The sequence below is a fragment of the Podarcis liolepis genome (assembly GCF_965112155.1).
Source record: "Podarcis liolepis genome assembly, chromosome: 2".
NCBI classification, from domain to species: Eukaryota; Metazoa; Chordata; class Lepidosauria; order Squamata; family Lacertidae; genus Podarcis; species Podarcis liolepis.
Window position 1 is genome coordinate 7,154,780 of NC_139555.1, and position 123,388 is coordinate 7,278,167.

General features: G+C 44.9%; 3 protein-coding genes and 1 long non-coding RNA gene across 4 annotated transcripts; 3 read left to right on the forward strand and 1 right to left on the reverse strand.

The window, feature by feature from the left end:
• Positions 1 to 34,061: 34,061 nt before the first annotated feature.
• On the forward strand, positions 34,062 to 50,315 carry LOC310698366 (aquaporin-2-like; the record flags this gene model as incomplete). Its single annotated transcript, XM_083485448.1, has 4 exons — positions 34,062 to 34,424; positions 41,460 to 41,624; positions 47,219 to 47,299; positions 50,100 to 50,315. 4 exons carry the CDS (start codon positions 34,062 to 34,064, stop codon positions 50,313 to 50,315), a joined length of 825 nt encoding a protein of 274 aa, XP_083341574.1.
• A 7,877-nt stretch (positions 50,316 to 58,192) lies between these two features.
• Positions 58,193 to 119,293, reverse strand: LOC310698554. The gene is made up of 4 exons (XR_014521602.1): positions 119,208 to 119,293; positions 86,807 to 86,927; positions 59,832 to 60,974; positions 58,193 to 59,167 (listed from the first exon to the last, which is right to left on the reverse strand). It is a non-coding gene; the product is annotated as an uncharacterized lncRNA (long non-coding RNA).
• Positions 75,511 to 86,605, forward strand: LOC310698380 (aquaporin-5-like). The gene is made up of 4 exons (XM_083485449.1): positions 75,511 to 77,437; positions 79,791 to 79,955; positions 82,794 to 82,877; positions 84,580 to 86,605. Exons 1-4 carry the CDS (start codon positions 77,075 to 77,077, stop codon positions 84,754 to 84,756), a joined length of 789 nt encoding a protein of 262 aa, XP_083341575.1. The 5' UTR covers positions 75,511 to 77,074; the 3' UTR covers positions 84,757 to 86,605.
• Positions 104,311 to 111,168, forward strand: LOC310699181 (aquaporin-5-like). The gene is made up of 4 exons (XM_083486822.1): positions 104,311 to 104,738; positions 107,517 to 107,681; positions 110,034 to 110,117; positions 110,784 to 111,168. Exons 1-4 carry the CDS (start codon positions 104,352 to 104,354, stop codon positions 110,958 to 110,960), a joined length of 813 nt encoding a protein of 270 aa, XP_083342948.1. The 5' UTR covers positions 104,311 to 104,351; the 3' UTR covers positions 110,961 to 111,168.
• Positions 119,294 to 123,388: the final 4,095 nt, after the last annotated feature.

Below are 123,388 nucleotides of genomic sequence, written 5' to 3' on the forward strand. Positions count from 1 at the left end.
ATATCCCTGCTCTATTCTTTTAATAATACCTGAGAAAGCAGCTGCTACAAACAGCACAGTTAAATTAAGGGCCCATCCATGCCTCGGCTTAATGTGGATTGGGAACCCCTTGTTTCTCTTTTGATCCCCCCTCATTCATGTGGTGTTCTCCTCCAAACTGCTGCTGCCCCACATTTTCTGCCCCCTAAATCCAGAGGTTCCCTATGCAATCGATGTAGCTTTGCTGTTCAGATTTTCAAACCATAGGGAATCTCTTGCTTTTCATGGGGGAAAGTGTGGGACAACTGCAGTTGGAGGAGAAGGCTGCATAGCTGAGGGGGAATTAAAGTAGGCACAAGATATTTGCCACCTAAATTATATTATTATTATTATTATTTCAATTTTATGCATTTCAATAATTTTATAACCATTTTAACATTTCAGAACTTGACTTTCCTCCCCTTCTTTTGGAGGTTCCTTAACTTTATTTTTAATATTTTCTGCATATCCAAATTAACTTAATTTGCTCATTCATTCATCTACTTTAAATATATACTTTTATAAAACTGCAGCTTAATTATACCTTGTTCTTATCTATTTACAAGTTTATTATTCGATAAACCACTTCCATTCTTTTATAAAAAGTTTGTTATCTTGATTTCTTATTTTTCTGGTAAGTAAAGGTAAAGGGTAAAGGGACCCCTGACCATTAGGTCCAGTCATGACCGACTCTGGGGTTGCAGCGCTCATCTCGCTTTATTGGCCAAGGAAGCCGGCGTACAGCTTCTGGGTCATGTGGCCAGCATGACTAAGCCGCTTCTGGCGAACCAGAGCAGTGCACGGAAACGCCATTTACATTCCCGCCGGAGCGGTACCTATTTATCTACTTGCACTTTGTGCCTTTGAACTGCTAGGTGGGCAGGAGCAGGGACCGAGCAACGGGAGCTCACCCCGTCATGAGGATTCGAACCGCCGACCTTCTGATCGGCAAGTCCTAGGCTCTGTGGTTTAACCCACAGCGCCACCCGGGTCCCTTTTTCTGGTAAGTTTTGCCATTTCTGCATATTCCATAAGTTTTTGTATCCATTCTTCTTTTGCGGGGACTTCTTCCCATTTTGGGGCAAGTAACTTTCTTGCCGCTGTAGTCGCATACACGAATAAATTTCTATTCAGTTGGGGTAGTTCTGTCCCTATAATTCCCAAAAGGAATGATATCACCACTTAAATTAAGCTGTGGTATGAATGGGCCCTAACAACCTATATTAACATTTTCTGCAAATCTTGGATAAGCAGAAGCAGCTGAAATTTTACTGGTCTTATCCATCGCTTTTTCGAACCAAAATTCCTCAGCTCTTTTCCCCAAGCAGGAGACGTTTACTGTGCCTTGAAATTTCACTTTACAGGTGCGTTTCAGTGTCAAATCTACTGTGGGTTAAAAACACACCTGTAATATTAATTCAAAATCAACGGTCCCAGTAGACCTGGAGCTAAACCTGAAACTATTCTTTCTTCCAGCAGGTGAAACTAAAACACCAAAACTCTGGGGTGTGGCAATGAAAGCAAAAATCGAGCCACTCCCTGGGATTAAATTATTCTGCCATCTAGGAGAATGATTGGGTCACCACCCCTTGAAGAACATGCTCCTGCCATTATGGCATGGATTTAGGTGTGTGCCAGGTATGTGGAGCGGTGCCACTGAGGCTAGAGGGGCCTAGTAGGGGAAAGCAGTGTTGGAGAGCTCAAACAGAGTCAAGATGTATTTCAGAGGATGGTGATATTCCCATGATATGGGGAACTCCCTCTTATATAAGGAGATCTGAGCAGAGTATGATTTATTCTTGCTGTTTCAACCAAGAGCTGATCAGAGGCTTTAAAGAGACAGCAATCAGAAAGGCAAAATGAAGCTAAGTCACTTGTGTTGTCATTATTATTTTTATTACAATGACAGTGCTGTTTTACTGCGTAAACACATGTTTTCTTTTTTAAAAAGTAATTTTTATTGAATGATTTTATCTTACAAAAAAAATACAGCCATACTACCACTAAATATAATTAAGAAATAAAAATTACATACATCGATATTTAGTTTGTTATTTGTTATTTACCGTCTTATCTCCTCTCAGACATTGCATACAACAACACACATATGTGCAGACACCCACACACCCACACCCACACACAAAATGATAATAATGAAAGTAAATATTTTTCCCCTTTTATTTTCCAAAACCTTTTCTTCAACTTTGACTTCCTGTCAAGTCCCTTTGCATATATTTTATCTTACATTTGAATGTACACAAAACAATAAACCTTTCTATATAATTTTTCTAATACATTCTGAAAACATAATAAAAAATCCTTAATTGTTGTCCACCTCCTTTTAGTTCCTTTATCACTCGAATGCTAGCATGGAGTCAAAACTATTATTGTATTTTTGAACATATCTTCTATAACCATCCCATTTTTCCGCAAATTTTTGCTTTGAGTTTCCTCTGAGTTTACTAGTCAGTTGAGCCATCTCCACCAATTCCTGTAATTTGATTTGCCAATCTGTTATTTTTGGAGCCTCGTGATCTTTCCATCCCTTGGCCACAAGTATACGAGCCGCTGCGCTTGCATACCTCTCTTAGATTTTTGGGGATCTCTTTATCTAAAATGCTGCATAAGCACATGTTTTAATGGTTTTACCTTCGGAGCCAGCAGTTCTTGCCAATGGCCCCCTGTAGCATCTCATCAGGCAGGGCTCTCACCTTGCACGGAGCCACACGTTCCTCACCAAGAAGGTTCTCACCCTCTCTGCTTGCAGTTGCTCCATCTCTTGCTTGCTTTGCTGCTAAAGCATTAACTTGCACTGCTCTGGAAGTGTTGCTGTTCCTCTTTCCATTTTGGCTCAGGCATATCTTGCTAACAGGTCCTCCTCCAGGAAACATGTATCCCACATCTAACACCAATGTTGCACACCACCCCAATCTCTGAGCGGTGTGAGATTCCAGGGGTTCCAGGCATTTACCCAGGGTTCACTTTCCTTGGAATGAGGGACAGCAAAGACTGTGGTCTAATTGTAATATATAGTTTGTTTGCATACATATACAACCTGAGACTATGATGTACCCGTTCATAGCATTAACACCCCAGGAAGGTCTTAGGTAAAGGTAAAGGGACCCCTGACCGTTTGGTCCAGTCGTGACCGACTCTGGGGTTGCGGCACTCATCTCGCTTTATTGGCCGAGGGAGCCAGCGTACAGCTTCTGGGTCATGTGGCCAGCATGACTAAGCCGCTTCTGGCGAACCAGAGCAGCCGTTTACCTTCCCGCCAGAGCGGTACCTATTTATCTACTTGCACTTTGACGTGCTTTCGAACTGCTAGGTTGGCAGGAGCAGGGACAGAGCAACAGGAACTCACCCCGTCGTGGGGATTCGAACCGCCGACCTTCTGATCAGCAAGTCCTAGGCTCTGTGGTTTAATCCACAGCGCCACCAGGAAGGTCTTACTTCTCCCATAGCCATAGCTTTGGAATCAAGTAGAAATTAAGCATGGCTTTGACTCGCTGGCTTCTACCTGCTTCTGGCTTCCAGCTCACACAACTCAACTCAGCGTTTGACTTTTGTTCTTGTAACTTCTAGACAGTTGAGGGGGGGGGTCCACACATTTGCTCTCTGGCGCAGAGCCACTTCCTTTGTTACCTTAACAACCCGCACTTAGGGGGTCTTTACCAAGGAGATTGTCTGACTATTCAAGTAGTTGAATCATCCATTTGATTTTGACGCTTGTTGGATCCAGGATTAGGCTTGTAGCCAACTCCCCTACACACACCTGTGGGCAACTCACAACAATATTAAGCTGAGGGAGGAACTGGGCTTTATGAGAGAAACCAGTCTATGAAAGCAAACATCAAAGGTTAATCAAGAATTAAATGAAGCCTAACTTTAGAGTTGGCAGCTTTTCCTGTTACGGCTCTGTGCCAGGTGTGGCCAGCCTTGCTTTGGCTTGATGTCCACATTCATCCCTGACAGCAATGGGCATGGCCACCTCACACTGTCACATGCACAAATACAGGGGACACAGGGAAGCAGGCAGCCCCCTCCTTTGATGATTCGTCCGTCTGATGTCCAAGGAGAAGGAAACTTGCACCCCCATCAGAATGCTGGGCACTGGCGGAGGAAGAGGAGTGCAGGGGGAGCGCACTGCCCCCGGCAGCGCAATCCCAGTGGGGTGCCATCACGGTTGCCCCCCGCCCCCGCAGGCACGACGTCCCGGCCACAGGACGTGTGCCAGCCCTGCCCCCACCTGCTCTCTGCCCCCTGGTGCCGGAGCACCACTGATGCTGGGCTCTACTTTTCAAAAAATGTTGCTTTTGTCACAGCTGCAAAAAGATCTGTGGGATCTTGGAGGTGCAGTTGTGGCATGGAATAAACTGGACACTGAAGGGGGGACACTGAAGGGGCAAAGTCTATTTCCAGGTGGGTGAGTTGTTAAGATCATGGAAAGAAATACAGTGGTACCTCAGGTTACATACGCTTCAGGTTACAGACTCCACTAACCCAGAAATAGTGCTTCAGGTTAAGAACTTTGCTTCAAGATGAGACCAGAAATCGTGCTCCGGCGGCACGGCAGCAGCAGGAGGCCCCATTAGAATCATAGAATCATAGAGTTGGAAGAGACCACAAGGGCCATCGAGTCCAACCCCCTGCCAAGCAGGAAACACCATCAGAGCACTCCTGACATATGGTTGTCAAGCCTCTGCTTAAAGACCTCCAAAGTAGGAGACTCCACCACACTCCTTGGCAGCAAATTCCACTGTCGAACAGCTCTTACTGTCAGGAAGTTCTTCCTAATGCTTAGGTGGAATCTTCTTTCTTGTAGTTTGGATCCATTAGCTAAAGTGGTGCTTCAGGTTAAGAACAGTTTCAGGTTAAGTACGGACCTCCGGAACGAATTAAGTACTTAACCCGAAGTACCACTGTATAACAGTATATGACTATATCTCCAGGTTGGACAACCCTGCATCTGCTAAATTTCTTCCTGTCAAAAAATTGACAGGATTGGGGGAGGGTGACAACTGTGCTATATCTTTACAGACATTTAAAAATGATTACTTTCCTCATTTTAAAATCCCAGGGTTGAGAGTTAGGTTCCAGAATCTGTGGGTGTGCCTCACGTGCAGAAAGAAGTCTTGAACATTTGCTTCAGGTAATATTTAGTGCCATTTGTAACCTCAGCTTTGCCCAGTAAATGGAAAAGAAGCTGCTACAAACAGCACAGTTAAATTAAGGGCCCATCCATGCCTTGGCTTAATGTGGATTGGGAGCCCCTTATTCCTCTTTTGATTCCCCCTCATTCATGTATTGTTCTCCTCCAAACTGCTGCTGATCCACATTTTCTGCCCCCTAAATTCAGAGGTTCTCTATGCAATTGATGTAGATTTGCTGTTCAGATTTTCAACCACAGGGAATCTCCTGCGGAGGAGAAGGCTGCATAGGTGAGAATGAATTAAAGTAGGCACAAGATATTCACTATCTACATTAAGACAAGGTATAAATAGCCCCTAACATTTTCAGCATGTCTCAGACAGGCAGAACTGCCCCATTCCCGAAATTTTACTGGTCTTTATCTTATCTCTTCTTCCACCAACATTCCTCATCTCTTTCCCCCCAGCAGGAGCTGCTTGCCCTGAAATTTCACTTTACAGGTGCAATTCAGTGTCAAATCTACTGCAGGTTTAAAGCGCACCTGTAATATTAATTCCAAATCAACGGTCCCAGCAGACCTGGAGCTAAACACAAAGCTATTATTTGCTCCAGCGGATAAAAAACAAGAACACCCAAACTCTGTGGTGTGGCAATGAATGGGGTAGGAGGATCACAGCGTATCAGCTCATTGCAAAAACCGAGCCACTCCCGGGGATTAAATTATTCTGCCATCTAGGAGAATGATTGGGTCACCACCCCTTGAAGAACATGTTCCTGCCATTATGGCACGGATTTAGGTGCATTTAGTGAAAGGCTGGTGCACAGGTATGCAAAGGTGTGCCATTGAAGCTACAGGGGGCTGGAGGGGGGGGAGGTGGTGGTGGAGAGCTCAACAGAGTCAAGATACATTTCAAAGGAAGGTGATATTCCCATGCTATGAGCCACTCCCTCTTGCATAAGGAGATCTGAGCAGATTATGCTTTATTCTTGCTATTTCAACCAAGAGCTGACCGGAGGCTTTAAGGAGACAGCAATCAGAAAGGCAAAACTGAAGCTAAGCCGTCTCTGTTATTATTATTTTTTACAATGACAAGGCCGCTTCATAGGATAAGCATGTGTTTTAATGCCTTTACCGTGGGAGCCAGAGGTTTTTGCCCATGGCCCCATGAAGAGTTCAGAGGTGATGAGAGGGGTGAATCCCATTCTTAATGAGGCTTGAATTGAAAGGAGAAGAAGTCCAGCTTGAAAAGGAGTGGTGCTTTTTGAACTGACAGGGGTTGTACACTTAAGTCCACTCTTTGGGATGCCCCCCACCCCATCACTGTCCATGAGTGGACCTGCCTCAAAAAGAGTGCTAGGACAGTGATTTAGGAGTCATGTTCCAGCAGTGGGTCTCTTAGCTAAGCAGCATTCAAGCCTGTCCTGTGTTTCTCACTGTACTTCTGCCAGTCCTGGTTTATTAGTCCCAGTGGTGTTTAAACACTGGCACTGTAAACACAGAAAGAGAAGAGTAGGAGCAACGAGGGGCAAATTGAAACAAAGTACAATGGGAAAGGAAGGAGACAAAGATCCAGGCACAATGTGAAGGTTCATTCGTTTGTTTATTTATTGAATTATATCCCTTCCTCCCAAAGGAGCCTAGGATGGCAAATATTACAAGCGTTAACGCAACCAAAGCATCTCAAAACATCAGTCGCAAAACAGGTGCAGACTGGGAAAGATTTCTACTTTGGAAGACTTGTTGAAAGAGGAAAGTCTTCAGTAGGTGCTGAAGGGCCAACAGAGACAGAGCCTGACTCATATTCAAGGGGAGGGAATTCCTAAGGGTAGGTGCCGCAAACGGACATCCTGATCAGGTGGTATTTGCAGGCATTTTTGTCCCTTGGTTACCCAACACTTGGTGACTCACAGCTCAATGACTCCATGGAATCATATTGTGGGGTGAAGTAAGGTGACGGCACAGTTCTGCCTGTGGAGCTAGACCAATGGAGTTTCAATCACTTGTTGCCCCTGCAGACTGTAAAACCTAGCCATACTTAAGGAAAACAAAATGATTAAATGTTACTGTGTCCAGTTCTGGGCACCACAGTTCAAGAAGGACACTGACAAACTGGAACGTGTCCAGAGGAGGGCAACCAAAATGGTCAAAGGCCTGGAAACGATGCCTTATGAGGAACGGTTAAGGGAGCTGGGCATGTTCAGCCTGGAGAAGAGGAGGTTAAGGGGTGATATGATAGCCATGTTCAAATATATAAAAGGATGTCACATAGAGGAGGGAGAAAGGTTGTTTTCTGCTGCTCCAGAGAAGCGGACATGGAGCAATGGATCCAAACTACAAGAAAGAAGATTCCACCTAAACATTAGGAAGAACTTCCTGACAGTAAGAGCTGTTTGACAGTGGAATTTGCTGCCAAGGAGTGTGTTGGAGTCTCCTTCTTTGGAGGTCTTTAAGCAGAGGCTTGACAACCATATGTCAGGAGTGCTCTGATGGTGTTTCCTGCTTGGCAGGGGGGTGGACTCGATGGCCCTTGTGGTCTCTTCCAACTCTATGATTCTATGATTCTATGATACTGTCAGGGAACTGCCATCAGCTCAGAGGCGAGAGGTGGAAGGGCAGTTGGGTTACAGGGAGCCTCCAAAGATCATGAGAAGCAGCACTTCCTCCGCGGAGGAGGGAAGCCACGCCTCCAGTGGGGAAGGGGTGCAGGGCTCGGAGGAGGCAAGGGAGTGAAACAGCACCGAGCATGAACAAAGCAGGGGGAAAGCAGGTCCCCCTCTGCCCACGCCCTCTTTGCGCAGTTGGTTTACGCGCAGAGAGGGGAAGCATAGGGTGGGGGGTCAAAATACTACTCTGCTGTGGAAAGTTTAAGGACCGCCCACTCCCAGATTCCGCTAGCAAGTGAGCAGACATGGAATTGAGTCGATCTGCATTGTGAACGTTTTGGACAGATAATAAAGCCTTGAAAAGACCAACGGGGAGCCTTGCCAGTTTGCTCTCGAGCAACCACGCCGGCACACATAACAGTTACAGTGACCCGGTAACTACAACTAATCCAGAATGTGGCAGCTAGACTGGTGAGTGGAATTGGCGGAGGCCATATAACACCAGTCTTGAAATACCTACATTGGCTCTCAATACTTTTCCGGGCACAATTCAAAGTGTTGGTGTTGACCTTTAAAGCCCTAGGTCCAGCTCCAAGGGCCTTCTGGCAGTTCCCTCACTGTGAGAAGTGAGGTTACAGGGAACCAGGCAGAGGGCTTTCTTGGTAGTGGTGCCTGCCTTGTGGAATGCCCTCCCATCAGATGTCAAGGAAATAAACAACTATCTGACTTGTAGAAGACATCTGAAGACAGCCCTGTTTAGGGAAGTTTTTAATGTTTGATGTTTTACCATGTTTTAAATACTCTGTTGGGAGCTGTCCAGAGTGGCTGGGGAAACCCAGCGAGATGGGTGGGGTATAAATAAATTATTATTATTATTATTATTTATTTCATAGGGCCACAGAAGATCAATCTCACTGCCATGTTCTTGTGAAGTTCCCCACGGCACCTTGCTGTCCACTGGCTGGAGACTAATCATAGGTCTGGGACAGAATAATCTTCTTACTTTCTCTTTAAATCTAGTGTGGGAAACTTTTTCAGTTTGATGACCATGGCCATCAGACAGAAAATGTTCCCCCATGCTTGCTTGAAGCTGGTGGAGCAACGAATATAATTTTTTACTTTATACAGGGAAGTTTATGACCTCCATACACACTGCCCAGCCTTGTGCCTTGGGGAAGTCACTAACACAGCAGTTTGACTTTGCCCCTGGAGGCACACTCCATTTTCTTTCGAGACAGACAGGTGCCAAGAGCAGTGGGCTAGTTTCTACACAAACTCACATACCCTTCTCCCTCTATCCTCCATGGAAGCCAGCAGAAGGCATGACATAGCTGTCAACTTTTCCCTTTTTTAAAGGGAAATTCCCTTATTCCGAATAGGAGTCCTCGTAAGAAAAGGGAAAAGTTGACAGCTATGAGGCATGATCAGAGTTCATGTCTAGTTCAAGTACACAGTCTAGCCAGGCCAAAACATTCAGGGTGCAAAGCAGGACCAGTTAGCAGTGTGACTTGAGGAGTTCCAGAGAGGCATGGAGGGCCACATTTGGCCCCCAGACCTGAGATTACCCACCCACATTTGAAATCCTATGCTTTAAGGCAGATAATTGTGGTCAGTATTGAGGGTATGTCCATGGAGTTTTCTTGGCAGGGATACTGGAGTGGCTTGCTGGTTCCTGCTCCAGGTGGATCACGTTTGGTCAAAACTCTCCACTATGACCTGTCCATCTTGGGTGGCCTTGCAGGGCATAGCGCATAGCTTCTCTGAGTTATTCAAGCCCCTTCACCACGGCAAGGCAGTGATCCATGAATGGTGCTGGAGGAGACTCTTGAGAGTCCCATGGTCTGCAAGAAGATCAAACCTATCCATTCTTAAGGAAATCAGCCCTGAGTGCTCTCTAGAACAGTGTTTCCCAACCTTTTTTGGGCAAAGGCACACTTGTTTCATGAAAAAAATCTCGAGGCACACCACCATTACAACCCCGTGACGTCAGCGCGCAGCGTCACGCTGGGAGGGACATGAATTGCTAGCAAATTACATAATCACCTCCTTGAGGGCTGGCTCATCTTCTCCGAAGGCAGAACCCCATTAATTAACAGCACAGACTCACACCATAGCCAAGACGAGGGGGGGAAACCTCAGTCATGCACAGTCATGCACATGTGGGGGCTAAATGAGGACGAAGACCGGGCAGAGAGCAGGGTTCAAATCACCCCACCTGGCCAGGACAATCCCTGGGTGCTCCCTTGGGCCACTCGCCTGACCCACCTCGCAGGGCTGTTGTTGCGAGGATAACACGGGGAGAACCATGCGCGCCCCCGGGAGCTCCTTGGAGGAGAAAGCGGGTGATGAATGCAATGCACGAAATATATGAGAGGCGACCAGGTTTTGCAGGTGAGGGGCCCCCGCCAGCCTCCGCTTCCAACACCCGGCGCAACGACGCCGAAGTTTCCCCCCAGGCTCGGCTCGGGGAGCAGCGCTGCACCCCCCGGCTCCCCTTCGCCCTCCCGGCTCTCTCTGCCGCCCACTGGGGACCCCCCTCACCTGACAAGTGCGGAGCGCCGGTGGAAGTTGCATGCATGCATGCAGGGCGCCGCGTTGCCATTGCATTGCACTGCACTCCATGCAACGCCTGCACGCATGCATTGCCTTGCACGCCCGCCAAGGGGTCTCCCCGCGGTCTGATGCGTCCCCTCCGGCGCGGATGCAGCATTGCAAAAATAAAAAACCCCCGACGCAGCCCTACCTGGGGGGCAGCCTTCGCCTCCGCCGCTCCGTCTCCGCGGGGATCCCCGGGCTCCATCCTGCCGCCCGATCTCCACAGGGGCGCAGGCAGGCTGCGCGGGGTCTGCGCGGAAGAGCCCCTGCCCGCCCAGCCGCCGCTGCGCTCATTCCATGGCCAGGAGAAGAGCGCTTCAAACAAAACGCCCGGCCCGCCAGGCCACGCTGGGAAACGTAGTTCGCGCACCCCGCGCGGGTGCAGAGCCCAAGGGCGAGGGGACTATGGATCCCGGCAGCCCCCGCGACGGGGACGGAGGGGGAGAGGCCGGGTGCAGGGATGGAGGGACGGGTGGGCGAGCGAGTGAGTGAGTGGCAGCCGCCAAGCCTTGGCCGAGAGCCAGGAAGGGCCTCCCGGAGGAGGAGGAGGAGGGAGGCGCAGAGCGGGAGGGAGGGAGGGAACCCCAGGGGTCATCTAGTGACGGCGCCCCAATCAAAAATTTGACTTTTTAAAAAAAAAATCTTTCGAATTTTTTAATTTTTCCCGCGGCACACCAGGCAACATCTCGCGGCACACTAGTGTGCCGCGGAACAGTGGTTGGGAAACACTGCTCTAGAAGGACAGATCATGAAGCTGAGGCTCTAATACTTTGGCCACCTCATGAGAAGAGAAGACTCCCTGGAAAAGACCTTGATGTTGGGAAAGATTGAGGGCACAAGGAGAAGGGGACGACAGAGGACGAGATGGTTGGACAGTGCTCTGGAAGCTACCAGCATAAGTTTGACCAAACTGCGGGAGGCAGGAGTGCCTGGTGTGCTCTGGTCCATGGGCTCACGAAGAGTCGGACATGACTAAACGACTAAACAACAACAACATTGGGGGTATGTGTGTATAAGGGCGCAGTTCTGGTAGGTAGAAAGATAAAACCTTCAGCTTTCAGTTGTTATCGAAATTCTGGTTTCTCCCCACATCAGTGATATGTTCTCTGTGCTCTTGCTACAAGGTGCACTATGCAATGTTGCAGCTGGCGGCTTATCATCTCTTAAAACATATCTGACAGGAGGGAGATTCTGTTGTAAATCTACAATAGCCTTTTCCCCCAACCTGGTGCCCACAAATGCTCCTGGACTCCAGGTTCCAGCATTCCTAACCACAGATGGGCTTGAGAGCTGAACAACACTCAGAGTCTAGCAACACCAGGTTGGGTAGATGTCAAATCAAATCATATAACTTTATTGGCATCACAGGTGCCTGTACAGTTCAGCCTACCCCGGCCAAAAAAAAAAAGTACTGTACATTGCGTGCTAGCCTTTTGGGCTATGTACTAAAAGCTTTATTTGGTAAATTGCCTTAGGCAACTTCCCCTTAGGTAAAAGATGTGATGTGGTTTGGACACCTCCCTGTTTGGGGTCATGTTGAAACTGAGCATTTTACACAAAAGGAAAATCATTTTCCTTGTCATTTCTCAGGTGACATTGATCAGGATGGAGATAGTGGCAACATTTGGGGTTAATTGTTTGCTCTAAGGGAAGATGAGTAATTTCTTACCTGTTTCCCTCTTGTGGATTCGCATTACAGAACTCTGCATGAGCGAGAGATGCCCTTTGGTTATGCCATCATCTTCTCCCATCATGTATCAGGTTCTCCAGCAGTAAGGTGTGCCTGCCCTCCAGACTGAAATAAGGTGCGATTACATGGAATTGGCAGAAATGACTGGCAGAATCCGAGACCAGGGAGAAGAGTTGGTGAAAGAAGAATGGAAGAAATTTAAAGACTATTTACAGAAATATTGTAAAATTAATGAATGTTAGAAGGATGTTGGATAGAAACTAAGGGGTTTCCAGCTGTAATGCTTTAGGAGATACGAAAAAAAAGTTTATAAATGGGTAAAAGTTTAATGGTAAGGATTTGCTGAACTAACAAATTGAAGTGGAATACAAAGAAGGGAGGTATGAGGAGGTCTGGGGAAGGAAGATATGTTATGGAGAATTATTTGTTTTTTAACTGTTTTTATGTTGTATTTTGTATTTTGTTTCTTTTTATTTTTTTATTTTTCATTGTTATATTTAAAAAAACTTTAATAAATATCTTTGGGGGGGGGTGAAATAAGGTGTGATTAGAACATGGTGATGGGTTACCCAAGTCCTGCTCATGAGCAGATCTACATACAGTGGTACCTCGGGTTACAGTCGCTTCAGGTTACAGTCGCTTCAGGTTACAGACTCCACTAACCCAGAAATAGAATGGGTTAAGAAATTTGCTTCAGGATGAGAACAGAAATCGTGCTCCGGCGGCGCAGCAGCAGCAGCAGGAGGCCACATTAGCTAAAGTGGTACCTCAGGTTAATAACAGTTTCAGGTTAAGAATGGACCTCCAGAACCAATTAAGTTCTTAACCCAAGGTACCACTGTATACACCTCGTGAGAAGAGAAGACTCCCTGGAAAAGACCCTGATGTTGGGAAAGATGGAGGACACAAGGAGAAGGGGACGACAGAGGACGAGATGGTTGGATGGTGTTCTCGAAGCTACCAGCGTGAGTTTGACCAAACTGCGGGAGGCAGTGGAAGACAGGAGTGCCTGGCATGCTCTGGTCCAGGGGGTCATGAAGAGTCGGACACGACTAAACAACTAAACAACAACAACAACAACAAACCACTGTATAACTTTTGCTAAAATAGATTATGTTAGCCAGGAATATCTAATTTTTATAAAATGAAAATTAACCGGACTTCCAGTTGATCAGCACTGTCAGTGAGCCCCAATTGCTAAGGAACAACCTGAAGTCCACTATAAGCTCCTTATCTCTGCTTTGTAGCAACATCCCTGCTTGCCCTACACTTCCCCCCTGGGCAGGTCAGACCTTCACTGATCGTGATTCTTCAGCTTTTCAATTTTATTTTTATACAGAATCATAATACTGAGTGGTAGTTGTAACAGAAGTTAGAGAATCATTAAACCACTATTCACTTATTGAATAATTATTTACCGTCCTGTTAATGGCTTGTCAATACTGTTCTTCCTTTCTCATTGTTAAGTTCTATTTAAAGTAACAATAGGAAAGTAAGCGCAGTACTGACCATCCATTAACAGAACAGTAACTAATTAAGCAATTAACGATTAGCGGCTTAATGATTTTCCAGCTTCTGTTACAACGGCTACCATGTATTATGATTTCTATATTTCAGGTGGGGATTGAAACTGGTGGCAAGAGCCCACTCTGCTGAGAAACTCACTGGAGTGACTTTGGGCCAGTCACTTTCTCTCTGCCTAACCTGTCTCACAGGGTTGTTGTCCTGATAAAATGAGGAGGCAGAAAGAGCTGTGTACATTTAGCTCCTTGGGGGAAAGGTGAAATGGAAATGTAATGATAATTGTTGTGTATTGAGTCAAAGGATTTTATATCTGTATTATTATTGTCTGTATTTGCATTAGGGTAAAGTAACTGCCTTTTGGTTTCAGAGGGTACAGCTACTATTGGTTCATTTAAGCTGCTGTATTTGGATCCTCTGTCTTATTGGTTCCCTCCAAAAGGCAGGACTGTGATTGCCGGATATTGTTCCCTCCAAAATGTATCCTTTCTAGCTAGTCCCCTGTCCCTATAAATGTAGCTTTCCCCTCCTCAGTCTTCAGTCTTGTTTGCTTTAATAAAGAAGTGTTACTAGAGAACTGTTTCCAGCATATTATGTCAAGAGAGCTAAAATCACAAACCCCACGTCACAGCAATAATAATGATAATGTGGGATGCAGGTGGTGCTGTGGTCTAAACCACAGAGTCTAGGGCTTGCCGATCAGAAGGTCAGCAGTTCGAATCCCCACAATGGGGTGAGCTCCTGTTGCTCGGTCCCTGCTCCTGCCCACCTAGCAGTTTGAAAGCATGTCAAAGTGCAAGTAGATAAATAGGTACCGCTCCAGCGGGAAGGTAAACAGTGTTTCCGTGTGCTGCTCTGGTTCACCAGAAGCGGCTTAGCCATGCTGGCCACATGACCCGGAAGCTGTACGCCGGCTCCCTCCGCCAATAAAGCGAGATGAGCACCACAACCCCAGAGTCGTCCACGACTGGACCTAACGGTCAGGGGTCCCTTTACCTTTACCTAATGTGGTTTACAACAACTGTCTAGTTGTTACAGCTGCCTTGATTTTCTTTTACAGCTAGTATTCAATAAATGTGTTATCCCTAAATAGAGAAAAGGAATGGCCAACATATAGAGAGCTGTTTGAGGAGAAAGAGGGAAAATTGAAACTTAAGGATTTTGATGAAATTAGAGAATATGTTCAAGACTGGCTGCAATATAAACAATTAAATGAGGTGTTTAAAGTAGATAATAAGAAAGGTTTTAGTTTAACAGTATCCAGATTCCAAAAAGAAATTGTAGATGAAAATTTCAAACCATTAAAAAAGATGTATAATATTTTATTAGAATGGGAGACCAAAGACAAGGAAGTGAAATCCGCAAGGATTAAGTGGGCACAAGATATAGGACACAATATACAAATGGAGGACTGGGAGAAATTATAGAAAGTGAATTTGACATTTACTGACTGTATTTTGTTAAAATTATATGAAAATGATGTACTGTTGGTATATTACACCTATGAAAAGGGCTAAAATGTATAGAACAAGCTCCAATAAGTGTTGGAAGTATAAAGAGAAGGAAGGCACTTTTTATCATTTATGGTGGAATTGTAAAATAGTTTAAAAATATTGGGAAATGATATATAATGAAATGAAAAAAATGTTCAAGATAACCCTTGTTATCTTGCCCAGAAGCTTTTCTGTTAGGAATTTTAGGTCAAGATTTACCAAAAAGCAAACAAAAACTTTTCATGTATGCTACAACCGCAGCAAGGATGCTACTGGCACAAAGATGGAAAAGCGATAAAATACCAACCAAAGAAGTATGGGAAGAGAAACTTATGGAATATGCCGAAATGGCAAAACTAACTGAAAGACTTCGAAATAAGGACAAAAAAATCCTTTAAGAAAGACTGGGAACCATTTTTGGCCTATTAACAAAATCTGTGCAAAGAATTGGACCCATTAGTAGGTTTTTAATAATCATTTACAATTAGCAAGATTTATGCAATTTATAAGCTAAAATATAAAAAAGGAGTGAAAAGGGAAACATGCAGGAAATGATATTATCTTGAAATGAACCAGAGGAGGTTGAGGGAAGTCCTGGGGGGATGGGGAAATTTTGGAATTGTGAATTATGTTATTTGTTGTGATGTAATATTGAAAAAAATGGAAAACTAACTAACTAACTAAATAAATAAATGTGTTATCCCTAAATTGGAATTCTAACCCCTCACCCTCTCCAGTTAGCAGGTTCTCTGCTGTTGCATCAAATGAAAGCAGACACACACACACACACACACACACACACACACACACGGGCCTCAGAAAAGGCTTGGCAGAGAGAGTGGTGGTGGTAGCATTGTGGGAAATTTAAATGGCCACCCATTGATGCCACCAGCTAAGCACAAGAGGGCGTTTTGCCAAGGGATGGCTGTGTTTAAAAGGCAAGTTCATGTATCGTTTTGGAAAGGTAGGTTCAACTTCATATGAGAAGATAATCCAATTTCTCCCTCATCCTTAGTTAGTAGGTCAACTTGTATCTAACTGGATATCTGCTCTGCATTTAGAAATAGTTCACCACAGTGCTGCCTGCAGAGTCAGAATTTTTTATGAGCATGAATTACTGAATTACTGTGCTCAGCTTGCATTTGACCACGATTCCCATCAGACACCCAACACAGGCTTTTTTCCTTTTCGTTATTAATATTTATGCTGCTAATGTTAATGATGGGTTTAACCTATAGATAGCATAGGTTTCGTGACTGGCGTTAAAGATATCAGACACCCACATACTTCTGAGAAGGAATTCCCTATCTATTCATTCTTCAAAAGTGGACAGCCCCTGGTTGCAACTTGACATTCTGTTTATAAGTTGTCACTTTTTCCAATGCGGAGCTAAAATTGACCGTGGTATATCAGGTTCAGACATCCAACAGCACAGCAATTTACATATGTTGCTGGGTCAAGTTTGGGGGAGGGGAATCTTATAGCTTCGTTATTTCTGGCTGCCCAACAGGGCATCTTTCATCAGATGCCAGCAAAGAGAGAAAAACACCTCTGCTTTTATCACTTCAAAGGACCCTTTGTTCAAAATGGTAAAAATCACTGCTCCTTTAGGTACTGAATTTGGTACTTTTCGACCAAGGTGGCAATGGTGTAGAGGAGCAGCTTTGAAACTCTCCATATTCAGGCAGACCTCTCCAAATCTGCCTGGTTCACATCATGGTTTAGCTGCTATATTTTAAATAATGATTTGCTGAGACAAGCCAACTTCTAATTAAAGAAGGTGGCTTCCAGTAAACCATTGTTATGATTAACCAGTTTAGCATTTGGTATAAAGCAGGGATATGGTATAAAGCAGGGAAGATCATGGCCACTGGTCCCATCACCTCCTGGTAAATAGAAGGGGAAGAAATGGAGGCAGTGAGAAATTGTATTTTCTTGGGCTCCATGATCACTGCAGATGGTGACAGCAGCCACGAAATTAAAAGACACCTGCTTCTTGGGAGAAAAGCAATGACAAACCTAAATAGCATCTTAAAAAGCAGAGACATCACCTTGCCAACAAAGGCCAGTATAGTTAAAGCTATGGTTTTCCCAGTAGTGATGTACGGAAGTGAGAGCTGGATCATAAAGAAGGCTGATCGCCGAAAAATTGATGCTTTTGAATTATGGTGCTGGAGGAGACTCTTGAGAGTCCCATGGACTGCAAGAAGATCAAACATATCCATTCTTAAGGAAATCAGCCCTGAGTGCTCACTGGAAGGACAGATCCTGAAGCTGAGACTCCAATACTTTGGCCACCTCATGAGAAGAGAAGACTCCCTGGAAAAGACCCTGATGTTGGGGAAAATGGAGGGCACAAGGAGAAGGGGACGACAGAGGACGAGATGGTTGGACAGTGTTCTCGAAGCTACCAGCATGAGTTTGACTAAACTGCGAGAGGCAGTGGAAGACAGAAGTGCCTGGCGTGGTCTGGTCCAGGGGGTCACGAAGAGTCGGCACGACTAAACAACTAACAACAACATAAAGCAGGGGTAGGCAACCTAAGGTCCGCGGGCCGGATGCGGCCCAATTGCCTTCTAAATCCGGCCCACGGACGGTCCAGGAATCAGCATCTTTTTACATGAGTAGAATGTGTCCTTTTATTTAAAATGTATCTCTGGGTTATTTGTGGGGCATAGGAATTTGTTCACTTCCCCCCGGCCCACCACATGGTCTGAGGGACGGTGGACTCGCCCACGGCTGAAAAAAGTTGCTGACCCCTAATATAAAGTTATGCTGGGGTTAATATAACATGGTTTAATAACAACAACAACAACAACAACAACAACAACAACAACAACAACGACGTTTTATTTATACCCCGTCCTCCCCAGCCAAGGCCGGGCTCAGGGCGGCTAACAAGCAATAATAAAAACAAGTTGAATGAATACAACTTAAAAACAAGATTAAAATACAACATTAAAATATTGAAACATTAAAATATTAAAATGCAGCATCATCACAGGAGGAGAAAGGAAAAAGAAAAAAGAAAGAGGGGGGGGAATCAAATTGGCTCCAAGCCAAAGGCCAGGCAGAACAACTCTGTCTTACAGGTCCTGCGGAAAGAAATCAGATCCTGCAGGGCCCTGGTCTCATGAGACACAGCGTTCCACCAGGCCGGGGCCAGTGTTGAAAAGGCCCTGGCTCTGGTTGAAGCTAATCTAATTTCCTTAGGGCCCAGGACCATTAGGGTGTTGCTATTTATGGACCTTGAGGCTCTCTGTGGGGCATACCGGGAGAGGCGGTCCCGTAGGTACGAGGGTCCTAAGCCATGAAGGACACCTTATAGGCACACTGGAGGAGGAGAGTGGGGAGCTCAAGTCTGAGGCTCACTGAGACACAACCTCTTGGGACATTTCAGCATGAAAAGTGAATGCTCTACTACTGAGCTACACCCCTTCCCCAAATTGGTGCTAATTGTAGACAGACAGTTTCAACACCCTCCATGCTATCTCCCCTCTGGGTCCTTTATGTTTACACTGTAAAGCAGCCCCAAGGGCACTTAACCTTTCAGACAAGCGAAAGGGGGGGGGGGAAAGACTCTGATTGATCAACAGTGTGAGCACGCCAACTCATTCCCCTCCCACACAGATCCGACAGATAACAGGCATGCTGCCTTGCAACTTTAGAAATCCCTATAACAACCGTAAGGTTCACAGAAGAAGTCACACGCAAAAGATGGATAGGTGTGACTTATTGCATCTGTGCCCTGTAGCAACAACGGCCTCTCTGCACCTCTTCAGATGATGACCTGGCAACATGCAAAGGGAAATAGGTGCTGTACCAGACGCCGTTGTTCTTCACCTGCCTGGGAAGAAGCAGCTAGAACAAAAACAGAAATGACACAGACACACATGGAGAACATTTGCTCCTACCTTTTGCTGCATGATAAGTTAATGAGTGAGTTGACATGCTAATGTCAGCTGTGTGTGGTGCCTTGTGCATGGAAGCTAAAGCTGTCAATGGCTGCAAGCCACAGTTGGAGGCAGTATGGCTCTGAATACCAATTGCCAGGAGTCAGGCGTGAGGAGAATGCTATAGCCCTCAGGTTCTGCTTGTGGTAAAGGTGAAAGTTAAAGGTAAAGGACCCCTGGATGATTAAGTCCAGTCAAAGGCAACTATGGGGTTGCTCATCTCGCTTTCAGGCCAAGGGAGCCGGCGTTTGTCCACAGACAGCTTTCCAGGTCATGTGGACAGCAAGACTACGCTGCTTCTGGTGCAATGGAACACCGTGACGGAAACCAGAGTGCACGGAAACGCCGTTTACCTTCCCACTGCAGCGGTATCTATCTACTCGCACCGGCGTGCTTTTGAACTGCTAGGTTGGCAGAAGCTGGGACAGAGCAATGGGAGCTCACCCCATCACAGGGATTCGAACCGCCAACCTTCTGATCGGCAAGCCCAAGAGGCTCAGTGGTTTAGACCACAGCGCCACCCGCATCCCTCTGCTTGTGGACTTCCCACAGGCAATTGTTTGGCCACTGTGAAAACAGGACACAGAGCTAGATGAGCCTTGGGCCTGACCCAGTGGACTGTTCTTATGTTCTTACCTCTGAAAATGTGCCAGTTGTGCAAAATCTTGTGCCCTCATCACCTGTAGGTTGAGCAGATCAACCCATATTAGTAATTAGCCACAGTGCAGAGGCAGTTGTATTGACTTATGCCACTTCCGGGTTCCTTTGTTTTGCCAAGGAAATGCATTCCATCTTGACATCCCTTCTGACATGACGAACAGGGTGTTGCTACTCAATGGAGGGCTTTATTACCTTGTGCCACGTTGTTGTTGTTTGATCTGGCCCTAGCTCTCCAGTGAACTTTCTGTGTAGGCTTAGCAAAGGATGAGGAGGGAAGGTTAATGCACCTCTTTCTCTGCAAATTATGGGCAGCATCCTGGACTGGCTAGTGTGAAACTGGAAATTGTGCTGGCAGCTTTTTTAAAAAATGAAGGAGGATTTCACAGCTATGTAAGGAAACCTTCTTCAATCAGTAGTATTGACAGTGCCCTTTGATACATGTGTACTTATGAGTAATTCCCACTGAGTTCAATGAGACTTTCTCCAGGTAAGTGTGCATAGGACTGCAGTCTAAGTGGCTGTTATTGTAGGCCAGGTAGTGGAAACCTCCAGCCCATGGGTCAGTCATCACCTAGAAGGGGGTCCAATTTGGCCAACAAGGACATTTTCCCCAAACCATGCCAGTAATGTCAGCTGATGGGCAATAGTAAAGGTAAAGGGACCCCTGACCATTAGGTCCAGTTGTGACCAACTCTGGGGTTGTGGCGCTCATCTCACTTTATTGGCCGAGGGAGCCAGCGTTTGTCCGCAGACAGCTTCTGGGTCATGTGGCCAGCATGACTAAGCCACTTCTGGTGAACCAGAGCAGCACACGGAAACGCCGTTTACCTTCCCGCTGGAGTGGTACCTATTTATCTACTTGCACTTTGACATGCTTTCAAACTGCTAGGTTGGCAGGAGCTGGGACCGAACAACAGGAGCTCACCCCGTCGTGGGGATTCAAACCGCCAACCTTCTGATCGGCAAGTCCTAGGCTCTGTGGCTTAACCCACAGCGCCACCCGCGTCCCTGATGGGCAATAGCACAGGTTTAATCCTGCACTGGCTGTGTGATCCAACAAGGTCACATGGTCATAGCAGCATAATTTAATCCCTGCTCATCATGTGAGAAGGAATTATACTCCTTTACAAAAGTGTTCTTTGAAACAGATCACACGAGAGCTACAGCAAAGAGTGCTTTTGCAAAGGGTTTAAGACAGAAACATGGGGGCTGCTGTACAGCCATTTGCAACCCTCTTGCAAAAGGCTTTGTGATGCTCCCCACACTCCTCTTTCAGCCTCCTAGATCAGGAATGTAAAAGGGGAGTGCAGGAAGAGTTGTGAAGCACAAGGGATTCTGACATTTGATTGACAGGTGAGGGGCTCTGTATTTAAAGTACCGTATTTTTTGCACCATAACACTCACTTTTTTCCTCCTAGAAAGTAAGGGGAAATGTCTGTGCGTGTTATGGAGGAAATGCCTACGGGTGGCATGCCTACAGATTTTCCTCCTCTAAAAACTACGTGCGTGTTATGGTTGGGTGCATGTTATAGAGCGAAAAATACGGTATTTAATTCCTTTGGGTCCTTATGAATAAAGTTGATTAATAAAGCAAACTACATTTTGAAACTGGCATGGTTGTGGGGTTTTTTTTTTAAAAAAAAAAACAACAACAACAAACCAGGCAGGCATTGCTGGGAACTGATAATTAGCAGTCTGGCTGAACTTTATGTTTTGATCCTGTATGTCAATAGTTTCTCACAAGAAGACTGAGAGTCAGTGTTCTGCCTGCTTAGGAGGAAATCATGAGGAACAGACAATAACTTTGCTTGTTGTACTTGTGGCAATCAATTATAAATACATCCCCAAGTTTACATTATCGTGACAGGTGTGGTTCCAAGACATGCAAATTGTCCTTTCCAAGAACACTGGCGCTCTCAGGCTGAGTTCCTGAAACCCACAACTGGGAAGGCTGTCATACGAAAGATATTGGAACAGGAGCTAGGCAGCGTGATGCAGTTGTGCAGGAAGTGGAAGCCATGAATATGTTGATATGCACACAATGTACACACATATACATTATTAATTTTCCAAAGACCTGGCCAATTGGCTGAGAAACACACAGTTGGAACCTGCAGCAAATCTCTCAGGAGCAGAATGTACTAGAAAGAGAACATTGCCCTCAACTATTCTGTGGACACAGCGAAGACACAGGAAGGAGAGGAAAGAAGACTTGGATAAAAGGAAAGGGTTAGCCATCTTGAAGACACATGTAGGGAGTCATTTGTGACCAAAAGCACAAGTCTTGCTCAGCCACACAGGAGCACTGGGGGGGGGGGGGAGATATCAGCAGGCTTGGAGACATCCCAAAGTTTCAGAACAAAATATTTAGTGGGTGGGGGGACCTAAGACAGAAGTACTGTTTTTGGGGGACAGGGAGCGGGTTGGTGTGGGGGATTCCCTGGTCTTGAATGGGGTAACTGTGCCCCTGAAGGACCAGGTGCGCAGCCTGACAGTCATTTTGGACTCACAGCTGTCCATGGAGGCGCAGGTTAACTCTGTGTCCAGGGCAGCTGTCTACCAGCTCCACCTGGTACACAGGCTAAGACCCTACCTGCCCGCGAACTGTCTCGCCAGAGTGGTGCATGCTCTAGTTATCTCACACTTGGACTACTGCAATGCGCTCTACGTGGGGCTACCTTTGAAGGTGACCCGGAAACTGCAATTAATCCAGAATGCGGCAGCTAGACTGGTGACTGGGAGTGGCCGCCGGGACCACATAACACCGGTTCTGAGAGATCTGCATTGGCTCCCAGTACGTTTCCGAGCACGATTCAAAGTGTTGGTGCTGACCTTTAAAGCCCTAAACGGCCTCGGTCCTGTATACCTGAAGGAGCGTCTCCACCCCCATCGTTCAGCCCGGACACTGAGATCTAGCGCTGAGGGCCTTCTGGCGGTTCCCTCATTGCGAGAAGTGAGGCTACAGGGAACCAGACAGAAGGCCTTCTCGGTAGTGGCGCCCGCCCTGTGGAACGCCCTCCCATCAGATGTCAAAGAGAAAAATAATTACCTGACATTCAGAAGACATCTTAAGGCAGCCCTGTTCAGGGAAGTTTTTAATATTTAACGCTGTACTGTTTTTAACACTGATTGGGAGCCGCCCAGAGTGGCTAGAGAAACTCAGCCAGATGGGCGGGGTATAAATAATAAATTATTATTATTATTATTATTATTATTATTATTATTATTACTAAGAGGCAGTAAGGGAAAGGGAAAGGTACCCTGGACCATTAGGTCCAGTCGCGGACGACTCTAGGGTTGAGACAGTAGAAACCCCCCAAACACTCCAGTTTGAGAATGCTTAGTGGCCATGGAATACTGACTAAGTATGTGTGTGTGTTGAAAACCAGTGGGGATGGAATGGAGTAAATTGAAAAGGTTGTTGGCTGGCTGGAACATAGAACACTACAGGAGCAAAGTGCAGCATTCTGCCCCATGTCCCACTTCTGGTTGGTTCGTAATGCATAAACAGCCATGAGACCTAGAATATTAAAAAGGTGCTTTGTTATACTCAGTGTGTATCACATAAAATATATCAATAAAGTCAAACCAATATAAAAAAGAAAAGATAGATTAGAAGGCAGAAATTTATATTTTCTGGTTTTACATTGGTTGGTTTGGTTTCATTGTGGCTTTACTGACGATTGTTATTTTACTTGGAGGTATTCATATCTTTAAAGCAGGGGTGGGCACCTCTAGCCTATGGATGCAATTAGGCCCAACATAGGTCCCAATCTGGCCCACAAGGCCATTTCCCTCAAACCGCAGCCACCTATCTCACACCAAACATCACATGTGATGTCAGATATGGGACAAGTAGAGACATGGGTACACTCCTGCTTGTGCAGTGGCCTGCAGGGCTCACTGTTGCCTCATCTGCACTACTGAGTTCCCCATGGGGCTTCAAGGCAGGATACAGAAAATTATAAGAAACAAACAAATAAAAACTGTGACCCCAAACAGAATTCCTGGCTTGGCCACTTCTCCCACCCCTTAATAATTAGCAATCCCAATGGTAGGCCAGGTTTCTTCAGGACTCCAAGGTAGTAAAAAGCATTTTGGCCTTAGGTCAGTAGGGAATAATTCCATTCACGTGAAGTCCACCTTCATTCTCTGGTGATGTTCAGACTATTTCCCCCTCATAGCACCAGCAAAGCTCAGGCTGAAAGGAAGGATGGCACTGCAGAAGATACTTTCCAGGACCTTTCTAAATGAGGCTCCTTTCAGATGTTTCTGAGCTCCCAACTACCATCTCATCCCTGACCATTGACCATGCTGGCTGGGGTTGATAGGAGTTGTAGTCGAGCACATCTGGAGGGCACTGTTATGTACTGAAGTTCTCACCCTGGGCCAGCAGGGAGATACTGTAGATAGTTATGCAAATAAGGGATCGAAAGTGACGCTCAGTGATTGGATAGTTTTTGAAAATGGTTACTGTAGCATTGTAGTGGAGCTCTATATAAGCAGGCTGGCTGAACCCTTCAGTTCAGTTCTGTTCTGGCCTGTGAATAAACAAGAGCTGTTTGAAGAATCACTGTGTCATAGAATCATAGAATCATAGAGTTGGAAGAGACCACAAGGGCCATCGAGTCCAACCCCCTGCCAAGCAGGAAACACCATCAGAGCACTCCTGACATATGGTTGTCAAGCCTCTGCTCAAAGACCTCCAAAGTAGGAGACTCCACCACACTCCTTGGCAGCAAATTCCACTGTTGAACAGCTCTTACTGTCAGGAAGTTCTTCCTAATGTTTCGGTGGAATCTTCTTTCTTGTAGTTTGGATACATTGCTCCGTGTCCGCTTCTCTGGAGCAGCAAAAACAACCTTTCTCCCTCCTCTATGTGACATCCTTTTATATATTTGAACATGGCTATCATATCACCCCTTAACCTCCTCTTCCCCAGGCTAAACATGCCCAGCTCCCTTAGCCGTTCCTCATAAGGCATCGTTTCCAGGCCTTTGACCATTTTGGTTGCCCTCCTCTGGACACGTTCCAGTTTGTCAGTGTCCTTCTTGAATTGTGGTGCCCAGAACTGGACACAGTACTCCAGGTGAGGTCTGACCAGAGCAGAATACAGTGGCACTATTACTTCCCTTGATCTAGATGCTATACTCCTATTGATGCAGCCCAGAATTGCATTGGCTTTTTTAGCTGCCGTGTCACACTGTGTCGTCTGATATGTTCACCCACAACTTAACAGGCACCATGTTGAGGAAGGCTGATGTAGAATAAATATTGATAACAGAAAGTGCCATCTTCACCCTGTTGAGAGCGAGCCTCCTTTCCCCCCAACACAGACACCTTTGAGATGAAGCTGTGGATCAAAAGCAAGTGAGACGCGTGGTGGCAGCACTTGGGTGTTTGCTGGGCAAGGAGCATGCATGCCACCCCTTAACTGGGTCACCAAACGCAAGCAGGAGGAAAGTGGAAAGCAACCTGGCCTCCCTTTGCAATACTAATGAAGCTCAGCATACCTTCTTCAGGTGGAACTCAGCTTGTGATATTGTTTATGTCTTCTTTGGAGCCTGAGAAGCATGGATATCTCCAAGATCTAAGCCACAGTGAGCATTGCAAAACAGCTATCAAACACACATTATTGGCTCACTTCCTTTATTTTCTGTAGTCAGAGGAAGCCAAAGCCCTCCGGTCTCTCTTCTCAAACATAAGGGAGCAACAGAAGCTTCGCTAACAACCATTAATGTTTGATCACTGTGAAATGCTGATAAAGAGTGTTCCGCTCCAGGACCTCATGGGTATGGTTTTCCACTGATCAAATGGTCAAACTCTTCACCTGACCTACATCGGAGAATAAGATCCCTGACATCACCATTTGTGCTTTCATAACCTCAAGAGCTGACTACTGCCACTCATTCCTGGTGGGGCTGAAACTTAAGCAAGTGAGAATATTGAAACTTGGAGTCTGGGCAAGTCAAAGGTTTTAAATTAAATAAAAATAATACAAAATTATTAGTCAAAAACCTGACAGCAGTAGATAAAAAGGAATTATCTCATGCTATAGCAATAGAGATTCATAAAAAAGTAAAATATTCCTGACTAGAAACATTAATATTTATGAAGATAATTTCAATTAACAAAACCAACATAGAAGCTATAAAGATGAGGTTAAAGTGACAAAAATACAACAACATCTGATTGAAAGGATATAAAGTACAGGTATAATATTGCAAGCAGGACAAGCTTATATGTAAAAAAAATCCAGAAGGGGAAGTTGAGGGAAGTCATGTGGGGGGAGGGGGGAAACAGGAAATTCCATTTTTTTTATTTTTTGGTATGATGTGATTGTGATAAAAATGTAAAACCCAATAAAATTATCTTTTTTAAAAAAAGAATATTGAAACTTAAGTATTGTGAGACTATTCTGCTTATGAGCCCACCAGACTTCCACAGACTAGGCACAAGATTTTGTTAGGTGAATGGCTCATTGACTTTAACCTTAACAGAATTAACCCTTAAGTTTCAAGCTGAATGAGCCCTGCTGTTGCACTGCTAGCACAACATCCGTGAGTTAGTTTCAGTAAACTTTCAACCAACCACAGTACTAAAGACTTATGCAAATTGGAGAGGGTGGGATAATAATGTGGAGGTGGATATTACAGTTAAGTCCTTAGTCCACTAACATGGTCTGAGTGTTGGCCAAACTGGTCCTTTTCTTGGTCCAGGTATGTTTCTGCTCCAGATGACATAAATTCCATTTTCTGTGTATTTCACTGTGGGGCTTTGTATTTTACTAATAGGTTCATCTCAGGTGTTTTGCTCCACTGCACTTTTCTCTGCCTGAGTGCTATGTGAATGCTGTCAATTGCTCAATTCAGCATGTGATTTCCCCCAAAAAATTAGTTCACAAAAATCATTTGTTAATAATTTATGAACAGAATAATCATAACTCATGTGGGGAGAGATAGAGGCGGAAATGAAAGAGGCAGAGAATGTTCCCTAGTAACCATTTGCCAAGCTTGTTACTTACCATTACATGCACATGGTAAGCTGGTCGCCTGTAATTTCCTGACATGCTGTGCCAAGTGGAATGGAATGGGGCCAATGCCCAAAGTGCAGGGTGGGTGTGGGTGTATTATTCTATACCCAGCTGATTACTGTGCTCTGCAGGAGAGGGCAACTTGCAGATACCATCTTATTATGAACAGGGCCTTTAAGCAACATGCGGGTGGCGCTGTGGTGTAAAACACTGAGCCTTGGACTTGCCGATTGGAAGGTTGGCGGTTCAAATCCCCGCAATGGGGTGAGCTCCCATTGTTCTGTCCCAGCTCCTGCCCACCTAGCAGTTCAAAACCAGGTCAAAGTGCAAGTAGATAAATAGGTACCACTCTGGCGGGAAAGTAAATGTAGTTTCCGTGCGCTGCTCTGGTTTCACCGGAAGCGGCTTAGTCATGCTGGCCACATGACCCAGAAAAACTGTCTGCGGACAAACGTCAGCTCCCTCGGCCAGTAAAGCGAGATGAGCACCACAAGCCCAGAGTCGTTCGCGACTGGACTTAACTGTCAGGGGTCCTTTACCTTTACTCTTTGCAACTGGCCCCCGTTGCAAATCAGACTGATGCTGTTTTTATGGTATTTTCAGTCACTGCTGAAGACTTTTATCCCAATCATAATCTGAATTTATTCAGAATTGTTTTATATAGGCAGTTGTTTTGCTATACGTCATTTTTTGATTGCTTATATAATTGTTTTAATCGTTTTTCAGTCAATCAATCAATCAATCTCCTTTATTGGCATAGAAAAAGTACATCATATACATGGATCAGAACACAACACAGAGAATGAAACATAGTAGGATATATTTTAGGATAAAACTGTCCAGACATTGTGAGGTACAAAAATGGCTCTTAGGACCTATGGTGACGTAATTTCATGGCGTCACTCAATAATCTTGCCACGTTCTCCACAATGTCATTCCTACAATTGTTCAGCACATAAGACACCCTGGAAGAGTCAGTGTGATAAATCCCCTCCTTCAATAAATACTTGTCATATATTTCTGCATAAAATGGACAATCAAATAAAACGTGTGTGATGGATTCGACCTGTTTTGTGCCACAAGGGCAGTATTCTTTTTCACATATGCAGTTGTTTTAATTGTTTATGTATGCAATTGTTTTGCAGTTGGTTTTTAATATGTTGTAAAATTGCTTCAAGCTGTTTGGAAGAAGCGATCCATAAATAAAATAATAACAATACTAAATTACTGGTCCCCTTTCCTACTCACAGTGTGAACATGCGGGCCTAGAAGTTACAGTTCAGGATTATATGGCCTGTGCCTTCCTTCAAGGAATGGCAATTTACAAACGTTGCACACCAAACCAATTGGTCTTTTAGAAATTGTCGATCGGGGAATTGTCCATCTTTCATGAAAAGCAAAAAAAGAAGAGCCTTGTCCAATCAAGATACTGTTTGTCTTGACTTTGCTTAATGGCTCCTTCTTTTTCTCAAAACATTGTCTGGGTTCTCTGGTTGCCTCAGGGGAAATGAAGATAACTTCCTGGATCAAATTCCTAGAAGACGAAAATATTGAGACACACATGGCAATGGTTCCCCATTCACCTCTTAGTCAAGCCAAGATGCTCCCATGCACTCTGATTTGCATTTCTTTGAGGATGGGCAATTTGTAAATGTGGCACACTCTCACACACATGCAAAATAAAGAGCTGCATTCCCAAGAGAAGAGGAGTCAAAAGCAAGTTTGCTGGCCGTGTGAATCGTATGAGGATGTGGCTATTTGTGTGTGGGCAAATCATTGTGACTGCTTATTATATTAATTGCTGTTGATGTGGATATCAACAACAATGCTAATTGGTCTTTTAGAAATTGTCAGGGAGGGAATACTCTATGTTTCCTGAAAAGCAAAAGAGAAAGAAAGAAAGAACTGTTGTGATCAAGGGATGGGGAAACCCAGCCAGAAGGGCGGGGTATAAGTAGTAATAGTAGTAGTAGTAGTAGTAGCATTACAGTCGAACCTCTATTTGCAACCATAATCTGGTCCAAAGGTCCATCCGGAGGTCAAAGCGGGTTGCTGGGAGAGGCACTGTTGTGTGCAGGCATGGGCGGTGATTGCCTGATTCTGTGTATGTATGAACGGCGATCGCTGCTCTTGCGCATGCGTGAACAGTGGCAACCCCGCCAGTTACTTCCAGGTTTGCCACGGTCGTGACTTGGAATGACTGTAGGAAGAGGCGGTGGTAAGTAGAGGTTTGACTGTGTTGTTGTTGTTGTTGTTAGATGTTGCTAGACTCCAACTCTCATCATTCCTGACGATTCGCCATGTTGGGTCGGGCTGATGGGAGATGCAGTCCCACAGATTCCCCTTCCCTGCCTCAGCTGTTAGCTATTTCATTGTGACATGAGCTTCTGTAGGCAAAAGTCAGCTTTTCCCAGATATGTGACAGGAGAAGACAGCAGATAAAAGTCCAGTAGAAGCCAAGCCAATCTAAGGATATAAGAAATGGATCTTTGCAACAGGGGTGCCAACTTGAATAAAATATTGAGGAGGCCCAGGTAAGCCCTGCCCTACATAATTGATCACTCCAATATTTTACGGGGAGGCCAAGACCTCTCGACCCCAGGAGTTGGCTCCTATGTTCTGCACTCATGGGAAGCACTGGCTAGGAGTTTTTAGGCTATAGGTTCCTGCACCTAGTGCAACCATTATCCTGGATAGTTGACATCAGTGTTGAACCTGGGACTTTTCCAATGAGATGGGCCAATGGATGCTTTCTTATCATGTTTGGATTGTGTGTTTGAGTTGGCAAACCCTCCTCTGGAAAGACTGATTTATGGTGCAACTGGTCTGGGAAAATTAATGAGCAGACGCTTAGACTTTATTACATCGGAACAGACTAAAATGGCGCCTGCCGCTCGAGCAGGACTGTTGGATCAGCGTGTTGTGATTTAAGGAGAGCCTTACAAAGTTCACACAGAAGAATAACAATGTTTGGTTTAACTCGCCTGCGGAAACAACTCAGAGGTTATTAAGGGGAAAAAATGATAACAACAAGAAGACTGGAAGATGGGATTTGTGAACATCAAAAGCAGCAGAAATATGAGATGATTGGACCCTCACTGAGCTCGAAACATGGGAACCCTCAACAAAATTTAAAATTTGGCAAAATATTCGGACTACATAATATGTATTGGTATAATTTTGAATAATTAATGTGACATGATTGGATTGTTAAATGGGAAACTTAATAAAAATTATTATAAAAAAAATAGATGGGCCAATGGATGCATAACAATTAGTCCATAGTTGTTAACCACATATGAAGTCTATGGAATGACAGAACTGGAATATAGCGAGCCTTGTTTATCTCAAGTCATTTCAAGAATATCTTCTTTTGATCCCTCAGTTTCCAAGAAAAAGCATGCTTAATTTCTTTGCAGTCTCAAACCACTTTCTCTTAAGCTACTGCAATCGTCTTTGAAGAACTGGACCCAAAGGGACCCATCAATAACTTGCTCCTGAAATGTGCCAAAGCTATAGAAACAGGATGGGTGAACAAAGCAAGGATATTTTGGGTGTCAACGTTCTACTTTTTCCATTCATGAGGCCTATCCACACATCAATATCCAAATATTGAATCTCCATGTGCCCAGTGCCAATTCCAGGTCTTCTGGGTCCCTTGTGCAAGATAGCCTCAGTAGAGCTCCTGCATGGTTTCCATTCATTAGTTATATTAATAAATATCATAGTTCCCCTAGGCCAGCAGCATCCCAAACGGCAATGCGGTGGGGCTACCTTCATTCATGAGCAGGACCAGAGCACAACAGCCATCTCCCCACTTGTAATTCCCAGCAACTGGGATTCAGAGGCAATATGCGGAGGTACAACATAATTATTGTGGCAAGTAGATGTGAATGAGGCTTTAATAATGTGCTGATGTGCATATGGCTTAATATCATATCAATACAGTGGTGCCTCGCAAGACGAAAAGAATCCGTTCTGTGATTCTCTTCGTCTAGTGGTTTTTTCGTCTTGCGAAGCAAGCCCATTGAAGGATTAGCGGATTAGCGCTATTAGCGCTATTAGCGGCTTTTAGCAGCTTTTAGCGGCTTATCTGCTGATCGGATCAGCTGATAAGCGGATTAGCGGCTTAGAAAAAGGGGGGGGAGGAAAAAAACCAGCAGGAACTCGCAAGACATTGTCGTCTTGCGAAGCAAGCCCATAGGAGATTCGTTTTGCGAAGCACCTCCAAAACGGAAAACTCTTTCGTCTAGCGAGTTCTCCGTCTTGCGAGGCATTCGTCTTGCGGGGCACCACTGTATACTATTACCATTAGAACTTGGGAAAGGCAGGAATTTCATGACAATGGGTCTACTTATTAAAGAATGGATTAGCAGTTTATTGCTTCTGCCATGAATATAATAAGCTGGGTACAAGAGAAGGAGGAGCAGATCATGACAACAGGTCTTTGTGCAAACTAAGGCCACGCCAAGCTCCTGAGTGCTAACTCAATGCCGCTCATTAGGGTTCCCCCCTTGTTTTGGCCGACATAAATAATCTCAGCAATTAGGCAGCAAGCAATTATTATTCAGCAAGTAGACAAAAAGCATGCAGCACATCGGTAGATCATGCTGGATCTCTCAGCGGCCTTTGATACAATCGACCATAACATCCTTCTGGACCATCTAGAGGGGCTGGGAGCTGGGGGCACTGTTATACAGTGGTTTCGCTCCTTCCTCCTGAGCCATGTTCAGAAAGTGGTGGTGGGGAATGAGTGTTCAGACCCCTGGGCCCTCACTTGTGGGGTGCCTCAGGGTTCCATCCTCTCCCCCATGCTTTGTAACATCTATATGAAGCCGCTGGGAGAGATCATCAGGGGGTTTGGACTGGGTGTCCATCAAAATGCCGATGATACCCAGCTCTACCTCTCTTTCAAATCAGAACCAGTGAAGGCGGTGAAGGTCCTGTGTGAGTGCCTGGAGGCGGTTGGAGGATGGATGGTGGCTAATGGATTGAGGTTGAATCCTGACAAGACAGAAGTACTGTTTTGGGGGGACAGGAGATGGGCAGGTGCAGAGTACTCCCTGGTCCTGAATGGGGTAACTGTGCCCCTGAAGGACCAGGTGCGCAGCCTGGGAGTCATTTTGGACTCACAGCTGTCCATGGAGGTGCAGGTCAATTCTGTACCCAGGGCAGCTGTCTACCAACTCCACCTGGTACGCAGGCTGAGACCCTACCTGCCCGCGGACTGTATCGCCAGAGTGGTGCATGCTCTAGTTATCTCCCACTTGGACTACTGCAATGCGCTCTATGTGGGGCTACCTTTGAAGGTGACCTGGAAACTACAACTAATCCAGAATGCGGCAGCTAGACTGGTGACTGGGGGCGGCCGCCGAGACCACATAACACTGGTCTTGAAAGACCTACACTGGCTCCCAGTACGTTTCTGAGCACAATTCAAAGTGTTGGTGTTGACCTTTAAAGCCCTAAACGGCCTCGGCCCAGTATACCTAAAGGAGCATCTCCACCCCCATCGTTCTGCCCGGACGCTGAGGTGCAGCGCCGAGGGCCTTCTGGCGGTTCCCTCATTGAGAGAAGCAAAGCTACAGGGAACCAGGCAGAGGGCCTGGTTCGGTAGTGGCGTCCTCCCTGTGGAACGCACTCCCATCAGATGTCAAAGCGAATAACAACTACCTGACATTCAGAAGACATCTTAAGGGAAGTTTTTAATGTGTGACATTTTAGTGTATTTTTGGTCTCTGTGGAAGCCGCCCAGAGTGGCTGGGGAAACCCAGCCAGATGGGCGGGGTACAAATTAATTATTATTATTATTATTATTATTATTATTATTATTATTATTATTATTATTATTCCGATCCAGACCTTTGGAAACCATGCTTGAGGCTGCACATGTGCTGTTAGCATGCCTCGGACCTTGCCGACAGCATCGCCAAAAGAAGAGGGTGGAAGTGATTTGCATACGATTTGCATATGCTACATTTTTGAGAAATAATAACTATGGTTTTCAGGGGTCAGCAGACTTTTTCAGCAGGGGGGCGGTCCACTGTCCCTCAGACCTTGTGGGGGCCCGGACTATATTGTGTGGGGTTTTTTTTGGGGGGGTGAATGAATTCCTATGCCCCACAAATAACCCAGAGATGCATTTTAAATAAAAGGACACATTCTACTCATGTAAAAACACACTGATTCCCAGACCATCCACGGGCCGGATTTAGAAGGTGAGTGGGCCAGATCCGGGCACCGAGCCTTAGTTTGCCTACCCATGGTTTAAATAGTAGCACAGTACACATCACCAGTGCTGATTAGGACTCTGCTAGCAGGCTTACCCAGTGGAGAAGGGAATTAAAACAGGAATGCGGCCCTCCAAATCTCTCTGTCAGGCCCTTGGAACTCTTCCCAGGCTCCACACCCTCTTTTCCCAAGCCACACTTCACACCACCTTGCTTCACATTCTTCTTGGGTTTTTTGCCTTGCTGCAAGGGATCCTTGAACTCTTGCATGCCTGCATGGAGGATAAAGAAGAGTGTCTGAGAGTACATAGACGTTAGCCTACAGTACACAGGTATTGTTTGCATTTGATTCCCCCCCCCCCTTTTGCCTCTGGCCCTACCTACCTCTGGCATGTGGCCCTCAAAAGGTTGCCTGGGAAGAAATGTGGCCCTTAGGCTGGAATATCTTCCCCACTGCTGATTTAAAATTTCCCACAATGCAATGCCTGGAACTTGCCAGGGTGCATTTGGTGCCAGGGCCTGACTGAGGGCATCTGGTGCCAATTCTGACCCTGAGAAGGGCATTCCATCCACCCACATCATCCGCGTAGCACACAGGCCACAGTAAATGGGGTTTTTTGGGGGTGGGGATACAGCTCCTTGTCAAGGGCACAAAAGGCCCTAAGTATGTCTCTTATTTTCAGAAACATGTTTAGAGAGCAAAACAAGACAAAGAATGAAGCAACTTAAAAGACAAGAAGAAAAGGGCAGAGGTGAAGAAAACTGTGGATGTGTGGAAGGAAATATTGCAACTTAGCCTGTGACTGCCGGGTGAACTCTCTCAAGGCCAAAAAAAAAGAAAAAGAGTATTAGGTTGGCAAATGTTAATTTCCCAGGTTACCAGGGAAGAAGGCAGGGTCTGAAACCTCCTCAGGTGGAACAGGCATGGAAAAGCATTAAGTTTCCAAACTCCACCTCCACTTAGAGATCTCTTGCTGTTCTGTAGGCAGATATATATGCACACACATAGACCTGCAGACTGTACCTCCTCATCCATCCAGAATACACAGCACCCACCACTAAGCCAGAGAGTTGAAGCTACTGGTCTCAGCCTCTTCTGTCTTCGGGTCATCCATGATGTGGGAACTCCGCTCCGTGGCCTTCACTCGAGCTGTCCTTGCTGAATTTCTAGCTACGCTGCTCTTCATCTTCTTTGGGCTGGGGGCAGCACTCAACTGGCCTGTGTCCCCACCCAATGTTCTCCAGATCTCGCTGGCTTTTGGCTTGGCTATAGCGACCTTGGTCCAGGCTGTGGGTCATGTCAGCGGGGCCCATATTAACCCTGCTGTGACTGTTGCATGCCTCGTAGGCTCCCAGGTCTCCTTCCTGAGGGCCATCTTCTACGTGGTGGCGCAGATCCTGGGAGCTGTGACAGGGGCAGCCCTCCTGCATCAAATCACACCACCTCACATCCGAGGAAGCTTGTCCATCAACAGGGTAAGGATTCCAGGACCTGCAAAAGTGGGAGGGATGGAGGATTAAAGCAGGGTGTGTCCATACTAGGATGTTCAAGAAACCCAGATTAGTCTCTTGCATTGCTCTTTTGCTAAAAAGAAATCACGGACCCCAGTTTCTCTCTATTCTCTATTCCTGCCTTTCCTCCAAGGAGCTTGGGGCTACCTAGATCAGGCATAGGCAAACTCAGCCCTCCAGATGTTTTGGGACTACAATTCCCATCATCCCTGACCACTGGTCCTGTTAGCTAGGGACGATGGGAGTTGTAGTCCCATAACACCTGGAGGGCCGAGTTTGCCTATGCCTGACCTAGATGGTCCTCTCCCTTTCCACGTTAGCTTCACAACATCCTTGTCTGAGAGATGGTGACTGGCCTAAGGTCACCCAGTGTGCTTCATGGCTGGGTGGGGATTTGAGCCCAAGTCTTGTGTGTCCTGGGACATGGGTGGGCTCTGTGGGTTAAACCACAGAGCCTAGGACTTGCCAGTCAGAAGGTTGGAGGTTTGAATCCCCATGACGGGGTAAGCTCCCGTTGCTTGGTCCCTGCTCCTGCCAACCTAGCAGTTCGAAAGTGCTAGGAAATGCTGGCGGGAAGGTAAATGGCATTTCCGTGCCCTGCTCTGGTTCGCCAGAAGCGGCTTAGTCATGCTGGCCACATGACCCGGAAGCTGTACGCCGGCTTCCTTGGCCAATAAAGCAAGATGAGCGTTGCAACCCCAGAGTCGGTCACGACTGGACCTAATGGTCAGGGGTCCCTTTACCTTTACCTTGTGTGTCCTAGACCTGTCCAACACCTTACGTTACCAAACTGGCCCACTGCTGACATCCTTCAGTACAATCCAGGATTGTGGAAGACAAATTGCAATGAGACTCCTGTTCTGATCCATAGCAGTGACAGCTAGACTTTGTTGTAGGCTGTTATAAGCAAAAAAAATTTTTTGCAGGGGAGGGGGCTCCCAATTTAGTTTGATTATATATTTTTTTATATAATAATTTTTATTAATTTTCCAAGCATATATAAAACAGAAAATAAAACAAAACAATACAAAACATACAAACAAATAAACACGTATAATTTCTTAGACTTATTTTCATACACCTTATTTCCCGGACTTCCCCATACCTCCCTTTTTCTGCATCCTTATGTTAGCCCTTTCTCAGCAACCCTTAGTTCAATTAATTCGCTCATTTTCATTTTACATTCTTTAAAGTTATGATTTACAGCTGCAAATCTCTATTTCTTATAACCATAACATCTCAGCCATCGTCAATCTTACAACAGTCTTTAAGATATTTTTTGAATTTCTTCCAATCTTCTTCCACCGTCTCACTCCCCTGGTCACGGATTCTGCCGGTCATCTCTGCCATTCCCATATACTCGATCACCTTCGCTTGCCATTCTTCCAGAGTGGGTAGCTGCTGCGTCTTCCAATACTTTGCCAGAAGAATTCTTGCCGCTGTGGTAGCATACATAAAAAATGTTCTGTCCTTCCTTGACACCAATTGGCCCACCATGCCCAGGAGAAAGGCCTCTGGTTTTTTCAAAAATGTCCATTTAAGGACTTTTTTAATTTCATTATAGATCATTTCCCAGTAGGCCTTTACCTTCGGGCAGGTCCACCAAAGGTGATAGAAGGTACCTTCAGTCTCATTACATTTCCAACATTTGTTACTGGGCAAATGGTAAATTTTTGCAAGTTTGACTGGGGTCATGTACCACCTATAGATCATTTTCATTATATTCTCTCTCAATGCATTACAAGCTGTAAACTTAATACCTGTATTCCATAACTGTTCCCAATCATCAAACATTATGTCATGACCTATGTCTTGTGCCCATTTGATCATGGCTGATTTTACCGTTTCATCTTGTGTATTCCACTTCAGCAGCAAATTGTACATTCTTGACAAATTCTCCAATTTAGTTTGATTATACACCTGTATAGGTTAGGCCAGTGCTTCCCAAACTTGGGTCGCCTGCTGTTTCTTGACTACAATTCCCATCATCCTTGACCACTGGCCTTACTAGCTAGGGATGATGGGAGTTGTAGTCCAAAAACCTCTGGAGACCCAAGTTTGGGAAACACTGGGTTAGGCAATTGTTCTGGGTTTTAAAAGATTCAGACAGAACTATCAATGGTGAATGCAAATTAAAAGAAGCTAGATTATCACAAACCACTTAAAACTACAGCTTAAGAGGCACATTTACCTGTTGTGTGTTGTTGCCATTAAAACAGAAATAAAGGAAAAAACTAGCTTTTCCAGTACCTTACTAACAGGGAAAGGGAGAAGAGCAGCAGCAAACTAAACAGGTGAGAAAGAGCAAAGGAAGGAGTTTGGAAGCTGAAAGGTGGTGGACTATTGAGGCATGGGATGAGGTTAGAGATTCACAGGTTGAGGAAAGGAATTGACCTTGTTGCATCCTTGACTTGGTATATGATGGTTTTGAATCAGTTTGTTTTGGCTCACACAAAGGGCTTCTCAAGGCTAGTGTTTATTTTGGGTGTGTTCTGCAACATGTTCTTGACACAATAATAGTGCGTGGATTGATTCTGCTTTGTTAGTTCATCTGTGATGCTTCCCAGCGTAACCGCATTACAGTGTTACCTCGGGTTACAGACGCTTCAGGTTACAGACTGCACTAACCCAGAAATAGTACCTTGGGTTAAGAACTTTGCTTCAGGATGAGAACAGAAATCACGCTGCGGCAGTGCAGCAGCCCCATTAGCTAAAGTGGTGCTTCAGGTTAAGAACAGTTTCAGGTTCAGAATGGACCTCCAGAACGAATTAAGTACGTAACCAGAGGTACCACTGTATTGCTGCCCAGAGGATTGATATCACAGTAACGGGGGGGGGGGGCAGAGTCTTTGTGTTATGAAAAGATAGGGGATTTCAATGGGAAGTTACAGGATGTGCACCCTTTAGAAATGAAGCAGTGTGAGCACCCCAAAACTTTTGCAGGTACAAACAATATTGAAAGGGTGTATGTGTTTGACTGCTCCAATAGCATCATGAGCGCAAATAATGATGAATGTGCAAAAAAAAGGTTGTCTAGAGGGGCCCTAAACTGGGGTGTTCCCCAGCTTTGGAGAGAGAAAATTTCTATTTAATCTGAACTAATTTGATTTAACCATATGTACATTCAAATCTTTTTGAAAAGTTTAACAATCCAATTATCCACTTATCCTTGTTATATTTTGCAGAGTACTAACCTAGGGGCCATCTCAGTGTTGCATGTCATGTGCGAATTGCTCACAGTGTGAAATCATCTTCTTTTGAAAAACGTCCAAAACTTTAGAGTTGCCTAGCACAAACCCCCTCCCTGCATCTCCTTGTCTGAAAATCGCAGGTTCCATCCATTCTGCCAACAAATTCCATGCTACTACCAAAAATGATTTTGTGGCGCATTTGTTGACTTCCACTTTGTCAACAAATTGCCTGAGATTTGAGGCAATGAGGTGAGACCACTCTGAGGCCAAGCATGATGTTTATTTGAGCCTGTAAGCAGACCTTTTGAGCTAAATGTTGTTTTCTGTTCACAGCCCTAATCATTACTAACATACTGATTTTACTCAACCCAGTCATAAAATAGAATCAGGATGCTTACATAATTATAATTATATTCAGTTAGGCTCTAGAGCTGCTAAATGCACATCCATCCAGATGTCATAATAATAATAATAATAATAATAATAATAATAATAATAATAATAATAATAATAATAATAATTTATTTATACCCCGCCCATCTGGCTGGGCTTCCCCAGCCACTCTGGGCAGCTTCCAAAAGAATATTAAAATACTATAATACATCAAACATTAAAAGCTTCCTGAAACAGGGCTGCCTTCAGATGTCTTCTAAAAGCCTGGTAGTTGTTGTTCTCTTTGACATCTGGTGGGAGGGTGTTCCACAGGGAAGGCGCCACTACCCAGAAGGCCCTCTGCCTGGTTCCCTGTAACTTGGCTTCTCGCAGTGAGGGAACTGCCAGAAGGCCCTCGGTTCTGGACCTCAGTGTCCGCGTAGAACGATGGGGGTGGACGCTCCTTCAGATAATGAGCATTCTTTGAGAATGATTATGACTCTCAGTGTTATAGTTTTTTGGCATTAGTCAGGAGATAGCTCATGATACTACTGTGGGAGATAGCTTATTAAAGTTTCTTCAGGGGTCAGCAACCTTTTACAGCCAGGCTGGACTATATTTCAGGAGAAAAAATGAACGAATTCCTATGCCCAACAAATAATCCAGAGATGCATTTTAAATGAAGGCACACATTCTACTCATGTAAAAACACCAGGCAGGCCCCACAAATAATCCAGAGATGCATTTTAAATAAAAGGATACATTCTACTCATGTAAAAACACACTGATTCCTGGACCGTCCGCGGGCCGGATTTAGAAGGCGATTTGGCCAGATTTGTCAACCCTTTTGTTGACAGTTCCCTTTTGGTCAAACTGCACTTTGTGGAGCTTTAGCACAAGAGTAGAAGATATATGGAAATGACACAGGAAGAGCCAATGTGGTATTCTCCAAATGCTTGGGATTACAACTCCCATCAACCCTAGCCAGCACAGTTGATGATCAGGGATGATGGGAGTTGTAGTCCACCAATATCTGGAGGGCTCCACACTGGCTACTCCGAGGGGGGGGGGAGGAAACATGAATTCTCCAGGAAACAAATTAGGGGAGGGGGAAGCTGAGGTAGTGTGAATAAGGATAACTGCTCCAGACATAATGGTATTAGGTATAATAAATCTAGTACCCACCATTATCTTCTGAACTCAATGTTCTCATTGGGAAACCATATTAATTAAATAGCTAGGTTTGAAAGGCATGAAACTTTGGAAATTCTTCCAGAAGTTGACAAGGTGCCATCAAGCCATATGTGCTGGAACATTCACAAGATCACCACAACAGAATGCTCTAGGATGATGCAATGCTCTGAGATCCTTTCCCTTCTCTCCATGGACTCAGTTCTGATTCTTATCACTCAGTTTGCTTCCCTAATGAGCTACTGACTGAGTCACATCAGGCATCACCACTGGACAAGGAGGAAAACAATTTCTTCGACAGCATGAATTGCCATACATCTTCTGTAGGGCTGTTGTGTGTGTTCCATGATTCCCAGAGTGTGCTACAAAAATGCAAATGTTGTTATTGGAGCATCAGATTCTGCACTTCAACATTAATGTACGATGTTTCATTACAGTGGTGCCTCGGGTTACAGATGCTTCAGGTTACAGACGCTGCTAACCTAGAAATAGTACCTCAGGTTAAGAACTTTGCTTCAGGATGAGAACAGAAATCACGTGGCAGCAGCGAGAGGCCCCATTAGCAAAAGTGGTACCTCAGGTTAAGAACAGTTTCAGGTTAAGAACAGACCTCCAGAATGAATTAAGTTCTCAACCCGAGGTACCACTGTATTTCTAAGTAAAGCAAGACTCTATGCTTCAAAGAGAAGCTTGGGCAATGACTGAGAGATCTCATATGTTTGGGATAGGGAGCTCTTCCTCACCCTATCCCACTTCCTTGCCAACAGGACATAGCTGTCAAGTGTCCCTTATTTGAAGGGGCAGTCCCTTATTCCAGCGCCATATCCTGCTGATGTCCTTTATTGATGGATGTCCCTTAAATGTCCCTTAAATGATGTCCCTTAAATTTCAAAGGAAGCAGCTCCTCTCCCTCCCTCCCTGCCGGCCAGGGAGGAGGGAGGCTCCAACTGTGTTGCTTGGCTGTGTTGCTCACCCAATAAGAAGTCTAAGAACGACTGGGGGGTGGAGCTTGCATGCCTTGTGTGTGGCTAGTTAATGCAAGCTGAGGGGGTCTTTGAATGCCGGACGCCATTTTGTTGCACGTGCTGCTGCAAACTTTGCAGTGCTAAGCCAGGCCAGGGAGCCATCTTAAGTTGAGGCTGCATAGGCCTTGTGGTGCATGTGATTCAGATTCTATTCAGTTGAACCTCTGGTTACAAAATGGGTTGGACAGTGTTCTCGAAGCTACGCAGCATGAGTTTGACCAGACTGCAGGAGGACAGGAAGACTGGAGTGCCTGGAACAGGTGAAGCTGCAGGTCCCTTATTTTGGCTGCTGTTCCCTTCTTTTCAAGGCTGCTGGTCCCTTATTTTCAAATCTGTAAGCTGACAGCTATGCAGCAGGATAATAAATTACACAAATGGTGTAGTTTTAGAGTGACCTCAGTGTGGAATGCTAGCTTGCAGGAGTGCTCCTGTGAGCCACACCCAGAACAATCATGTGGAAAGAACTTGAACCACCCCTAGACACAATTTGCGATCTACCAAGATGAATGCAGTCAACCAGTCATGTATGGTGGTGCACCAGAGCCTCAATAAATCTGTTTTCGCTCCTTGATTTGGGCTGCCCAAGAACAGAGAGGTTGTCTACTACCACAGCATCTCTCCAGAACAATACAGTTAGGCAGGTCTGAGCTTTAGCTGTGCCTTTTTCAAGCTAGGCATAAGCATATCAGGAATCTGTGCAGTCATGTATTCAAAATTTCAATAGTGAAGCATGTTTATATTTATTGTGTCCAGCAGGGCAAGTGCGTCACAGATGAAAATCTTTGCTGTTGCCAGAATGCCAGTGGCATTGCAAATCATTCTCTTCCCCACCTGCCCACGACTTACATAAGATTAAGGCAAATCAAAATGCCATTGTAGTTGCAAAAGAGGCAAATAATAGAGATGTTATCTTTGTGTTCATTCAAGGTTGTCAACAGATAACTATTGCAGAGACCTTGTGCCAAAGGTTCACCCAAGTACACATATGTGTGTGTGTGCGTGCGCGCACACACACACACACACACATATTTATCACTATTTGCTAAAAATATATATCACATAATCAGTTGCATTGCTCACACTCATAACTGCCCTTAACTGCCCTCTGTGACACAGTCACATAGCCAAATGCTAGTAGTTATGCCATCTTCCCCTTCAGTGTGTGATACAATGGCAAGAATCTTCAAGGAAGTGCTTAATTTTCTTTTATTTTTTTTCAGGTACACAATAATACAACATCAGGTCAGGCTGTGACCATGGAAGTGTTCCTCACCTTCCAGTTGGTCCTGTGCATTTTTGCCTCAACTGATGACCGCAGGAGCGATAACCTGGGATCCCCAGCCTTGTCCATTGGTTTCTCTGTTGTCCTGGGTCACCTGCTTGGGGTGCGTATCTCAAGAGCATTTATTGACAACTGTTGAGTATGCATGGATTAAATTACTGACAGCAGGGCATGTGTTCCCTGAGTTTAAGAGGGTGCAGTACACCCATCTTAGCTTCCCAGGGCTGGGGGAAACAGGAGGAAAGGTTGGTGTTGGGACTGCATCAGTTTCAATTTTTCATTCTAATCCAACTGTTTTGGTTGGGTGGAAATTTCTCCTGACACCCACTTCAAATGTTCAAATGTACATCTCTTTAAAAATAAATCCTCTTCAACACTGCTGTTTCCTCTGGGCTGCTGAAACTTCAGTGCCATTCTCTACCCTTTGCTGCTTCCACCTCCTTGGATTAATTGCATTGCACATCCCAACCAATCAGAGATCACATCTTGAACAAGATGACATCATCTTTATATGTATATATAATTTTTATTAAATTTTCTAATTTACATTTCAAAATAGTCATATAAACAACCTTAAATCAAGGACTTCCCTTCTTCTCTATCCATGGTTCATTTTGCATACCACACATCCCTGCATATGTTACATGAACTAAACCATTCAGTAATCCATCGTTACATCCGTCAAAACTTATTTACACTGTTGAATTTATCTTAACACTACCAGCATCTTTAATTAAACAAAATTTTCACCCATATATTCAGTAAACACCATCAACTGGTACCTAGTCAGACTTGGCTAGAAGACATGGGGGCAAGTTAAATGAATGTGTGAATATTTTCACAAGGGCACACAAACACATTTACACTGTTGAAGTTATCTTAATGCTACAAGCATTTTTAATTAAACAAAATTTTCATGATATTCATATATATTTCAATATATTCAGTAAACACCATCAACTGGTACCTAGTCAGACTTGGCTAGAAGACGTGGGGGCGAGTTAAATGAATGTGCGAACATTTTCACAAGGACACACAAACACATTTCCCAAAAGGTAGGATGCAAGGCATTATTATATTTATTTTTAGTGCAGCCCAAAATATGTTCATATGAAATGGTGTTGACTCAGCCCTGGCTTAGCAGGTAATCATTTTCATCAGTTTCTTCAGAAGTAAATAACTGGGTTGAGTTTTAGGTAATGAGTACCATTAGCTGAAGCACTTCTCAAGGACTTCTGCTTGCTCAATGGGACTTCCCCCCACTCTCCTCTTCCTACATCCCCCAAACTGACAAGGGGGTCAGGAGAACCTCCGGAATGGGGGAGGTGAGAGAGGGGATTACTCCAATGGCAAGCCCAAAAGCTTGCCCTGATTGAATGATTGCTTTAGTGTAAGGTTGAATTTATTCCCAAAATTATTCTTGTTTTACGGATAGCAAAATGAGCCACAGAGAAATGGAAAAGGCTAGTGGATCAAAGTTTCCTAAACAAAATGTCACAATAGCATAGTTGTTGGCCTAATGTTAGCATTAAGATAGAAAAGGAGTAAGTTGAGCATTTCTTAGTGAAACAACTTTCCAGTGAAAAATCTGGTAATAATAATAGCAGGCAGCTTCTACTCAGAAGACTGAAGATTTTGAGGTCCTCAAAGACACAGACTTCCACCACAGGCCCAACTAGCATACAGTGTCTGGGGAAGCAATAAAATATTCCCTGCTTCTTTGAGTATATCTGAATCTACGAATGGCTCCCAGCTCTCTGTCTTGATTGGCTAGAACTGGAAAGCAGGGCTGGTGAGATCCTGGAAATTCTACAAGCAAGGACTCTCTTGCCCTCTTAAATAGTTCCACCCCTCAGTCTTTGCCCCTCTGCCTTTGGGCTGCTTTCTCAGATATTTGCTACTACCTCATGATGCGGGTGGCGCTGTGGGTTAAACCACAGAGCCTAGGACTTGCCAATCAGAAGGTCGCGGTTCGAATCCCCGCGACAGGGTGAGCTCCCGTTACTCGGTCCCTGCTCCTGCCAACCTAGCAGTTCGAAAGCACGTCAAAGTGCAAGTAGATAAATAAGTACCGCTCCAGCGGGAAGGTAAACAGAGTTTCCGTGCGCTGCTCTGGCTCGCCAGAAGCAGCTTAGTCCTGCTGGCCACATGACCCGGAAGCTGTATGCCGGCTCCCTCGGCCAATAAAGTGAGATGAGCGCCACAACCCCAGAGTTGGCCATGACTGGACCTAATGGTCAGGGGTCCCTTTACCTTTACCATGACAGCTTGACTGCAATAAGGGTTTTTCCATGTGATATGTGACTCTCATGTGAGCTAGTGACTATTAACTGGCCTGCTGTCGCTCATTCACAGTGAGATTGTGTACATGTTTGCTCAGAAGTAAGTCCCATTGTGTTTAATGGGGCTTAAAGTTAAAGGTAAAGGGACCCCTGACAATTAAGTCCAGTCGCAAACGACTCTGGAGTTGTGGTGCTCATCTTGCTTTACTGGCCGAGGGAGCCGACGTTTGTCCACAGACAGTTTTTCCAGATCATGTGGCCAGCATGACTATGGCACTTCTGGCGAAACCAGAGCAGTGCACGGAAACACCATTTACCTTCCCACCAGAGCAGTACCCATTTATCTACTTGTACTTTGACGTGCTTTCAAACTGCTAGGTTGGCAGAAGCTGGGACCGAACAACGGGAGCTCACCCCATTGAGGGGATTCGTACCGCTGACCTTTTGATCGGCAAGCCCAAGCGGCCCAGTGGTTTAACCCACAGCGCCACCCGCATTCCTTTAATGGGGCTTAATCCCAGGTAAATGTGCACAAAACTGCAATCTAAGAATGCTCTATCCAGCTCCTAAGCCTTGGGGTGAGTCAAATACAACCCATAGGCCACATCTTAGCCACTCCTTAGCACCAGAGGTATTGAAGCACTGCACTACATAAGACATCGGATGTTGTTCTCTCTGAAGAGCTAGAGATAGTTCAAGAATTCTTCTGAAAGCCATGACCAAGCTCCTTAATCCACAGGAGTACACGCTCTGCCATTAGCAACAATCTCTTATGACAGCTACAGCCACGCTTGACTCCGCTTGCATTCTTTAAAGCCACGAGGCCAAACTTCACATGTAATGAAGATCTATTAGTGGATTTATCAACTTTTAAAAAATGAATCAATCTTGGTCTAAGGCTCCATTCCTAGTTACCTGGGAGCACACCCTACAGAATTCAACAGGACTTACTTCTGAGTATATTAGGATTCTCCTAATATACTTCTGAGTGGTTAGGATTGCACTATAAATCTCCCCTACCGCACTGGCTGTTTTCTCTTTGGGAGGGAAAACAAGGCCTCAAGATTGGCCTTGGATCTGTGTGTTTATTAGTAGTAGTAGTAGTAGTAGTAGTAGTAGTAGTATTTGTATTCTGTTCCTAAGTCACGTTGTGGTCTCTCAGCTTCAGCCTGTGTTTCAGATTCCAAACCACTCTATATAAGGTGAAGCTCTTTATTCCCCATTCATTAGAATCATAGAATCATAGAGTTGGAAGAGACCACAAGGGCCATCGAGTCCAACCCCCTGCCAAGCAGGAAATTAGGATGGAGAACATTAAAATGGATAGAACTTTTCCACCTTTTGGCCAAAGTGGATGAAATTTACAGGCATGGGAGCTCCTCCAAAGTGGATTAAGACTGACAAATTGCAGACAACTAAATCCAGAGGGTTTTATGGGGGAACTAGAAGATTTTTACTTTCCTCCATAACTCACATTAGTTTCATATTTTGCATGGAGTGTGGAGGAAGAGGGCTTTGTCTCTTGCTGTTTTTTACCTTAAAACAGGCATAAGCAAACTCCGGCCCTCCAGATGTTTGGGACTACAATTCCCATCATTCCTAACCACTGGTCCTGTTAGCTAGGGATGATGGGAATTGTAGTCCCAAACATTTGGAGGGCTGGAGTTGACATATGCCTGCCTTAAAAGAATTAAGAGGCAAAGTGGTGTGCATTCTTGCCTGTATATTTCTAACAACTTCACAGCTTCACAGCTTCACACCTTACGTTCCCCTATCAGGTAGATCTTCCAACATGAGGCTGTCTAGAACCAGTGGACATTGGCCAATTAAGGCAAATGGGGTGTTGCCCACAAGCCTCTGTCTGCCTTCAGCTATCCCCCCCTCTGTCTGCCTTCTAATTTATATTCAGTACAGGCGATGGTGCCTGCTGGGAGCTTCCTCTTCCTAATCCTCAGTGTTGCCATGATGGAACTCGGTAATGAGGAGGATGGGTGCAAAGTTAAATTTAATTGGTTCTGCCTGCCATGGTCTTTTTGTCTCCTACCCTACCAGTCCCAATGATCACTAGTCACCATGGTCTAGGATATGGACTGTGGGGCTCTGAAAACCTCTGGCTTGTTGTTCCTTAATGAAGAACAACATAGAAAGGTGTGTTGTTGTTTTTTTAAAAAAGCAAACTTTTAGGGGTTTTTTAAAATTATCTGCTGCTGTGCATTAACAAAATAATTAACAACAAGAACAACAACACAGACATTTTCAGAAGCTCCACTGGGAATATTCTGGGCAGCCTTACTTCTTGCAGAGAAAGTAAGACCTAGAGAAAATAAGAAAGGTTGAAAAATCTCACATCACCCCGATTTCCTTCTTTATGGGGACTCTACATAGAACTGACACACACCCTTAAAAAAGATGCTAAAGCTGATGATAGATTCCCTCCATGCATTAAAGGAAAATGTCAGAAGAGCTAACCACAGATATTTATCATATTTACACCCTGCCCTTCCTCTAGCATGCACAGTTCTTTCTGTCTCAACCCCTTTCATCCTCACATTGATCCTGTGATGTGCGTTAGGCTGGGGGACAGTCACTGACCCAAGGTCACCCAGTGGACTTCATGGGTGAGTGCAGATTTGAACCTGCATCTGCCCACTCTAACCACTACACCACCACCCCTTTCACCATGTGTTGTTTGTCCTTCCAAAGAGTGATTGCGAAAGTATCCTTGAACAACTAATAATAGAAAATCCAAGCTTTCATCCAAGTGTCATTTTTTTTAATTATTATTTCATAAAATGTATACACCACTTGATTATATAAAAAAAGACCTCAAAGTGGTTTACCAAAAGATAAAACAATAAAATCAAGGGGAGGGGGTGGACGGGACACACGACTCAAGCATACTTTGTTTGATGAAGCTCTTTCAGAAAATGTTTCCCTTATCAGGTAACCTTTAAAAGTCACACACTAAAGAGTTGCACTGATTCTCCGGGAAAGACCCATAGAAACAACTCACAGCGGTGAGGAAGCACTGTGAGATGAATAAGCATTTTCCGCAGTCCTTCTGTACCATTTATAGCCCACATGGCTCTGTAGTAAGAAGCATTTGGTGAGACAGAAATAATGTACTTATCTGAGGCCCTCAGGCATGCCCTAGGCCCTCATCTCCTGCCTGATGGCTGCCATTCAATGCCCAAGAACCATGGGAAAGGGCTGATGACCAGATGATACATGGGGGTCTTGGGAAACTGATAAAATATAACGACCCTTGATGTTTCCACAAGAACCGTCTCAATATTTTTGGCATCATTTATTTCCCCTTCTTTAACTCAACAAGTCACTACTCACATAAAGGTAATGTTTTGACTCCAACACTAATATCCATGGTAATAAATGCTTTTCTCCCCCCCCCCCCTAGATCTACTACACTGGCTGCTCCATGAACCCTGCTAGATCTTTCGGTCCTGCTGTGATTGTGGGTGAATTTGACAACCACTGGGTAAGACTCCTAATGGATTGTGCCCAGTAGTGGGGGTGGAGCAGAACTTCAGAGCTATCTAGCATCACTGCTGTTTACCTGGATGGGGCTGAGCTGGGGCAGCAACCAGCAAGGTCAGGGCCACATGAGTGCACCAGTGAGAGGGTCAGGTGGGTGGAGGGGGTCCTGCCACTGTACCTGCATGGCCCCAACCTCCCCACAACTCTGCCCATCCCCACTGAGATAAGTATAATGCTGGTGTTAGGATGGCAGTTCTATTGCTCTGCCCCAGCACACATTTCACTGCTGCCTATAGCATACCTATGGCTGATAGAGGTGAGTGTGAGGAGAAGGTGGAGGGAATGATGGAGGTTCTTATACATGGAGCCAGCCTTGCATTCATGCATGTTCACAGCAGACAAGATTGCATCCCCTCCTGTTCTGAGAGATACGGCTTTTGGGAGACATAGAGAAACAGGGTGTACGAGAGCTGGAAAACAGCAAGCCTAGCAACTCAAAACAACATTTTGGGAATCTCCAAAATGCAAAACAGCAACAAAACAGGGTCAGTGTTTTCACAGGCACATGTACCAGTAATTGGAACCATCCATGGTAAAATACAGACCATTGAAGCATATGCAAGACCAACCCAAGGCCATGTGGATTTCCCTACTTTTCAGGGATCAGAAAGCCTGTTGGCAAAGGAAGACTATTATGTGGATACAAGAGCTGCCAATTGAAAGAAAGATGTAGTGATTGGCAACAAGAACCATAGGCAAGTTTTTCTTTGGTGATCACTTGTAGCCAAGTAAGATTGTCTTCCATTGGTTGAATTGGTTTAAAGCCAGAAAAGGCTTAAGTGCCTTGTTCTTTGTGACTCGGCAGTAGATTAAAAACCCCATTCTGGTTCTAGTTAATACCGGAATGAGTTCTTCAGATTCTGGTTTTAGCCAGCTTTAGGGTAGTTTTTCATTGGATCTTTCTTTCGTCTATTTTTTTAATATGGAGACAACTTAACATTTGTGTTCAGTGAGGTGAAAGAATGAAGGAAGTAAAAGCTATTAGCAAGTTTGGCAGATATCCATTGATTCTTTAACTTCCCACATATTGGGCCAAACCCAAAACACATGTGATAAGGCTTTATTATTATTATTATTACAGTAGTTATGAAGCGTCCCTGAGCTGCCCTGTTGTAACAAAGAAGGCTGCCATTCACCGAACTACTTGGATTCTTGAGAGCAGGGCAGAGAGGAGGGCCCAGAGATAAAACGAGGCAGTAATTATAGCTCAGTAACAACAGCTATAACTGCTTAGCATCAAATGCTAAGCAGGTTCAACAGTGGCAAATAGCTGGATATGGAACAATAGAGGGCCATTGCCTTTGATCTGTTATAGGCAACACTTTCTTGATTTCTTAGGGGAAGAACTGTAACTCGGAGACAGAGTTTTGCAACTCTGCAAAAGTTCTGCAACTTTTGCTTGCGGAAAGTACCAGGTTCAATCACCAAGCAGAAGAGAGAACATGAGCTCAACAGAAGTTGGGGGTGGAAAGAGTTGGTTAATGCAGATGGGGTTGGGAAGAGGAAGTGGTCCAGAAAAGCAAGAAGAAAGACAGAGGGAGGAATCTGAAAGGAGCAGGACAACTGGGAGAGACAAGGAGTGGAGGGGGGAGCTGCAAGTGACCAGGAGCTGCAGACGTGAAGAACTGAACATGAAACTGGAATGGCCAACTAAATATTTGGCCAAAAGCTATTTGGTAATCTTGAGTTTTCCAGCTGCGCCGACACACCCATACCTTTTTCCCCCTAATTACAGTAATTGCAATATATTGGAAAAAATCTTTAATGTCCTATTGTGGGAAACCTTGAACTAGAATTGTGAGGTCTAATGGGGGAGGAGCTATCTTCTATACTACACTTAATCTTAGCCAAAAGGCTGAGAAGCAATGCTACCTTCTATAAATGGTTTGGTACCAGATTGAAGGGCATCCTCAGAAAACTGGCCACATATGGTCTCTCCCCAGAGTATTTATTAAGCTTAGAAAGGGGAAGGGCCAAGAACATAATCAAAGAAAGGCTCAGGGACATTGAAACCCAAAATGACTTTAACCAACTTCCGATAACTTATAAACTTCTATACAATTCCCAAAGGCCCCATCTAGCAAACTATCTCAAAGTTCTAGACAACGCTAAACACCGATGGGCATTTCCCAGGGCCCGCTTCAATGCTCTCCCTTCAGCTCTTCTAGAGGGAAGATACAATAAAATACCGATCGAACAAAGATTATGTCCCTGTAACAGCAATGAAATCGAAACCATTGGGCATGTCATCTTATCCTGCCCATTATATCGAGACTCAAGAAAAGAGCTGATCGAACCGATTCTGAGGAAAATACCTCGTAGTACAGACGACACCTATATCAGACACCTCTTAGCTGACAAAGAGCCCGAAATTAACAGGTCCGTGGCAAAGTACTGTTACATTGCAACAAGAATAAGACGAGCAATGATGTCTACAAAGGAGTCCAAACTGTAAACATCGAAGGAACGATATTAAACAGTAGCGACTCCTGAACTGAATTTTAAAAACTTAAAACTTGAAGCCTGGTCATAAATATAAGCACCAGCTCTGAGAATTGGCCATATTTTTACTGCTACCTCTAGCACAATATTACTCTTAATGTCATACTTTATAAATTGTTTCCTGGTCATTGACCGTATTAAAGATATTTGATTTGATTTGGTTTGGTACCAGAATTTATCCAAGAATGTTCATCCTGGTCAACCATCAACCTCTTTCATTCTCTCCTTTCCTCCCTCAGGTCTTCTGGCTGGGTCCAATGGCTGGAGCGGTGGTGGCTTCCTTGCTCTACCACTATGCTCTCTTCCCCCATGCAAAGACCCTCTCGGAGCGGCTAGCAATCTTCAAAGGCTACGAGCCGGAAGAAGACTGGGAGGAGCGTGATGTTCGCAGGAGGCAATCGATGGAGCTCCACTCCCCACAGACCCTGCCTCGAAGTGTGATGGAGAAAGTCTAGGCCAACCCCGACGAACAGTGAAAGGAGCAGGCTATAGCTAGCTACATCCACTGGTGTTTTCTTCTGGCTCAAACGTGCATTCATCTTCATGTTGTCAATGCACAATGAATATCTCCCCTGGGAGCAGAATGGTCATCTGTGATGGGCCACCCGTGGAGCTTAAATCTTTAGCTCAGGCTGTAAGAGAAGTGCCCATTGCTCTGAAAGATTCTCCCGAGGAGATTTAAGATCCACTTCTTGATCAGTGGAAACCATCACATGCCGCCATCTTGCGCATCCTGACAAATTAATGAAAGAACATTGTTTTTTCTTCTTCCTTGAGTCTAGTTATCTAAACTTCATGTGGATCTCTAGAATTTGGGTCAAAGAGTCATTGACCATGACGGTCCAGCTATACAAAATGGTCTCTGGGCATTTCCCTTGAAGAAATAGCAGCCACAACTTTTAGAGTTCTCACGTTGGCATTCTGAGTGATGAACTGCTAAAAAGCAAGGGCAAAATTTGCATTATTGATCCTAAGCATGATTACCCAAGTGCAAGTCATGATCTATTCAGTGGGACTTACTTCCAAGTGATCATGATTACAATAAGCCCTGTTAGACAAATTGGGACTTTCTTCTGAATAAGCGTGCTTAGAATTGCACCACTAATCTTGCAGACGTCAGCCAAATCCTTTAGCTTCCCTGCAAAGTTCTTACTCTGCACAGAGCAAATCGTTCTTTTGTGAGGGTTTGAGCACTTATTAAAATGCATGCGAGTGTATTAAACGAAAGCAGAATGACTGTCCAGAAAATAATTAGGATAAGCCCATGCCTATTGATCAAAGCCACACACAGTGTTCTCAATATGTGTTCGTAGCCAACCCTGATTTTACCCTTCTTGTATCACAGAGTTAACTTTTTCCACTTTGCTTTCTTAACCCTCTTACCTCCACTGCCACTGGCGCACTCAAATTGTGGGATGGCACACTTGGCAAGGACCAAAGAGAAGAACCAGCCCCAACTAGATTACACACCATCCTCTGCCCACCTCCATTTTTCTGTGCATGCATATTAGCCGTTGAGAAAGTTTTATAGTCTTATACATGTCCTTTATCATCACTAATGACTGTGACTTTTGCATAACCAAACAGCATTTTTCTGAATGTTGGGGAGGTGTGCGTGTTTAGACTGCGTGGTGTGTATGTTGCCTTTAAAATGCTTTGATGAATGTTACTTACTTGTGCTGCTAAGCAAATGTGATCCTCTTCCTCATAGTTTTGGGGTACCTTTTCATACCATGATCTGGTTTTTGTAAACTACATCTTCTTGTGTTCGGCACAGCACACCCTAGATTCTGCTGGGTCATATGCTTGTGCACAACCTTACTTGACAACCTAATGTAAACTTTGCCTTAACGGGGCAAAGATGTTGGATGGATCAGTACCTGTCAAATAAAACAGAAGCTAAAAAGCATCAACCTGAAAAGATTTACTTCCTGTATTGCCACACTAGTTCCTTTTGCTTCCCCCCCAACCCCAGATACATTGGTACCTCGGCTTAAGTACTTAATTTGTACCGGAGGTCCATTCTTAACCTGAAACTGTTCTTAACCTGAAGCACCACTTTAGCTAATGGGGCCTTCTACTGAGCACGATTTCTGTTCTCATCCTGAAGCAAAGTTCTTAACCTGAGGAACTATTTCTGGGTTAGTGGAGTCTGTAACCTGAAGCATATGTAACCCGAGGTAACACTGTACTGCTTTTCATTTTTTAAAAATGCATTTTGTAGAAAGCAGCAGTGCTATGATATAAGAAAATACAAGAGTACAGCCCGATTGATCAAGAGATTGTGCTGTAATCAGTGCAGGGGTGTAAGAAGGGGGGCAGTGGAAGCACACCACCCCGGGTACCCTCACTGAGGAGGGTGACATTCAGTGCACCACCTGCCCGTGACTCCCAAGCCTACCCTGAGCCATCAAGGTAAGAGGGGGAGCTGCGTCGCTTTGCCAACAGCATTCCTCCCATCCCACTTCATTCTGACAGCTTGGGGGAGGCTTGGGAGTCACGGGTGGGTGATGCACCGAATGTCCACCATGGGTGGCTTGCTCCATCCCTGTGGGCAGCTTGCTCCGCCCCCAGCTGCAGGGCGCATGCACCTCTCCAGGCACCCGAGCGGCTATCTCATGCCTGGGAGGGCACCCTCCATGCCATGCCCCCCTCGGGAGCGCGCCCACCATGGGCAGCACAGGCATATGCTGCACCTCTGAATCGGTGTGCTCTGTGACAATTCCCAAAGGCAGCTGAATAGTGCAGAGATGTCATTCTGCTTTTATATTCCAGGAATTCTTCCTTTTATTTTTATTACAAGCCAAGTAGAATCTATACAACCTCCCAGGGCAGGGAAATGCAACTGAGTCACTAAACAAAGCAGTGTGGAAGAAAAACTTTTCCAGTTCCTGCAAGCAGAAAAGACACCACATGGAAAATCCAATTTGTATTTAAGAACACAATGCAGTGATTTCCCTTAGTGGACCAAAGCAGCCGGAGCGAAACCGTAGCTCCAGCACAAACAGAAGCTCTTTGTGACCTTGGCACACTGATACGATGGGACGATAACATACCTCTGTTCCCTGCTTTGTTCTGTGACCTTGGATAAACCACTGGTGGGCAGGTGCTTATGAGCCATTGTACCTACACACTCGAGGGTTAGGGCGTGGAAGCGGTGATAGTGTGGCAAGCTGAGCCAGTCCTTATTTATGATGTGATCGCGTTGGTAGTAATGGCTGCTACTGACAGGTATCATGTAATGGCATGAAGCCAAGACTCGTGCAGCCCAGGACTGTAAAGATAAGGAAGCAGTGTGACAAGGAAGGAAGCAGAAGACAGGGTGGTGCATCTACAGCTGTGATCACACAGACACAATTTTCAGTAGAAATGGCCAAACTGGATAAGGCATTGCCATTTTTAAATTATTTTTATTATTTTAAAAATTCCTCTAGTACTCTTCATAGCTGTCAACTTACAGATTTGAAAATAAGGGACCAGCAGCCTCGAAAATAAGGGATCAACAGCCAAAATAAGGGATTTTAGTCAACCAGCAGCCAAACGAAGCCTCAAGTGATGGTTCCCATAGCGCAGCAACCCAGCAAAGGGGATGCAGCAAGGAAAGCCACCGTCACCTCTTCCCACTGGGAAGCGCTGAGCAAAGGCGAGTCCCCAGGCAAAGCAGCCGGTTTGATTGGCACAAGGCATGCAAGCTCCACCCCCCAGTCGTTCTTAGACTCCTTATTGGGTGAGCAACGCAGCCAAGCAACAAAGTTGGAGCCTCCCTCCTCCCTGGCTGGCAAGGAGGGAGGGAGAGGAGCTGCTTCCTTTGAAACCTGGGAAATTTAAGGGACATCATCAATAAGGGACAGCAGTGGGACACAGTGCTGGGATAAGGGAGTTTCCCACCAAATAAGGGACACTTGACAGCTATGGTACTCTTTCACCCGAGGATCACAGGGCGGTTTACAATATAAAAACACAAAAATATATAACATAGTTGATACTGCAGGGGGTTAGCCCAGAGGACCCTCGGGGTCACTTACAACTCTATGAGCAACAAAATGAAACAATAACTCTCACTTACTTTCTCTCTCTCTCTCTCTCTCTCTCTCTCACACACACACACACACACACACACAGTTTTAAAGGCTATAGATAGTTTAATTAGTCATGTACTCTGCCAGTACATACCTGATTTTTGTGAAACAAATAGCTGAGTGAGCTCCACAGGAGCTGGACCATGTCATGAGAGAGGGGGTTTTAATCCTTTTCCCACCATGCTAGTCCCAATGGCAGTCCCACCTCCACATGGTTTCTATTTTCATTCTCTTCTGGAGAGCCAGCGTGGTGTAGTGGTTAAGAGTGGTAGACTCGTAATCTGGTGAACCAGGTTCGCTTCCCCACTCCTCCACATGCAGCTGCTGGGTGACCTTGGGCTAGTCACAGTTCTCTGAAGTCTCTCAGCCTCACTCACCTCACAGAGTGTTTGTTGTGGGGGAGGAAGGGAAAGGAGAATGTTAGCCACTTTGAGACTCCTTAAAGGTAAAGGGACCACTGACCATTAGGTCCAGTCGTGGCCGACTCTGGGGCTGTGACGCTCATCTCGCTTTATTGGCCGAGGGAGCCGGCATACAGCTTCCGGGTCATGTGGCCAGCATGACTAAGCCACTTCTGGCGAACCATAGCAGTGCACGGAAATGCCGTTTACCTTCCTGCCGAAGCGGTTCCTAATTATCTACTTGCACTTTGACACGCTTTTGAACTGCTAGATTGGCAGGAGCAGGGACCAAGCAACGGGAGCTCACTCCATCGTGGGGATTCGAACCACCGACCTTCTGATCAGCAAGTCCTAGGCTCTGTGGTTTAACCCACAGCGCACCCCACGTCCCTTTGAGACTCCTTCAGGTAGTGATAAAGCGGGATATCAAATCCAAACTCTTCTTCTTCTGTGTTATAATAGTACACTATTTTTCCCCTCTGTAATGCTATGGGGCATATTCAATTTGACACAGCACAGGACTATGTCTATGAATACCAGTCACTGGGGAGCAACAACAGGAAAGGGCTAATGTGCTTATACTCTAACTGTGGGCTTTGCATAGGCATCTATCTGGTTGGCCACCAGACAAGACAGGCCTTCGTCTAATCCAGCAGAGCTCTTCTCTTCTTATGTATGTAGATCACAGTGTATATTCCGGTCACTGGCCAAGGGCCTGGGCTTTTTTCCTACAGCACATGGCAAGTAGCAAGTTGTCTTGTGGTACCCAGGTCAACCGAGCTATGAGTAGCAGCTACCAACTTTTTACAGTCCTGGAAAAGACAAGCCGGATTATCGTCTATTTGTGAAGCATTTTACCATGCACACATTTGCATCCCTAGATTAGGCATCTGTCAGTAACTCTAAGTGGGAATTATATTTACACTCTTTAAGATCCACTGGTGCATGACTATTCTTCAATGACTACTGGTGGAATTAATGAGATGTTTGCTGGATGAGTCAAAATATTTTTTTCCTCATGTTCATATCTGAGCCAGGAGGGAGAGAGAGGGGGGGGAGGGAGTGTCACGCTCCCCATTGGCCGTTGCAAGCCAAAGAGACCAGAGTATCAGGAAGGGGCTACAATAGGACCAGAAAGACTATGGCAGATAGAATCGTTACTGCATTCTACCTAGGGTAGGGGTTAGCCAGTGTGGTGACCTACAGATGTTTTGTCCCATCATCCCCAGCCAGCCTGGCCTGTAAGTCAAGGATGGTGCGAATGGTGGCCCAAGAGTCCAAAGGTCACCATACTGGCTATCCGCCTAGGGTGAAGTAATTTGAAGGTTCTTACTTGGTAGACAGATCCAAAGAATGTCAAGAGAAGCAAAAAAGAGAGGAGTTTTTAGAAGACTAGCAATATGTGTCAAGGGTTTCCAGGAAACATTTAATGTAGATCAGCAGTCAAGCTGTTCTGTAGGGATGACTCAATCTGTCAATTTCAGTTTCTCTAAGTCTTCCGATCTTAAGTTCCCCTCATTTCTGCATTCATCTGTTTTTTATTTATTTTTAAAAGGCCAAATGCAATCTCATACATACTCGTCACATTTATCCTGATACATATTTTGCATACAATTTTCCCTAACGTACACATTTTTGCAAGCAATTCTCTATAATATTTTTCCATGTTATTTTCACTAATACAAACATTTTTTGCACACTTTCCCTTAATATATACATTGGTATGCACATTTCCCACTGCATCTTGATTTGGGAACAGCAAATTACGCAGGTTTGCACAGAAATATGAAATGAATTGGGGAAGGAGGAAGAGACATAAAATACAATTTGCATGTCCCCATTTTATTTTCAAGAGCTTTCCCTTGGGTGGAATGTGACTGTGTCTCTTGCTTGCCTGGATGAAGAGATAGGTTGGGTGTGTTTCTCAAAATCTGACTTTGGTGTGACTGGAATGTAGGCTCCTGTACAAAAATAAGAGGCACATCTATTGCCCCACCCACTTTGGCCTCTGGTCCCACCCATCACATTTTCAAATCACATTGTTCAGAAGCACAGCTCACCAGTGTACTCCTGTACTTAGTGATAAACTGAGACTATTCCATATTTAGGAGTCACCTGTGTCATTATCATCAGAGGTGAATTTTTAATATAAGGGCAATGCTGAATATTCTCTTATTTTGATATTAGAGTCTTTCTATAAAATAGAGAGAGAGAGAGAGAGAGAGAGAGAGAGAGAGAGAGAGAGAGAGAGAGAGAGATGGGTTTCTTATGACCAAAAATATAAAAGAAAGCAAATACACCTTGATGACTGTCAGGTGCTGGTGGTGGTTGCTCGCGAGTAACCAGGCAGGACTCCGACCTGTCTTTTTACAGGTTTTATTGGTGCAAACTATATAGAGTGCAGAAACACAAAGTTCATAATAATAACAACAACAACAACAACAACAAATAAATAAATAAATAAATAAATAAATAAATTAATTTTTATTTATATCCCGCTCTCCCCCGCCCAAGCCGGGCTCAGGGCGGCTAACAACAATAAAATAATACAACATTCTAAAATCATTTCATAATAAAATTAATTCAAATCAAATTAATGGCAACCATTGGGCTAGAGTTCTGTGAAGATTGCCAAAGAAGGGAGTCAGGTTGTGCCCTGGCCAAAGGCCTGGTGGAACAGCTCTGTCTTGCAGGCCCTGTGGAAAGATGTCAAGTCCCGCAGGGCCCTAGTCTCTTGCGACAGAGCGTTTCACCAGATCGGAGCCACAGCTGAAAAAGCCGTGGCTCTGGTTAAGGCTAGCTTAGTCCATCCTAGCTGATATTCTTGCATTGTAAGGGGTTGGTCTAGATTGCCCCTGGGACCCTTCCAACTCTAAGCTTCCATGGTGCTATGACCTATTGTGGATGTATAAGGTGTATAATATATAATTGCACAGATCACCAACCATGAGAAAAATTAATAGTACACATAGATCATGTGCTGGTGCAAACACAAATACATAAATAAAACAAGTAGTCAATATATATGAAATAATTGTGGATCCATGCACAAATACAGCTGTTTTCACAGAATAATTATAAATTCACATGATGTGTTTTACTGTTTGATGGCCAGCAAAAAATAAATAAATCATTAATTCTCTATCATGTACTGTGGTACCTCGGGTTAAGTACTTAATTCATTCTGTGGTTTTTTTACCCTGTTTTTTTTAAATATATTTATTAAATTTTCAAAAATTATACAACAAAGACAAAAAAATACAAAAAATTAACAACACGTATAATTTCATTCACTTATTTTCTTTTAACTTATTTCTCGGACCTTCTCATACCTCCCCTTTTTGTATTCCAGTTCAAATTATTCATTCAGCAAATCCTCACCCTTAATTTTCACTTAATTTTACACCTTTCTTTCTTTTTGTTTTCCCCCAATTATCTTAATCATTTCAGCTGATAACCACTTAAATTCTTTCCAACATCAATTTAACATTCACTAATTTTATAATATTTCCCAAGATAGTCCTTAAATTTCTTCCAATCTTCTTCCGCCATCTCTCTTCCCTGGTTTCGGATTCTGCCGGTCATTTCTGCCAGTCCCATGTAGTCTATCACCTTCATCTGTCATTCTTCCAAGGTGGGTAAGTACTTAATTCATTCTGGAGGTCTGTTCTTAACCTGAAACTGTTCTTAACCTGAAGCACCACTTTAGCTAATGGGGCCTCCTGTTGCTGCTGCGCCGCCGGAGCATGATTTCTGTTCTCATCCTGAAGCAAAGTTCTTAACCTGAAGCACTATTTCTGGGTTAGTGGAGTGTGTAACCTGAAGCGTATGTAACCTTAGGTACCATTGTAATTTGTAGTATGAACTATGTCACTTGAAAATCATCTTGTCTGTGAGTCCTGCAAGACTCGCTCACTGCCTTGCTGGCGTTTCTTCACCTGGCCTCAGAAAGTGGGGTCCTGACTGACTCCAGCTACAAAAGCTGAGGCTACGGAACAGACTCTTGAGTTGGATAATTGTTTAGGGGTTTGGGGTGGGGGAAGGAATTTGTTGCTGTTATTGATAGTATTTGTTTTGTATCTATATTTTTAGAACTTATGATTTAATGTGGAAATTGCTCGATTTGGTTGTGTATATATTGTTTATGCCTGTTTTTGTAATATTTGTAATTATGTAAAACAATTCCATGTTTAGGGTTGCCATGTTTCAAAAAGTGGAAATCCGGACACAAAAAGTGATGAGTTGTTGTTGTTGTTGCTTTAGCCAGAGATTTTTTAAAGGAAATTTCTTTTTAGCTTAATTTTTAAGGAAATTTCCCAAAATCTACACTTTCGATACAGGTTGCCATATGTCTGGATTTTTCCAGACTTTTAAGCGATTTCTGCCCAGACACTGTTTTTGATGGCCGAATCCCTGCAGTGTCTGGGAAATTCTGGATGTTTAGCAACCCTTCCCATGTTGTAAGTTGTCAAGCATGGATTTAATCAGTGCTATTTTTCTAGATGTTGGGAAAGATGGAGGGCACAAGGAGAAGGGGATGACAGAGGACGAGATGGTTGGATAGTGTTCTCGAAGCTACCAGCATGCGTTTGACCAAACTGCGGGAGAAAGTTTCTAGAGAAAGGTGGCAGAACTCACCATGAACGCTTCCCTTGTTCTCTTATCATGGTAATGGCACCCACCTGAGAGGTGCCACAACTGAGTTCTGGTGAGTTCTGTCTTGTCTGGTTATTTATCACTTCAGGGGCAAGGGGGTCACAGGGCCTTGGTATGGAAGGGAGCTACGACATTGAAATCCCTGCTCAGCCATGAAAATCACAGTCTGACCTTGGACCAGTTACAGATAGGTAGCCGTGTTGGTCTGCCATAGTCAAAATAAAAAAATTCCTTCCAGTAGCACCTTAAAGACCAACTAAGTTAGTTCTTGGTATGAGCTTTCGTGTGCATGCACACTTCTTCAGATAACCTGAAACAGAAGTTGCCAGCTCCTTCTATATAGTGAGAAGGTGGGGAGGGGTATTACTCAGAAGGGTGGTGGGAAACTTAAACCATGGAGAGACCTGATTTGAACAAAGACATTGGATTCTTATCCCATTATACACGACTAAGCCATTTCTCACCTTCTCACCCCTTGCCTTTTCCTGTAAGACCTATTACAGTCGTTAAGAGTCGTCAACAGGCTCATGTCAGCTATGTGCCAATCTCCCATTCCCACCACCCTTCTGAGTAATACCCCTCCCCACCTTCTCACTATATAGAAGGATCTGGCAACTTCTGTTTCAGTGTATCTGAAGAAGTGTGCATGCACACGAAAGCTTATACCAAGAACTAACTTAGTTGGTCTTTAAGGTGCTACAGGAAGGATTTTTTTTATTCTGGCAACTTCTGTTTCAGTGTATCTGAAGAAGTGTGCATGCACACGAAAGCTCATACCAAGAACTAACTTAGCTGGTCTTTAAGGTGCTACTGGAAGGAATTTTTTTATTTTGACCTTGGACCAGTCACTCAGTCGAACTCACAACTGAGAGCAAAATGAGGGAAATGCTGCCACAACACCATGAGCTCTAAGGAAAAGGATCAGATTTTAAAAACAAGTAGTATGTCAAACAGAGCTTGGGAACCTGTGGACCTCCAGATGCTGTTGGACTCCAGATACCATCATCCCTTGTCCATGCTGGCTGGAGCTGATGGGAGCTGAACAAGGTCTGGTGGGCCAATCCCAACATATATAAACTCAATTTAGAGGTTTATCTACAATCAAACATGCTTGTAGATGGAACAGGCCATATTGGATTATTACACAATGAGCAGATAAGATGCCAGGGTGGAAGGAAGCATGGCCAGTGGGAAGAAGACACTTGGATTCTCCAGTGGGCTGACACTCAGAGCACCCTTAGTAAGAGCCTTGCACACAAGTCATGGTGCCTTTGTTGGGCATGGCTAAGACAATTGGTGTCTCCTAAATTCTGCCCTGTGGTACTGAATATGCCCAAAGATAAAGTGGTAACTTAAACCCCACTGGAATGTGCATTTATGCCAACTCCTCTTTGGAAACCTGACTCAAAGAATCACAAGCCACCTAATAAAATGACAATGGAAAGGGTGTGCCTGGCAATTAGCAGCTGTCAAAAATGTTGGCTGTCACGAGAAAGGCATATGGGAAAAGCAGCAAAGGTGAATGAACTTTATGATCTCTGAAATGCATTTTATTCTTAATTGAAACTGGAATGGCTGAGTCAGCTGCCCTCTGTATTAAGAAAGAGCTCATGCAGAATGAGACTGAAGCTTTGAGCAACTGTAAGGTTCAGATTTTCTGTTTCTAAGATGAATCTGATGTCTGGTGATCTGGGTAAAGCAGTACTGGCACCTCTTTTTTCTTGTTGTTAAAAAGTGTGGCACTTACTTCATGGTGAATACCACCACCTATTTTTCTAGGGCATTATGATGTTTAAACAGGCACCACTTAGGTCCCCAGTAGCACTTTCCCAGACAATAGCAGACAGAACCCCACCACAATGTCTCCTATTTTCTTCAAGTTGTGGTTTGGCATGCTGGGGCTGGCCAGGTGTGTGAGTTGTCTCCTCTGGAGAGTACATTGTGGCAGTGCCCAGCAGGAATGCCAGAAGGTATCAGCCTAAAGAAGAGTGAGCAATAAGAACAAAACGGAATTAGGCGCTGTCCTTACCCAATGATTCATCCAGAAAAGGCCTGGAGGCAGAGGGTGGGTAATTCAGAGGAGGAACGGACAAATGAGATGTGATGTTCATTGCGTCGATGATACTAGTGTACATGTTTTTGGTTATGAAACCACCCTGACAAAAATGCCTCCCAAAGCTGTGGTTGATACAGTTGTATTTCATTTTAACACAATTGCATTTCATAGTCTCCTATTTGCATATTTTTTTAAGGGACTCTCTCCTTTGTACCAATCTATGGGTTTCCTGTGGATTCTGTTTGCATAGCAGAACACGTGCACATCAACAGGCCCGGCCCAACTATTAGACAAAGTGAGACACAGCCACTCCAGGCATCTCCTTTGGGGTATCATGAGCAGACAGGATATTGCTGTTTAATTTGTTGTTGTATTTTTACTTCCGGGGAGAGTCACTTTGGGGATTTTATATTGCAAACCACCCTGTGATCCTCAGATTAAGGGCAGGATAGAAATCTAATAATATCAACATACTTTTCTGCTTTAGGCTGCCAAAATAACCATACTAGTCTTGGGTGTCACATGTTTTGATTTAGGAGGTGGCATTTGCCCTTCTGCCTCAGGCAGCCAAATGCCTTGGGACAGCCATTTGAATGCTAACTACAGAGAGAGAGAGAGAGAGAGAGAGAGAGAGAGAGAGAGAGAGAGAGCCTACGGTGTAGAAGTCCATAGCATTCCTACCCTAAGAGGTTTTTTCTTCTTCCATAGCCACAGCAGCCTTGAACCTAACAGACTCCACCCATTGCTCTCAAACCCATTGCGCTCTCTCCTCCCCTCTCCAGTCCACTGCAGTGACAGACTTTGGGTTTTAACATTTCAGCAGCCACTAGACAAGAGATTTGGGGTAAAATATACAGGTTTCATCATGGGAGAAGTTATGGAGAACCAATGTGAAATTTACAGCATGTTGTACATTAAAAGAAAACTATATGAAAATGATGTACCATTGGTATTTAAGTTAGCAAAAATCTTTAAGACAGGTACAAATATCTGTTGGAAATGTAAAGAAAAAGAAGGCACCTTTTATCCTATGTGGTGGACATGCAAGGTAATAAAAGCATTCTGGGACATGATACATAATGAACTGGAAAAAATGTTTAAAAAAACTTTTACACACAAAAACCCCAGAAGCTTTTCTATTAGGAATTTTAGGTTCTGAAATTCCAAGGGAACAGAAAAGACTGTTCATGTATGGGACGATAGCTGCGCATATGTTGCTAGCCCAGAGATGGAAAGAAGACGAAGTCCCTACCAGAGAAGAATGGCAGATCAAGTCGATGGATTATGCCGAAATGACAAAAATGGCCGGAAAGATCAGAAATCAGGAAGACCAAAATTTTAACAAAGAATGGGGAAAATTTATAATTCACCTTAGAAACCAAAATCAAATTTGAAAAAAATGAAATTTGAAAAAAAAACAGCAGCACCTTGTGTGACACCAAAATTCAGACCCCTGCCTCCCACCTTCTGTTGCTCACCACTGTTGCACCACCCCCTGTGGCACCCTCTCAGCTCGGTGCCCAGTGTGGGTGAATCAGTTGCACTCCCCTAAATCTGTCTCCACCTGCTGCTTCCTAAATCTGTTGCTGAACCTCTACCTTCAGAACTACACTCCTGCCCTCACTATTTCTCCCTCTCTGTTCTGAACTCCTGGCTTTTCTAACACAGGAAGGTATCCTCTCCCTTTAATCCCCTTGTGTTAATGACCCATTACCCCAGACTAACACCTCCAAAGAAATTAGTCCAAATTAATTAGCACCAGTCTGCCTTAATTAACCCTAATCACATGCTAATTTCAGAAATGCCTAATACACAGCTCAATTACACACATGGGTCTGTCATCCCGTTTTAACACACAAGCTCTAATTAAATTCTAACATTTACTGAGCCCAGACATTTACCACCCACAAACCCATGGAATTTCACCCATGCTGGATGGGGATGATGGGAGTTGGAGTCCAACATTTGTTGTTTAGTAGTTTAGTCATGTCCGACTCTTCGTGACCCCATGGACCAGAGCACGCCAGGCACTTCGGTCTTCCACTGTCTCCCGCAGTTTGGTCAGACTCATGCTGGTAGCTTCGAGAACACTGTTCAACCATCTCGTCCTCTGTCGTCCCCTTCTCCTTGTGCCCTCCATCTTTCCCAACATCAGGGTCTTTTCCAGGGAGTCTTCTCTTCTCACGAGGTGGCCAAAGTATTGGAGCCTCAGCTTCAGGATCTGTCCTTCCAGTGAGCACTCAGGGTTGATTTCCTTAAGAATGGATGCGTTTGAGTCCAACATTGGAAAGGCCACATAGTTCATAGCCTAGAACAGAACACAGAATCCTATGCAATACATAGGTTCTCCTCAGCCCACAAGCCAATGTAGACATGGTTTCCTGAAGACATTGTGCTAGCTTTTAGCTGAATTTGGCTCAGACCATTTTAGCCCCATCATCATTACTTCAATTTCACAGCTGGGAAAAATAATGAGAGGTGCCCAGAATTTGGTTCGAGATGTTCAGTTGACATGGAGGGAAGTATGCTACAAACAGGTTCTCTCAAGTTGCCCTGGCTGGATTCTAAGTGGTAATGGCCCTGGCAAATCCAACATATATTTCAAAAGTAAGTTGTCAAAGGCATCCAGCACAGTCATATTTAATTTCAAAGGAGGAAATTGCCTCAAAAATGAAGAGAAATGTTAAGAGGGAAGTAGAAATGAAGAGCTGGCCAGATCAAATTTCTCCTAGTTGTCTATGATTTGTATAAGCTGCTTTTATGAGCATGGAGCAAAATAAAAACTGTCACTAACTATTTGAGAACTTTCTGCACAAAACATTGCAGACCTTGACAAATGGGCAAGAAAATCTGCAGAGAATGAAAAGAATGCTTGTAAACCCTTGGTGCTCATTACCTGCAGAGAACCTTGTTTTGGGTTATGCAGCACTGTACAGTGCCTTTTCTGCAATATTTAGTAGTTAACAGCACAGATAGTTGAAGATCTATGGGGGCAAGTTGTGACTATTCAGTGGGAAAAGAATTTTCCACTGAAAATTTCCACTGAAATTTATCTGCATTAACAGAGATCTGGAAGACACAGATATATTAAAGCAGGCATTTCCAAAGTCCATTTCGGGGGCATAATCCAGCCTGCCAGGCAGTTTAATCCGGCCCCTGTGACAGTTTATTTCCTGGGGTAAAATACTAAAAAAAAAACCTTAACAACTTCAATCCTAAAAAAAGTTCAACAACTTTTGGTTGGCCCCTTCACTTCATCAAATCTGGCCCTCTTTGAAAAAAGTTTGGACACCACAGTCTTCATCCTACCCCAGTCTTTGGTGTTGGTCAAAAATGCCTAAGGGTGCTTTGCAGCATGTTTCTTGACTCATTTGCTTGAATCACATGGAACCTTTTGAAATGCAAAAACCTTTGAGAAGGGGTTCAATCAATCTCTCCTTACAGTGCAATATAGATCATATAGCACAATGATGGGGAACCTTTGGCCCTCCAGATGTTGCTGAACTGCAAGCATGGCCAAAGGCCCAGGAATGATGGGAATTGTAGTTCGGCAACATCTGGAGGGCTAAAAGTTCCCCTGCACGGCTATAGCAGAAAGAAGTGAATGTGACCATCAAGAAGTTCATAGAATCATAGAATCATAGAGTTGGAAGAGACCACAAGGGCCATTGAGTCCAACCCCCTGCCAAGCAGGAAACACCATCAGAGCACTCCTGACATATGGTTGCCAAGCCTCTGCTTAAAGACCTCCAAAGTAGGAGACTCCACCACACTCCTTGGCAGCAAATTCCACTGTCAAACAGCTTTAGGAAGTTCTTCCTAATGTTTAGGTGGAATCTTCTTTCTTGTAGTTTGGATCCATTGCTCCGTGTCCGCTTCTCTGGAGCAGCAGAAAACAACCTTTCTCCCTCCTCTATGTGACATCCTTTTATATATTTGAACATGGCTATCATATCACCCCTTAACCTCCTCTTCTCCAGGCTAAACATGCCCAGCTCCCTTAGCCGTTCCTCATAAGGCATTGTTTCCAGGCCTTTGACCATTTTGGTTGCCCTCCTCTGGACACGTTCCAGTTTGTCAGTGTCCTTCTTGAATTGTGGTGCCCAGAACTGGACACAGTACTCCAGGTGAGGTCTGACCAGAGCAAAATACAGTGGCACTATTACTTCCCTTGATCTAGATGCTATACTCCTATTGATGCATATTGATGAAGTTGTTGGACTCCAGCTCCCATCACCCCCCCCCAACCATGAATGGTCAATAGTCAGGGATAATGGGATCTGTAGCCAAGAGGTTCCCCTATTCCTATCCTGTAGGTTGATCTATTGGGGATAATCCGTGCTCCAAAACCGGTTTTGCTACTCTTACAGAAACTCTGCCTCCTGCTTTCCTTCCAAAAATTCACCCATCTCACCTAAACAGCAATCTCCAAAATTTGCCCAGACATTTATCTTTAGGGGAAATTTAGCCACTTTGTATAGTCAATCCCTTAGGGATGTGGATTCAGCCCGAGGCCCTTCTGATCCCTTCCAGTTCTCTGATTCTGTGAAGGAAGAAGTAACTGCCACCATGATGGCTATCTGAAGGTAACAAGATTTTTAAGACTAGGAAGAAACCACAAATAGGCTTTGGAATCCAGCCAGGACAACTTGGCGAACCAACTTGTAACATAATCCCTTCCATGCCAACTAAGCTGAACATGTTAGGTGTTAACTGACCAGGAGAGAGAGAGATTGAGAGAGAGAGAGAGAGAGAGAGAGAGAGAGAGAGAGAGAGAGAGAGAGTGTTACCCCAAAACATGGTAATGTACAGAGTAGTATGTCAGGGAGTAGTACAAAATGAACCAGAGTAAATGGCTTGTAACTTGAGTGGAGCTACAATTATTTCCCCTCCCCTTCCCCTTCCCCATCTGTTTTATATAATACATAAAGCACAGGGCTATTCTCAGAATTATGAATTACAGATAAAGCCAGCTCTCAGAATTATGAATCAAGGGATTAAAATACATACTCAACAAAGGCCTTTGTTAAACCACACTGAACACGAGATATATATTTTTTTATTTGCCTCTTTCTTTTGGAGACTTCTGAGAACTTGTCCCAAGCCCTTTCCCCCCTGGAGCCACCATTTTAATTTCCTGCAACAGGAGCTGATCTTGATGGCATTTGCCAGAGTTTTTCCTTTGCTAACAGGGACAGCCGAAGACATTTTGAGGTGAAGCACAAAATGGCATCACCCTCCGTGCCAGGGAAGAAGGGGTGAGTGAAGGTCTGCATCAGGAATGTTAATGGAAAAATCTGAGGGCTCTCTTGGACAAAAACAAAGACACCAACCAGGATAACTTGGAGCAAAACAGCAGCCTGTAGGCTTGGCCTTTAATGAACTGTTGCAACAGGGTGTTCCCCTCACTAGCAAGAGAGAGGAAAGACCCAGAAAGATGGTGTGCCAGACCTTATAAAAACTTTTGAAATTCCCCTCCTCTAGGTCAAGCCCACCCCCAGAAACATCATGCATACATTACAGAAAGGAGGGGTTGACATCATGCATACATTACAGAAAGGGGTTGACACCATGCATACATTACAGAAAGGGGTTGACACCATGCATACATTACAGAAAGGGGTTGAGGGAGGAGTTGTGGTGGTAACCTGAGTGTCCTGTCACCTGGCTGGTTCTTTCTTTCCCCCTCCCCATGAGTACTTTCCAGGTGACAAAGGGGAGTTTGCAGTTTCCTGCCCCCAGAGGGAAAATCTGATTATTGTCCTTTGTTTCAGTCTGTGCTGAATCCACTCCCATATGCAAGTTCTTTGTCTTTTTGATTGTCTTCTGTCTGGGATTATCAGGGCTGACATAGCAACTGGGCAGGGCTCCTGTGGATGTGCTGGTATGCTGAAGGGATTATGGCTGACCAGAACCGAGCCACCCCCCTTTGATAGTCCTTGTCACATGGAGTAAAATAAAATGGAACAGTGCAAATCCGATGTATGGTTGATTTTCTATGAATTTATAACAGAAATGTGGCGTATGTAGTGTGTGAGTGTGAGTGCGTGTGAAGTTTGTGCAAACAGAATGATTGGGGTGGGGGGGTTCCTGCTACAGGAACAAGGGAGAAACGAAGATCTACATCAGGGTCTGCTGCCCCTGTGGATCCTGGCACCTGAGATGGTCATCTTACTGTGCCTGTTTGTTATGAAGCTCTCTATCATTGGATAGGCTCTTCTGAAGGTAGGAATCAGGGCTTATAGTCCTCCTGTAGAATGTGTTAATGCAGGGATCTGTTTCAGCAGGAAACAAAGCAGAAAGTGCTTTTGTATTATTTGGATTGAGTTGAGCCAATGAGATAAGAAAGTATACAATGTTTAGAAGACATCTGAAAGCAGTCCTATATGAAGATTTTTTTTAAAAAGTTCAGCGTTTTACTATGTTTCTATATATGTTGGAAGCCACCTAGAGTGACTGGGGCAACCCAGTCAGGTGGATGAGGAATAATAATAATAATAATAATAATAATAATAATAATAATAATGGAATAGGATGTCCCTATTTTCACTGGAGAAACGCTGGAGGGTGTGCCATCTATGCGCATCCCATTTTACAAGAAATAAGCAGGGCAGGTGCCTTCACCAAGGGACCTGCAATCTTAAAACAGGCACAGGAAGACAACAGGGGGAATGAGATGGTGAAGTGATGAGTAGCTATGGCCTCTTCCATTCAGAAGAGCAAATACCTGACACAGACAGGGTTCAAGTCAGATTTATATGAAGGATATCATATAACTACACACACAGGGGGGGGGGGAGAGAGATATGCCTCAGCTGCGGTAACTTGGAGTTGGGGAGGTTTCCTCCCCCCTGCCCTCCAAATACTATCTGGGGTGGCCATCTCTGTTCATCTAAATAATGAGGAACAACCTATGCCTGTGAGTGACAGGATGCTAAGTGTCGCAGTAGAGGAATTGTCCGGATTACCATGAGGGGCAAAAGGGAACATCCCCCTAGGCCACATGGCCATTGACCATGGGGATTTTATTTCCCCCTTAAGTCTGAGGCATGTGAGCCGGTTGGCTTGGATGAGTCACCTTCTAAGTATTTGTTCTGCCAGCTCTTTTACGTGGTGCACCTGCTCTGTGGTTTGTGCACTGTGTCAGCAAAGTTTAGGCAACACGATGACCATGTGCATACGCAATAAACAATCTTGATAGAATTCCTTCTCACTATAACAAGTACAGATTGAAACTTTAGTCTCAAAGTCTCTGAAGATCTTTAAATGAAGCGAGGTACCAGACGCGGGTGGTGCTGTGGGTTAAACCACGGAGCCTAGGACTTGCCGATCAGAAGGTCGGCGGTTTGAATCCCCGTGACGGGGTGAGCTCCCGTTGCTCGGTCCCAGCTCCTGCCAACCTAGCAGTTCGAAAGCACATCAAAGTGCAAGTAGATAAATAGGTACCGCTCTGGCGGGAAGGTAAACGGCATTTCCGTGCACTGCTCTGGTTCGCCAGAAGTGGCTTAGTCATGCTGGCCACATGACCCGGAAGCTATACGCTGGCTCCCTCGGCCAATAAAGCAAGATGAGCGTCGCAACCCCAGAGTCGGTCACGACTGGACCTAATGGTCAGGGGTCCCTTTACCTTTACCTTACCAGTCTTTGTACAATGAAAGACTAGCTGTGAAGCTTTGTGTATTCAGCAATTATGATGTCCAACAGTGGTCAATATCCGGAATAACTGTTCACTGTTCAGATTCAGTTTGTACTTGTTATAGTTTGAAGGAATTCCATAAAGACTGTTTATTGCGTATGGACATGGTCATCGTGTTACCTAAACTTTGCTGACGTACTCTTTGCAACACAGGGGTTTGTGCACTGTGGTCAGGATCACATAGGTGCTGCAATGACTCCTACAGGTGTGAAGAGGCTTGGTGGGGGAAAGCCCTTAGCTATGTTTGGCTATGACAAATGTTTCTGTTTAGACTCTACTCTCAAAATGAGGCATCAAATATACTAATAAGCCTCAATACACCCATTGCAGCTATTCATTCCGAGAGCTGCTACAGGCACCTGGGCTACAAGGGCTCTCATTGTCCCAGATTTCCAAGAAAATCACATCCAACTTTACTGTTACACCCAGATTCCTCACAGCGCCTTACTTTTACTTCCGTAGCCAGAGGAAAAATTGTGTTACCAGAGCATTTTAGTTCCTTAACGACTCATCTGCTGTTCCCCGCAGGGGGAACAAGGGGACAGAAGGCAAGCTAAAGAGAGGAAGAGGGAAGGACAATTAAAAACAGTCATATCAATTTGCTATGTAAATCAGAGCTGCATCTTAGCATCTTAACTCTAAATATTTATTCCCAGTGTTTTTTTCTGGGGGGGGGGGATGTAGGAGTATGCATACCCCTAAACATTTTGCAAATCTAGGTTTGGCCTCATTGAGGGGCAATATTTCAATAAAATCAGAGTACTCCTAAACATTTTTTAAGAAAAAAAAGCCCTGTTTATTCCTAGAAACTATTGGTTTCAATAGAAGGTAAATAGAATAAAATAGAAGGTAACTTCTATTTTATCATGTATTTTTAATTGTAATTGTAAACAGCATAAAGTAAAATCTCATGGAAAAAACTTTATAAAAAATGTTTAATTAAAAAAAAAGACCTTCTAAATATTGATTACATTTTAATCCTGCCTTCCTCTAAAGCAGCCTTCCCTAACCAGGTGTCCTTCAGATGTTTTGTTGTTGGGCTACAACTCCCATCATGCTTGACCATGCTGGGTGTCACACCGCTGTCAGGCAAGGGATGTCCAGAGCAGGATTCCTCAACCTCGTCCCTCCAGATGGTTTTGGCCTACAACTCCCATGATCCCTAGCTAATGGGACCAGTGGTCAGGGATGATGGGAATTGTAGTATCAAAATATCTGGAGGGCCGAGGTTGAGGAAGTCTGGTCCAGAGTGAGGAATTAAGTCTTTATTGTCAAAAGTACACTTACAGGCAGGACATTTTTTCTGCCCGAACTCATCAGAATTCAGTTCTAACCCCTCTCAGGTGGGCTCCATTGCCATTATAAGAGAACAAAGGAGGCATTAGCACCTCTTTTTCTAGAAAACTGGCACTGCTTGTTAGAGAAAGGCATGTCCATCAGTCCTACATCTCTCAGATGTGCAACAAATGGGGCAGTTGTCCCAAAAGACGAAACATTTGTAATAACATGACACTGAATTCTGCCCATTGTGACTGACTTTTGGCCAACCAGTGAGCTTCATGACTTTGTAGAGGTTGGATCTCTCCCTCAACAGTAGGAATAAGTGGATCTGTCAATTTTGGTGTCTCATTTTCCCAGTGTTAAGTTCAGTTCTACGTACTTACACACCAGTTTGCGATATTGGGTGAAAGTCAACAAAGTTTTATTCAAATTAAATTTACAGTATTCTCAGAAATTGAAATGAGCAAACCTAAAATCATGTTCATTAATTTCGATGTGTCTACTGAGTGAAAGTGAGTTAAATATCACCCCTTTTTTAAAAAAAAGTAATCATGCAAATTCATCAGCATTTTAACGCAAATTTATCTGCAGATTTCCCCTAATATACCCATTTTTGCCAACCAATTTCCCCAAATATAATGCATTCTTATAAACACTTCAGCCTGGTATATGCATTTTAGCACACATTACTTGGTTAGAGAACTGCTTTGCAAAATTCAGAGCAGTGTGAATGTTAAAAGATGGCTTTCTTTCAGTTGGTGTATTGTTTTGAAAAGCACAAACTAGGTTGATTCGCCTCGAAATGCGGGCTTTCCTATCCAACACTCTGCATCCACAACACAACATTTGTTCTGGCATCACGTATTTAGGCTCACAGGGCCGTTCAATATATCGCCCGAGCCAGCTCAAGAGCAGAAGGCAGCAAATCTCTCAAAAGAGAAGGCAGAGTCAGTCACAAACTAGCAATACTCAGGGTCTCTTCCAATTCGGCAATTCTATGATTCTAACACGTGCATGATACTGACCTCATCCCAGATGTGCCACCTAAAGGTACACACCCTGCCCTGTGCACACACGGGCAGGCAGACACATGTAAACACTGTGCAGAGAAAGAGTACTGTTTATTTGACCTTTGGCTGTCAGAATAATGGTTCGCTGAAGCTTAGAGCAGAGCACAAAGTATGTGTGAGTGTGTGTGTGTGTGTGTGTTTGTTGGCAGGCTGCCGGATTACCCTTGCATACTCTGTAGCCTGCACATGCCTTTGCTATTATCGTTCTGGATGCAACCATTAACCACACTTCAGATGCCAATTGTGCCGAGTCCGTGCCTAATAATATAAAACATTCACAATGCAACTATAAGGATGATCGTCATCATGTGTGAGTGTCTGGAGGCGGTTGGAGGATGGATGGCGGCTAACAGATTGAGATTGAATCCTGACAAGACAGAAGTACTATTTCTGGGGGACAGGAGGCGGGCAGGTGTGGGGGATTCCCTGGTCCTGAATGGGGTAACCGTGCCCCTGAAGGACCAGGTGCGCAGCCTGGGAGTCATTTTGGACTCACAGCTGTCCATGGAGGCACAGGTTAAATCCGTGTCCAGGGCAGCTGTGTACCAGCTCCATCTGGTACGTAGGCTGAGACTCTATCTGCCCGCAGACTGCCTCGCCAGAGTGGTGCATGCTCTGGTTATCTCCCGCTTGGACTACTGCAATGCGCTCTATGTGGGGCTACCTTTGAAGGTGACTTGGAAACTACAACTAATCCAGAATGTGGCAGCTAGACTGGTGACTGGGAGTGGCCGCCGAGACCACATAACACCAGTCTTGAAAGACCTTCATTGGCTCCCAGTACGTTTCCAATCACAATTCAAAATGTTGGTGCTGACCTTTAAAGCCCTAAACGGCCTTGGTCCAGTATACCTGAAGGAGCGTCTCCACCTCCATCGTTTTGCACGGACGCTGAGGTCCAGCGCCGAGGGCCTTCTGGCAGTTCCCTCACTGCGAGAAGTCAGGTTACAGGGAACCAGACAGAGGGCCTTCTTGGTAGTGGCGTCCGCCCTGTGGAACGCCCTTCCATCAGATGTCAAAGAGAAAAATAACTACCAAACCTTTAGAAGAGATCTGAAGGCAACCCTGTTTAGGGAAGCTTTTAATGTTTGATGTATTACGGTATTTTAATATTTTGTTGGAAGCTGCCCAGAGTGGCTGGGGAAGCCCAGCCAGATGGGCGGGGTATAAATAATAAATTATTATTATTACTATTATTATTATTATTATTATTATTATTATTATTATTATTACCCTAGCATTGAAGCATTGAACCCTAGCATTAAGCATTGAAAAGTGGCTTAATTTTTCCCCCCTGGCAAAGCCTTACCTATTTCAGTCCTCATCTGCCTGTGGAATCTCCAGCCTTTTCTGTTTGGTGACCCACCCCCCTGGATTTGCTCTGGCAGTCAAATCCTTGCCTGGCCATTCGGACTTGCCGCACAGCCCTGGCTGAGTTGCTGTCCCAACCTCAGCTTTTTCCCTGTAAAATCGGCACTCTCAGAACCTGCCCCATAAAGATCTTTTGGGGACAGATAAAGATTGTGACGTCGAACACCGGTTTGACAATAAACCAAGTAAACAGCTGGTTAGTTCAAATCTATTTCATGGCTTTGGGGTTTTTATTCTGGTCTTTTAAAACAGTCAGGCCACAATGCTACCGCAACAGTAAAGGTACCCCTGAACATTAGGTCCAGTCACAGACGACTCTGGGGTTGCGGAGCTCATCTCGCTCTATAGGCCAAGGGAGCCGGAGTTTGTCTGCAGACAGCTTCCGGGTCATGTGGCCAGCATGACTAAGCCGCAAATCAGAGCAGCTCACGGAGACGCCGTTTACCTTCCCGCTGGAGTGGTACCTATTTATCTACTTGCATTTGATGTGCTTTCAAACTGCTAGGTGGGCAGGAGCTGGGACCAAACAATGGGAGCTCACCCCATCGCAGAGATTCAAACCTCCGACCTTCTGATTGGCAAACCCTAGGCTCAGTGGTTTAGACCACAGCGTCACCCACAACATTTAAAGCCATTAACTGCCTGATTTACTCTGCCAGGGCCTGTATTCTAGACCTAGCAAACGTCATGCGGGCTCCCAAGGCTTGCGGACAGCAGCCTGCAGCCCAAAACCTGGGGAGCGCTGAACAGCGGGCCCTGGGCTTCGGGCAGCTCTCCGCAAGCCTGGGGAGACTGGCGCAACTTCCCGCCGGGCTCCCAAGGCTTGCGGATAGCAGCCTGTTCTGGGGGCTGGGGTCGGGGGAAGCTCGGGCTTCCCCCACCCCAGCCCCGCGCCTTGGGGAGAAATAATTTTTTTTTGCTTTATCCCCCCCCCCCTCAAAACTAGGTGCGCTCTCTGGGCCGGTGCACCTATGGAGCGAAAAATGCAGTACTTCCTACCAGCGGGACACAGCTCCTTTCAGCTTTCCAGTTTTGTCCCTGTCCTGCTTTCTCCTCACTTCCACCTGCCTCCTTCTTCACATCTCCACTAAGCATTGTTTTTTATTGTACACTTTATCCCATTCCCATAGCCACTCATTCTCTTGGCCCACCTTCTGCAGTGCTCCTGTCTTCTTCCCTCTAAGGAAACACAGCCTCTCTTGAGCTTCAGTTGTGTGTGTTCCCTCCTTGATAGCCCACTTCTTGCTGACGCTTCCTGCCTCCTCTTTCCTTTCCTTTAAATTTCATTTTCCACCTACCTTTCCTTCAGCTACTCAGTTGATTGCATACAGTAGTACCTCAGGTTACATACACTTCAGGTTACATATGCTTCAGGTTACAGACTCCGCTAACACAGAAATAGTACCTTGGGTTAAGAACTTACGGCAGTGCGGCGGCAGCAGGAGGCCCCATTAGCTAAAGTGGTGCTTCAGGTTAAGAACAGTTTCAGGTTAAGAACGGACTCTGGAACAAATTAAGTACTTAACCTGAGGTACCACTGTATTCTGGATCTTTCCTTCACCTTCCCTGCCTTTGAGCTCCCTGCCCCTTAGCATCTCTATATCCCTTGGCCTGCCTCTGGAATTTTAACCCCAGCCAAACTGACAATTTCTCATTTCCTCACAGAAGATGAAATGCACATTGTTTGTTTCTCTGATCAGCTGAATATTCTGTGTGGTTAACCAGGTAATCCAAGCAATGTGAGAGGTTTCACTATGCACAAGAGCAATGCAATATAGACAATCATGTGAATGCTTAGGGTCAAACTAGTTCATGAGCGTTATCTCCTTCTAAAACAAATTGCGTGGCGAGTTCCCACCCCCCAGCAGGATAAATAAAGACATGAGACACCATAATTTGAGGTTAATTGGACGAATTAGGCCACAACTTTATTGAATTCAGGAATGAGAGGCATTGGCTTAGGCATTGGTCCTAACGACTATCCGGCTCCAGCCCATTTGCTGGAGACACGGGGAAGGGTTAACACTATATCGGGGGAGTCTCCTGCCGAGGCACGTCGACTAGGAGCTCCCCCGGGTCACCGCTCTGGGGCGTGCCTTTGGCCCACACCTCCATAGGCTTCGGACAGGGCCACGCCCCCCGGAGTCCTTTAACGGACCACCCTTCGCTCACTGGGGGGAGGTGATGGTGCTCCTCCCCCCACACACATCCTCTTAACCCCTTCTTACCAATGCCTACCGCCAATGCTGAGAAGTTGTGACGAGTTGCTACGAGGTAGGCGAAAAACCAAAAGGCTAAAAATTGCCCATTAGGAAAAATTCCTACCATGCCCCTTGTGGTGACAGACCAAAGTCCATAGCAAAGTCAAAGACCTACCTAAAGCCCACTTAAAGGGAGGGAGGGCTAGCCGGCGAAAAGAGGGCGAGCCCCCTCTGCGCCGGCCCTAAATAGGGCAGGCCACGCCCCCCAGCCAGCTTGTGAATGCTTAGGGTCAAACTAGTTCATGAGCGTTATCTCCTTCTAAAACAAATTAGCAGCCCTATGCAGTTGCTTTGAAGGATGTGGAAGAAGTACTGGGCACACTCAAATCTTCCCTCCTTACAGTCTCTGCAGTCTAAATTGTCTTTCCCTAAATGCCTAATTAGTTATGTGGGAGACACCTGAATGTTTTCCCCAGTGCAACTAAAACAGCAGCCTGGTTTAGACTATTATTATCGGTATTTATTAAATTTAGGGTTCAGACACTATTTAGAGAAAGAATTGGACTGGGTCCAAGAAACATGGGGAGTACAACCTTATTGCTCTCTCAGTGGTTTTTGATATGGTTGACCATGGGATTCTCTTGAACTGTTTCTATTCTTCTTCTTCTTCTTCTTCTTCTTCTTCTTCTTCTTCTTCTTCTTCTTCTTCTTCTATATTGCCCTTCTTCTGAGGATCACTGGGTGGTTTACGAGATAAAAACACAAAAATACAGAACATAATAACAAACAAAATAATAACACCCCACACAAGCAAAGTTTAAAAGCACATCATTTGTTTAATTAGCCAAACATCCAGTAGAAGAAGAATGTTTTCAGCTGGTGCCTAAAGATTTGTAATGAAGGTGCCAGGCAAGTCACCCTGGGGTGAGCATTCCACAAATGGGGAGCCACCACAGAAAAGCCCCCTTCTCATGTTCCCACCCACTGGACCGCTTGTGAAGCAGGCACATGAAGAAGGGCCCCAGGTGATGATGGCAGGGTTTGGTTCTTATGGGGAGAGGCCATCCTTGAGGTGTTGTGGTCCTGAGCCATTTAAGGATTTATAGGTCAAAACCAACACTTTGAAGTGGGCCAGTAAACAGATTGGCAGCCAGTGCAGTCAGGTAGATAAAGAGATAGACGGATCCTATTCAGAGGACCAACTCTGGGTGCTCTCACCAAATGAAGTGAGGGGGATGGGAGAGGGCCTTCTTGGTGGTGGCACCCTAGTTACTAAACAGTCTCCCCAGAGAGGTTCACCTGGTACTATTCTTATGGTCTTTTCAGTACTAGGTGAAATACCTTTTTAATCATCCAGTCTTTTAAGCAAGCTGTGCTTTTACCACCTGTCTCAATTTATGAATTGTGCTTGATGGGCTATTAATAGTTTTGCTCTTTTCTCTTCCAAACAAGAACAAGTGCTGCTTTTGTACTACTTATAGTGTTTTGCATTGTGTGTGTGTGTTTCTTTTAATTTTTGTGAGCCACCCAGATAACATGTAATACTGGGCAGTTATCCAAATGGTATTAAATAAACACATGCCCCGGGTTCTGCACTCCTATTGAAACTTTACAGGTTGTAAACTAAACCTCTACACTGCTGATACATTTCACGGCTCTCCAGCAAGTGGCTGCATGTAGATTTGTACCCATTGTTTTATTTTACCTTCATTTTTGATAGATAGGAACACAGGGCAAAAGCTTTCACATTTTCTGGAGCAAACTACCAAAAACTCCTAACGATTCAAAAGAAATTCATTCAAGACCTGCGCTGGCATACTGGAGAATCCAGTTCTGCAGAGTTGTCCACAATTATTGCCCGATTACTTTCCACTCTTTAGCCCTGAGAAGGGGGAGGGTGGAATAGTGGCATATTAGAAGCCTAATATCTGAGTGCATTTTTAAAAAATAAAAAAAAAGCTTAATAGAGATGAAATGCCTTGTGTTACAAACTGAAAGAACAAGAAAAGAGAAGAAAAGAAGGTAAACAGACAAGGTGCTAATCTCTGTGGCATTATGCAATATTGTGGTTATCTAATGACAGCAAGGCTATTCAATAGAAACCCCATTGTCTGAAGGAGAAAAGAAGAAAATCAGCACCAATATTGGAGCCTACAAGAGAGGAAGGTGCAGTTGTTGTCTGAAGATGGAAAGTTTCCAAACTCCACAGAAACAGGAGGGGGAAGAGGAGGACTGGCCACATTTATTGGCTCCGCCCATACCTGGAGACGATCTTTTATTGCAGCACCTGCAGATATATATCTGTCTCTGTATGGCCCGGCACTTTGCTTCACTCCCTTGGCATCCCAGACAGAGCAGAGACTTTCACACCTTCATTGCCATTCCACCTGCTCCAGTGCAACCATGAGAAAAGAAATTTGCACCATCGCTTTTCTCCGAGCTGTCTTCTGCGAGTTCTTAGCCACCCTGCTTTTCGTCTTCTTCGGTTTGGGCTCAGCCCTGAAGTGGCCTTCGGCCTTGCCAAGCGTCCTCCAGATCGCCCTGGCTTTCGGCTTGGCCATTGCCACGATGGTACAGACATTTGGTCCCATCAGCGGCGGCCACGTCAACCCAGCAGTGACCATTGCCTTCTTTGTAGGGAACCAGATCTCTTTCCTCCGGATGTTGTTCTATGTTGCAGCCCAGCTGATCGGTGCCATCGCCGGGGCAGGCATACTTTATGGGGTGACTCCTTCTAACGCCCGTGGCAACCTGGCAGTCAACGCGGTAAGTACTTGCTGTGGCTGTGGATTAGATACGTGATATTGGTGGTTTGGCACCTCGGGCAGGCAAGTGCCCCTCACAGGGGAACTGGCTTCTCAGGAGAGACCTGAACCTAGCCTCTGAAGAGCTTGTGGCACAAGAGATCCCACCAGCACATTATGCTGTAGAGTAGGAATAGGCATGGAAGTTTGCTGGTAGGACAGGATAATTGTGCCTTGTAATTTTCAATGTGGCGTTTCTTCCAAAGGTCTCTCATATCCAAGCGAATGAGTCAGCCAGTCCCAGAGAGAGAGAGGTTGGGGGAGGGAGAGAGAGAACTATACTTTTTCTTTAACTCCAGCTTTACCACTTAAAGAATGATCTGGGGAGCGGGCAGATGTACAGATGTTGGTTCCTTTTAGAGTTGTTGTTTTTCAAAACGATAATAATTTGGAACCATTTCAAACTGTTGATGTTCAGTTGGTGCATGTTGCCTCTTGGAAAGTCATTGACTTCTTTCCCACTATTTCCCAATGGAATAATAATTTATAATAATAGTTTATTATTTACACCCTGCCCATCTGGCTGGGTTTCCCACTCCAAAAGCTACTCTTGCAGCCCAGTGGACAGCATTCAGAACTATGCTCAGGGATGTGGGAAGGAAGGGTAAATTAGCTACACACAAGCCCAACAACTGTGAACACAGAGTTTCCCATTTGCTTCCCGAGTGTGAGCAAGGATCTCTTCAGATCCCTGTGAAAGATCAGTTCAGCCCAGGATGAAGGTGAAAGATCCACCAGTCTTCAGCACACTAAACTCTATGCTGGTCTGTGTATTGAATTAAATGGACCCGTCCGGGAAGGTTTAGAATCCTCATTAGACCTGGACAGGAAAAGGTACAAGAGACCAGCTAAGCTTGCAGGAGGAGGATGTGGGGAAATTCAGAACACCCTTTGCCAACCTGGTGCTCTCCAGATGTGTTGGACTGCAGATCCCATCAGCTGCAGCCAGCAGAGCTAGGGGATGGGGGGAGTTTTAGTCCAAAGCATATGTAAGGCATTGAGACTGGACGGTTGGCATTGATATGTCTTGGGAGACAACAGAAGAGTGCGCCTTCAGGGGTGAAGTCAAACTTGTAGTGCTACAGCGCCTGCTGTGGAAAGGGAAGGGAGTCAGTGTTAAAGGCAACTGCAAGTTCCAGGTTTCCATTGTAAGGGCACAAATTTCCTACCAAAGAAAATCAGATTTTTTTTTACCTACTTGTTCAGTGCTGCGCTATAGCTAAGGATCCAGCTTACTTCCCCTTGTTTCCTAAATTTTCACCAGCAACCATTCTTCTGTTCCTATTAAGCTTTTAGTTAGCATGCAGAGACTGCAAAAGGGAATCTTCGGACTGCTCTGCATTTCAATCTCTCTTGCGTTATCCACATTAACACTGAATTGTAGCTCTGGATTGTTGTCGATGTAGAAGAGGAAGCTGGAAGGAGAAACATTTGTAATGTAGATAAGCCACCTGCCCACTGTTGGTTTGATATTTGCATTACAAACCTGCCCCAAAAGCAAGAATTACCTTAAACCTCATGTGTGTAAAGATGCAAACTGCCTGACCAGAGGGCTTAAAATCTATCCCCCCCCCCCCGTGAATTTCATTGACCCGCAACATACCTATGTAAATCCCAAATGCTTATAGTTCCTTCTAACTACCCTCTTCTAAATGTAAGCTAGAGACTCATTTAATGGAGCCAGGGAACATTCTTTTAAGGCTGCCCAAAAGAGAATCCTCGGATCTTCTCCTGAATTGTTGCAAATCCCATAGCTTCCCCCTGCATTGTTCTTCAGCGGGTATTAGCTGTTGTAAAGAGCATTTGAAGGAGATAAAGCATTTGCCAAGAGATAATATCTCAGGGCTAGGTTGATGAGGCTGTATGAGAAATCAGCAACAAAAGAGAGATAAATGAAGGAAATAAAAGATGGACAGAGTGATAGACCATTTAAAAAACAATGAATGCCTTGTATAACTGCAGCTCCTGTTGCTTCTTAAAGATCCTTTCCTGTCCTATAGAGAGGGGTTTATAATTCCAGTTTAGTTCTCTTGAAGCTCAGTAAGCTGAATTGTTTATTTAGTATTATTAAGCACCACACCTCCAACAAGCTTGGCAGCGTCCAAGCAGAGAGTGAAATGCAGCTCAGAGGAATGAAATCTAATAGCAACCGTGAAGTCCTATTGCACTTTGGGGTTTGTTGTTTTCTTAACAACCACCCTTAAGAGTAACCTCTACTTAGTTGGAAGTAGTTTTTCTTGGTTTTAAGCAGGAGTTAGTTCCAGAGATGAACGTGCAAGATTGTAACCGCAGTCTCTTCTCTTCCATCCTGACAGCTCAGCAACAACACAACAGCAGGCCAGGCTGTGGTGGTGGAGATGATCTTAACTTTCATGCTTGTTATGTGCATCTTTGCCTCGACTGACAGCCGCCGGCGCGACCATGTGGGCTCCCCATCCCTGTCTATCGGACTGGCTGTCACTCTGGGCCACCTTGTTGGGGTAAGTGTTTTTCTGCTCAGGTTTTCTTTTAGGAACATGGGGAGCTGTCCGATGTTTTGAGTCAGGCTGTTAGTCCATCGAGCTCAGGTTTGTCCAGAAATACTGGCAGCAGCTCTCCAAGGTGGCAGGGGCTGAACCTGCGACCTTCTGGGTGGAAAACAAAGTGGTGGTACAGAAACAAAAGGAAGGGGGAAATGGAAAGATTGAAATGCCCTCACATCATGGCAGCCTTGAGTGCTGATCATTCGGGGGGGGGTGATATGGGGCCACTCACTTGAACACAGGGATAATAATAATAATAATAATAATAATAATAATAATAATAATAATTTAGTTATATCCCACCCTCCCCAGCCGAAGCCAGGCTCAGAGCGGCTAACAACAGTAAAAGTAATACAGCATTCTAAAATCAATTCATTCTAAAATCAATTCATTCTAAAATCAATTCAAAATCAAATTAATGGCAACCATTGGGTTAGAGTTCTGTGAGGATTACTAAGGAGGGTGTCAGACTGTGCTTTGGCCAAAGGCCTGGTGGAACAACTCTGTCTTGCAGGCCCTGCGGAAAGATGTCAAGTCCCGCAGGGCCCTGGTCTCTTGTGACAGAGTGTTCCACCAGATCGGAGCCACACCCAAAAAAGCCATGGCTCTGGTTGAGGCCAGCCTAACTTCCCTGTGAGCCTGAGGCCAGCCTAACCTCCCTGTTTGAAGACCGTAAGGAACTCCGTGGGACATACCAGGAGAGGCGGTCCTGTAGGTACGAGGGTCCTAGGCCGTATAGGGCTTTAAAGGTTAAAACCAGCACCTTAAACCTGATCCTGTACTCCACTGGGAGCCAGTGCACCTGGTATAGCACCGGGTGAATGTGATCCCGCAGCGAGCACCCCGTAAGGAGTCTCGCCGCAGCATTCTGCACCCGCTGAAGTTTCTGGGTCGGTCTCAAGGGCAGTCCCACGTAGAGTGAGTTACAATAATCAAGTCTGGAGGTGACTGTCACGTGGATCACAGTGTCTAGGTCAGGGCGAGAGAGGTAAGGAGCCAACTGCTTCGCTTGGCGGAGATGAGAAGTGGGAGCTCCATGCAAAGAATCCTATGGCTTCTGCCATTTCTGCAGTAGGAAGCAGTCTTCATAAAATCATAGAACTGTAGAGTTGAAAGGGATACCAAGGGTCATCTAGTCCAACCCCCTGCAATGCATGATTCCCAGCTAAAGCATCCATGACAGATGGCCATCCAATCCCTGCTTAAAAACCTCCAAGGAAGGAGAGTCTGATGCCAAGTCAGACGGTTTGCCTATCTAGCCCAGTTTTGACCTGGCAGCAATGGCTCTCCAGGGTTTCGGACAAGAGTATGGGTTGAATCCAACCCTAGCCCTATTCAGAGTGGACCCATCGAAATGAACAGACATGACTAACTTAGGTCTGTCTACTCTGAGCAAGACTAGCTTTGCATGCAATCATATTTCTCATCCTTTACTACCGGTACCTTTTTCACTGAAGAAGCCAGGATTGGAAGCAAATACATTTTGCATGCTAAAAATGTGCTGTACTATAGAGCTATGGCCTGTTTGGGTAGAGCAGAGGCAGGGAACCCATCGCCCTTGTGTAGAGATGCAGCATTCGCATGGAAGTGCTTCTGCACACAAACAGGATTCGCACCACACCAAGCATGGCCGGGCTGAGAATCTGATAGCAGCTCCATGGTGTGGGGAATGCCAGAAGGGAGAATTTGCAGGGATTGCCTAACTTTCGCAAAGCAACAACAACAAACCTATGGTTACGTGGAACATACTCAATAAACACACAAAATGTAACTGGCTGTACTTTTGAATAAATAAGGTATACTATTCATTGTATCAAGGGACACGGGTGGTGCTGTGGGTTAAACCACAGAGCCTAGGACTTGCCGATCAGAAGGTTGGTGTTTCGAATCCCCGCAACAGGATGAGCTCCCGTTGCTCAGTCCCTGCTCCTGCCAACCTAGCAGTTCGAAAGCATGTCAAAGTGCAAGTAGATAAATAGGTACCGCTCCAGCGGGAAGATAAACAGCGTTTCTGTGCGCTGCTCTGGTTTGCCAGAAGCGGCTTTGTCATGCTGGCCACATGACCCGGAAGCTGTACGCCGGCTCCCTCAGCCAATAAAGCAAGATGAGCGCCGCAACCCCAGAGTCAGCCATGACTGGACCTAATGATCAGGGGTCCCTTTACCCTTTACCTTATTCATTGTATCAATTTGTAGATTTCAACAGAAGTCTCATAAAGTTCAAGGGAAAAAGCAGAAGACTCAGTGGATCAGCTCATGCATAGATACATGTATAAGTATCTATTCCACCTGTCTGTTCAAAGAGTCCAATAATCCACATGAAGGGTCGTTACAGTTCCACAGAATCCTTTTACAGAGTCTCAGACAAGGATTTCCGGAATATTAGCCTTGTTTTGCCATCCTAGGCTTCATGGCAAAAATGACCAGGGAAATCAGAAACCAGGAAGAGAGAAACTTTAATAAGGAATAGGAGAAATTTACAAATTACCTAAGAGAACACTGCAAACAGCTAAAAGCTTTGGCAAGATTTGAGTAATGCTTGTAATGTACTATAAAAGAAGGTAAAAATGGACTACTTTAAGAAAAATATATGACGCAGTTGAAAAATATTGAAAATGGAAATCATGGAAGGGTGGAGGAAAGGCAAAGGATTTAGGGAATCCTAAATGTTGATGGTTATGTCTAATGTTTGAATTTAAATGTGTACTGCAAAACTGAATTTTAAAAAAAGATCATAAACAATGGAATTACAAGAAATGTTTAGATGCCTAACGAACACCTCCCCTCTTCTCCACAGATCTATTTTACTGGCTGCTCTATGAATCCTGCCAGGTCTTTTGGACCTGCTGTTGTCATGAAAAGATTCAGCAATGCTCATTGGGTAAGAAGTTAGAGCTTTTCACTCTGAAGTAAAAGACAGGAAATAAGCAGTGAAAACTGACCCTTAGCTGCTGCACGGCTAGGGTTTACTGGATGCAAAACCAAAGTCACACATATTTTAATACAGAAGTATTTCAGTGTAAAAGATAATGCACAGCGGGAAGAGACAATGTGGTTCCCTTCAGATGACTACAACTTCCCAAATATTGATCATACTGGCAGAAACTAATGGGAGCTTTAAATTACAAGGCACCATGTTGGGTAACTCTGGTGTGTGTGTAATTTTTCATCTATGTTTTAGAACTGTGTTGGGCCACCAAATTTCAACAAGATTCGCAATGCCATGAGCACAGTGGTGGTGATATAAGACTCAGAAATGAGCCACCTTCCCATATATTCTCCTTCGTATTGTAGCTGCATCTGTGGTCCCTAAAATGTGGAGTTGAAATCCAAATAGGAAGTACAGATTGCCAACCACCATTTTTGATTCCTTTAAAATGTCTTGACTTTTTTGGCCCAGCCAGGGACCTCCAAATTTGCTGTGAAAGTTTGCTTTTGACGAAAGAGAGATTGCACCCTTGAGAAATTATGCAAATTTTAGTAAAATTCCTTTTGCTTCCTTTGAAATTCATCAGAAGATCTGCCCAAGCAGGAACCATGGGGAAATAGCCATAATGTCTGGCCCTCAAGTTCAGACATCACCCATTCCTATTCTGGGACTGGCCGACCAAAAAGGAAGGGGTTGCTCTCTGTTGCTCCACATGCAACTATCTACATTGCAGAGCCACATCCCCTTAGGAGTAATCTGTTGGGGGCTGCATGATGGCAGGGGGCTAGGAAGAAGTCAGCAGTGGGTGGGGCTGGAGCCAAAAGCGAGTGTGTCAACCTCTTTCACTCTCCTACCCTCTCTTCTTTCTTTCTTTCTTTCTTTCTTTCTTTCTTTCTTTCTTTCTTTCTTTCTTTCTTTCTTTCTCTCTCACCCCTTTTCATTCTCTCTCTGTCACCCCTTCTCCCGCATTTTCTCTGTGCCACTCCCTTTTTCCTATTTCTCTCTGCCCCTCCACCTCTTTCTCACTATGTGTTACCCGTTCAATCTCTCTCTCGCTCTCTCTCACTCTCTCTCTTCCGTCTTAGCAGACTGTGTGCAGATAGCTAAGTCAGAATGCAGTGTCCCTATTTTCCAGGGACAGTCCCAGATTTACAGAAGCCGTCCCAGTTTCTGACTTGATCCTGGAATGTCCCATCTTTTCTTAGGATGTCCCTAGTTTCATTGGAGAAATGTTGGAGGCTATGGAGTTATTCGACCCCCAAGCAATCTGCAGTCACTCCTGTATAGGGAAGTTTTTAAATGTTGAATGTTGTTGTTGTTGTTAGTGTGGCTGGGGCAATCCAGTCAGATGGGTGAGGTATAAATAGTAAAATTATCATCATTATTATAAAAATAGGACATCCCTATTTTCATTGGAGAAATGTTGGAGGGCATGTGAGTGGCTAGCTTGCAAAATGCTTTTGAAATTAGGCCAAGGGCTCCATGAGACTCGGCCTTGGGCTGCAGCTTGCCTACCTCTGCCCAAACCCATGAGGCATTTCTTGCATGGAAGATACGGCACAAGATGAATCAACCATCTCTGCTCTGGCCTCACTGGCACAAAGGAGCCTGAAAGTCTTTGGGCAGCTTCTAACCCCTTCCCTTGGTTCCTCAGGTCTTCTGGGTAGGCCCCATCGTTGGAGGCATGGTGGCTTCTCTGCTTTACAACTACCTTCTGATGCCTCATCCAATGAACATGTCAGAGAGGGTCGCCATTGTGAAAGGCACTTACGAGTCGGAAGAAGAGTGGGAAGAGAAAGAGAAAAGCATAGAAATGGCCTCCTGCAAATGAGAACGCTCTGGATGAGAAGGTAGAGAAGACTCGAACACCCCCTGATGCCAAATGAACACTGACCAAATGCCTTGCAATTCAAAGAACCAAGATAGCTTCCACTGATGCCTGGGGACCGAAGAGGGAATCAGGGGGACATTACTTGTGTAAATAACCATTGTGAGTGTGTGTGTGTGTGTGGGTGCATGTGTGTGGGTGGGTGCATGGGAAGAAGAAAGCTGGAAAATGGATGGTTTGAGCACAGTCTGTTTTGGGAACAAGGCATTCAAAGTGCTGCAGCAAACAAGAATCGCATTGTAACGTCTCATGACCGGCAAAGAGCTGCAAGTGTTCTAGAGTTATGCCTGGCACCTTAGCTTTTGCAACTGTGTGAGGGATGGGTGTGTTAATAGTTTCTTTAGCAGCTTATATTTCCCTTCCTGATGGGCTGCAGGACAAGTACCTCCAGGTCCACATATACTCTGGGCTTTCAGGGTTTGGGGGCAAAGTTGCCTGAGCTTGAATTTCCTAGGCTTGGTCCAGCTTCATATATGCAATAATGCTTGCAACTAGCCCTTTTTTGTATGCTTAATACATCTCCAGCCCACATAAACTGTAAATATTCACATGAACCCCTCAGGTCGGAGTTACAGTGGGGTTTATGGAGTGATACATTGGACAGGGAGATGAGAATTTGTGTGAGACGCTCCCACAGAAACACCCCAGCCTTTAGAGAAAAAGACTGCCACATTCACGGAGAAAAGGAAAACAACATCCTGACTCTTGCCTTGCCTTGATTTCCATCTTCCATGGGTTCAAGCAAGCAGCAAAAGGAAGAGAAACAATTTCTAGATCTACTATACAAAGCACAAGGCCCCTTCCTTAGGCAGGTTGACATCCTTGCTCCAGCTCGACACTTCTGCCTCTAGTCGGTGTGTGAGAGGATTGCTAGCATTTGCGTTTGACCAGGTATCAAGAGGTTAAGACCTAGAGGAGGCAGAGCCAGGAGTCGGGATGGGGGAATGGGACTGGCGGGAGTGGAGCCAATAAAATCCAGAGGTTTGCTGCTGCAGCTGGTGTTGGCAGGGGTTTTAGACCCGGCCTGTGCTTGAAGGGTGAAAGATCTGCACAGGAGATCACATGTGAGAGCAATCTCCATTGCTGCTCCTGAACAAACTCTCCCCATGTGGCTCTGGGCCCTTGCAACTCCTTTTTCCTTGGTCAGGGGAAAGATGTGGCCACAGAGAAAACAGGCACAGCTGTAGGCTGCTAGCTCAGTCACTCACGCAGCAGTGTGTGAAATGGACCATTTGGCTCAGCTCCTGAGGATACGAGGTGGGTCACCTTCGGAGATCAAGACACGTTGCAGGTGCACTAAGTGGGAGAGGTGCAGCTGAATTTCACTTCAAGAAAAGAAAAATCAGCTTGAAACAAAAACCTTACTAGCCTCCAATTCTGGCTGTTGAACAAAATAATTTGGCAACAGAATCAGATTTAAAAACAAACGTCCCTGAAATGTCTGGGGAGAGTTTTGTTGTTCGCTTGGTTGGCAGCCCAATTAAAGGGAAGGTAGTTTTGGGTGCTTCAGGTATGATGAGGAGCTAGACCAAAAGTCAGTCCTCCTGCAGCTGTGGGGGAAGTCAGAGATGTGCGAGGAAAATCAATCCAGAAAGAATGATCTGTCCATTGACCCTTTCCAAAGTGTTATATAACTTGAGCTGGGCGGGGAAAGACTGCTGTTTTCTGCATTGGCCGGTGTCTTGCTGAGTTTATTTCCTGTTTAATGCAATTTCATTTATTATTATGAGGGTCTCTGTAATATATTGTATTATTTATTATGAATAAAAAATAAAAAAACAGTGCAACAACATCAGTGGCTCAGGGATATGTCAATGTGGGTATAGCGGTCCTCACAGAGAACCAGGGAGACTCAATGGTAGCCTGTCAGGCTGGGAGAGGGAACATTTTTCATCTCAGGGCCATATTTCCTTCTGGATACCTACTGAGGGCCACATGCCAGTGGGTAGGGGGCACAAGCAAAAGTGAGTAGAGCAACAAATGTGAATTTTACCTCCGTACTGGTGCCAAATGCATAGCTCTGCTTTCCGTTGGAGCACATTGGCAAAGCCAAGAGGGAGGTCTGGTTGTCTGGGCAGCCCAAGACCTCCATACACACTGCCCAGGTTTGCACCCTAAAGAGAAGAAGAAGAAGAGTTTGGATTTGACATCCCACTTTATCACTACCCTAAGGAGTCTCAAAGCGGCTATAGTCTCCTTTTCCCTTCCCCACAACAAACACTGTGAGGTGAGTGAGGCTGAGAGGCTTCAGAGAAGTGTGACTAGCCCAAGGTCACCCAGCAGCTGCATGTGGAGGAGCAGGGAATCAAACCCGGTTCACCAGATTATGAGTCCATTGCTCTTAACCACTACACCACACTGGCTCTCTTCAGTGGAGAGGTCACTTTGCTGCTGCTAACAGAGCAAAAACCAATGTGGGAGGCAGCAGTTATGTTACCAGTCTCCTCAACCCCACAGGCACTGTGATTCTCCAGCGGTTTGAATTCACCCCTAGAGGTGTACGCCATTGTCTCTTGAGACAGGCGGATGCCAACAACAACAACAATAGGCAACACTCGTACATAGCTGTCAACTTACAGATTTGAAAATAAGGGACCAGCAGCCTCAAAAATAAGGGATCAGCAGACAAAATAAGGGATTTTCCCATCACAGGTATGTTCAACTTCTGAGCCCCTCCGAGCCAAAGGCGGAAAGCCCAGCCAGCAGCCAAACGAAGCCTCAAGCGGTGGTTCCCACAGTGCAGCAACCAGGCAAAGGGGATGCAGCAAGGAAAACCACCGTCACCTCTTCCCACTGGGAAGCGCTGAGCAAAGGCGAGTCCCCAGGCAAAGCAGCTGGTTTGATTGGCACAAGGCATGCAAGATCCACCCCCCAGTCGTTCTTAGACTCCTTATTGGGTGAGCAACGCAGCCAAGCAACCTAATTGGAGCCTCCCTCCTCCCTGGCCGGCAGGGAGGGAGGGAGAGGAGCTGCTTCCTTTGAAACCTGGGAAATTTAAGGGACATCATCAATAAGGGACAGCAGCGGGACATGGTGCTGGGATAAGGGGCTGTCCCACCAAATAAGGGACGTCTGGCAGCTATGCACTCATATCTATCTTCCATCTTCCATCCAGGCAAGGAAGAGGCATTATTAGAAATCAAGTACCCCAGAGTCGTCCGCGACTGGACCTAACGGTCAGGGGTACCTTTGCCTTTTTACTCCTGGTGAGGACTGTGACTCAGCAGGATGTGTGACCTGGGGAAAATCTCAAGGGGCAAACAGAGGCCAGGAAGGTTACATTTGGCCCCTAGGTCTGAGGCTCCTATCCTCCCCACCCACCCACCCACCCTGCCCACACACACACATGAAGGGTTTCTGCCATATGCTGTCACAAGATAATCCAGGGCATTGTTCTGTAAGGAGAGACACTTTTTCTGCAGCTGCTCAGAAGCACAGCATAATTCACCTGCCGTGAATCTTGAAAGAAAGAAGCATGGCCAATAAACCAAATGTGCAACGAGTTGCACTGCAATGCTGATGGACAATGAGAGCAGGGTGGTATACTTTGCAGAGTCCTCTGTTCTTATATAAAATTCGCAACCGTAGGATGTAGGGGTGTTCATTCAGTTAGATGGCTTTAAAAGGAGATTTGGCAAATTAGTGGAGGATAACATTATCAGTGGCTACCAGTCACAAAGACTTTATACCTTGGGGAACAGCTAAGGGCAGTTCTGGTACTTATGCCATGCCTGCAGTCTTTCTATACCGTGGGAGATAAAGTGCTAGATGTGACTGGGAACTGATCCTCTTCTGATATCCCTATATAAAGGACCTCCTATCTGGTTTAAAGGTGAACCATCAACTATTAGCTGCACACAGGCCAACTGGTCACAGTGTTCTCCACTAAGGTGAGATGTTTTGCCTTTCTATTTAAATTAAAAACCCCTCCCCTAAATTTACGTCGGTACATATCAATTAACATAAATATGCAAAATATATGCAAATGTGTGTGTGTTTGTCGTTTTCATTTAGCGATGCGTTTCCTCTTTTTTGGCAACATGTAAGTGGCCACCCTAAATGGAAGACACCCTAAATGTGCTTTTAAGAACCATCGCAAGGCATGCTACATGGGCATCTATGAACCCCACTTCAGTCCAACACAAAATAATGCTTCCCTCCCTCACCTTAATTGTAGCTGATGCTTGGTATCTCTTTTGTAGAGAGCCCATCCAACCGCAGTGGGGAAATGAAACACTGTACCTCTCAAAAAGCTCTCCTTCATCCCTGCTAGCCACCCCCATTCCGAACTATGATCCAGAAATAAACCCGTTATGTTTTGGTGAAAAGGGTTGGCTGGGGGAGGGGGTTCGGCAAATGTGACTGAGCAGCTTGCCAATGCTTCTGCAGCGATTGCTTTGACAGAAGGGAGGTGGGTGGAGCACTTACAATAGCAGTGCTTCCAGAAATATCTGGCCACAACAGAAGATTCATCAGAGTACCCAAGATTGCAGGGTGCCAACCTTCCTGGTCCCTCTCCTTTCAGGTAACCAACAGAGATTCAACTGTGAGTGCTGCTGCCCCAACCCAGCATCTATATATCTATATTTAGCTATCTACCTATCTCCTACTGCAAGAAAACATGTCGAGTCCAGAGGCTCTGAACATGTTGATTAAGGTCATAGGAAGCTGCATTATACCGTGCCAGGCCATTGGTGCCATCTGTCTCAGCACTGTCTACACAGATTGTGAGCAACTCTCCAGGCTTTCTTATCGGGACAATTTCCAGCCCTACAAGGGATTGAACCCAGGACCGTCTGCATACAAAGCATTTATTTTTTGAGGCTTTAACTTTTTTATTTTTAAAAAAAAGCAAAGTAATAAAAAATACATTGTTCTTAGAGTTTAACACTACGCACATTTTACATGTTTACATTTACAGTTTACGCTTTAATCCATATTGTGACTTTTGAGTTTTCACATTATTTGATCTCTTCAGACTTCATAGCAGCAGAAATATCCAATATCCCTGTTTCCACAGTGGTCAAAACACCAATATATATATATTTTTTGTAACCCTTGATCTATTTCATTGAGTCTTTTCCTTTTCAAATTTAGAGCTGGGTTTTGTTGCTCTTTCAAGGCTTCTGTGGGGCGACTGGGTCTTGGCAACTGGCTTCCAGGTGTTGGTGCTCGCCGATTGCTAAAATACTTCTGTTTTGGTGCCTGAGTAGCTGTGATGTGGGGGACGCGGGTGGCACTGTGGGTAAAACCTCAGCGCCTAGGATTTGCCGATCGCATGGTCGGTGGTTCGAATCCCCGCAGCGGGGTGAGCTACCGTCTTTCAGTCCCAGCGCCTGCCCACCTAGCAGTTCGAAAGCACCCTTAAGTGCAAGTAGATAAATAGGTACCGCTTTATAGAGGGAAGGTAAACGGCATTTCCGTGTGCTGCGCTGGTGCTGGCTCACCAGAGCAGCTTCGTCACACTGGCCACGTGACCCGGAAGTGTCTCCGGACAGCGCTGGCTCCTGGCCTCTTAAGTGAGATGAGCGCACAACCCTAGAGTCGGACATGGCTGGCCCGTACGGGCAGGGGTACCTTTACCTTTACCTTTAGCTGTGACCCTAGTAGAAGGATTAAATGTAAATAAGCCTTGCAGCAGTTCTAGCAAATCATCACCAGCAGCACTGAAGATGTGATGGAGTGGCATTCCAGGGAAACTATCCCTGAGCTACAGCCCTGATTGCTTCATACTACCAAATCCCTGTTGTTGTGATGGCACTCGGGTGTCAGGCTTCAGAGAATCTGATCCCTCCCATGGTGTCAGCCAAGAAGCAGATAAAGAAGAAGAGTTCTTACCAAGTGGTTTATTCAAAATTCACAGAGAGAGACAAAGGAATGTGGTCTTTCTTAGAAAATGGCGTTGCTCTGAGTAAAGTCCCACCCCCTCCATCTCTCCTATTCTACGCCATCTGTGCTTTCTGCCTCTGAGCTTTCTGTTCTACTACTCTCAATGCATGCCTGGTCCTGGGAGAGAGGGGTCAGGGATGCTTTCTAAAGACACTGAGTGTGTCAACAGTGTCTCCCCCTCCCCTGGTGCTTCTACTTCCTGCTGCTCTCCCAATATTTCCCAGCTTCTCCTCTCTGCAGCCTCTGAACTATGACCTTCTACAAACCACTGTTCTAAATCTATACTGTCCTCCTCTTCTCGGGAAGGTTCAGGAAGAGGGAGGCAGTCCCCACCATTCCTCCTCAGTCCAGTCCCTGACATCGGGTAGAATAAGGGCCCTGCAAATATTGCACAGACCCCCTGCCATGCCATATCCCCATCAGAAGGTGCCAGGCCATCAAACTGTCAGGGCTGGAAAACAGGTGTGTCCTTTAATGCAGCTGCAGTACTTTCCTTTTCCCCACAGAGAAGATGGGAGCGCTTGGGGACAATAATGGAGAAGGAGGCTAAGCTTCGTTCATGACTTGGTGACCCCTAGTTATTGAGAAGCAACCCTGCCACTCTCAGCATAACCCTGCCTTTTCATCTGCATAGCCCCATCCTGGGTTCTGTTTCTTGGGGATCTTTCATTTTTTTTAATAAGATATTTATTAAGATTTTAAAAAAAAAATTACAGAATAAAAAGAAAAAAGAAAAAAGAAAAATTCAAAATAAAAATAGATAAAAAACAGTTCAATCTTTCTATCACATATTTTTCATTTGCTTATTTCCCGGACCTCCTCACGCCTTCCTTTTCTGTATTCCAGTTCCAATTGTTAATTCAGCAAATCCCTCCCCTCTTCATTCATCTTAATCTTCAATTTTTAAATATTATAACATTAAATTTTTTTTACCTATTAATAACCATTTTCTCATATTCCCTTATAGCATTACAGCAAAAGACCACTTAGTTTCTATCCAACATCATTCTAACATTCATTAATTTTACAGTGTTTCTGTAAATAATCTTTGAACTTTTTCCAATCTTCTTCCACCGACTCTTCTCCCTGGTCTCGGATTCTGCCAGTCATTTCTGCCAGTTCCATATAGTCCATCACCTTCATCTGCCATTCTTCCAGGGTGGGTAGATCTTGTGTCTTCCAGTACTTTGCGATGAGTATTCTTGCTGCTGTTGTGGCGTACATAAAGTTCTATCCTTCTTTAGCACCAATTGGCTGACCATGCCCAGGAGAAAGGCCTCTGGTTTCTTCAGAAAGGTATATTTAAATACCTTTTTCATTTCATTATAAATCATCTCCCAGAAAGCCTTAATCCTTGGGCACGTCCACCAAAGTTGAAAGAATGTACCTTCAGTTTCTTTACATTTCCAACATTTATTATCGGGCAAATGATAGATTTTTGCAAGCTTGACTGGTGTCATGTACCACCTGTACATTTTCATAATATTCTCTCTTAGGGGATTACATGCCGTAAATTTTTTCTTGGGCATCTTTCAGACTGTCCCTATTTTGAGGTAGAGTTCAATCACATGGCTGCAAATTCTGTCTGCAGTTACAATTGGTCGGTGCAACAATGGCTGCTTACCTTCCCCATGAGGGGAGGCGGTGGTTGCATTCCAGCATAGTTGTGGCAGCGAGGTGTCCATCCAGCAGGGTCCACAGCCAGGGAAGAACATCACTTCCTCCTCCACTGGCCATTGGGGCTCACCTGTGGTTGTAGCCAATCGTGGGGGTGCCGTTTTCACTAGCAGGCAATGAGCTCTAGCTGCTTGACATGTGCAAGAGCATTAAGGGTTGCTTGCAGCTGTGATTGGTTTGGCATTGAGCTGGTGGGGAGAGACTGACTCAAGCAGCAGATAAGGCATTGGGTTGGATCCTTAGTCTCATTGGGCAGTTGGTTGGGAGCCCCTCCCCGCCCCCCATCCAAGGAATCAGGCTATCCCGTTAAAGGGTTCCAGAGCATAAGTGCTTCTCTCCAGATGCCCAGATGAGGGCTGATGAGCCATAGCACCACAAATTGGCTGATCTTGGGTGTGGTCACCCTAATTTGATATGCGTCACAGGGCGATCCTTCACCTTAGTTAACCCTGTGAAATAATGAAATAGCTGAAAGGCTGGTTGATTCAAGATACATGCCCAATGCTTGCACCAAAACCTGGTGACATCTGAAATCAATAAAGTTGTGGCCTGTTTACATCCCAAGTTGTTGTGTTTATTGCAATTTCACCTTGTCTCAGCCCATCATTCATGACTTCAGTGTAATCTAACCTCCCAGCTAACAAATCTGGCTGAATGCTCAGAAAACAGGTTATGTAGTCACATGGCAGTGGGACAGAATGTTGGGAAACTGCCTTTTTAAATAAGAGAGAGAGAGAGAGAGAGAGATGAAAACCAAGCTTTATGCAAGCTGCAGTCAGCAAACCACCATTACTGTCATCAGACCATTGTTGCAGGTTACTACTTCTGCAACAGATGTACTTTCTTAGCAGTTAGCATTTTATAATCCTCTACTCTAAGCAACATGGTTTAAGCAATTTGAACAAGAACTTACATACCAACAAAGTCACATTTTTTCCTATGTATTAATCAAGCATGAGGGCCACTTGTCAATTGCAACTGTTTCTAGTCCCATTCCCAAAGTCCTGGTGGTCCAGGAAGTCAGTGTCTGATCCATAGAGCTCCTGACTGGAGCCTTGCAGTGAAAATCCTTTATTACCTAGACAGGGATCAGTTTCTACAGAGAGCGATGCCCAGGCTGAAGCTTGTCTGAAAGCCTTGTCATTTGCCTTAGACTCTGTGATCCTGTGTGAGGACAGGTCAGTGAGGGAAAGAAACTCGGCACATGCTCAGAGACTCTCTTATTTATTATTACCTCCCAAATTGAGCCTATTGGTACAAAAAACAAATTCTGGGGCTGAACCTAAGTGAACCAAGTCACAATTTAAGGCTTATTAGTAGATGTTACAAATATAGGAAAGTTCTTCCTCTAGAAGAGCTCTAACACCAATAAAAACATACTTTGGAAGCTATGTAGGACTGCTTTTTGTCTAAGAACTGGCATTTCCAATTTGGAGTAGGATTGCTGTCAGTGAACCACTAAGAGTCCAAATGAAATGTCAAAAGCACACTGATTAAAAGCTTTGATACCATCCACTCCATAGTAGTTCTTTATGCATCTTGCCTAATTGAAAGTGGCTCATGTCAGAAATAATCACATTTAACCTTGTGGCAAGGACCTTTGACATAATCTTGATCTCCGTGACCAATTAAGAAGGTGGCCTCTAATGAGTGCTTCACTGTTTTGCCACGTGTTGAGAATGTTAGGAGGGGGAAAGAGGCTATTCTCTAGCACACTGGGGATTGGAAATAAGGAAAGCACATGCCAATATATTTTTGGCAAACAAAGGTAATTATATACTACCCACACATGCCATTTGTTTTGAAGCGGAGAGGGGGTGTTTGTCAAACCAAGACTGCAGCCCTATAGATACTTATTTAGGAGCAAGACAGAACATGGATAAAATTGGTTTGCATGCCAGTTATACATATACACACAGAGAGAGAGAAGTAAGCAAGATACCGTATTTTGCGCCCCATAGGACGCTCCGGCCCATAGGACGCACCTAGTTTTTTTGGGGGGGGAATAAAGGAAAAAAAATTATTTCCCCCCCAGGTGCGGGGCTGGAAGAACCAGGTCGGGGAACAGTGGGAAGGCACGCTCTGCCTCCCCGCTGTCCCCCGAGCTTGTGGGGCTGACAATGGGGAGAAGTGCGCTGATCCCAGGACTGCAGGCAGCTCTGCGCCGCCATCCGGAGCGGGGCGGGACTTAGCGCTCCGCTCCCGGTGGCCGTGCAGAGCTGCGCTGATCCCGGGACTGCAGGCAGCTCTCCGCCGCCATCCAGAGCGGGGCGGGACTTCGCCCCCCGCTCCCGATGGCCGTGCAGAGCTGCGCTGATCCCGGGACGGCAGGCAGCTCTGTGCCGCCATCTGGAGCGGGGCGGGACTTAGCGCCCTGCTCCGGATGGCGGCGCAGAGCTGTGCTGAGCCGGGGACTGCAGGCAGCTCTGCGCAACCCTCAGAGCCGGTCTCCCGAGGGTTGCGCAGAGCTTCCTGAAGCCTGGAGAGCAAGAGGGGTCGGTGCGCACCGACCCCTCTCGCTCTCCAGGCTTCAGCAAAAGCCTGCATTCACCCCATAGGACGCACACACATTTCCCCTTCATTTTTGGAGGGGAAAAAGTGCGTCCTATAGGGCAAAAAATACGGTAAGTTAAAAGCAGGAGCAATGGATGACGAAAGAAAAAGTATTCCCTCCCTCATTCTACACTGTTGTGAAACCAGAGAGAAAATGGATATGACAAATATTTTCTACAAAGCTCAGAGACAACTAGGGGAAAGGGCATCGTTCGACTCTGTCTTCTTGGTTTACTGGCCAGTACCAACCAAGGGACGCGGGTGGCGCTGTGGGTTAAACCACAGAGCCTAGGACTTGCCGATCAGGAGGTTGGCGGTTCGAATCCCCGCAATGGGGTGAGCTCCCGTTGCTCGGTCCCTGCTCCTGCCAACCTAGCAGTTCGAAAGCACGTCAAAGAGCAAGTAGATAAATAGGTACCGCTCCGGCGGGAGGGTAAACACCGTTTCCATGTGCTGCTCTGGTTCGCCAGAAGCGGCTTAGTCATGCTGGCCACATGACCCAGAAGCTGTACGCCGGCTCCCTCGGCCAATAAAGCAAGATGAGCGCCGCAACCCCAGAGTCAGCCACGACTAGACCTAATGGCCAGGGGTCCCTTTACCTTTACCAACCAAGCTATGGGGAGGGGAGGTAAGCCAAACCACTGGGTTTTACTGCCACATTGGGTAATCTAGAATAGCTACTTTGAGCTGCATTCTGGACCCTCACCTCCAGCCTCCATGCACTTAGCTAAGGTTGTACACCCACACAACTGTTTATCTGTAGGGCCTATACTTGTGGTCAGGAACCCTGATTGTTCCAGGGTTCCCAATCATGCATAAAGGCCCATTTCTGAATATGCAGAGCCTATAGCTCATTGGCCAAGCATCTGCTTTGCATGCAGACAGTCCCAGGTTCAATCCCCAGCAGTAGGGCTGAGAGAGACTTCTGCCTGAATCCCTGGAGAACTGCTGCCTATCAGTGTAAACAAGACTTTGATGGACCAACGGTCTGACTCAGTATAAGGAAGCTTCCTATGTTCTCATGATCCCATTCTTACAACACACTGACTGTTAATTCCTCGAATCCACTTATTCTGCAGCACTGCTTATCATTGGAAGAGACTTCAATGCACGCATGGGTGTTAACGGCGTTAACTTATACACCCATTATAATCAGTTTCCGGAATCCGATACCTATTTAGATGGAGGCACCTCCCAGCTATCTAAAGATCATAGATGTGACTACTCAGGGCTTTGTTTAGCCCAGGCTGTTAGGCGGCGTGACCTGCTAATATTAAACGGTAATAGAGAGGGAGATTGGCCCGGGGAATATACCCATTTTACAAAGTTCAGAGGCAGTGTCATAGATTATATCGCAATCTCACGATTTGCACATTAGTTTGTTATGGAGTTTGAAGTGGGCCACAATATTGAAAGCGATCACCTTCCCTTAGCAATGGTACTCTCAGGTCTGCAACTTAACAACTCTTCCTTATAAACTCAGTTTATCTCCAGGTCAAACTTAGGCATAACCACAGCCAATAGAATTAAATGGATGCCATTACTTAATTTAGCATTGACTCACTTTCTTCATACAGATGATTTAAAAGCTATCCACACTGCTATTATTTCAGCTACTTCCGCTGCTGAGGCCATGAAATCATTTAAGACATTGACTGACAGGCTGCAAGGCCACTTAAGAATTGAGATTACAAACACTGGCTCAAAAAGGTTAATGGAATCTATCAGCTGGTTTGAGAAAGAGTGCAGACAGGCTAAAAGACACCTGAAGAGAGTTCACCGCAAATATAAGAACGCTAAATCTCCCTTCTTATTTACTGCATATGTCTCCCTCAGACAGAAGTATAAACTTCTGATAAAATGGAAAAGACAGAAAGCAGAAAGAAATGCTTGGCCCAAAGCGCCAAAATTCTGACACGCTTTTTCCACACAAAAGGTGGTAAACAGATACCATCAGTCCTGGAAGTGTTCCATGAAATGGAACACTCAGGATGAAACGGTGAAATCAGCTATGATTAAATGGGCACAAGATGTTGGACATAACATAATGATGGCTGACTGGGAACGGTTATGGACCACAGGTATGAAATTTACGGCATGTAATGCCCTAAGAGAAAATTTAATGAAAATGATTTATAGGTGGTACATGACACCAGTTAAGCTTGAAAACATCTACCATTTGCCCGATAATAAATGTTGGAAATGTAAGGAGACTGAAGGTACATTCTTTCACCTTTGGTGGATGTGCCCAAGGATTAAGACATTCTGGGAGATGATTTATAATGAAATGAAAAGGTATTTAAATATACCTTCCTTAAGAAACCAGAGGCCTTTCTCCTGGGCATGGTCGGCCAATTGGTGTTAAAGAAGGATAGAACTTTTTTTATGTATGCAACAACAGCAGCAAGAATACTTATCGCGAAATATTGGAAGACACAAGATTTACCCACCAGGGAAGAATGGCAGATGAAGTTGATGGACTACATGGAATTGGCAGAAATGACTGGCAGAATCCAAGACCAGGGAGAAGAGTCGGTGGAAGAAGACTGGAAAAAGTTTAAAGACTATTTACAGAAATACTGTAAAATTAATGAATGTTAGAAAAACGTTGGAATGAAGTTATATGGCTTTAGTAGAAATGCTATAAGGAACTAAGTATAAATAGATTAATAGAGCTTTAAAGGGAAAAATATGGTTAGAATGTGTTAAGACAATTATAGGATATAAAACAGAGAAAGATGGAAAGGAATTGCTGAAACAATTAACAGAAGTGGAATACAAAAAGGGAGGCGTGAGGAGGTCGAGGAAATAAGGGAAAGAAAGATAAGATGTTGAAATTGGATTGTGTTTTAAATGGTTTTTGTTTTGTTTTGCTTTGCTTTGTTTGTTTTTTCATTTTGTATTGTATTGTATTGTATGGTTTTTTTCTTTATGGTTTTGTGTAGTGTTGTGTTGAATTTGTTGGAAAACTAATAAATATTATTTATTTTATTTTTTTTAAAAAAGGAAGTGTTCCAAGCTAAATCCCTAGCACAGTTATTATACGGGGCTCAGATTTGGACAGGCACTCACCTTGGATCGACGGAAGCTGTCCAACCAAAGTTCTTAAGGCAAATTTTCTCTGTGCACCCTGTGTCACAAACGCACCGTTGCGCCTAGAGGCTATTCTTCCCTCAGTAGAATTACGGATCTGGCGTAGGACACTTAACTATTGGCTTCGCCTAAACTCAAATCTCCCCGGTCTAATATCCGTAGTGCCGCAATATTGTCACAAAAGCGCCTGGACTAAAATTGTCTATCAGAAACTTCACTCTTGTGGTTTATCATCACAACAGCTACTCAACTTTGGGTTTTAGTAAAGCAAACAGTCTAATTCCAACAGATTCCACACGAAAAACGTTTATGTCCCTGTGGAGTTGGCAGTACCGAATCGGTGGCGCATGTCCTTCTGGCTTGCACTCTTTATAAAGACTTGAGGAATGAGATTATCACCCCTCTTTTATTGTCCATTCTGGGTCGCCCAACCACTGTTACAGTGTCCTTTCTCTTGGCAGATCAAGATGAGCAGGTGACAGCAAAGGTTGCAAGGTTTTTAGCTGGGGCAACCAGAATAAGATCCACTATTTGACTATTGATTCAGGACCCTAAAATGTATTTTATATAATTGACTTTTTATTTCTATTCTTTGTATATCATTTAGTTATTTTATTATTGCTATGACTGATGGCTGACGCAAATATTCATTCATTCATTCATTCATTCACTGACTGTGAAGGTTGGAGTTGGAAACCCATGAAAGGCAGGTGAAGAAGACATTCAAATCAAAGAACAGCATCTGTAACCAAAGAAAATGCCGTAAGTTGTGCTAACTGGCCTGAGAAGTTTTCAATAAGCACTTAAACTCCATCATTGTTGGCACCTAACTTCTATGGGGAGGTGGTCCTGCCCATGAGAGAAGGCCCTCTCCATGGTCACCACAAGATGGACAACTGCAAGATGAGGTATAATCAGGAGGGCCTCAGTTGCAAAGTTATCCACAAAGGTCCAAAAGCCCCCCTCCCTTTTTAAAACAAACAAATCTGTGTCTTTAGCAGGCATAACTAGTACTTAGCACCCATTTATTTGTTTTGCAGCAGTAATCACTGAGGGTACCATTGTTTATGTTCCTAGCAATATACATAGATGCTGACGATGAATCAGTTTGCTTTGAGCCCTTTGGACAGGATAATCTAGACATTAAAAGAACTTATAAACAAAACAAAAATTAAATTAAATTATTACTTTACCTGAGAATGATGCAATGCTGGCTACAGACCTAATTAAAAGTGAAAATCCTTCTTCTCCACAAAAAGACAGTAGCACTTGCTACCATGTACCTCTTCAGTGTATTTCCTCATAAGCCACTTTGACATTCAAGCCCAAGAGGAGCTTTGGCATAGAGGGTGGTTTTTGTCCGAGTTGTTATTGTTATGTGAGCACACTAGCAGTTTCACAAATACCACGGCATTGCCAACTACCGTGACACATCAAGATATAAGCTCCTATGCAGCAACAATAAAGGAAGTGCTAGCTTAGACGACTTCGAAAGGGGATTAGATAAATTTTCAGAGGCTGGATCTTTCAGCAGCGATGAGCCAAGATGGTTATACAGGCCATAATCTTTAATGGCAGCACATGTCTGAATACCAGTTCCCAAGAAGCAACAGTAGGAGTAGGCTATTGCCCTCACACCTTGCTTCTGAGCTTCCTAGAATAATCTGGCTGGCAGGACTAGGTCTGATGCAAGACCAGGACTAGGTCAACCTTAGTCTGACTCAGCAAGGCTCTTCTTTTGATTTTATATGTATTTCATCTTAATCAGTTGATCATGAGAAACACGGAGCTGAAAATGCCATCAGTGGTTCATAGCCCTGGTAATATGTAAGTGTGCAGTGATGTAATGAGAAGAAGCAGACACAATGTGCCAAAATTGACCAAGTAAATTTGACCTCTCACCCCCAATGTGATATTTTGTAGGTGGTATTGAACTAAATAGGTGATCTAGTGCAAGAATTAGCACTAGGCACAATGGGATTCCCTGTTCCCCCCTGTGTGAGTGCCCCATGCCAGCCCCCTAAATCCAGGGTTGGAGGAACCTTTAGAACAGATTTAAGGGGCAAGGGGTAGAAAACTTTGCGCTGATGGGATGTTCACTTAGTGCTATCTTGGATTCCAAACACTATAGCTTTCTATATTATTTTTGCAGTCGTCTGTCATTGTGCTGTTTTCATTGGTTGTTTCTAAAGGCGGGGGCAGAAAAAGGAGGAGACTAAGGTCTGTAGGCAATGACTTGGGTGTTAAGGGAAGGTTGTGTATATAGTTTTAGTCATTTTGGTGATGAGGAGAGAAAAAAGGGGAACTGGGGAAAGGGCAAGAGGAATTAGGTGTGGGCAAAGATGGCATTTGGAAAAATAAGAGAGAATGAGGAAGGAAGAGAATAAGGTAGGAGTGCGTTGGAGAAAGACAGTTTTAGGGTTCTGGTGACAAGGGGAAGAAAGCTGGAGAAGAGGAGGAATTGGAGAGAGGTCATATGGATGTGGACATTTGCAGCGCTGTGGAAGAACACAATGAGGAACTGGGAGAAATAAAGAGTAATTAGTAGCCAGGGAGTGGCTTCCAAGTAGTATTTTTTTCCTCCTAACTTAGGCAGAAATACTGTTGTGAGCATCTGCCTCATTCTAGGCCATCACTTTGCTCTCCACCTCCATCATTTCTCCTTCCTGAGCTTGTCATGGGGCCTTGCGTCATCCTCTGCATCAGCGTGTTGTGTAGGGGGGGAAAACTGATGAATGTGCATCCTGAGTGCTTTTAAATTGCTCATGTACATTGCATTACATCTATCATGCAGATGTCCTGGAAACAAACTACGTGCAGTGTTTTTGTGTTCCTATTAAAATAACATTGGGACAAGACATCATCTAATTCAGAATCCTTCAGTTTGGATCTCCATATGTTGTTGGACTACTAATCCCATCATCCATGACCTTTGACTAGGATGGCTGGGGATGATGAATGTTTAACAATATCTGGGGACCTACGGTTGAAGAACTAAGTGTTCATTTCAGTGGGGCTTGTGGAGGACAACTTTCCACTAGATGGTACCTAAAGTGAATATTTTCTTCATATATTTCTTTCTCAAAGAGTTCCATTAAAAAAAAAAGGGAACCATGGGGGAACCATGTAAGGACTCCATTTGTTTTTGTTGCTGAAAGCCACATTCATTTTATGTTTCATTCATTATAGCCTTGCACCTATCTTGTCTCATTCATTAAAATGCCATGCCTTGGTACCAATAATAATATAATGATTTTTTTACGTTTTTGCTACCATTTAAGGTGGTGTTCAGACGAAAGCTCAGAGTCACCTAGTGACCACCATTTATTTTTATTTATTTTTTACAGAATGTGTCATTCTGTGTGGGGGAAAGATGGCCATTATGGACAACTATCATTTCCCCAAAAGAACATGATTGGGACAATCTGGGAAAATGATGACCACTCAGAGTTGAATGTGTGGAAACTCATTCTCCTCAAAAAAAATTGTTACATTTCCTGTGTCCAGGGCAGCTGTTTACCAGCTCCATCTGGTACGTAGGCTGAGACCCTATCTGCCTGTGGACTGTCTCGCCAGAGTGGTGCATCTGGTTATCTCCCGCTTGGACTACTGCAATGCACTCTACGTGGGGCTACCTTTGAAGGTGACTCGGAAACTACAACTAATCCAGAATGCGGCAGCTAGACTGGTGACGGGGGCGGCCGCCGAGACCATATAACACCGGTCTTGAAAGACCTACATTGGCTCCCAGTATGTTTCCAAGCACAATTCAAAGTGTTGGTGCTGACCTTTAAAGCCCTAAACGGCCTCGGTCCAGTATACCTGAAGGAGCGTCTCCACCCCCATCATTCTGCCCGGACGCTGAGGTCCAGCGCCGAGGGCCTTCTGGCGGTTCCCCCATTGCGAGAAGCAAAGTTACAGGGAACCAGGCAGAGGGCCTTCTCGGTAGTGGCACCCGCCCTGTGGAATGCCCTTCCAGCAGATGTCAAAGCGATAAACAACTACCTGACATTCAGAAGACATCTTAAGGCAGCCCTGTTCAGGGAAGTTTTTAACGTGTGATTTTACTGTATTTTTGGTTTTATGGAAGCCGCCCAGAGTGGCTGGGAAGGCCCAGCCAGATGGGCGGGGTATAAATAATAAATTATTATTATTATTATTATTATTATTATTATTATTATTATTTCTTTAAAATCACTTTTAGTTGTCTTCAAGAATCCTGAGATGTTTTGGGTGAGAAAATACTCTAAATTCAACCTGAATTTTACAATAGGAGAAATCTAGTAACAACCTTGGGATGTAAGGAGCCTCCCCATGAAATCTGCTACTCTTAACATAAACTTTTTAGCTTCCCTCAAAATTTATCAAATATTTCCCTGGAGAACGAATAACCTGCTTTGCTGCGAATGTTGCTTTAAGCGAGATTTCAGTGCCAACATTTTTACGCCCTGATGGAAAAAAGAAATTGTGGGGGGTGGGGGGGAGCTGTGAGAAAAGAAAGAAAATGTTTGCAGTTCACTTCCAGAGTTTCTGCTGTCTAACTGAATTGGCCTGTTGACAACATCATTTAGCAAGTTCTGATGGTATCATAATATATGTGTATTTATGACATCTGGAGGTGTCACTCAGGGAATAAGAGGGAATGGCACAGAAGCTGCAGGAAAAGAGAGAAGCAAAGGTTGTGAATAGGCAAACAAACACCAAAAAGGGTACAGAGAATGTGTTTTGAAGGAATCATTTAGAGTCCCTCAAAATTCCCAGCCCCCTCTCTCTAACATCAGAGTGGAGTACAAACCACAAACTAAAAAAACATCAAAAGCAAAGAATACACACCAAATAGCTCATATATATATAATAGGGGGTGGGAGGGTGGGCAGTTACCAAGTTACTCCTACTTAAAGTAGACCCACTGAGATTGATGAAACCAAGTTTGTCATGCCCATTAATATCATTGGGTCTTCACTGAGTAATTGTGAGCTGGTCCAGCCATATATATACATGCAATGCACACAGGATTTTAAACATGGGATATTTAGTGTGCATCATTTGGGTTGATTAAAAAACAAAACTATTTTGAGCCTCACAGTGGTATCCATGTCGATGATGGGTGGGTTATGCCCGTTCCGAACTTCAGGAGGAGAGGGGGTTGCGGGCAAACGACCCCGCCCACTCTCACTCCCGCGAGGCTGGCGTCAGCCTCGCGGTGTCAGGGAATTCCCCTTAATTTGCATCCCCCCGCGGCGCCAGCCAATCGGCTGGCGGCAGGGGCGGGGCCTCTCAAAGGCCACTTAAGGTCGGGGCAGCCCTCGGCTCGCCCCTTTTCTCCATAGCAGCTGACGCGGTTTCCCACCCACCCGCCCGTTAGGTTTAGCCACTGACTTTGCTATGGGCTTCGGCTGGTCGCCGCAAGGGGCCTGGTAGGAGTTTTTCCATTTGGCGAATTGGCTGGTTTTGGTGCCACTTGGTTTTTTCGCCTACCTCGTAGCAAATCGTCACAACTCCCTTGGTTTTGGCGGTAGGCATTGGCCGGGGTATTGTAGTATATTGTCATGCAAATGAGGTTGGGTGGGCGAGGAACGCCATCACCTCCCCCAATGCTTGAAGGGTAGTTCGTTAAAGGACTCCGAGGGGCGACGCCTCGTCCGAAACCTACGGAGGCTAGGGCCTAAAGCGCGCCCCCGAGCGGTAACCCCTCGGGGAGCGCCTAGGGATACGCATCTCGGGTGGCTCCCCCTGTTGGTGTTTAACCCTTCCCGGTCAGACCGGATAGTCGGTTAGGGGCCAATGCCTAAGCCAATACCCTTCTTACCTGTAATCAATAAAGTTGTGGCCATTTACGCCCATTAACCTAAATTCTGTGTCCGTTGTCTTTATTTATTCCACAGTGGGGGGGAGGGATTAGCCACGCAATAAATATGCCTAATAAACTAATAAGCATGTCTGTGCATGTTCTCAAAATAAAATGTGTGAAATACCACCTCCCACACAATGGGAAATAAAGGAAGAAAATTAAATGTCCAAAGGCATTCCACAAAAACCTACTGCTTTGAGGAGAATGAGAGGAAATCACACTCATACACCCCAAAGTGTCGGGGCCTTCGGTTTAATGTTGAAAAAGGCTCTGGTAATTTTATGCTCAAAATGCTTCCAATTCCAAAGGAGAATTCAGGATGACTGACTGGTTTTTTGGCTCCACCCACACACCATTAAATGAGTCCCTTATAAATGTGTGCACGGCCCTACACTTTACACCAATCCCTGCCTCCAAGCAGGATAACTTTCCACCTCATCATCTCCACTGCTCCTACCTCCTCTCTGATCTCACAATGGCGGCGGATGCTCCACCACGAAGGCAACAGGAGCTGTTCACACTCAGGTTTACCCAGGCTCTTGCCTGTGAATTTGTCGCCACTGTGATCTTCATTTTCATCGTCCTGGGCTCAGCCTTCAAGTGGCCCTTACAGCTGCCCAGTGTCCTCCAGATCTCCATGGCCTTTGGCCTAACCATCGGCACCTTGGTTCAAGCATTTGGTCATGTCAGCGGCACGCACGTCAACCCAGCAGTGACCATCGCCTACTTTGTAGGGAACCAGATCTCTATTGTCCGCTCGGTGCTCTATGTGGTGTTACAGCTGTTGGGAGCCGTCACTGGTGCAGGAATCATCTACTCCGTGACACCCAAAGACGTCCGCCATACATTAGCCCTCAATGACGTAAGTCCTTCCATTGCCAAAGAAATGATTGATCAACAGAATCTTGCACAAGTAGAATATTTTTTTATTTATTTAGAATGTTACCAATTATGATATTGGAGGCAGAGATAAAGGGATGGCAAAGTATGATTAATAAATTTTGTAATGGGGATAAGAAACCTAGAATTAATAAAATAAGATGGTATAAACCCCTGAAAACAGGTGGCCTGGGTCTCCCCAACATCAAGTTATATTATATAGCAAATCAGTTGAGATATATCATAGACGGGATAACAGAACAAAGAGAGTTAGAATGGTTCTAGAATGGTACACTTGAAATGAGGGAGACGTTTGTGAATATATATTTTTATCAAACCAAATAGGCAATGGTAGCAGAATATTGAAAATCTCTTATTAAGAAAAATCATTGAGAAATGGGCGAAATATAAAGGAAAATTGATACCAGAAAATTCCCCACTAACACTGGTGGTGAGGTTAGAAGACTTCCCAGTAAACTGCAAAAAAGGAAATTGAAAAAGTAAGCGAAAGAGAAGAAAATACTTAAAATAAAGGAATGGGTGGAGAAAATGAGAAGTAAAGAAAAAATAAGAGAAGCTCTAACAGGAAGTAAAATAACTTGGTTTAACTGAAGCAATGGACAAAGAGGTGGTTAAGGGAAAACAAGAAATGCAAAGAATATATAAAATTTGGGGGGGTGATTATAAAAAAGGGAGATAAAGAAGAAAATATAGTTATTAAAGGGAAAGCTATTGAAATTTATAAAATATTAGTAAAAATGATCAATAAGATCAATTAAAAGAGGTGTGGGGAAAGGAGACAACAGGGCAGATAAATAGTCAAAGCTGGGGGGAAATATGGGAGAACGCACTTTGAAAATGTTGTCTATAAGATAAAAGAAAATTACTATAGGTTAGTATGGAGATGGTATTTAACACCAATATGATCTAATCAAATAAACAAGGAATATTCAGTGTCATGTTGGAGGGGATGCCAGGAAACTGGGACTTATGTTCACACGTGGTGGGGGTGTAAATATGTACAATTTTTTTGGCAAAGGGTGTTTAAGGAGATAACAGAAATCACTGGGTTAAAGCTGACTGAAAGTCCAGAGGTAGCATTGTTAACGATTTACGATGGGGTGGAAGGTTCGCAGGCTATGAAGGACTCGCTCACGAATTTATTGACAGCTGCATGAGTTATTATACCTAGGAAGTGGAAGGGGCAAAGTGAATATAAAATGGAAGATTGATATAAAGAGGTGCGGTATATAGCTATTAATGGTAAATTAACATGTGCTATTAAGGTAAGACAGGGAATATGCAGGGGTTATGATTTTGAGGAAATCTGGAAGGTATTTGTAGAATTTGTACTTTTAAAACGGAAAGGGGTCAAACCATCACAAGAGATGTTGAAATTTTGGGAGGTTGGATAGTCACAATGGAATGGTTTGGGGGGGTCACATTTTTATTTTTTATGTTTATTTTGTAAAAAAAAAAGAAGAATCTTGCACAATTGACTCCCAGCCTTCCGAATTAGACAGATGAAGGAATGTGAACAAAACCAACAATTCTATATGGGTTGATTCTAGCTAATGTGCATTCCTGGATTACAATATAGAACACTGGCTGCATCAACATTGCACAACAGATTGACACAAGATCTTGTCAAGGGCTTTCATGATGTAGACGTTCATCTGCTTGCATGAGAGTCTAAGGGTTCATCCACACTTCCGCTTGTCTCGTGCCTAGAAAGCACTCGTTCAAGCAGTTTCCCCCTTGCCCCACTCCTTTCTCAGGAAAACCCATTTTTTAGCTTTAAATCACAGCAAATGTCAATCCGGAGAAAACTCAAGTTCTGGTTCGTTCCAATTGAGTGCTAAACAGTGATTTTTTCCAAAGGGAAAGCGGTGGAACAAGAGGAAGCTTGGATAAGCCATAAGAATAGGCTGCTAACTGACAATAGGGTTTTTCTTTAGGTTGGTCACTTTGGGATCCAGTTTTCCCAAATGATTTTTTATTTTTATTTTTGGTCCCATGTGGAGAAAAGTTGATATGTGTGTGTGGTGTTGCAATGGAAAAGGAGGAACATCTGGGTGGAAAGCAGACCAGATTCAGTACTATCTGCATTCGTCTGTGATCCTGTATCCTTGGGAGAGTCACCTGGGCAAAACAGGTTTCTAATCTAGCTTTCCAGCTCCCACAGTAAAACTGAGAAAACTGGCAAGAGAAGGCATTGTACAGGGGAAAGTTATTCATTGGAGAAAGGAAGATTTAGCAGTTAAGGCAGAATTGCTCAGAAGACGCGTCTGACTGTTGTTGTTGTTGGCAGGAGAGACAGATAACACTTACAGAGCTATCATATTTACTATTGGTTTACTCAGAAGTAAATCCCTCTGTGTGTTCAATGGGATCTACTCCCAGCTCAGGATAGGACTGCATCCTAAATGTGCAGTCATATATGTGCTTACTCACAAGTAAGTCCCACTGAACTCAATTGGGCTTACTCCTGGTAAGTGTGCTTAGGATTGCAGCAATAGACACCCATGAGAGCAGCCTTCCCCAACTTGGTACCCTCCAGATATTGGGCTATAGCTCCCATCATCCCTTTCCATTAGCAATGCTGTCTGGGGCTGATGGGAGTTGGAGTTGGACAACATCTTTAGGGCACCAGGTTGGGGAATATTGTATTAGAGGGAGGCTTGTGAGGACCCAGCCCAGAGATGCTCCATATTAGAACTTTTTTGTTTTCTCTTCACATTGATCTCTTCCATTTTGCCAGCTCACCTATGGCACAAACCCTGGTGAGGCGCTGGTGGTGGAAATCATCCTAACCTTCTCGGTTGTCATGTGCATCTTCTCTGCCACTGATAAACGCAGGACGGAGAGCAGGGGCAATGCAGCATTGTCTATTGGACTGGCAGTCACCATGGCTCACCTCATCGGGGTAAGCGCCTGAGTTATCATTTTCCCCTAGTTTTGGAAACAGATGAGTTGACGTGTTTCTAGAAGGCAGGGTAGGAAAAGTTACTTTGACTAGAGTTAAAAATATTTAGAAATGGTTATGTGCTGGTTTGTGTGTGTGTGTGTGTGTGTGTGTGTGTGTGTGCATGCACCTTTTTTAAAAAAATAAAAAGATTTGGAGTGGGGGCCCTGAGGGAATTCCAGTGTTTACTTGACCAGGAGAGGCCCAAATGAAGAGCGGAAGTCCTCCCTCCAGTGAATAAAAATCTGCAAAAAAAAAAAAATAATAATAAACCCCAACAACAGTAAAACTCAGGGATGGGAGGCAGGGGCAGTTAGGGTGGGTCACCACTGGGGGGGGGTGACAAAATGGTGGGTGGCACTCACCTCAGGGCCTGCAGCGCACCCGAGCCACACATCTATCCTGGGAGTGACGCAGTGGCTTGGGCGCCAGCAGGCTCCACGCTGCCCCAAACAGCCCGCCCACCGCCTCCCCCTCAGCTGTAGGGTGGCTGAGTGGCAGGAGGCAGGCAGACTCCTTGGAGGCCCTGTGGAGCATCCTGTCCCAGTTCACCCCGGTGCACAGGCAGCTGGCGCCGCCCCTGGGCGCAGGGCACGTGTGCCACCCCAGGCACTGGATCGGCTTGTTCCACTGCTGAATGCACTGCTTCTCTGCTTAATCAACACCTGAGGTGGAAGAGCAACAGTGAGCATGCTCTCTCCTCTGGGTACCATCCATCTTGCTCTACGCAAGCGGCAGGGATAATGTATGAATCATGGAACCTCCACTACTCACACAGCCTTCCTGTGTCATGTAGAAAAATCAGGGCTCTACATTGTGTGGGTAACTTACACAAGCAGAAGTGGCTCCCCACTGGAGAAGTTAATCCATGGGTAGGCAAACTAAGGCCCGGGGCCGGATCCAGCCCAACTGCCTTCTCAATCCGGCCCACGGATGGTCCAGGAATCAATGTGTTTTTACATGAGTAGAATGTGTGCTTTTATTTAAAATGCATCTCTGGGTTATTTGTGGAGCATAGGAATTCGTCTGTTTGTTTTTTTCAAAATATAGTCTGGCCCCCCACAAGGTCTGAGGCACAGTGGACCGGCCCCTTGCTGAAAAAGTTTGCTGAGCCCTAATCCTATCAGTTCATGGAGAAGGGAATGAGGAAGAGATGGGAGAGAATTTCAATTCAGTTCACATGGAAAAGCTAGCCTACCCAATCTGCACTTCCCAAAACATTAAGCAAACTGACACACAACCCTCCTTTGAAATTCAAACTTCTCCAAATCTTGAAATGCAAATTTTACATGTTATTCTTCCCATTTTGCTTGTGAAATTTGGATGTCAGAGTATTTTAGATTTCTTAGCATCTCTTGGTTTTTTGTTTTGGCACACGTCAAAAATGAAACTCCATGAGCTACCAGATACAGCAAAATATTAAGTGCTGTTCCATATCAACTACAAAATACAATCAAATGTAATATGCTAGGAGTCAAATATTATCCATGTTAAATAACCTTACATGTCAGTTGTCAAGTCCAAAATTCAGTTTCATGTTAATAGATTTTTAAAAAACGCGTTTGTACTGATGTGTACCACCCTAATATTTTGTGAGAGGGTGGTATTAAAATACTAAAATAAAATAAAATACCTTCAAACATCAAAGTTAAAAATAAAATACTGAAAATTCAGATGAAGTGAATATTCAGCATCAAGAATGAAAGAGTAGAATTGGGAGAAACACAGTTCTACAGAGAATAACAATGAATGTTATCCATATAGTAAACATCGTTTTCTCTTTTGTTTGATTTCAATGGTGTATCTCTGCATTCATTTGAAAGCTTTCTGAATCACCTGCACATAGAGACCGCTTGGTATTTTGGTTCTGATTCTGTTTAGTTAGTTATACTTTAGATTTTGTAATGTTTCTTTTCTGTCTTGATAAATTTTTGATTTGTTATGTATGTTACGTAACAAAAGATAATAATAGAAAAGAATTTTTAAAAAATCACGCAAAAAGGTTAATTGAGGAGAGTTCATAGATGGCATTGCATGGGAGCACCTGGAGACTGGATACCCAGATAGTCACCTTGATGGGAGGGGAGAGCTCAGTTGGTAGAGCATGAGACTCTTAATCTGAGGGCTGTGGGTTCAAGCCCCATGAAAGATCCCCAAATTTCAAGGGGTTGGACTAGATGATCCTTGTGGTCCCTCTACAATTCTGTGATGGACCGCTTGATGAAGGGATCCTAACTGCTAGAGAGGAAAGAATATATGAAGAAATTGAGAAGAACGGCAAATCTAAACCCATGTCTTTTCTGACTTTTACAGATTTATTATACTGGCTGCTCCCTAAATCCAGCTAGATCCTTTGGACCTGCTGTCATAATGGGAAAATTCAGCGGGGCTCACTGGGTAAGTTTTGCATGATGCACTATTGATTCGCCAGACTAGACTGCATAATTGATCCTAGAATTGTGGGTCGGCAAGCAGGGTGGCCACATAACGTATCACCCGAAAAGAGGAAATTCAACACCAAAACCCCAAAGAGAGCACAGGTTTCTTTTAATTTGTTATTTAAACAGAGTACAGTACATCTAAGGGTTGTGGAGAAGACTGTGACTGGTAGGTAACCTGGACAGAAGAGCACTCACTGCCATTTGATAAAGAATCTTGACTAGCTTTGGTGCAGATTGGACTTCCTAGCCCTATCAATCCAGTGGCAGAGTCGTTAGAGGGTTGTACTGGGAGCTGGGAGAGCAAATCCCCACTCAGCTATGAAGTTCACTAGATGACCTTGGGTCAACCACCAATGAACCTGCCTCAGACGTTTGTTGTGAGGCAATAATGAGAGGGGGAGAAGCATTCAAGCCGCTTTATAACAAATAAAGACATAAGAAATCATAGAATCATAGAGTTGGAATAGACCACAAGGGCCATCGAGTCCAACCCCCTGCCAAGCAGGAAATAAATAAATAAAAGTGCATAGAACTGAAATCATGGTTAGAAGACCTGCCACGGTTTTCAGGATATGACTCTTATGGTTGCTTTCAAAGCTTAAACATCTCCTTGTTTCCACAGGTCTTCTGGTTAGGACCTATTTTTGGTGCCAGTGTGGCCTCTGTAGTTTACAACTACCTTCTGTACCCTCAGAAACTGAGCATAGGTGAGAGGCTGGCTATTGTTCAAGGGTTCGTTCTTCCAGAAGATGAAGGGAGAAGCACACCCAGAACTAACTCTGAAAGACTCCGGACCTGAGCGTGTGGTGGATTACGTATCATGCCCCAATGATTCCAATGACAGCCACACAATTTGCTACAATGCTGTAGAATGCTGAGAAGTAACATCCAGCCATAGCAAAGGAAACAGTGTGAGTCATTTGAGTTTAAACAGTAACCAACTGACACGGTTCTCCACATGCCACACTCACCAACAAACCAATAATAGAGTATGAGTGCCTGGCAAACATTGTTATGCACGTTGGGTGTGATGTTTGTGCATGGAAGTATGAATCTTGGCGCTGCCTCTAGCCAAAATTCAGGTTTGCCCAGTGCAATGGTTTATAATTGCTATTCCAGGAGGGGCCGGATGCTTAATCTCCTTGGTCCATCAGCCAGAGTTTACTAAGACTTCCCCCGTCAAGCAAGAGGCCCTACCCACTGGGTGTCTGAGTCATGGGTGGCTATACCCCCCCATCTAGTTCTGCCAGCTGCCTTTGACTACCACTACCATTGCTGAGCATTGTCTGAGAAAGGAGAAGCAATTGGCTGTTGCCAGAAGAGCCAAGTGTGGAAAGCTGCGTAAATTCATGATAGCACACTTTCCTTTCCTTGACTTCTACCCATTTCCACATTTCAAAAGCCACTCACCAGGTGGTAGCTTCCTGGCAGGTGGTTCACTGTTGCTTACTGAGAGGAAGGGGCAAGGCAGTGGGGAGGTTGGCACGCTGCAAACACACAGCTAGCAGTGCTGGATTGTTTCTGCTGGTGTGTTTTCACCATACTGACCTCCACCTCACCCCTCTCACTCCCTGTAAACAACAGTTCCCCACCTGCTGGGAAGCGAGTGTAGCAGCTCTGCCCACCAGCCGACGAACTTTTTCTGCCTCAATCCAAGTTTCCCTCTGCCGGTTTTATTATTACGAAAGAGAACTCATTTGCTGGAGCAAGATGCCATTTTCATTTATGGGTGGCTGGGCTGTTGACAACAGATCCACATGTCATTATTTATTTGGTCCCACCTTACAAACATTTGTCAGCAGGGGAACTGTGTTTTTTCGCCCCTGTTGTGTTGACTGTAGTTCTATAACTACAGTTGCGGGTGGTTTGCCAACTGTCATTTCTGTAACATTTCTGTAACATTATGAGTTGTTCATTGTCAGTAAATAAGAATTCGGGGAAATAATATATAAAATGTATCAAGAGCAAGAACTTTGGCGCATTGTGAAGTAAGCATGTAGCACAATAGTTGGGAGGTTCTGAGATGGTAACCTCAATGTCCCAACTTCATTATGGCCAGAGGATGTCCATGTGCTATTTGCTCCTCCACCCATTGAGGTGGCACAGGCACAATCTGATTCAGGAAAGACAAAACAAAGTACTTATTCATGGAGTGCATAATTAACTTAATTGAATTTGGTCATAATCATTACCCTACATGGTGGTGTTTTGGTTTTTTTAAGCACTAGACAAATTAATAGAGGTTAGTCCTGTCAGCAGCTACTAGCCAAGACAACAACATTAAATCTCAATGTATAGAGGTGATATGTCTCTGAATTAAGGTTACCAGATGTCCCCGTTTCCCGGAGACAGTCCCTGGATTTACAAATCAGTCCCCATACAAAACCCATTGAAGTTGAAAAGTGTCCCCGGATTCACAGAAAAAAATCTGGTAACCTTACTCTGAATACAGTATGCATTTGGGAACAGGAGGAGAGTATGGACTGTGTTCTTTAAAAACCCCTCAGATGACAGTAGGATATCAAGGCAAAAGTTTGCAAAGCATGGACAGTTTATGGGGATCTGCCGAACCTTTCACAGTATTTCAGCACAACACTTTTCAGTAACTTCACGAATATTCCGTGAACACTACTCAAAATCATTGATGGGGACAAAGTTGAACCAAAGTATTTAATCAAAGTGATTAAAAATAGATTTGGCCCTAAATATGTCAGAATATTGGAAATAATTTATGATATTGCATCTGGTACAATTCGGATAAATAATACAGATTCACAAAAATGTCAGCTTAGCCACAGGACAAAACAAGATTGCCCATTATCAACTTCATCATTTGCTTTTATTTTAGAACCTCTGGCAATGAGATATGCCAAATTCTGACAGGAAATGGTGAGACTACATTCTGGGACTTTATGCTGATGGTATTGTTTTATGTACATCAGACCCAGTTTATGCAGGGAAGTTATTATGTATAGAATTGAAGACCTTTTTCAATATTTCTGGACTTAAGGTAATTTTTCAAAAATCAGAAATAATGTTCTTTCATACTCCCCCGCAACTTTAGGAAAAATTAGCCAAAATATTGCAAATCCCAAAAGCTAGAAAAAGCTTCAGATACTTGGGCATTCAGGTTACCCATAATTTAAACAAAATATATCAGATAAATTATAGCAAAGTAAAGAAAGCAATAAGTATGGACATATGATGCTGGAACAAAATACAATTTTCTATCATAGACCAACTGGCTGCAACTAAAATAATGCTTGTTCCAAATTATTATTTTTATTTCAAATGTTACCAGTTTGGTTCCCACCAGCCCCCATGCCCAAATGCTAAAGAAAACTTAACAAATTCATATTTCAAGCAGCCAAACCACACATTAAAAAATATTTGCTGTTGGAGGATGAGGACTCCAAAGCTAAACAGCTATTACAATGCACATCAACTCAGCAACATTGACAGACCTAATGTCTGGCAATAAGGAAAATCAATGGAGCACCTTAGAGAACTTGGAAATAGAAGGCGTCCCTATGAAAGTAGTATTTTCAAAAATAAATTAATTCCACTCTTTGATTCCACTCTTTGATTACAAGGCAGACAGTCCCCATGACTCCAAGACTGGCTCCAAATTTGTATAGTTAGGATATGTTGCAAATTAGAAACAAAGAACTCATAAAACATATATTAATGACTGCAAGAACAACTATTGCCAAGACATGGAAATCACTTCAATTAAGAACCAACGGTATAAATGCAATTTGGTAAACAGCACGTTTGGAAAAAACCACACAAAAATTAAAAGTAGCAAGAGGCCAAAGGAAACATGACAGTTTTTATGCAGTCTGGTGTGACTTGGTTGATTACATAAATGAAGAGGCATGTGACATAACGGTATAAATAGTGTGCATGAAGTACATATTTTATTTTATTTCTCCCTCCCTCCCCCTTCCTATAAATTCTGGTTGTTTATTGATACAAAATACCTTTTCCTTATGGTCACAAAACTAAGCAATACACATTACTATGCATAATTTCATATCTGCAGTAACTGATAATTTTGGTATATATACTTTGACACAACATTGTTAATATATTCAGAAACGTTTATCTGAGTATTCATTGCTGTTTTATTTTTATTTCTGTGTAATTGTTGCATGTCATGCGTTCTAATGAAAAGAAAGATATTTCTCAATGCAGCTATGTTGAGCAGTTTAAAGATGAAAATGAATAAAAACTACAGTACACACACACAAAAAAAATCATTGGGTCCAAAGCTATAAATATACAACGAGGGCAGAGGACCTTTGGACTGCCTGGTGTTGTTGGACGGTAACTTCTATCAGCCTTGAACACTGGCCATGCTGGCTGGAGCTGATTCAAGATGTAGTTCAGGAACATCTGGAGTGCTAAAAGTTCCCCATCCCTGTTCTAGGGATGCCACGATCATGTCTGAATCTCTTCAAAGCAACCAGCCCTGTGTCCATTTTGCAGATGTTAGAGATTAGTGAAACTGCACCCAGTTTTACAAGGTCTCCACATATCATGCAAAGGCTTGTGATATATGTTGCTCACTCACTCTCCTCCTGGAGGAGATAAGGCACAATAAGTAGGAGGAGCCACTGCCAGCCGCAACATGGATGTGCATCACACACACACACACACACACACACACACACACACACACATGTTTGGAAGAAGAAGGAGGAGAAGAAGAAGAAGAGGAGGAGGAGGAGGAGGAGGAGGAGGAGGAGGAGGAGTTTGGATTTGATATCCTGCTTTATCACTACCCTAAGGAGTCTCAAAGCAGCTAACATTCTCCTTTCCCTTCCTCCCCCACAACAAACAAGCAGGTGGCGCTGTGGGTTAAACCACAGAGCCTAGGGCTTGCTGATCAGAAGGTTGGTGGTTCGAATCCCCGCGACGGGGTGAGCTCCCGTTGCTCGGTCCCTGCTCCTGCCAACCTAGCAGTTTGAAAGCACGTCAAAGTACAAGTAGATAAATAGGTACCACTCCGGCGGTAAGGTAAACAGCATTTCCATGTGCTGCTCTGGTTTGCCAGAAGCAGCTTAGTCATGCTGGCCAAATGACCCGGAAGCTGTACACCGGCTCCCTCGGCCAATAAAGCAAGATTGCTGCCAAGGAGTGTGGTGGAGTCTCCTACTTTGGAGGTCTTTAAGCAGAGGCTTGACAACCATATGTCAGGAGTGCTCTGATGGTGTTTCCTGCTTGGCAGGGGGTTGGACTCAATGGCCCTTGTGGTCTCTTCCAACTCTATGATTCTATGATTCTATGAAACAATCTGTGAGGTGAGTGAGACTGAGAGACTTCAGAGAAGTGCAACTAGCCCAAGGTCACCCAGCAGCTGCATGTGGAGGAGCAGGGAAGCGAACCCGGTTCACCAGATTACAAGTCCACTGCTCTTAACCACTACACCAGTGTTTCCCAACCGGTGTTCCGCGGCACACTAGTGTGCCGCGAGACGTTGCCTGGTGTGCCGTGGGAGGGAGGCGGGCGAGTCGGGCGGCGAGAGGCGGGGCGGCGGCGGCGAGGATCCGCGTCGAGCCGGGGGCGGCTCCGCGGTGGTGGTGCCGAGGTTTCTCTCTCCATTCTCCCCTCACACACACACAGGAAATAACACAGGATCAGCTGACAGGACCCGGCCAATGGGGCGGCGGCGGGGCAGCGCGCGCAAAAGGGAGGAGCGTGAGACAGCGGACGAGGAGGAGGCCGGCATGTCCGGGCAGCAGCAGCAACAACAGCAGCAGCAACAGCAACTCCCGGCGACGGCTCCTCAAGCCCTGGGCAACCCTACTCCCTCACCGGCCTCGGCCGCCCTCCTGCTCCACCCGCCGCCGCCTCCCCCGCCGCCGGCGGCCACCTCGGCCCCGCCGCCGCCCCTCCTCCGCCCGCTATCGCCGCCACCACCACAACAGCCGCCGCCGCCTCAGCTGGGCCCATGCCTGCCGGGAGCGGCGGCGGCAGCAGCAGCGCCCCGGCGCCCTTCCCTCACGGCGGCGACCCGGCCCTGAACGAGCAGGAGAAGGAGCTCAAGCGGCGCCTCAAGCGGCTCTACCCGGCCGTGGACGAGCAGGAGACGCCGCTGCCGCGCTCCTGGAGCCCGAAGGACAAATTCAGCTACATCGGCCTCTCGCAGAACAACCTGCGCGTCCACTACAAAGGTAGAGGGACGGAGGGAGGGCGAGGCCGAGGCCACCGCCATCCCCAGGCCCCCTCCGCCTCTTCCTCCGAAAGGCAGGCTGAGAAACTCCCAGGGAAGCTCTGAACGTCTCCCCCGAAACCGTCGGGAGGCTTCGGTTGTTGCCTTTCTACGCCGAGGTCGGTGGACCCCGAGCCTAGGCTTCCTTCCCGCACCCCGCTTTCCGAAGACCGCACACCAGTTGGGCCAGTACATATTCCCCTCCTGTGACTGGAGCGGAATAGCCCTTTCTCTTCTTCCCCAACCCTTGCCGTTGGAGGAGTCCCTCAGTCCCTCGCTTTGCTGCCTCCTCCCCCCCCCACCCCCAAAGATTGGAGGTTCCCCGGCAAGGGGGAGGGGAAAAAACTGAAACTTACACTTTCGTGCGTCCCTCCCGGCGTGACGCTGCGCGCTGACGTCACGGGGCTGTAATGGTGGTGTGCCTCGAGATTTTTTTCATCAAACAAGTGTGCCTTTGCCCAAAAAAGGTTGGGAAACACTGCACTACACCACAGTGGCATGACATCACATGCACTACATCCAGGTATGTGCGTGTGACATCGCACATCCACATTGCGGTGGTGGGCCATTTGACAGCATCCAGATCAAAGACCACAATCCAGCCAGGCATTCACAATATAGAAGAGGCCATGAAATAAGTACGGAGCCAACCTCTTTCCTCTAAGTCTGCTCATCGAAAGATAATGATGAGATCGCTGCTGCCTCAACACCAGTCACCACCCACACATGGTACTTCTATGCTCCCTAAACCCCAGCAGCAATTTACCTTTGCCAGCCATTTCAAAACCATGACTCAGTCTCTTTTATGGAGCACAAACTTATTAGAAGGCAGTGCATGTATCATGGTAAATGGTGCGGTTTTAGCTCGAGGCATTTGCTAAGCCTTCCATATCATTCCGTTCTGTTCCAATCAAATGACTAGATTCTGGTTGCAGTCCTAAACTCAATTACCCCAGAGTAAGTCCCATTGTACCGAATGGAATTTATTTCTGGTAAATCACCATAGGGGATTCACACATTACATCCAACACGTGTACCATCTGTTGTGCCTGTGTACACTAACAGTGGCGCCATACACTTATGCAGGCATGGTCAAACTCCGGCCCTCCAGATGTTTGGGACTACAATTCCCATCATCCCTAGCTAACAGGACCAGTGGTCAGGGATGGTGGGAATTGTAGTCCCAAACATCTGGAGGATGGGAGTTTGCCTATGCCTGCACTTATGTAAGTAATTCACGGGGAATGATCCATGAATGTACAATCTGCATAGACAGTAGCTGAGATGTACAAATGGCAGTTCTTTCGCACAAACACTTATAGAGGCAAGTCGCACCTGTAGTCAGTGTAATAGTAACTTACTTGTACTGTATGCTTTTATACCCTCCTCATTTGGCCAATACTTCCATTTCGAAAGGAAGCCTTCTTGGACCTGCTTGTTAACTATGATGCCACCCTCTTGACCATGCTGGTACAGTGGTACCTCAGGTTACAGACGCTTCAGGTTACAGACTCCGCTAACCCAGAAATAGTACCTCGGGTTAAGAACTTTGCTTCAAGATGAGAACAAAAATCGTGCAGCGGCGGGAGGCCTCCTTAGCTAAAGTGGTACCTCAGATTAAGAACAGTTTCAGGTTAAGAACTGACCTCCAGAATGAATTAAGTTCTTAACCAGAGGTACCACTGTATATTTCCTGAGCTGCGGGTTACATTGTAACTGAGCTTCTAATATTGTGGCTTTGGACAACTCTAAAACATACTGGAGAGATTAGATCCTCTCCATTTTCCTGCCCAACCTTCTTTAGCCAGTCCACTCATTTTGGGGGAGTTTCCTCTTATGAAGTCAAATGTGCAACACATTGGGGGGGGGGGTAGGAAATAATGCAAATATATTTCACACCTGGCAACCAATGTGCCCCTTTGGTTTCAGATAGTACATGGGTAGATGAGTCTGGGACACAAATTTTCATGGCACTTTGACGGCTATCGTGGCTCATTTACCAGAAGTAATGTATTTAGTGTTAACTCTGGAAGTGTATCCTCGATTCTGACCAAACTAGGCCTCCTGACATATATTTTGCTCTTTAATTAACTTGGCGGTTTGAGTATCCCGGTGCCATTTAATTAACTAGGTGGTTTTCCTTTCTGCTCTTCTCCTAGCCTGCGGGTACATGTGAGTCATCTGCCAGCAAGACTAGTTCTAATTTGACTTCTCCCACAATGTGGCCAGGCTTCAAAGGAATAATGGGTGCAGGAAAGAGCTGGATGTGTACAACCTAAAAGCACTGCACGCAATTTGAAGAGATGCTTTTGGTTGTTTCTGGCTTTCTGCTTGGGGACCAGACTGAGAATCTGCAGCCTACAGAGATGTTTCATTAAAGCCTTAGTAAAAGCTTTGATTCCCTTAATAAGGTGTGTGGAAGAGGAAATGTAACAACGCATTTTGTGCCGTCAGGCATTCCCTCCTAGGCCATAAAACGGTTATGTAATCCCACCCCCTTCACTTTTTAAATACCGTATTTTTTGCTCTATAAGACTCACTTTTTCCCTCCTAAAAAGTAAGGGGAAATGTGTGTGCGTCTTACGGAGCGAATGCAGGCTGCGCAGCTATCCCAGAAGCCAGAACAGCAATAGGGATTGCTGCTTTCACTGTGCAGCGATCCCTCTTGCTGTTCTAGCTTCTGAGATCCAGAATATTTTTTTTCTTGTTTTCCTCCTCCAAAAACTAGGTGCGTCTTGTGGTCTGGTGCATCTTATAGAGCGAAAAATACGGTATATTTATAATTCCCTCCCCCTGCCCCAGAAGGCTCAGAAAACTCATGCAGCTTACCTGGTTCTCTGCAGTCTTCCTCCTCTTAAGGCAGCCTCCTAGCCAGGCAGTAACTAGTTTTAACAATGCAACAGCATCACCTGCCCTCGGAACATTATCTGAGTGCTGATGAGGAAATTTCTTAATCTTCTACAGAATTATTAAAGGCACAGGCTCACAATCCCTGGGCCAAAGGGTAGAAAGATCTAGGAGACATCTCTAGTGTGGTGTAGTGGTTAAGAGCGGTAGTCACGTAATCTGGGAAACCGGGTTCGCGTCTCCGCTCCTCCACATGCAGCTGCTGGGTGACCTTGGGCCAGTCACGCTTCTGTGAAGTCTCTCAGCCCCACTCACCTCACAGAGTGTTTGTTGTGGGGGAGGAAGGGAAAGGAGAATGTTAGCCGCTTTGAGACTCCTGAAGGGGAGTGAAAGGCGGGATATCAAATCCAAACTCTTCTTCTTCTTCTTCTTCCCTAGATTCTTTGAGCTACCCATGTTCTCTTGTTTCCAGCTCCTTCCCTGAAAAAATGGGAAACAGAGTAATTGATGTAAACTAAGGGTAGGCAACCTAAGGCCCGGGAGCCGGATCCAGCCCAGTTGCCTTCTCAATCCGGCCCGTGGATGGTCCAGGAATCAGCATGTTTTTATATGAGCAGAATGTCCTTTTATTTAAAATGCATCTCTGGGTTATTTGTGGGGCATAGGAATTCGTTCATATATATTTTTCAAAATATAGTCCGGCCCACCACATGGTCTAAGAGACGCTGGACCATCCCATGGCTGAAAAAGGTTACTGACCCCTGATGTAAACCATTATAAAGATGATAATGACATTTGCAAATTAAATGTGTTTCAGCTATATAAGACACTTGGGCTGATTAAAGAAATCTCAGTTTATTAACCATACAAGTTTTTGGTCAACTCGTCAATTAATTCATCATGCAAATCTGCATAAATTTACATATTAGTGAACCCACATATAAGAAGAGCAAGAAGAGCAGCAGACCTTTACTTGTTTTGGGATCAAAAGTGAGGAATCTTTTTAAGACCAAGGGCCACATTTCCTCATGGGACCCCTTCCAGGCCAAGGTGTGTGGGGCCAGAAGCAAAAGTGGGTGGGTCAATAGATATGACTGTTTCCTTCACACAGTAAACTAAACTATGGCCATGTAGAAACATAGGTTTCTATGCTCTCCACTCTACATACATACTCACATATCTTCCACCAAGCCATGCTAAAGGTCTAATAAGAATCCATACAGAATTTATACAGTCCAGCCAGGCAAAAGCACTCACAGTGGGCATGGGGCATGTCTGGTTTGTCTCCTGAGGGCCAAACAGAAAGGCTGGGAGGGCAAAATTTATGGTAGCTCCCAGTCTTGGAGTTTCCCACCTGTGTTTTAGATAATACAAACACACAACATCTTAGAAGCACACAACATCTTAGAAATCTTCCATTATGTGTGCCAGAGAAATGGGAATACATTTTTCTTAGGGCGTCAGCTTACCATTTAGGTAGGTTTCTGTGTTAAAATAAGGAACCATTGTCTTAACCTCTGTTTCCTGATTAACCAAGGGCACTTGTTTAGTCAATCGGAAGTGTTTTAATCCATTATCTTGTCTGATTAATCAGTTATAGTTTGAAGCCACAAACAGATGGACAGATACCGAAAGAGGTATGTAAGGCCTATGGCTGTGGAGAAAGAGGACAGGCTATATTATACACACACATGGAAAATGCCTGTCATATGGGACAGACTGGAGGGGTATGGATCTCTGTATCTTCTGAGCTCACCGCTGCATTGCACTGTTCTGTATCAGGGTTTCTTAACACTCCTTTTCACAAAATCCAGATGTGTGCCATTTTCTGTGCCACTCACATGTTCATGCAGGGAACATCATTGTTATATGTTTTTCTGACACAAACAAGGTACATGGGTGATTTAGTGTTGTAGAAGACAACTGGGATGTACTGAGCACACTGTGAGCTGTTAAACTGGGAGGTGTCAAGGAGCAATTTTGTGGGACTGAATTCTGTCCAGCAGGATCTGAGCTCAAGAGTACTCTCTCTCCCTCGGCAGTTTCTGGCAATTCGTATTCAGAAGCATACCGGCCATAATATGGGGAGAATATTCCACTCTAATGATTGAAGGTTGAGCATGGACTCAGCTGGAAAGACTGGCTTACTATAGCAACAGCAGAGAGGTGTCTTGCAACATGTTGGCCTGATGTCAAATGTAATAATGCTGTTGACATGTCTTTTCAGTCCAAATAGAGTTATGCACCTGCTCTGGGCTATCTGTATTAATTAAAATCCCTGGAAAGGGCACATAAATCAAAAGCAATTGAATTGAATCATATATGGTACATCATCATTCACTGTGGGTTCAGGCACAGTTGAACCATGTGTGGTGGGACTAAGGCATGGTGAAATTGCAATGAACACAATACAACACAATACAACCCCCATTGTTCAGCCCAGGCACTGAGGTCCAGCGCTGAAGGCCTTCTGGCGGTTCCCTCCCTGCAAGAAGTGAGGTTACAGGGAACAAGGCAGAGGGCCTTCTTGGTGGTGGTGCCCGCCTTGTGGAATGCCCTCCCATCAGATGTCAAGGAGATAAACAACTATCTGACTTTTAGAAGACAACTGAAGGCAGCCCTGTTTGGGGAAGTTTTAAATGTTTGAAGTTTTATTTTGATTTTAGTCCTCTGTTGGGAGCCACCCAGAGTGCTTGGGAAACCCATCCAGATAGGCAGGGTATAAATAATGAATTTATTATTATTATTATTATTATTATTATTATTATTATTATTATTATTATTATTATATTTACAGATGTCAGCAGGTTTTGGCACAGGCATTGGGTGTATATCCAGTATCGACCAACCCGCTGCTGGTTGATTATCTGGCAGATTAATCAAGGTTAAGAACCACCCTATGACGTTCATCAAATTGGGGCAACTCCCCAAGATCACCATTTTGTGAGTGCTTTAGCCCATAAGCCTCTGTCTGGGCATCTGGACAGAAGCTCCTCCCCTGAATCCCCTTAACAGGATACCTTGATTCCTTGGTACAGCGCCCCGTTATCAAATATGATTCCAGGGTGCCAAATCACCCAGCCTCCCAGTTGCAACATCATGTGCTGCCTTGCCCTGTGAAGTTTCTTCCATACATGGTTGACTTGTACTAGTTCCGTGGCTCCCCAATAGTTCTGCCATTCCAGACGTTCTGACCGCACCATTGTCACTAGTGAGTGTGTTACGTGCAGTGCCTAAAGGTCCACTGCTGCTGCAATGGTGAGGTCAATGCCTTTCCGGCACTCCTGACTGAACGATCTGAGCATCCAGCAGGCCCACCACTGTGATGTGAGATGTCAGAAAAAGGCATCAAGCTGTCCCACATAATACCACTCCAGCCAAGCCATGTTAAATGTCCAAACCAGCGTGTTGGCCCTACCATGTCAATTTACAACATAGCAGTGCCCAATACCCAATGCTGTGGCCTCAGATCCACACTCCCTTGTGTGCCGCACCAGAAACAAGGCCATCAACAGGAAGGATTAAGTACTGAGGCTATTTCAGGTCAAATCTAACTCTTGTAGGTGGAGGAGCACCAAGAGCCTCCATCTGAAAGCTGTGGTGGCTTCCCCACTGTGGAACAAATGAGCAGCATAATTCATGGGGTTATCACTGCAGGTGAGGAGAGCCTTCCTTAAAACTCCTGTGAATTGACTCTTGGTTAAATGAGCTTCATTGGTGTGGATGAGGCAGGGCCTGTGGCCCTTCTGGCCAGAAACCACTTGGTGTTGACCACAGGGCAAGTTTCAGCATGAGGAGAGGCTTTCATAGACAGCATGCCCCCCCCCTTGCCAAACTGGTTGGTCTTAGAAACCTGGACCCACACCCTCAGGGAAGTCTTAGCAAGCTGTAGGTCACTTAGTAGGCATAGGGAGAGTAGGAGAGCTGACCATGAACTCCCCAACTTGGAGAGGCCCCCCAAAATGAGAGGGAGCAGGCCACACAAAAAAGCTTGGTCTCATATTCTGACCAGCAGATGGTGTCCAGTACTCCCCATAAGTCCCTAAAGAGGTCACATGTAATTGGTCTCCTAGTGTCTGGGGCTAGAGAGTGGTACCACTGCCAACCCTCGAGCAGCCTGACTACATGGAAGTAGTTGCAGAGGGCAGGTCTTGATGGCTAAC

Bases quoted from the DNA above. Each gene is read 5' to 3' on its own strand.
- LOC310698380 (XM_083485449.1), top strand. From the start codon at position 77,075: ATGAGAAAAGAAATTTGCACCATCGCTTTTCTCCGAGCTGTCTTCTGC. The intron at 77,438-79,790 runs GTAAGTACTTGC...CCATCCTGACAG, and splicing joins GCAACCTGGCAGTCAACGCG to CTCAGCAACAACACAACAGC. The intron at 79,956-82,793 runs GTAAGTGTTTTT...TCTTCTCCACAG, and splicing joins CTCTGGGCCACCTTGTTGGG to ATCTATTTTACTGGCTGCTC.
- LOC310699181 (XM_083486822.1), top strand. From the start codon at position 104,352: ATGGCGGCGGATGCTCCACCACGAAGGCAACAGGAGCTGTTCACACTC. The intron at 104,739-107,516 runs GTAAGTCCTTCC...CCATTTTGCCAG, and splicing joins ATACATTAGCCCTCAATGAC to CTCACCTATGGCACAAACCC. The intron at 110,118-110,783 runs GTAAGTTTTGCA...TTGTTTCCACAG, and splicing joins AATTCAGCGGGGCTCACTGG to GTCTTCTGGTTAGGACCTAT.